Source organism: Gigantopelta aegis, chromosome 14 (assembly GCF_016097555.1).
Source record: "Gigantopelta aegis isolate Gae_Host chromosome 14, Gae_host_genome, whole genome shotgun sequence".
Classification (NCBI taxonomy): Eukaryota; Metazoa; Mollusca; class Gastropoda; order Neomphalida; family Peltospiridae; genus Gigantopelta; species Gigantopelta aegis.
Window position 1 is genome coordinate 38652753 of NC_054712.1, and position 144179 is coordinate 38796931.

Here is a 144179-nt window from a genome sequence, read left to right on the forward strand (position 1 = left end):
GTTAATCCTTGGTAGAAGTAGAGAGTAGTTGGAATATAGTATAATTAGAAATTGCTTAAAATTCAATTATTGACTCCATCTATTCATCCTATTGTTTCATTCATTCATTTTCATTTTACAATAGAATATGGTACATGTATAATTAAAAATTGCTTAAAATTCAATTATTGACTCCATCTATTCATCCTGTTGTTTCATTCATTCATTTTTCTTTTACAATAGAATATGTACATATATAATTAAAAATTGCTTCATTCATTGAATCATCTATTTATCCTATTGTTTCATTCATTCATTTTTATTTTACCATGGAATATGGTACATGTATAATTAAAAATTGCTCCATTCATTGAATAATCTATTTATCCTATTGTTTCATTCATTCATTTTCATTTTACCATGGAATATGGTACAGTATAGTAAAAAAAATTCATTGAATCATCTATTCATCCTATTGTTTCATTCATTAATTTGTATTTTACCATTCCTTTACCATTCTTTATTTTCTTCCTTCTTTAATCAATCTATTCATCTTGTATTAATTCCAATTCATACTTTTATTTCAAATCCTTTCTTTTCCATTTTCTCTCCAAAAATCTAAATTTGTTGTTTTTATGCATTGTACTGATTTCTCGGGAGATGGTAAAAAAAAGTATATGGAAGAATATTGGATACTGATAGATTTGGTAGAATTATGTTTGTTTTTTCCCCTTCTTTTTCTCAGTAAAAATATACAAATTTCTCGGGGGGGGGGGGGGCAAAAATGTCAATCAAGTTTAATTATTTTTCTTCAAATGACTTTTTTTGATATAGATATACCGTATGCTTTTTAATTTTGCTATTTTGATCCAGTAACATTCATTTAATAAGATTATTCAAAGAGTTTTACCCACATAAAGATTTCAATTTGGTCAGATTGGTTGGCAAAAGAATATGTAACAATTGCTTTCTGCTAAATCATTTAATCCTCCACGGTAATTGACAGGTAAAACTGTGATCAGCAAAAATATGTTAAAAAGACTAAATCATGATGGGATTTCGTTGGACACTGGTTTAATATCTATTCATATCTGCTGTATTAAACTATTATCTACTGTAACGTTTGACACCAGTCTATTAAAGCCAGGGTTGTGTTGCATTTGACCTACTAAGCCAGAGTTGCATGGATACATACATTACTTGGAATATAACTAGTTTTAGCTGAAAATTATCAGTAAGTATTTCTCATTTATGGCTGTGAAGGCCGCATTTTGTTACAGGCTGGAAGCATAAAATTATGGGTTGGAATCTCAAAATATCTGTTTTACATCCTTTTTATGATTCCTGCCAGATCCTAAAAAATATTTTTAAAAATAAAAAATTCAATGCCTGTATTTTATATATATACACCAAAATTTATTACCCATATTGGCAAAGAGATGTGAGGAAAGAAAAATGGTCTTTTCTTAGGAAAAGATATTTTTTTCTTCCAACTGTAACTATTTTTATCTATGTCAGCAACTAACTTACATATGTCACAGCTATGATGCAATGCTGTCTCTTGTTCTCAACTTGCAAAGTTGTTTTCAATAACAATATTGTTTGAAAATCTTCCATAAAAATAATAAAGATTAATAATGGGTAATAAATGGAATACCCAACTTGCTACTCAGCAATACTGATTATCTTGCACTCGTGAATTGATTTTGTCCTTCATTCACCAAATGCTCGAAAAGGACAACATCAGTTGCCGAGTAGCGAGATGGGTATTCTGTAAATCTGTAATAAGTGAGGTAAGACAACTTACTTAGGCCTAAAAAAAAAAGTGCTTCAGGGAACATGCTGGGAAAGAAATTAAGTCTGTAGAATAGGTAGGTTTTTTCTTTTTCTTTTTTGTACATTGTTGTGTGTGTACCATTTTCACCTACATTTAATTACTAATTTAAAAAAAACAAAAACAATAGGGTTAGTTAGCCATTTATTCTGTAGATAAGTCAAATTCCTGGAAACATATTTTTTTTAGGCTTTAATTGGTTGGATGAAATACTTTCGGGGACAAATCTAAATGCATATCAGGCTGTAAATTTAGCATGATTTCGTGCTTCCACAAATTCCTAATTTTGGGTCAGAAGTGTAAGGTTATGAGAAAAAATCCAATAATATCGCGATCGTTTAATTTTTATGTTCCAAAAAAAATTAAAATCCCATTAAAAAAAAAAATTTCAGTCAGTATTTTGTTTGGCTATTTAGTAGGTCAACTGCCATGTAACCTGGCATGTACCTTTAAATCTGTATATTATGTCAGTAAAGAACTAAACATTGTCCAGACTAGAGCACACAAACAGTTAAAGCTGCATTATCTATATCTTTCACAGTTGAAAGGCTTGCTAAGCTTTCTGTACTATAATCCATACCCACTGCATGCTTCCACATCTTTGTGACAATCCCTTGGACTTTGTCTTGTAAAGAGATATGGTTTCAGACAACAGATTTATTATTTAATAGGGGTGTCACGATATACCTACCTCACAATACGATACATAGCCCACAGCCCACATTCTGTTGCAGGTTGGAAGCATATAATACGATAGCCCACGATACGACACGTATCGCGATACCTGATTCACAGTGTTTTCCCCATAAAGAAGATGAAGCTTAAGTGAAGTGTATTAAAAAAGAAGTAAAAACCCTGATTAAACACAGTTTTAATGTAGAAATACCACAGCATAGTCATATTGACATAAGCATGAACATATTCTCTGTCCACTATGTTTTTTGTTACGGAAATAACTTGTCAATACATGTAGGTACATATAGGGTTTCTGCCAGAGGGTAAAATACGTATGGCACCATAGCCAAGTTGACCTTTCGACAAAATTAATGACTCTTATCATGCTCCGGAGCAGACTTCTGGCTATCCAGAGCTCGGCCCCGGGACAGACATGCTTGAAGCTCTAGTGGCACATAGAACACAAACACGACTCTTATCATTATTGTATGATTTTCTTAACTCTAACCATAAGCTTAACCCATTTTCTTTCTGGGGGAGATCCCTGTCGAATGCAGTTGCATTTAACACATTGTAAATATTCAATTTCATAACACCATACCCAAAATTTTTGTTCTGGCAGAAACACTGCATACCAATACAAACTGGTGTTGGTAAATGAATACATAATTAATATAGGAATTGATACATGGTCAAAATATGAATCGATACAAAAATAAGGGTATCGTGTATCGTATCGTCAGCAGCAGTGCATGATACATCGATGCATCAATGTATCCTGACACCCCTATTATTTAAATGGTAAAACCTAACTACTGGTATTTATTGTTTTTACTGACACTGCTAATAGCATGTACATGTATAATGGTGGTTGCTGTGGTAATAAAAATTATTGACTTAAAATAATATTTTTATCTCTAATTAAAGATCAATCGTAATTTAATTGGTTATGCAAAACCTCCAAGACATTATGCATAGTTTTAAGGAGTTTACTTTGATTATGGTTTGCATTGTATATGCTTCTTATCCAATCAGTGTTTGATGCCTTGTTTTAAAGCTTTACTTTGATTGGTTGTTTAGTATATTTACTTTTCAACCAATCAAGGCTTTTGGTTTCCAAGTGTATATTTGTAACTAGTAATATGGTTAGTTAATATGCAATAAGTTGACACATTCATATTTCATAATGAATCTATTGAAAATCACATCTGATTACTAATGTAATCAAACCTGTGTTAAGTGGCCACCTAATGTAATGGTAGAATCAAGCAAGTAGTCTGATGTAACAATTGACAGTTTAATAGTGGGGAATGTACAAGGAAGTGTGGGTTTGTGAAAAAATTATTTATGACCTTTTTTCATTTTCATTTTTATTTGATCTTACATTTACATAGTTATTAAATACATATACTACACTCATAAAATCTGGTTGTAATTACAACATATATGTGTGACAACAAATTTATATATATACACAAATATCATAGGATACAGTGTTCGAGATTAACGGTATCCCGATATCCAAGGGATACCAGAATTTAATTTTGGATACCAGACTTCAAGAACCCAGTATCCCACCGGGATACCATATAATACTAAATTCTCAGGTGGGATACCAGATTTTGAAATGTTAGTATCCAACTGGGATACTGGCCAAAAAATTTAATCTCGAACACTGGGATACACTCATGACTTAGCAACTAGTAAGGGGCGGGACATAGCTCAGTGGTAAAGCGCTTGCCTGATGCGCAGTCAATTTGGGATCAATCCCCATTGGTGAGCCGATTGGGTTATTTCTTGTTCCAGCCAATGCACCACCAATGGTATATCAAAGGTCGTGGTATGTCCTATCCAGTCTGTGGGATGGTGCATATAAAAGATCCCTTGCTACTAATGGAAAAATATGACATCCAATAGCCAATGATTAATAATAAATCAGTGCGCTCTAGTGGTGTCGTTAAAGAAAACAATCTTTAGTAACTATTAAGCTAAAAAAAATTCTTGAATCCACACATTCAAGTGCATTCTCCAACTTACTTTATTCTGTAAAATCTGTTTATTCTTTAAAATTGTATAATGATGGGATTCATCCTTGCTGCACTGATTCTCATGTGATTTGACAGACAGTGACGTTGATCACACAGCCAAACACAACAGCCTATCCTGACAACCTTCCTAATCGTAGTTTAATTAGTAGTTCACTGGACAATAAACAAAGACTATATAGTATTACATGTTGTTGTTTTATAAATTAGTATTTAACTCTACTTCCAGGTGACAGAAACCATTACAGATGGCGACATTAAGATGTATTGTAAGTATTGTTCATGTACTATACCTACCTAATTAAATTTGTCAGTGTCAATACTAGTACATTGACCATCTAAACTATGATAGTATATGTAAATGTTAATAGAGATTTAAGTAATTTGATTGGTGGTTTAGTATGACTACCATTCAAAAAAAAAATACAAAAGGTTTTTTTTTAAAGGTTGATCACAAAAAATTGGAGTTATCTACCCTTAACCAGAGCATGGCTTCATTTTGTTATGTAAATGGCAGCTTGCCACATGCACAGTTTTAGTAATAAAAATAAAAAATAACTTCAAACCAATGTGCCATTTATATACTACATGTACATAGGTCAGCCTACTATACTGGTAATCATAAAAGAAAGATATTAAAAGGCTTATTTTATATATATTTTAATAAAGATCTATTTTCTGAACTGGACTATTAAGCTGCTATACTAAGTAATGACATAGGGACTGGTGGCTTTATGCTTGAAAGTTCAGGACACCAACAGGCATTTATCCAGACATTCTGTGTGTCCAAACATAAGCCCCTTCCCAAAAGACACCACAACTGGTATATCAAAAGCCGTGGTATGTGCTATTCACTCTGTAGAATGGTGCATATAAAAGATCTCTTGCTACTAATGGAAATATATAGCGGGTTTCCTCTCTAAGACTATGTAAAAATTACCAGATGTTTGACATCTAATAGCCGTTGATTAATAAATTAATGTGCTCTAGTGGTGTTGTTAAATAAAACAAACTTCTTCCTAAAAGAAAGTGGCACTGAAAAATCCCAATTTCTGTACTAAACATTCCCAATATGTACATTTAATTATGTCTGTTCTAATAAATTAAACCGGCCTTGGTGGCGTCATGGTTAGGCCATCGGTCTACAGGCTGGTAGGTACTGGGTTCGGATCCCAGTCGAGGCATGGGATTTTTAATCCAGATACCGACTCCAAACCCTGAGTGAATGCTCTGCAAGGCTCAGTGGGTAGGTGTAAACCACTTGCACCAACCAGTGATCCATAACTGGTTCAACAAAGGCCATGGTTTGTGCTATCCTGCCTGTGGGAAGCGCAAATAAAAGATCCCTTGCTGCCTGTAAAAGAGTGGCCTATGTGGCGACAGCGGGTTTTCTCTAAAAACAGTGTCAGAATGACCATATGCTTGACGTCCAATAGCCGATAAGATAAAAAATCAATGTGCTCTAGTGGCGTCGTTAAATAAAACAAACTTTACTCATTTTTTAATAAATTAATTTAACAGTGGTGAACTACATCATTCAGTGGCCTGAAAACATATCCCAAGTATGATTAAATCGTGCACATTTTTGTAATCCCATCTGACAATGGGACCTTAGAGAAAAATCCTTGATAAATCCCTGCATTATTAAGTGCAGTTGATTTGTGGTCTTATAGTCACATCAGTGTTTTGGTCCGATGTTGTGTGTCTTTTAGGTCGTAATGCTGCATTTTTGCGGGTGGTTCGATGTAGAAGTTTACAGGAAGAGTACAACAATGAAACGGCCAATGTACAGGAAATTGGTGAGTGTTTATCATGAAGATATTGTTAACAATCTGTAAAATCTGGTTAGGACATCTGTAAACAAGTTAATGGCCTGAAGCTATATTAGCGCTATGAAACGTAAATCCATCGTAGGCTATGACATCAGTACAGCACATGCCATAGTGACGTCATAGCTTACAGTGGTTTTACGTTTCGACCCAGATTTCTAGTAATTATTTACAGCCATTATTCCCAAGCACTGTGGTTTGCTAACCATAATTTTTGTTTCAACAAACCATGATTCGTACTTCAATATTTTATTATTTTCGTTGCTAGTTACATGGTCAGATTTATTATCAAATTAGCTGTCACCACTGTTTACACCTCAAAATTCCCAGGTATTTAAAAAAATTAAAAATTAAATCACCATAGTCCTCTACCAAAGCTATTTGTGGCTGGGTTTTTTTTAAATTATTTTCATTCAGTGCTATGTGCAAAATGGCAGAATTGGTGACACTGCATACGACATACTCATTTTTCACAGAGTTATGGCCGTTGAACTTAGGAGATATAAAAATTGATTGTGCCCAATACTAATAGGGGACATGTATTGCTTTTGCAGTACTCTGAGAATGCTTGTTGCACATTTGTTATTTCTTGTGTTTATGTACATGCAATTGTAATATGGCTTACCTCCAGGGTTAGAATCAATCAAGGTTAGATACAGAGTTAGAGTTATGGTTTCTGAGTAGCAGGCTTTTTAAGAATAGTCATGCCACCAGAAAGACAAAGTTCAGTTTTAAACGTTCTGTGGGGGTTTTGTTGGGCGCATTCAGTTCTGTGAATTACTTAAAGCTTCAGTCAAACTACATTATTTTTAAGAATCAATGGTAGATTTGTTCAATAACATCTGGATTTTGTGAACCTAATTTTCTATTTTGGATTTAGGAATGCATCTTGAAGATGAGGAGGGTGATGACGTGGTGTTCTATGTGATGCTGCGAGCGGTGGACAAGTTCTACGAGGAGTTCAACCGTTACCCAGGCTGGTACAATGACCAGGTGGAAGCCGATGTGGCTCGCTTAAAGGTATGATGAACTGGCACTGGCATCTGTGTTCACTGATTGGTAGGTACTGGGTTCGTATCCCCATACTGGCTTCAAAGAAAAATTATCAAATTGTGGCTAGGATGTTAACCGTTCGTTGGTTTTGTTTGGGTTTTTTTCTTCCTACCTCCTCCCCCCTCCCCTTACTAGCTATCAGACATTGTGAGAGTAACTATTTACTAGCCCAACAGTGAAAACCCTAGCCATGGACATCAGGTTATTGTATTCTAGAAGTCCCGACCTTTAGTGGGGCACTGGTTAAAAAACTGGTTTCACTAAGGGAAGGAAGGAAATGTTTTTGTTTAACGACACGCTCAACACATTTTATTTACGGTTATATGACGTCAGACATATGGTTAAGGACCACACAGATATTGAGAGAGGAATCCCGCTGCCGCCACTTCATGGGCTACTCTTTTCGATTAGCAGCAAGGGATCTTTTATATGCACCATCCCACAGACAGGATAACACATGGCTGGATGCACTGGCTGGAACGAGAAATAGCCCAATGGGCCCACCAACGGGGATCGATCCTAGATCGATTGCACCTCGAGTGAGCGCTATACCACTGAGCTACGTCCCGCCCCGCCCCTTCCACTAAGGGAGATTGAACCTTTGACCCATTGCACCTTGGATGAGTGCTGTACTATCTATCTGCATCTTGGCCTGCCAATCGATAGTTTGTGCGTATTACAAAGTAAGCTCACTAACTTCTCTCTCACTAACAGGATGTAGCTCAGTGTTAGAGCACTTGTTTGAGGTGTAATGGATTGCAGGATCAATCATCTTCAATGGGTTCGAGGGTTTTTCCCCTTCTCAGCCAGTGTCCACGACTAATATATCAAAGGCTTCAGTCGTATGTGTATGGAAGTGCATATAAATTTCAAAAGATCCCTTACTATTTTCTTAGGAGTAGCCTATGTATACTACTCAAAAGAATTTAAGGGTCAAAAATTTATAACCAAATAAGTTTCAGAGTGTATTAGATTGATGATGTAAACTACACCAAAAATTTAATTTATTGTTCTATATTTACAAAAACCCACAAATAAACGTCACTGTATACAAAAAAGTCACATGACATGCTGTCAAAGTTGAAGGTTGTCAAACATGGATTTTACACATTAAAACATTCGTTTAATAGTGTGTGAATCCACCCCTGGCGCGAATACACTCGACACATCGTTGCCTCATGCTGTTGATCAGACATCTGAAGAACTCTTGGGGAATGGCCTGCCACTCTGCCATAAGAAGTTGACCCAGATCATGAAGGTTGGCCGGAGGGGCATGGTTATCCCGAACTCTCCTGCCTAATTCGTCCCAGGCGTTCTCTATTGGGGCCAAGTCAGGCGAATATGCTGGCCAATCCATCCTGGCGATACCTTGTTGTCTGAGAAAGTCCGTTACCACCCTGGCGCGGTGGGGTCTGGCATTGTCATCCTGCAGAACTGCCCCGCCGCCAATCTGCTGAAGGCCTGGGAGAACCAACGGCCGGATAATCTCATTCAGATAGCAGATTCCATTCAGATTGCCATCCACCACATAGAGGGGGGTCCTGTGGTGGATAGAGATGCCGCCCCACACCATGACGCTACCACCACCGAACCGGTGACGTTGTCTAACGTTAACGTCAGCGAAGCGCTCCCCAGGACGTCTGTAAACACGAACCCGACCGTCGTTGAACTGGAGACTAAACCTGGACTCATCAGTGAACATCACTCGACCCCACTGAACATGTTGCCACCGCAGATGAAGCGTGCACCAGTGACGTCTGGCCATTCTGTGACGTGGTAGGAGTGGTGGTCGAACAGCCTGGCGACGGCAGCATAGATTATTGGCTCTCAGACGATTGCTCAGACACTCGAGTTCCAGTCGCAGTCCGCAGATTGTCACGTAATTGGCGTGCAGTGGTTGTGCGTTGACGTAGAGCCATATTGGTGATGTAGCAGTCCTCTCTATTTGTAGTGCTTCGGGGTCTTCCCGAACGTGGACGATTTCGAACAGAATTCGTTGCTTGGTACCGTTGCCACAGTCGGCCAACGACACTCTGACTAACACCAAGTCTCAGAGCAACATTTCTTTGCGTATTGCCATCCTGAAGCCAAGCAATAGCCCTTTCTCGATCTTCGATAGTCAGTTGAAGTCGTACCATTGTCGAATTTGGAGTGTGCACCGTACACGAACGCAAGCTCCAATTATACGGAAATTCAGCATTGGGAACATGGAATACACGTGCAAAGCGTACAAATGAAGCGCTTTGTGAAAAAGCAAGTTATGGGCACTTAGCAGACCTTTCGCTTTCGCCCTGATTTATGTGCAAATGTAAGCATGTTTTCGCCATTAGAACTAGTCGACAGTGTCAATGACAGTGGATTTTAATTCATTTATGGGTTGCTTAGACCCACTTTCGTCAAAATGGAACAATACCATGCGTGACATTATGGTGTAGCTAATATAATTGACATTCAGAAAATAATGTCGAAAATATCGTCTGACCCTTAAATTCTTTTGAGTAGTATAATAATAATAGATTTTCTCTCTTTCTTGACCAGGTGTCAAAGTACCACATGTTAGACACCAAATAACTATTAATTCAAAATGTACTGAGGTGTCGTTAAACCAATATTCCTTCCATTTGTCTTTTTTTTCTTTCTTTTTCTTCTTTATTATTTCCTTCTTTCTTTCTTTCTTTCTTTTTTTTTCTTTCTTTTTTACCTCTAACCCAAATCCATGTTTCAAAATTCTTCTTTTATTAAAATTTAAAAAGAAAATTGCCTACTTCAAAAATTCCACATTGGATAGACCAAGCCAACTTTATTCTACGAATGTCTGTATAATGTTTATTATTTTTTATTTTCTTTCATCTTATTGACCGGCCTTGGTGGCATCGTGGTTAGGCCATCGGTCAACAGGCTGGTAGGTACTGGGTTCGGATCCCAGTCGAGGCATGGGATTTTTAATCCAGATACTGACTCCAAACTCTGAGTCTGAGTCTGCAAGGCTCAATGGGTAGGTGTAAACCACTTGCACTGACCAGTGATCCATAATTGGTTCAACAAAGGCCATGGTTTGTGCTATCCTGCCTGTGGGAAGTGCAGATAAAAGATCCCTTGCTGCTAATCGGAAAGAGTAGCCCATGAAGTGGCGACAGCGGGTTTCCTCTCAAACTCTGTGTGGTCCTTAACCATATGTCTGATGCCATATAACCGTAAATAAAATGTGTTGAGTGCGTCATTAAATAAAACATTTCTTTCTTTTCTTTCATCTTATTGTGTTTTGTGTTTTTGTTTTCAGACATGCGTAGGACGAGTACTACATGACTGGGGCTTAACACCAACCGTTAAGGATGACTATATACACGAAATGTAAGTTCAGATATATTTCTAAAACACGATACAGGCGGTGCTAGAACCTATGAATTTGTTGCCTACTCAATTTTGGAAAGTTTTTGCCACAAACAAAATGCTCACCTATGGTAATCAGTGATAGAAATAAGCAGAATATTTTTTTACTAATCCACCGGACATGTACACCTAAAAATTTACTTCTCCAACCATATTTTTATTTGTTTAAATAAATGGTTTGTTTTATTCAAGTATAAGGACAATGTTTTTCCTTGCTGAAAATAAAACTTCATTGAACATTTCAGGGCTAGCTCTGGCATTCGAGATTTGAAAGCAGTTGGCGAATTTTATTTCAATTTGCCGAAATAATTTTATGTAATAATTGACATTTAAAAAAAAAATAAACTGTTGATTTCTGCAATTTTTGAAATTTAATAAACAATTTGTTAAAATATTTTGCTCACCCAGAACTAGCCCTGCATTTGTACATGTCCACTGGGTAACCACCAAGCTATATTTTGTTTGTCCGAGCAGATTTTCTCTTGTCAGGACAAATGGACAAGTGCTTATTTCGAACAATGGTAATTGTGAGCCTGGTTACATCAATTTTTAAAGTAGTAAGTTTTGCAACATTTTTAAATATAACTTAGAAAGCAAAAATTATTCCCTCAACTGAGAACAATCATTTTTATCAAGTGGCAAAAAAACAAAATGCTATTGGTAATGCTGACCTATGGCAATTCATATATACTGAACCAAAAAAGAAACTTCCAATTTGTACATATAGTATATGTTGTGTTAAAGAATTCATTGTGTAATGAAATTAAATAGGTAGTATTAGCCTTGAGCTGTATTATCAGGATTCATGAATTTTATCGATTATTTTTGCACTGTTAATCGTCGACAACGTGAAATTCAATTTGCACGTGCATGCATGGTTCGACATGTGTCGTGTAGTATTCGGTCAATTTGTTTTACTTGTCTTACTGACAGTGTTGTCATGTGAACGAAAACGCTTCAAAATTTGTAACAAAATTAAAGTTTTTTACATTGTAGCATTTTTAGTATGCCAAGAATACCCTATAATTTACGCGAACGGGCGATTGGCATGCTTGATGCTGGCATGTCGACAGAAGACGTTGCAAGGCAACGACAGGAAGCACCAACGACTTGCCACGTCGTGGACGTCCGCGTGTTACAACGCGTGGTCAAGACCGCTATATCATGAACACGCATTTGCGCAATCGATTCCAAACTGCCACTGCTACTGCTGCTAACACACCTGGGCTTCATAATAACCGAATCAGTGGGCAAACTGTTCGTAATCGTCTGCGGGAGAACGGTTTACATGCACGACGTCCTTACGTCGGATGCGTTTTTTAACGCAACGTCATCGTCTAAATTGTCTTAATTGGGCACGCGTACACACTTGTTGGATACGGCGACGCTGGAATACCGTTCTTTTTTCGGATGAATCCAGATTTTCTTTACAACGTGGTGATGGCAGGGTACGCATCTACCGTAGGAGAAATGAATGCTATGCTGACTGTTGTTTCGGGGTGGGGGTTCTGTCATGGTCTGGGCAGCCATTGCCCATGGTTATCGTTCACCACTAGACATCATTGATGGCAATTTAAATGCTCAACGTTACCGCGATGACATTCTCGCTCATCATGTCATTCCTCTGTTCTATAACAACGCCAACATCTCGATTTTTCAGCATGATAATGCCACCTCTCATACAGCTAGAGACACTACATTTTCTTAGGACAAATAACATTGATTTCATTGATGACTGGCACGCTAAAAGTCCTGATCTCAACCCCATCGAGCATGTCTGGGATAGTCTGGACAGACGATTGAGGCGTCATCCCAACCCACCCACTAACGTCAACGAACTTCATCAAGTGCTCATTCAGGAATGGAACAATATTCCACAGGCAGAAATCAACACTTTAGTCAATTCTATGCGCCTGCGATGCACTGCAGTGGTCAATTCAAGAGGTGGTCATACCCGTTATTAAGTGGGTGGGGTTTTTTTTTAACCACTACCATACTTGGTCAGAATTTCTCCCAGTTTCTGTTAACCTATGGCCATGATTTTTGCACCAAACGGTGCATCATGGAACACTCTTTAAACGCATATATAACAATTATTCCCCCAGTTTGTTTTCATCAAGTTATGTTCAAGCAAAGTTAGCGGAAGTTTCTTATTTTGTTCAGTATATGTTAGCCAAATATCTCGGCTATGGCAATTACCATTGGTGCTGCAGGGGTGGGAATTATCTCCGGATCAGCTGTTTTCCTCTCATGGAACATTGCGTTTCCTAGCATTTTAATCATCCTTTCCTCCAAAATGTGTCAGATGGCATAGATAACCTAGGATTTCAAGAATTTCCGGGACCCCTCTAGATTTCCTCTTTTTTACAGTTCACCAATTCCCACCCCTGTGCTGTCATGACGTCCTGTATAGACCTTCATAAATTGGACAAATGAGCATCCTTACAGTGCGAGTGCGAATAATTTTAACATGCTCATATACCACTAGAGTTTCGAGCATGTCTGTCCCAGGGCCTGTCTCCGGGACAACAAAATTAAGGGGATAATTTAGAAATTTACATCCAAAAATTAAATAGTGGGTCTTTAAAATTTTGATGTGCATCTCTAATTAATAAAACATTCCTTTCTTTCTTTCTATTAGTCTTGAGTCTAGACTCTATTAGTCTCAGACTCTATTAGTCTTGAGTCTAGACTCTATTAGTCTTGGACTCTGTTAGTCTTGGACTCTATTAGTCTTGGACTCCATTAGTCTCAGACACTATTAGTCTTGGACTCTATTAGTCTTGAGTCTAGACTCTATTAGTCTCGGACTCTATTAGTCTTGGACTCTATTAGTCTCGGACTCTATTAGTCTTGAGTCTAGACTCTATTAGTCTATGACTCTATTAGTCTTGGACTCTATTAGTCTCGGACTCTATTAGTCTTGAGTCTAGACTCTATTAGTCTATGACTCTATTAGTCTTGGACTCTATTAGTCTCAGACTCTATTAATCTTGTATCTAGACTCTATTAGTCTTGGACTCCATTAGTCTCGGACTCTATTAGTCTCAGACTCTATTAGTCTTGAGTCTAGACTATTAGTCTTGGACTCTATTAGTCTCGGACTCTATTAGACTCAGACTCTATTAGTCTTTAGTCTTGGACTCTTATTAATCTTGAACTCTATTAGTCTTGGACTGTATTAGTCTTGGACTCTATTAGTCTTTGACTCTATTAGTCTCGGACTCTATTAGTCTTGGACTCTATTAGTCTCAGACTCTGTTAGTCTTTGACTCTATTAGTCTCGGACTCTATTAGTCTTGGACTGTATTAGTCTCAGACTCTATTAGTCTTGGACTATTATTTTCAGACTCTATTAGTCTTGAGTCTAGACTCTATTAGTGTCGGACTCTATTAGTCTCGGACTCTATTAGTCTTGAGTCTAGACTATTAGTCTTGGACTCTATTAGTCTCGGACTCTATTAGACTCAGACTCTATTAGTCTTTAGTCTTTGACTCTTATTAATCTTTGACTCTATTAGTCTTGGACTCTATAAGTCTCAGACTCTATTAGTATTTGACTCTATTAGTCTCGGACTCTATTAGTCTTGGACTCTATTAGTCTTGGACTCTATTATTCTCAGACTCTATTAGTCTTGAGCTAGACTCTATTAGTCTTGGACTCTATTAGTCTCAGACTCTATTAGTCTTGAGTCTAGACTTTATTAGTTTCAGACTCTATTAGTCTTGGACTCTATTAGTCTTGTGTCTAGACTCTATTAGTCTTGGACTCTGTTAGTCTTGGACTATTAGTCTTGGACTCCATTAGTCTCAGACTCTATTAGTCTTGGAGTCTATTAGTCTCAGACTCTATTAGTCTTGGACTCTATTAGTCTCGGACTCTATTAGTCTTGAGTCTAGACTCTATTAGTCTCAGACTCTATTAGTCTTGGACTCTATTAGTCTCAGACTCTATTAGTCTTGAATCTAGACTCTATTAGTCTTGGACTCTATTAGTCTCGGACTCTATTAGTCTCAGACTCTATTAGTCTTGAGTTTAGACTATTAGTCTTGGACTCTATTAGTCTCGGACTCTATTAGACTCAAACTCTATTAGTCTTTAGTCTTGGACTCTTATTAATCTTGGACTCTATTAGTCTCAGACTCTATTATTCTTGGACTCTATTAGTCTTGAGTCTAGACTCTATTAGTCTTGGACACTATTAGTCTTGGACTCTATTAGTCTTAGACTCTATTAGTCTTGGACTCTATTAGTCTCAGACTCTAATCTATTAGTCTTGAGTCTAGACTTTATTAGTCTCAGACTCTATTAGTCTTGGACTCTGTTATTGTCGGACTCTATTAGTCTTGGACTCAGACTCTATTCGTCTCGGACTCTATTACTCTCGGACTCTATTACTCTCGGACTCTATTAGTCTCGGACTCTATTACTCTCGGACTCTATTAGTCTTGAGTCTAGACTATTAGTCTCGGAATCTATTACTCTCGGACTCTATTACTCTCGTACTCTATTAGACTCGTACTCTATTACTCTGTTAGTCTCGGACTCTATTAGTCTCGGACTCTATTACTCTCAGACTCTGTTACTCTCAGACTCTGTTACTCTCGGACTCTATTAGTCTCGGACCCTATTACTCTCGGACTCTATTAGTCTCAGACTCTATTACTCTCAGACTCTATTACTCTCGGACTCTATTACTCTCGGACTCTATTACTCTCGGACTCTATTACTCTCAGACTCTATTAGTCTCAGATTCTATTACTCTCAGACTCTATTAGTCTCAGACTCTATTACTCTCGGACTCTATTAGTGTCGGACTCTATTAGTGTCGGACTCTATTACTCTCAGACTCTATTAGTCTCAGACTCTATTACTCTCAGACTCTATTAGTCTCGGACTCGGACTCTATTAGTCTTGGACTCTATTAGTCTCAGACTCTATAATAGTCTTTTAGTCTTGGCATTTACTGTGAATTGCAAGGTGCGGTTTATAAAACGGTGCACTTTATTTATGAATTTTACGGTAACCGCTGTGCATATAAACCAGAACTTTTTTTTTCATTCTCATAATAATAATAATAATATAGCATACCAAATGACTAGGACTGAAGTATTACAATGGAATGGCTCTTTATTAATAGTCTAGTCAGGCTAGAAACAATACATCACTTGTGTATTGTTATACTTACAGTTTCAAAAATGGACTCGTCCGTGAATTTCTTAGTTTGATTTCTGTAACATTTATTGTTAGTAGTGCATCAGATGTGTTTGTCAGATGTTCTAAAATGAAGTAACTTTCCTCATATTATACAAAGTAGTGTTGTTTTACTTTGTAGTAAACACACCCAACTTGCATGTTCGATATTGCAGATAAAAAGCCAGTGGCAGCCTGAACAATGTCACATGATACAATTACAATGTCATGGCCATTTATGGCCAATTGCAAAAGCCGGACTTTAACAAGGACATCAAAACAGTTTCTTAATATCTTTAACGCCACTGTTTCTAACCTGTTTGTAATGTTTTTAATTAATATACTACTCAAAAGAATTTAAGGGTCAGACAATATTTTCGACATTATTTTCTGAATGTCAATTATATTAGCTAGACCATAATGTCATGCATGGTATTGTTCCATTTTGACAAAAGTGGGTCTAAGCAACCCATAAATGAATTAAAATCCACTGTCATTGACACTGTCGACTAGTTCTAATGGCGAAAAGATGCTTACATTTGCACGTAAATTAGGGCGAAAGCGAAAGGTCTGCTAAGTGCCCATAACTCGCTTTTTCACAAAGCGCTTCATTTGCACGCTTTGCACGTGTATTCCATGTTCCCAATGCTGAATTTCCGTATAATTGGAGCTTGCGTTCGTGTACGGTGCACCCTCCAAATTCGACAATGGTACGACTTCAACTGACTATCGAAGATCGAGGAAAGGCTATTGCTTGGCTTCAGGATGGCAATACGCAAAGAAATGTTGCTCTGAGACTTGGTGTCAGTCAGAGTGTCATTGGCCGACTGTGGCAACGGTACCAAGCAACGAATTCTGTTCGAAATCGTTCACGTTAGGGAAGACCCCGAAGCACTTCAAATAGAGAGGACCGCTACATCACCAATATGGCTCTACGTCAACGCACAACCACTGCATGCCAATTACGTGACAATCTGCGGACTGCGACTGGAACTCGAGTGTCTGATCAAACCATATGCAATCGTCTGAGAGCCAATAATCTACGTTGCCGTCACCAGGCTGTTCGACCACCACTCCTACCACGTCACAGAACGGCCAGACGTCACTGGTGCATGCTTCATCTGCGGTGGCAACGTGTTCAGTGGGGTCGAGTGATGTTCACTGATGAGTCCAGGTTTAGTCTCCAGTTCAACGACGGTCGGGTTCGTGTCTACAGACGTCCTGGGGAGCGCTTCGCTGACGTTAACGTTAGACAACGTCACCGGTTCGGTGGTGACAGCATCATGGTGTGGGGCAGCATCTCTATCCACCACAGGACCTCCCTCTATGTGGTGGATGGCAATCTGAATGGAATCCGCTATCTGAATGAGATTATCCGGCCGTTGGTTCTCCCAGGCCTTCAGCAGATTGGCGGCGGGGCAGTTCTGCAGGATGACAATGCCAGACCCCACCGCGCCAGGGTGGTAACGGACTTTCTCAGACAACAAGGTATCGCCAGGATGGATTGGCCAGCATATTCGCCTGACTTGGCCCCAATAGAGGAGGCCTGGGACGAATTAGGCAGGAGAGTTCGGGATAACCATGCCCCTCCGGCCAACCTTCATGATCTGGGTCAACTTCTTATGGCAGAGTGGCAGGCCATTCCCCAAGAGTTCTTCAGACGTCTGATCAACAGCATGAGGCAACGATGTGTCGAGTGTATTCGCGCCAGGGGTGGATTCATACACTATTAAACGAATGTTCTAATGTATAAAATCCATGTTTGACAACCTTCAACTTTGACAGCATGTCATGTGACTTTCTTGTATACAGTGACGTTTATTTGTGTTTTTTTGTAAATATGGAGCAATAAATAAAAAAAATTGTGTAGTTTACATCATCAATCTAATACACTCTGAAACTTATTTGGTTATAAATTTTTGACCCTTAAATTCTTTTGAGTAGTATATATCAAAATTTAAGTTTAGTACGAAGCTTGCCAATTAAAATCACATAATCGGAGTACCTGTAATGTTTGTATTAAATGTCAACATTTCCAATCTAATTAGCCCGCTAATTTATACAGAGCATAACGTTATTGTAATTTATTTCGTTATATTACATGTAATTATACATATATTATTCTCGTCAAATATATATATATATATATATATATATATATATTAAAGGCCGTCGTTTAAAAGTTATAAAATAATGTCGAAACTGTAAACGATCGATAGGACTGTGCTTTGTTTCGGTTCACTGCCACTCCAGCTTGACCCGACCTCGTTTGAATATGTAATTTTTGCACACGGCACGCTCGTTAGATTACAGAGAAACACGTGTTTTGCAATCGAGTAAGTAGATCTACTAGTAATTTTCACTTGTGCCTCTTTTTGGGGGGTTCACACTTTGTAATCATACTGGGACAAATAAAATATTATCATGTTGTTGTTTTTTTCTTTGCAACTAATGCAAGATTATGAAATTAGCATTATCAAGTTCTTGTTCATATTTTCATAAAAATTGCGGGGTTTGTCAACGGTGTTTTGTTTACAAAACTTTCCCATTAGGTGAAATGAAACTGAAAGCAACATAATCAATAATTATTTATTGTTTGAATTTAAGGAAGAATGGATCTCTTTATTATTATTAAATAGAAACAATAAATAACTGTAATTAAGATTGTGGCTTTATTTTAACTGCGGCTTATTTAAAGATGTGTTTTATGTACGAACAAAGGTCAGAACTTGGTCTTAAAACAAGGGGTGCGGTTTATACACCAGTGCGTGTAATAAGCCGGAAAATATGGTAGTCTCAGACTCTATTAGTCTTGGACTCTATTAGTCTCAGACTCTATTAGTCTTTGACTCTATTAGTCTCAGACTCTATTAGTCTTTGACTCTATTAGTCTCAGACTCTATTAGTCTCAGACTCTATTAGTCTTTGACTCTATTAGTCTCGTACTCTATTAGTCTTTGACTCTATTAGTCTCGTACTCTATTAGTCTTGGACTCTATTAGTCTCAGACTCTATTAGTCTCGAACTCGGACTCTATTAGTCTCGGACTCTATTAGTCTCGGACTCTATTAGTCTCAGACTCTATTAGTCTCAGACTCTATTAGTCTCGTACTCTATTAGTCTTTGACTCTATTAGTCTCGTACTCTATTAGTCTCGGACTCTATTAGTCTCAGACTCTATTAGTCTCGAACTCGGACTCTATTAGTCTCAGACTCTATTAGTCTCGGACTCGGACTCTGTTAGTATCGGACTCTATTAGTCTCTGACTCTTATTAGTCTTGGACTCTATTAGTCTCAGACTCTATTAGTCTCAGACTCGGACTCTATTAGTCTTGGACTCTATTAGTCTCAGACTCTATTAGTCTCAGACTCTATTAGTCTCGAACTCGGACTCTATTAGTCTCGGACTCTATTAGTCTCAGACTATTAGTCTCGGACTCGGACTCTGTTAGTATTGGACTCTATTAGTCTCGGACTCTATTAGTCTTGGACTATTAGTCTCAGACTCTATTAGTCTTAGTCTCAGACTCTATTAGTCTTGGACTCTATTAGTCTCGGACTCTTATTAGTCTTGGACTCTATTAGTCTCAGGCTCTATTAGTCTTAGTCTCAGACTCTATTAGTCTCAGACTCTATTTGTCTTGGACTCTTATTAGTCTCGGACTCTATTAGTCTCGGACTCTATTAGTCTCGGACTTTATTAGTCTTGGACTCTATTAGTCTCAGACTCGGACTCTATTAGTCTTGGACTCTATTAGTCTCGGACTCTATTAGTCTCGGACTCTATTAGTCTCAGACTCGGACTTTATTAGTCTTGGACTCTATTAGTCTCGGACTCTATTAGTCTCGGACTCTATTAGTCTTGAGTCTAGACTCTAAAAGGTTTATAAGCACAGGGCCTGATGATGTCATTTCTTCATTGATAAGTGTTTTCATACACTTACTTATTTTGTCACCCAATAACTTATTTCTCATTCATGCTTTAAACAGTCACTTATTTTATGTTTTAAAGTATATTTATTTATCATTTTGTTTGTCCTTGTAGGTGTCGATACGGCGCGTCGGAACTGCACACAGTGTCGGCCTTCATGGGTGGAGTGGTAGCACAAGAAGTAATCAAAATTATAACCGGACAGTTTCTTCCTTTCAACAACACGTTTATTTACAATGCCATGAAACAGACTTCTTCAACAGTTTGTTTATGATGATTTTAAAAAGATTTATGCTATTGTTATTTATTTTTGTATCCGGTGTGCTGATGGAGTGTAAATCGATCCTTTGTGAGGAGATGCTGCTATACAGGTCACGAAAGAAAGAAGGTCATACATATATGTCATGCAGAGGTCGAAATTGCTGAAATTCCTGCTACAAATTCTGCTGGAACGAGAGAAAAGCTGTGGGACCAGACATGATAAAAGTATTAACACAAAATAATTGCTGGTCTGACGGGTTGGTAAATAAAACGATCTTCTGGCCCATGGCGATGTTAACTGGTAAAAACCAGTTGGAACGGCAGTGTTTCAACCACTCATGGATCATACAAGATTAAAAGTGTCAGTTTGTCAACATGAACTACAAGCCCTGTGCATTTTTCTGGTTTATTTTATTCTTCACTAAATATAAAATGTGTTGAATAATGAATTGATTTTATGAATTTAGAATTTAGCTAAAATATTCAGAAAACTAATAATCAGATATGTAACAGGATGTGGATAACCAGCTGATTTCACTAACTATTGTAACGCTTGCATAGCTACATTTTAATTACACTGTTTAGGATGGTGTTTAAACATAACCACCTAATTTGAGTAAGCATTTTATTTCAACCTATTTCTGTGTTAAGGTTCAAGCATGCTGTCCTGGGCACACACCTCAGCTATCTGGGCTGTCTGTCCAGGACAGTGGGTTAGTTGTTAGTTGATTAGTAGTTAGTTAGAAGAGGGTGTAGTGACCTTACACCTACCCATTAAGCTCTTAAGAACTCACACTGAGTTGGAGTCGGTACCGGGCTGTGAACCCTGTACCTACCGGCCTGTAGTCCGATGGCTTAACCACTGTGCCATTGAGGCTGGTGTCGAGTAAGCAGCCTTTGCTTTGAAACGTAATAAAACCACTGCACAACCTCCTAGATTAAACACCTTTCTTACACACCCATTGTTGAGAACACCATGTGAAATTTTTGGCATCACATAGCGATCTCCCACTAATACGGTAAAGTGGTTGCCTGAAGTGCTTTTGTCGCAAAATTTATTGCTTTCAATGACTTTGGGGTTTTTTTCTGTCCAAATCATTGAAGCATGACTGATACATCATAGAACATGGTATGTGCTTTTCTATATGTGGGAAAGTGCATGTAAAAGATCTCTTGCTGTGGTTTTGGTAGGAGTAGCCTGTGTGGCATCATCGGGTTTCCCATCTCTTTGTCCTTCTCAACGAAGTGTTGAAATAACCAAACGTTAGACACCAAATAGCCACAGTTTAAAATGTGCTGAAGTGTTGTTAAACAAAATATTCCTTTCTTTCAAATATATGTTCAAATGATATGTAAAACTTCAAATACACATTATGACAATATGTAGGAATGGATTACAGTGACTGGTAGATAGTTTGTCAGTATGGAGACCGTAATCTGTATTTTGGTACGCTTTGTACTGATTACATATCAGGAGTTATTTCCGTTTGTTCTAGTTTTATTTTTTAAATGCCTAGAAAGATGAATCATATTATTATATTCTCAACAACTTTTTATTTTATTATTATTATTCATAGAATCTCCATTACAGAAAGACCTGTCCCCAACCAGGGTGAAATTAAAGGACAGGCAGTCAACATGACCGTGACTGATTACAAATTTGTGTTCAATAAATAAAATAACCTGAGGGATAGCTCTAGACTTCAAATTGTTTTTTTTTAAATATTAATAATAATAATAAATTAATAAATCAATTAATTAATTAATTAATTAATTAATTAATTAATTAATTAATTAATTAATTACATAAATTCTATATTATACAATGTTTGAAAGCAACTTTTACTGTCATTATAAGATAATTTTGTTTGGATGTTGTTTTGTTTGGAAAATCAGAAAATATAACTGACATGTAGCCTACTAAACTTTGATGAAAGAAAAAAAAAAAGTAGATTAACTTGCAGAACATGCCACATCATTGACACCTCACAACAAAAGAATATGTCTCTTATCGTTTCTTTTTTATCACATTTAAAGACAAAATTCCTAAAATATCCACTGGCCCATAATTACTTTTGTTGAGTATAGAATTTGAATTCATGTGTAACATTCTTGAATATTGTACACAAACAGAACATTATTTACATTGGTTAACTCTCCTGTGACTAATTTTCATAATTACTAAAGACAGAACCAGTTTGCTTTTTAATAATTTTATGTAAAATGATGACAAAATTTATTAATTGTATCATCATAAACCACAGTAATTATTTTTGTAATATTTCACTGAGAAAGGAAGGAAGGAAATGTTTTATTTAACAATGTACTCAACACATTTTGAGTGCATCGTTAAATGAAACATTTTCCTGAGAAAGATAGCAAAATATTGGTTGTACCATGACAAAGTAATTGTGTTGTTAATATTTTATCCAGAAGGATGATAAAAATCTACTGGTTGTACCATGATCAAAGTAAATATGTTGTTAACATTTTATCCAGAAGGATGATAAAAATCTACTGGTTGTACCATGATCAAAGTAAATATGTGTTGTATACAGTGTTTAGTAGGATGCAGTAACACAATGTAGTTAATACATTAGAGCTATTATGAACTTATTGCAATGCTGTGCAACCATGAATCTAACCAACTGCACCATTATGGCTATCGTTATTACCTTTGAACAACAATAAAGTTTTATTTTTATTAAATAATATTTTAGGTTTCTTGGGTTTTTTCTTTTTTTTGCATTGACTTAAATTTTGTATTGAATGTGAAATCATGCAGTATTAAATGTTGTTTGGTGATGCATATTACTCCATAGCACTTCGTAAAAGCATATTAATTTATTACACGGGTCTTTACAAATATGTTACATATTAAAAATTTAATTAATAATCAGTGGCATATCTAGAGTATGGCAGGTATGGCACGTGCCCTGGACACCACTTGAAGTGGGGTGCTACTGAGCAGTTTCTATTAAAGTCATACGTTATCTAAAAGATGTGTGTCAGATGTTTGGATAGGGGCATAATTTCAGTGCTTGCCACAGGCAATATTTTCCATAGATACGCCATTGTTAATATTTTATCATATGAACGGACTAAAATACATCCATTGTAACAATCTTCATCGCTGGGCCAGTGCACCACAACTGGTATATCTAAGTATGTGCTATCCTTTCTGTGGGAGCATGCATATAAAAGATCTTTGCTACTTATGGAAAAATGTAGCAAGTGTCCTCTCTAAGACTTAATGTCGAAATTACTAAATGTTTGACATCCAATAGCCTATGATTAATAAATCAATGTACTCTAGTGGTGTCGTTAAACAAAAACAAACTTGTTACATGATGTACACACAATTTGTTTTTTGTAGGAATGGCCTTTAAAATATGCTTGGTTTTGGACATAGCCTTGTCAGTACAGCTCTTGCATGAGGTGCTTACGGTCATAGGATCAAAACTCCTCAGTGGAAGCATTGGGACAAATTTATGAAACCTGTTTTTCTTAAATGCAGGTGTTTAAGCATTGTAAGTGTACGTAATTACACGCATAAGACATAAACAGGCTTTGTAAATTGAGCCCATTATGTTTTTTCCCATCTCAACCAACACTTCATGACTGGTATATCAAAGGCTGTTGTATCTGTTGTCCTCGGGGGGGGGGGGGGGGGGGGGGGGGAATGCATATTAAAGTATTCCTAGCTACTAATGGAAAAGTGTAACCGATTTCTCCTGAGGAATACCTATGCATTACAATTACTAAATATTTGACATCCAATAGCAGGTGATTAAATTTATTGTGCTATGGTGGTGGTGTTGGAACAAAAAACAATTTAAAACTTTAAAAATATTCTGAGGCCTTGTTAACAAAAACATTCCTTTCCTTTCCATTGCTGAAGTGGCAGCTTGTTTAATAGGTACACAATCGTGTTTGAAGGATCTTGCATCTCGGCAAATTGGGCCAAATTTACGAAGCCCGTTTTTCTTAGACATAGGTATTTAAGCATTGTAAAATTATGTAGTTACATGCGTGTGAGACATAAACTGGCTTTGTAAATTTTGCCCATAATCTTTTCTTCTATCCTTGTGTTTCTTTTATTCTGGAAGTGTATCTTATGCTAGGGTCAGACTACCAACTGCCAGCAAAACGTTGGCCAATTTGACGGGTTGCGTTGTAATTTCCGAAACTTCCGACTTATAATGCATGCACTCAGATTAACAACTAACTGGTTGTAGATTTCGTATATGACGAAATCTTGTAAGGACACTCAGACTAGAAATTGACAGTCGTAGAAGTCGTGAGAGCAGAAAGTTGGCCAACTTTGTGCTGGTAGTTGGTAATATCAGCCTAGCATTACCTTTTATAGGTTCAGTAGTTTGTGTATATTTTTGCTTTGTGTTTGTCATTGCAGAATACTTGTTGGTTACAAACTTCCAGAACCATAAATACAATTAAAGATTGTCATCACTCAAAATCATAAATGGTTGTCAGATAATGAAATACATTATTGATGTAGTTTTTATTTGCATTCTTATGCCATATAAAAGATTGCCACAAATGATGAAATAGTTTATGTAGTTTTTATTTACATTCTAATGCCATCATGTGCTACAAATCATCCATCATCGATATTAATGTTAATAATTTTCAAATACCTACATATGTTTGCAATCCAGTAGCCAAAATTTCTTTTTGTGTTAGGGTGTTGTAAAACATTGATTCGTTTCTTTCCATATTAGCATTGGTATTAAAACATCTGAGGTAATGGGGGAGGTGGGGTTATTTGTGGGGTACACATTGTGTAAATGATTGCTGAAAACATATACTTTGAGTTGATCTCACCAAAAACACTAGGGACTAAACAGATTAATTGATGTGTACATATATGCAATGTAGGTTAGTGAGTTGATCTCATTGAAGAGACCTTTAACTCTGATTTAACCGAAAAGTACACAGATGTGTTGTTACAAAAGTAATCATTCAAAGGGAAGCCACTTGCATTAATTTCATGTCACATTTTAGTCTGCCCACCATCACTCGCATTAAGTTAGGGATGTGTTAATTTCAGGATCTACAGTATTACCAACGACGTAATACTCCCCATATTGGCATATGAAAGATAGAAATATCTTTCATGGCTATTTTTTTCATGCGATAGCTTTATCCTATATACCTGAGGATGAATTCTTGGGTTCTCATGTTCCGAGATATTAATAGCAAGTATTGAAAGTGGCTCTGTCAAGTACTTCCTTATTAAAACTGAATTACTGCAGCTTTCCTATTCATCTCATCATGGGCGTACGACCCGGGGGGGGGGGGGGGGGGGGGGGGGCAATTGCCCCCCCAAATTCGGGCAAAACAGTGGGAAAACAGTGGGAAAAATTCGGGCAGTTTTTATCTGGGTAAAATTTCGGGCAAATCAACCCCTCCAGCCCCTCTAAATCAAAGAGTCCCCATACGCCCATGCATCTCATACTGCATGTACAGGTCTCACGCGACCAGGCGAAGTGAGCCCAAACTTTACCTTGATCTCGCCGACTTCGCCCTGACTGTGTGTCTGGAGCGATATCAAAGTCGCCTTGTCAAAACAGAGGCTACATGCTTGGCAACATGCGTTCACTGGTGACTGACCAGGAATTTGGAGATGGCGACATGCATAAACATCTATATACATGTATATATATTTTTTTTTTTTTTTTTTTTGTGTGTGCATTATTTAATGTATTAAGACAGCGTTTAGAAATGTGGTACTATTGCACTGTACTTTAAAATATAAGTTGTTTTCATAATACTAAATGCATATGATATTAATGTCGATTTTAAACATAAATGTTTAACGTGGTACATTGCTTTTTTGTTGTTTATTACTGTAAAAAATAGAAATAAATTCAAGTTTCCCTCTGGTTAAAAACTTCTCCCTCTCAAGGTCTGGAGGGAGAAGTCACTTCTCCCTAAAATTTAGACCTAGCTTGAGCCCTGCATGTAATACTTGTCCTGAGGCATGTTCAGGAGGGTGAATGATCGCGGTTGTTCACTACACTGGTTTTTGCACCTAACATTAAATGAATGTGATATGATAGAAGATGATGGTACCAGTCAAATTGTCAGTGATCGTTAGCCTTCCTGGACATGCCACTGATTGGATTTGCTGCCTTCCGAAATGTGATGTACAAAGTAACATTAGACTGGGTTAAAATTTAAGGTTAATAGGGTAGTTAATACTGCCAATCTTATATATATTACTGTTGTGAGGTGCAGATAAGGCAATTCCTACCAAAGGGACAAAAATTTGGTCCCGAGGGTTGGAATTTCCTTATCTACACTTCACAACGGTGATCGATTCTTTTTCTTGCCCATTTAATTACAGTAACAAAACATTAATTTTGTAAGTTAAGGTTTCTTTATTGTAGAACGATTCATAAACATTTCACATACAACTCATTTAATCATACGACATACAAATATGTAACAACTTAACTATAAATATAAAATTAAAAATATTAATTTGTTTAAATATTTTTAAAACAATGATTCAATGTGAAATGGCAACTTGGGGAATACCTAATTCAACAGAATTCTGAAAAACTTGAATTATGATGTCAATCGTCATAAACATGAGTTATGACATCAAGCGTACATACCGTACATGTATACAAATGTACATGTGTATGTAGAAATCGGGGTGCTAGACTAAAAGAATCCTTCATATGTATCCATGTGGGACAGGGCTGAGTCCCTGACATCATATTATGTAACCGAGGGTGGAATAGCCCTGTCCCACATGGATACATAATGGAGGATTAATTTTCTCCCATCCAGTAGATGAAAAACAAGCATTTTGGAAAAACGTGAAAAACCTACTTTTTTTTATCTTACAATAAAAAATGATAGTATAATTTCATTATGTCAGCAGGTTTCCTTGTTTTTATGAAATATAAAAAACATTTCTTGCATTATTTTGCCGTTTACATGATGTCACCCAATGTTAATATCAGCTCAAACAACAGAAGTCACATGGCCATGCAAAACCGATTTATTCAGCATGGGCTGACGTCATGGAATACGTCTGCCTTGCATGGCTAGGGATGGGAGAAAGATTTATTCCGCATGGGCTGACGTCATGGAATATGCCTGTCTTGCATGGCTAGGGATGGAAGAATAATAGACGCCATCATATGCGGTCATGTGGGATAAAAAAAAAAGTACACCTTCGGTAGTGGAAATTTCGACTCGGGATGAGGCTTGCCAAGGCTTGCTTCTCCCATCCATTCGATAAATAAACCATTATTTTACATGAACAAACAAAGATGGCTGAAAAAGTAACTTCTGTATTTCACTGTTTTATCTTAAATAAACTAAACTATATTATACTAAAACGCAAAAGAAAGGCAGGTTCTCATTAAATTGGATATAAATATAAAAAATACAACACTAAATGCGGATTTCAACAGTTATTTTGGAGCCACTCCAATTCTGCACACATTGGTGTTGGAAATTTTGGATTGAATTAATTTTTGGATATTGTTTCATTTCATAAAGCAGGGTGGGTGTCCATGTTAAAAAATGTGAAAAAGACGACCTGTAGCATTGTCAATGTCAGTATCGTGTGTGACCACCCAGGGCATTCAAATAGGCAGTACAGCATCTCATTGAGTTCACAAGCCGTTTGAAGAATGCCTGAGGGAGTGTGTTCCATTCGTGCACCAATGCTGCCTCCAACGCCTGGAGATTCTGAGGATGTCCGCGAGCCTGCAGGCGACGTCCAATTTCATCCCAGACATGTTCGATAGGTGCCATGTCTGGTGATAAGGCCGGACACGGCAACGTTGGGATGTTGTGCTGAGCCAGCAATGCCTGTGTTGCCCTGGCCATGTGAGGCCTGGCATTGTCTTGCTGCAGAAAGCGCACATGTGGGTGGGCAGCAAAGAAGGGAACGATGTGGTTGTTGATGACGTCATTTTGGTACATGGAGGCATTAACTCGTCTGAAGACATGAAGTTGTGTTCTGTGGTTGAATGTAAACCCACCCCACACCGTCAGACTACCCCCGCCCCATCGTCGGCCTGCAGAACACAGCAGTCGGAGTAAAGTTCATGTCGACGTCGCCATACTCGGCCATCAGCGCTGGAAAGGTTGTAACGGCTCTCCAATGTAAACAAATTGGGATATGGAATTTGTTTTCGCCTTGAGCGGGGGGGGGGTTCAACGCCCAACACACACACACACACACACACCCCACCACCACCACCACCCCCCCCACCACCACCACCCCCCCCCCCCCCCCCCCCCCCCCCCCCCCCCCCCCCCCCCCCCCCCCCCCCGCACACGCGCCTGACCTGGTGAACAGTGTGAGTTGCTGGCATCATCCGATTCCTACGGTGGGTAACCCGGATATACTTTGCTGAATAAACACTTAAAATGGGGTAATGTGATACTAAGGAAATATTTCTTTTCATTTCTATCTGCATGGGTATAAAACTGGGTGTGCTGGTGTAAAACTTCACAGCCAGGATGTGAAACTCGATCCTTTGGTGACGTTGCAGTCTGATTTGAAAATAAAGCATCTAAATCATGTCTTTGTAAAAGTCTCACAAAAATAGGGTGAGGTGACCATTGATGTTTGACGATTATGTGATATTAGGATCAGTAAATCAAAACACTGGCTTATAACTGAATAAATAACATTTAAGGACTCTGTGACATTATACAGTCCGGTTAAAGTGTCTGAATTATGTCTTTTAAAAGTTTCAAAAGAATAAGATGAAGTGGCCATAGATGTTTGAAGATCATGGGACATTAATTAGGTTCAGTAAATTAAAACACTGGCTTATAACTGAATAATAATGTTTAACAAAAACAAAAACTGGGTGTACTCGTCTCTGCCCCGGGTTGGGCCCCTGGCCTTTCAGAGGTCGAACCTCGGGGCAGACATGCTCAAAACCTCTGTGGTATATGAGCATGTTAAAATATTACAGAACAGAACGGTGTGCTCATTTAAAACTTCACAACCCGGATTTGAGACTCAAACATTCGGTGTCTTTACCTTTTGATTTGAGTAAAGCATCTGAATTGTGCCTTTTGAAAGTTTCACAAGAATGAGGCGAGGTGACAGATGTTTGAAGATCATGGGTCATTGGGATCGGTTTATCAAAACACTACCGGCCTCAGTGGCACAGTGGTTAAGCCATCAGACTACAGGCTGGTAGGTACAGGGTTCGCAACCCGGTACCGACTCCAACCCAGAGTGAGTTCTTAAGGGCTCAATGGGTAGGTGTAAGGCCACTACACCCTCTTCTCTCTCACTAACCAACTAACCCACTGACAACTAACCCACTGTCCTGGTCAGACAGCCCAGATAGCTGAGGTGTGTGCCCAGGACAGCATACTTGAACCTTAATTAGATACAAGCACGAAAAATAAGTTGAAATAAAAAAAATAAAATCAATAATAAATCGGGGCCCTTGTTTTTAAACTTTTATAGAGTCCTGACTCAATCTCTAAGGACGTCACACGCATACAATTTGTATGGCATTGTCATGATGATCACGTCTCAGACTCTATTAAGAGTCTCAAGTCTAGACTCTATAAAAGTTTTATAAGCACCAGGCTTGGTACTTGGGATATAAAATTATTGTAATGCATAGGCTCGGGGGATTGGGGGTCAGACAGACACCCATCTGAAGCTAAAACATTTTTTTACAGTGGTCCGACGCCATATACATTTGTAACCGTAAATACAATGTGTTGAGTGCGTCATTAAATAAAACATTTCCTTCCATCCTTTTTTACAGTGGAATATTAGGCTATTGTTATATGTGTCCAGAGAAATTGTAGACAAAAGAGTCTGCTATAGTCCTCCCCAGCCTCCATGAACATTGTTGTTTTTTTGTGGGAATAATTTCACTTCTATTTAACAGAACACAAAAAGTAGAAGTATTTTGGCAATAACAAAAAACCTACTATTTTTGTGAGCAATTTAAAGAAACTAATTAGTTCAGAAATAGATAGATTGTAATACATACCATAGTAAGAAAATGGTGTAAAACACCTGTCCTAAGAGCATATAAAAGAAAAGAAAGAAAGAAATGTTTTATTTAACGACGCACTCAACACATTTTATTTACAGTTATATGGCATCAGACATATGGTTAAGGACCACACAGATTGTCGCCACTACATGGGCTACTCTTTCCGATTAGCAGCAAGGGATCTTTTATTTGCGCTTTCCACAGGCAGGATAGCACAAATCATGGCCTTTGTTGAACCAGTTATGGATCACTGGTCGGTGCAACTGGTTAACACCTACCCATTGAGCCTTGCAGAGAAGAGCATATAAAATATTCTTGCGATTTTCCTCTGAAGTGTGTCGCAGGTAACAAATGTTTGACATCCAATAGCCAATGATTAAGTAATCAGTGTGCTCAGGTTGTGTCATTAAACAAAGCAAACTTTTAAGTTTCTTTATACTAGTATATGGTACACAATACAAAATATCAACTGCATCAGTGGCGGATCCAGAAAATCCATTTAGAGGAGGGGGGCCCCAGTGACAGGTGGAATGCCCAGGGAACTTTGGGGGAGGTTTAGAGGAGGATCATAAAAAAAGAAAAGAAAATTAATATATAATAAAATTATAACTATCGCAAAATTTAAGGGGGGCGCCAGGCATAACATAATATAACACCAGCGAAAACCGATCAAGCATTTATTGGCCCTTAATTAATTTTACTGAGAACAAGTCAATAAATAAACCAAACAAAAAACTTCTCTGTTTTTTCTGTGCTGTATTTAATGCTGTTTGTGGGGCGGGACTTAGCCCATTGGTAAAGCACTCGCTTGATGCACGGTCAGTGGATCCATTGTCTTGTCTGGGTGTCTGTGCTCAAAGATCAGACGCGGATCCAGTGGGGGGGTCAAGGGGGTCTGGACCCTCCCCCTGCTCGTGACCAACAATTTTTCGATTATGAGGTTTTGATGCGTGACTGGTGTGGCGATGTACTAGCAGGGTAAGACTCAAGACTGGACCCCCCCCCCCCCCCCCCATGCTAAAATTCCTGGATCCGCCACTGAAGATAGTGTACTTGAATCTTAATGAGCTATACATTTTTAAAAATAATAATAGTAATCTGAAATCAGGTCATCCTGTACATGGTCTTTGATTTAGGGGGGCTGGAGGGGTTGATTTGCCCAAAATTTTACCCAGATAAAAACTGCCCGAATTTTCCCCACTGTTTTGCCCGAATTTGGGGGGGCAATTGCCCCCCCCCTGCCCCCCCGGGTCGTACGCCCATGATCCTGTATACCATACCTACATGTATTTTATCATCATGACAGTCTTTGAGTTTTGTATTTAACTTATGACCTTTTATTGCTGTTTATGGCATTCATTTAAAACCGGTTCGACTGCTAAACCAGAAAAAAATGTTTATTCACAGTTGACAATACAGGCTTGCTATTGAACTCAACAGGTATGAGCAGGCCATGTGCAATGTGGGTAAACAAGGAGAGGTCAGTGGTGGGTTGGCCTACCCTGTCTTTAAAAGACTCAAGACTCCACTGTGATACACTGTGTTACGCTGTGTTACACTGTACTGGTTTGTGTTTGTGCCTAGAAGAAGAAGTGGTTGGAGAGGAACACTAGCAGAGTGCTTACTGCAAGTGATCAAACAGGTATGTAGATTTTGATTGCTGGGATTTATAAGGATCAGTTAACAATTATGTAATGCTTTTTTTTTAATGGGAAGTTTGTGGAGGCAGGGATCATAATTTGTCTTACAAAAAGTTATAGGAGTTGACTGATTTACGGATCAGTCAACAATTGTGTAATGTTTTTTTAATGGAAAATGTATGGGGGCAGGGATCATAATTTGTATTACAAATGGTTATATGGGATGACTGATTTAGGGATCAGTCAACAATTGTGTAATTCTTTTTAATTAATGGGAAGTTTATGGGGAAAAGGATCATTTGCAGGACTCACACTGGAACAAATTTTGATTTAGCCAGTTTTCAGACATTCAGAGTATTTCTTTAAAAATTATTAAAAATTGTTAATTTATGGACTTTTATTAGAGTTATATCTACTTGGTATAAAAATGAGCAATTGGCTAATTTTGGCAATGGGCAAGGTAAGTCATGTGATAATGGGATGACTGCTTTAGGAATCGGTCAACAATTGTGTAATGTTTTTTTATTTGGAAATTCATGGGAACAATGATCATAAATTGTATTAAAACAGGTTTGTGGGATGGAAGGTTATTATAAAACAAATCCAAATTCTTTATTAAAGATATAAATGATTTAATTTTTGTAAATCCTCTCAACATGGTTTTTGTCGCCAATGAATTCAGTAGTCAGAAGGTTAAATAATGCTTAAATTATGTGCATAACTTTATAAAAAACAAACAAACAAAAAACAACAATTTTTTTTTTTTTTTCTTTTTTAAAACTAAACATTTTGTAATGTTGAAAGTTGTCCACACAGTACATTGATGGGTTAATCAATGCCCAGTCGGTGGGCCCATTGGGCTATTTGTCGTTCCAGCCAGTACACCACAACTGGTATATCAAAGGCTGTGGGATCGTGCATATAAAAGATCCCTTGCTACTAATGGAACAATTTAGAGGGTTTCCTCTGTAAGACTATATGTAAAAATTTCCAAATATTTGACATCCAGTTACCGATGATTAACAAATCAATGTGCTCTAGTAGTGTCATTAAACAAAAGAAACAAACAAACAAACACAATCAATGCCATGGAACAATGTTAGTTTATAAATATAAATTGAAGCCAATAATAAGGGAAGGGTATGATGATTTTTTAGCTAAAAAATTTAAATAAAAATCACGAAAAGGAAACGGGAACAGACCTCAGAGTTACTTTAACATTTCTGTATTTAAAAAAACACCAAAAAAAACAATGCAGTGTACTTTCACACATGCATTCATAGTCATACCCAGTCACACTCCATCCAAGGCTATAGAGCTAATGCACATTATTGTGTGCAATTTAAAATGTATATATACATGTACATGTATTTAAAGGGACAGACCCTAGTTTCAACACGTGAAAATTAACAATAAGTTTATTTAATCTACAAACCTGTAATACATTTGGATAAATTTACAATTGAGTGAAAGATTAGTCTATGACTTTAAAATGGTGAAATACCCTCTAAAAATAGACTAAAACTCGACTCCATAACTGTTACTTCTCAGACGCATGTGCATTTTTAAAAATATGAGAAATGCATTTTGTGATATTTAAAACACCAGGATGACCCAAAACACTTCAAATGTACGGAAATGGATAATCAAAACAATAAAATCTAAGTAAACTATGATTTGAGTTATCACAACTGGCTCTAATAGTAAAACATTTGCCTTAGTGTTTGAAAACTAGGGTATGTCCCTTTAAAGATTTTCTCTCTTTTTTTTTTGAACTGTTGAAATCTGCTTCAGATTTCCTGTTCTAAGAATTATATGCGCTCGACCAATATTATATAACAGAAGCTATGTGGGAAAGTGCATATACACAGCCATTGCTGCTAACAAAGTTTGTTTTGTTTAACCACACTACTAGAGCACATTGATTTATTAATCATCAGCTACTGGATAAAATAAACATCTGTTAATATTTGACTTGTAGTCTTAGAGGAAGCCTGCTACATTTTCCATTAACAATGAGGGCTAGCTCTGCCACTCTCCAAATTCGCCAATTGTGAATTTTAGGAACAACTGGCAAATTTTATTTTAATTTGACGAAAGAAAATTGTGTAATAATTGATATTTTATTGGAAAATAGCTAAAGGTTTTGAATTTGTTTAGATAATTTAGCGAAATTTTCTGATCACCCATAGCTAGCCCTAAGGGCGACAGCAAAGGATCTTTACCACAGAAATAACAGCACATACATTGGCCTTTTGAATTACCAATCCTGGGGCACTGGTTGGAATGGGAAAATGCATTAAAAAAATGGCTCTACTGAGGTGGTTCGATCCTAATAATCAACCACCTTAGACGAGTGATCTACCAACTGAGCTGAATCCTTCCCCTAGCAAGAAGGAAGTAAGGAAATGTTTTAGTTAAGGACGCACTCAACACATTTTATTTACGGTTATATGGCATCAGACATGGTTAAGGACCACACAGATATTGAGAGAGAAAACCCACTGTCACCACTTCATGGGCTACTCTTTTCGATTAGCAGCAAGGGATCTTTTATATGCACCATACCACAGCCTTTGATATACCAGTCGTGGTGCATTGGCTGGAACGAGAAATAGCCTAATGGGCCCACTAACGGGGATTGATCATAGACCGACCGTGCATCGAGCGAGCACTTTATCACTGGGCTATGTCCCGACCCTGTATATGTCAATGAAACCAATGAAACTTGGAAAAATTAAAAGTCAAGATAAACAAGCCTCTTATTACCGGTAGTCTCTTTCCAGTCCTACCAGAAGGTTTCATCTTTATCTAACCATCCATCCATCCATCCATCCGTTCGTCTGTCTGTCTGTCCATCTTTTCCTCATATAGTTTTCTGGAAATGTTTTTATTTAGTGCCTCAAGATAGGCTGACGTTTTTATCATATAGAGATACAGATCAAGTTTGACACTGATTAGGATTGGCCCATTTTTGACAAGAGTTATGGCCCTTGAACTTAGGAGATACAAACATGTCAGGGCTAGCTCTGGGTGAGCAAAACATTTCACCAAATTGTTTTATTAAACTTCAAAAATTGCAGAAATTGTCAGTTATATTCTAAAAAATGTCAATTATTACATGAAATTATTTCGGCAAATTAAACTAAAATTCGCCAACTGCTTTCAAAATTCACAATTAGTGAATTTAGCGAGTGCCAGAGCTGGCTCTGCATGTGTTGGTCTCGGTAGGGGACATGTTTTGCTTTAGCTGTACTCTCAGAATACTTGTTTATGAGAAAGTTGGTATTATTTGTGTGTTTATCTAACACTGTGTTTTTCAAATTCTCATCTGCATTATATTCTCATATCTCGATACACATAGGCAAAGACATACGTATTATACTTCAAACCATTTAATTATTTCATATTTCATTGACCCCTGCCACACCCAGACTTTAAACCATTTGTATTTAACATAACATTTATAGTCTTTTAAAGTGGGGGGGGGGGGGGATCAGTGAGATACGAAATAATTAAATGTTTATCTCTTTTCTTTCTTTTCTTTTTTGCATAATTTAATTTGGAGATTATCCCATAAAAAAAAATTGTGGAGCACTATAGTATTTGATTCACTGTCAGGTTTTGAGAGCGCAGGGAGTCCAGACTACAATACCTCCATTTAGAATGTCCATGACCCCATGTCAGTAGAAGGATCATATACCTCCTATAGTTACCTGTCTGCCAAAATAAGCGTATGATTACCTGTCAGGGCAGAATCTAGCTAAGATGATAAAAAATGATTCGCCTGAGGTGCTTGGGTCAAAGAATCGAGCTTCTTTATTATATGGACCCACTTTCTGATTCTTTTTTTAATTCATGTCCCAAGCAGTTCCCCATGACTGGTAATTTAAAGGATATGGTATGTGCTGTCCTGCTTATGGAAAAGTATGTAAAAGGCAGGGCTTCTAGATTATGGTAGCGCCACTCCCATGGCTAATGATATTCAGTGTTTGGCTAGTAAATAACTACTATTGCCATGCCCGACGGCTAGTGAATTAGTTTTTTGGTCAAATGTTGCAGTTAAGTCTATTTTGTAAATAAGAATATCCTGCCAACACCCCAACCCCCCAATGTTAGTGTTTTTAAGGTCTATCTCCCTCTTTAGGTAACATATTTGATTATTACTAGTATTTAGTAAAATTGTATTAACTTTAAGTAAAGTAGGGTTAGTGAATTTTTAATCGTGGCTAGTAAATTTCTAAAATCAATGATTCCATGGCTAGTGGATTTTATAAAAATTCTAGAAGCCCTGTAAAAGATCCTTTGTATAGTAAAAAAGAAAGGAATGTTTTATTTAACGATGCACTCAACACATTTTGTTTACGGTTATATGGCGTCAGACATATGGTTAAGGACCACACAAATTTTGAGAGGAAACCCGCTGTCGCCACTATATGAGCTACTTTTCCGATTAGCAGCAAGGGATCTTTTATTTGCGCTTCCCACAGGCAGGATAGCACAAACCATGGCCTTTGTTGAACCAGTTATGGATCACTGGTTGGTGCAAGTGGTTTACACCTACCCATTGAGCCTTGCGGAGCACTCACTCAGGGTTTGGAGTCAGTATCTGGATTAAAAATCCCATGTCTCCACTGGGATCCGAACCCAGTACCAACCAGCCTGTAGACCGATGACCTAACCACGACGCCACCGAGGCCGGTGTCCTTGTATAGTAGGTTTTCTCTAAGACTGTCAGAATGGTCAACTATTTGATGATTAATTGCACCACCCAACCTTAAAACACAGCGGCTTATACTGTAACCACATTCATTTGAAAATGCATTTTTGTGCTTATATCCAATTAAGGTTTAAGCACGCTGTCCTGGGATCACACCTCAGCTATCTGGCCTGTCTGTCCATGACAGTGGGTTAGTCGTTAGTTGGTTAGTGGTTAGTGAGAGAGAAGAGGGTGTAGTGGTATTACACCTATCCACTGAGTCATTAAAACTCACTCTGGGTTGGTACCGGGCTGTGAACCCTGTACATACCCATATTACCCATATGGTTAAAAATATCTTGGTACACTAGAATGCCAAGTGGGACGTAACACTTTTGACGTCACATGATGACGTCATCAAGTGGCGCACAACCTTATAGAGACGTCAACGAAACGAGATGAGTGATATAAATTAATATCGATTTTGGGTAATAAATAGGATATTAAACTCGCTACCATTTCGTATCATGTTTATGTCCCTACTGAAATAATTTTCATTGTCACTTGCTAAAGCTCGTGACAATTGAAAATTATTTCACTTGGGACTCGTTTAATATCCTATAAATGTCTGATGGCTTAACCATGTCACCACCGAGGCAGGTATGTAACCACAATAATACCTCCAAGGCCATTCACAGTCCATGGATCTGCATCAGTGATTTACGAGAACTGAACTCTGTGTACTTGTAATTGAGATCAGGGGTGGGATGTAGCCCAGTGGTAAAGCGTCTGCCTGATGCACGGTCGGTCAGAGATTAATCTCAGTCAGTGGGCCCTTTGGGCTATTTCTCGTTCCAACCAGTGCATCACGACTGGTGTATCAAAGGCTGTGGTATGTGCTAGCCTATCTGTGGGGGTGGTGTATATAAAAGATCCCTTGCTACTAATGGAAAAATGTAGCAGGTTTCTTTTCTAAGACCAGTGTTCGAGATTAAAATTTTTGGCCAGTATCCCAGTTGGATACTAACATTTCAAAATCTGGTATCCCACCTGAGAATTTAGTATTATATGGTATCCCGGTGGGATACTGGGTTCTTGAAGTCTGGTATCCAAAATTAAATTCTGGTATCCTCAGGATATCGGGATACCGTTAATCTCAAACACTGAAGACTATATGTCAAAATTACCAAATCTTTGACATCCAATAGCCGATAATAAATAAATCAATGTGCTCTAGTGGTGTCGTTAAACAAATCAAACAGACAGTGAAATACAAGAACTAAGTTTGTGTAATAAATATATTACTGTGGGTTCATAAGTGAAATACAAGAACTAAGTTTGTGTAATAAATATATTACTGTGGGTGCATCAGTGAAATACAAAAACTAAGTTTGTGTAATAAATATCTTACTGTGGGTGCATCAGTGAAATACAAGAACTACATTTGTGTAATAAATATCTTACTGTGAGTTCATCACTGAAATACAAGAACTAAGTTTGTGTAATAAATATCTTTCTGTGGGTGCATCAGTGAATTACAAGAAAAAAGAAGAAAAAAGTTTGTTTTGTTTAACGACACCACTAGAGCACATTGATTCATTAATCATTGGCTATTGGATGTCAATCGTAATTTTTATATATAGTCTTAAAGAGGAAACCTGCTACATTTTTCCATTAGTAGCAAGGGATCTTTTATATGCACCAACCCATAGAAAGGATAGCATATACCATGGCCTTTGATGTACCAGTCAAAGTGCACTGGCTGGAATGAAAAATAGCCCAATGGGCCCACCGACAGGGATCGATCCTAGACCGACCGCACATCAATAGAGTGCTATACCACTGGGCTACATCCCGTCCCTTCAAGAACTAAGTTTGTATAATAAATATCTTACTGTGGGTGATTACATTCCCCCTGGTACTGTATGCAGGGGCGTCGGCAGCGGTACAGCCAGTACGGCTTCCCCCTGGTACTGTATGCAGGGGCGTCGGCAGCGGTACAGCCAGTACGGCTTCCCCCCGGTACTGTATGCAGGGGCGTCGGAAGCGGTACAGCCAGTACGGCTTCCCCCCGGTACTGTATGCAGGGGCGTCGGCAGCGGTACAGCCAGTACGGCTTCCCCCCGGTACTGTATGCAGGGGCGTCGGCAGCGGTACAGCCAGTACGGCTTCCCCCCGGTACTGTATGCAGGGGCGTCGGAAGCGGTACAGCCAGTACGGCTTCCCCCCGGTACTGTATGCAGGGGCGTCGGCAGCGGTACAGCCAGTACGGCTTCCCCCCGGTACTGTATGCAGGGGCGTCGGCAGCGGTACAGCCAGTACGGCTTCCCCCCGGTACTGTATGCAGGGGCGTCGGAAGCGGTACAGCCAGTACGGCTTCCCCCCGGTACTGTATGCAGGGGCGTCGGCAGCGGTACAGCCAGTACGGCTTCCCCCCGGTACTGTATGCAGGGGCGTCGGAAGCGGTACAGCCAGTACGGCTTCCCCCCGGTACTGTATGCAGGGGCGTCGGCAGCGGTACAGCCAGTACGGCTTCCCCCCGGTACTGTATGCAGGGGCGTCGGAAGCGGTACAGCCAGTACGGCTTCCCCCCGGTACTGTATGCAGGGGCGTCGGCAGCGGTACAGCCAGTACGGCTTCCCCCCGGTACTGTATGCAGGGGCGTCGGAAGCGGTACAGCCAGTACGGCTTCCCCCCGGTACTGTATGCAGGGGCGTCGGCAGCGGTACAGCCAGTACGGCTTCCCCCCGGTACTGTATGCAGGGGCGTCGGAAGCGGTACAGCCAGTACGGCTTCCCCCCGGTACTGTATGCAGGGGCGTCGGAAGCGGTACAGCCAGTACGGCTTCCCCCCGGTACTGTATGCAGGGGCGTCGGAAGCGGTACAGCCAGTACGGCTTCCCCCCGGTACTGTATGCAGGGGCGTCGGAAGCGGTACAGCCAGTACGGCTTCCCCCCGGTACTGTATGCAGGGGCGTCGGCAGCGGTACAGCCAGTACGGCTTCCCCCCGGTACTGTATGCAGGGGCGTCGGAAGCGGTACAGCCAGTACGGCTTCCCCCCGGTACTGTATGCAGGGGCGTCGGAAGCGGTACAGCCAGTACGGCTTCCCCCCGGTACTGTATGCAGGGGCGTCGGAAGCGGTACAGCCAGTACGGCTTCCCCCCGGTACTGTATGCAGGGGCGTCGGCAGCGGTACAGCCAGTACGGCTTCCCCCCGGTACTGTATGCAGGGGCGTCGGAAGCGGTACAGCCAGTATGGCCATGCACCACTTTTTGGACCAGGAATTTTGTTTTTACAAATTTTCCCTAAGGCACTCTCGCATGGTATAGATCTCATCATATACATTGCTTTCATGGCTGTACCAACTTGTAATTGCTTCCAAGGCTCCTGGTATGCATGATCAGGCAACAGGATTTACAGTGTCAGGCAGGTTAATCTTGTTTGGAGAAACATGGCAAAAGCTGCAGTGTCAGCAACATGACCAGGTGTTGTCTGTTATTTTAAGACGATCTTCAGTAGTGCAGTGGTTAAGCCACCGGATTTAACTTTAAAGATGGTCATTACTAGGACGTGCCCAGCAGCCCAATGGTAAAGCACTTGCCTGGTCCATGGTCGTTTAGAATTAGTGGGCACAGTGAGATATTTTTTTCGTTGCAGCCAGTACTCCACACCTGGCGTAACAAAAGCCATGGTATGCATTATCCTGTTTGTTGGGTTCAACATATAGAAGATCCCATTCTACTAATTAATCAAGAAGAGTAGCCCATGGAGTGGCAGCAGTGGGTTTCCTCTCTTTGTAGTCTTTATTTATATGTTCAAGGAGAGCGAGATTTAACTCAGTCATTTGAGTGCTTGGCTGAGGTGCTTACATTGAACCACCTCAGTGGATCCATTCAACTGATTGGGTTTTTTCTCGTTCCAACCAGAGTACCACAACTGGTCCAAAGCTGTGGTATGTGCTCTCCTGTCTGTGGGAAAAGTGCATATATGCACTTTTCCACAAGATCCTTTGCCGCCTTGGGACAAAATGTTTTTGTAAGGGCCTTGGTAAATGTTGTCCCTCGGGTTGGAATTGCCGTATCTATACCTCACAACGGTGATAGATTCTATTATTCTTACCGAATAGTAAGGTCAAAATCATGGTCAATTAAGGACCCAGTGGTAAAGCGCTTGCTTGATGCATGGTCTGTCTAGAATCGATCCCCATTAGTGGGCCCATTGGGCTTTCTTTTATCGTTCCAGCCAGTGCACAATGACTGGTATATCAAAGGCTGTGGTATGTGTTATCCCATCTGTGGGGATGGGGAATATAAAAGATTCTTTGCTACTAATGAAAACAAAATGTAGCAGGTTTCCTGTCTAGGACTATACATAAAAATGACCAAATGTTTGACATCCAATAGCCAGTGATTAATAAATCAGTGTGCTCTAGTGGTGTCGTTAAACAGAACAAACAAACTTTGGTCAATTAATTTAACATGCATGTTCAGAGCCAGCTGTTTTGGCACCCGCCTGTCTTGGGCACAGCTTCTGAAGGCTGACAGCCCTTCCAGCATATTTTGTGTGCCGGGCTGTCGTTGAACATTCATCCATCCATTCATCCATCCATCCATCCATCCATCCATCCATCCATCCATCCATTCATCCATCCATCCTTCCATCCATCCTTCCATCCTTCCTTCCTTCCATCCATCCATCCACCCAAAACCACCTATCCACCCAAAGCCCACACATTCGCTTGCTCACTCACTCACTCACTCACTCACTCACTCACTCACTCACTCACTCACTCACTCACTCACTCATCTATTCATTCCATCCAAGCAGTGGCGTAGCGTAGGTGGGGCCACCGGGGCGGTTGCCCTGGGCGCAAAATTCTGGACTGGTGGAAGGGACTCGGGGAGTGCTAACTGTCCACTGGTTAGGGGGCGCAATACTTGCCTTGCCCTGGGCACTGGCAACCCATGCTATGCCACTGCATCCAAGACAGTAAAATACCAAACAGCAGGAAGAGATCTTTTATATGCACTTTCCTATCTTTATAGACAGGAATATGCATACCACAGCACTAAAGTTGATGACAGTCACTTTTCGCACCCTTGTTTTGGCCTCGTACACAATAAATATAACATATCTTACCATAATTTCACTTGAAATCCATATTTTGAAGAAGGTACAATTTTTAATCACAAGATTTTTTTCAAACACATTCAGGTGCATTAGTAATGTTCAAAAAACTAAATTTCAATAGCAATTTTGCATTGGAATATTTCCAGTATTCTTAAAACGGAAACGTCATGTACCCAGTTTGTTATTGTAAGGAGATGCAAAGTGACGTCATTGGAATACTGACATCATTCAAATTAAAAAATAGCTGTATTATTACAATGCTTCGCCACAATAAAATAAAAACTAGTCTACTAACCTTGACCCTGTCAAATTTCTATAACATGCAGACAACGCTCTTTACAGGTCGATATTTTTATATTTTTCATAATTCTGGACAAAATATTAATTTTAAGTTTTAAAAGATGAAAGAAATAAAAAGTACCTTTTGTCAAATATATCATATCCAAAAATTACTGTTGAATATGTTTCATTTATTGTGTACAAAGCCAAAACAAGTCTGTATTAGTAATGTATGTTAGCACGTGATACAGAATCGTGGGAACAGTCTGCAGTTACAGACACGGTGTAAACACCTGAGACTTGTTTTGTTTTTTATCTTCTGTTATTAGAAGACTTAGCACTTGGTTCACATGTCTGTGACCTTCACGTTTCAAGCTGGAGCAGTAATGAGGTGCTCAGGATTAAAGAGAGGACTTTAAAGCAGCAGTGGTTTTTGTTAATACCAAAAGGAATTTTTGTTTGAAATTGCATGTTCCTTTATTCCCATTAACACACGCACGCATGTACAAATACGCATGCAATGCATGCATGCTCACAATCTTGTCCACACACAAAACAGGGCCCTTGTTAACTTTTGTTAAGGAGTTTGGTTTGTATAACGATACCACTAGAGCACTTGATTTATTAATCATAGGCTACTGGATGTCAAACATTTAGTAATTTGCACATATAGTCTTAAAGATGAAACCAGCTATATTTTCCATTAGTAGTAAGGGATATTTTATATGCACTATCCCACAGGCAGCCTTTAATATGCCAGTCGTGCTGCACTGGCTGGAACAAGTAATAGTCTAATGAGTCCACCGACAGGGATTGATCCTAAACCGACTACACATCAGGCGAGCGCTTGACTACTGGACTACGTTCCGCACCTCTACTGGCAGACAAGCACACAGTAATAACATTCAATCTCCATTTATATTTTTCAGCAGTGAATTGAATTTAGTCTCAAATATCATGTGTTCCTTTATTTTTTTCCATCAGTATATTATACTAAATACTAGAACCATACAACATACAAAGTCTTAACCAGTTTAAGGGCAGGATGTAGCCCAGTGGTATAGTGCTTGCTTAAATGTGCAGTCGGTTAAGGATCGATCCCTGTCGTTGGGCCCATTGGGCTATTTCTCGTTCCAGCCAGTGCACCACGACTGGTACATCAAAGGCCGTGGTATGTGTTATTCTGTCTGTGGGATGGTGTATATAAAAGATCCCTTGCTGCTAACTGAAAAGAATAGCCCATGAAGTGGGTTTCCTATGTAAATCTCTGTGTGGTCCTTAACCATATGTCTGACGCCATATATAACGTAAAATAAAATGTGTTGAGTGCGTTGTTAAATAAAACATTTCCTTCTAACCAGTCTAGATAATAACAGTCTATTGTGTTACATCTTGTTACCTGGGTATGACACCAGCTCATGATGTATATGTTTGACCTCCACAACGCTGAAAGGTGAGATAGAGGTGTGATATGTTTGTGCATTGTCTTTTGTGATTTAATACTCAACATTAAGTAAGGTTCTTGAGTTAAGCTCCATTTTCCACAAGCTATACATTAGTATATAGTTGCAGCTGTGGGTGTTTATTTTAATGACACTTATCTTCTCTCAGTGTTAACTCAGCTGTATACATGTAGATAGTGGGATATAGCATGGTGGGTAGAGCACTCACCTGAGATGCTTTATTTTAATGACACTTATCTTCTCTCAGTGTTAACTCAGCTGTATACATGTAGATAGTGGGATATAGCATGGTGGGTAGAGCACTCACCTGAGATGCTTTATTTTAATGACACTTATCTTCTATCAATGTTAACTCAGCTGTATACATGTAGATAGTGGGATATAGCATGGTGGGTAGAGCACTCACCTGAGATGCTTTATTTCGATGACACTTATTTTCTCTCAGTGTTAACTCAGCTGTATACATGTAGATAGTGGGATATAGCATGGTGGGTAGAGCACTCACCTGAGATGCTTTATTTTAATGACACTTATCTTCTATCAATGTTAACTCAGCTGTATACATGTAGATAGTGGGATATAGCATGGTGGGTAGAGCACTCACCTGAGATGCTTTATTTCGATGACACTTATTTTCTCTCAGTGTTAACTCAGCTGTATACATGTAGATAGTGGGATATAGCATGGTGGGTAGAGCACTCACCTGAGATGCTTTATTTTAATGACACTTATCTTCTCTCAGTGTTAACTCAGCTGTATACATGTAGATAGTGAGATATAGCATGGTGGGTAGAGCACTCACCTGAGATGCTTTATTTTAATGACACTTATCTTCTCTCAGTGTTAACCCAGCTGTATACATGTAGATAGTGGGATATAGCATGGTGGGTAGAGCACTCACCTGAGATGCTTTATTTTAATGACACTCATCTTCTATCAATGTTAACTCAGCTGTATACATGTAGATAGTGGGATATAGCATGGTGGGTAGAGCACTCACCTGAGATGCTTTATTTTAATGACACTCATCTTCTATCAATGTTAACTCAGCTGTATACATGTAGATAGTGGGATATAGCATGGTGGGTAGAGCACTCACCTGAGATGCTTTATTTCGATGACACTTATCTTCTCTCAGTGTTAACTCAACTGTATACATGTAGATAGTGGGATATAGCATGGTGGGTAGAGCACTCACCTGAGATGCTTTATTTCGATGACACTTATCTTCTCTCAGTGTTAACTCAGCTGTATACATGTAGATAGTGGGATATAGCATGGTGGGTAGAGCACTCACCTGAGATGCTTTATTTTAATGACACTTATCTTCTCTCAGTGTTAACTCAGCTGTATACATGTAGATAGTGGGATATAGCATGGTGGGTAGAGCACTCACCTGAGATGCTTTATTTCGATGACACTTATCTTCTCTCAGTGTTAACTCAGCTGTATACATGTAGATAGTGGGATATAGCATGGTGGGTAGAGCACTCACCTGAGATGCTTTATTTTAATGACACTCATCTTCTATCAATGTTAACTCAGCTGTATACATGTAGATAGTGGGATATAGCATGGTGGGTAGAGCACTCACCTGAGATGCTTTATTTCGATGACACTTATCTTCTCTCAGTGTTAACTCAGCTGTATACATGTAGATAGTGGGATATAGCATGGTGGGTAGAGCACTCACCTGAGATGCTTTATTTTAATGACACTCATCTTCTATCAATGTTAACTCAGCTGTATACATGTAGATAGTGGGATATAGCATGGTGGGTAGAGCACTCACCTGAGATGCTTTATTTTAATGACACTCATCTTCTATCAATGTTAACTCAGCTGTATACATGTAGATAGTGAGATATAGCATGGTGGGTAGAGCACTCACCTGAGATGCTTTATTTTAATGACACTTATCTTCTATCAATGTTAACTCAGCTGTATACATGTAGATAGTGAGATATAGCATGGTGGGTAGAGCACTCACCTGAGATGCTTTATTTTAATGACACTCATCTTCTATCAATGTTAACTCAGCTGTATACATGTAGATAGTGAGATATAGCATGGTGGGTAGAGCACTCACCTGAGATGCTTTATTTTAATGACACTTATCTTCTATCAATGTTAACTCAGCTGTATACATGTAGATAGTGAGATATAGCATGGTGGGTAGAGCACTCACCTGAGATGCTTTATTTTAATGACACTCATCTTCTATCAATGTTAACTCAGCTGTATACATGTAGATAGTGAGATATAGCATGGTGGCACGATCCCAGACTGACCACGCATCAGGCGAGCATTTTACCACTGGGCTACGTCTCACCCCCCGAACATTTATAGGTGCAGCTATTGACACTAAATCACTTTATAGTAGACAAGACATTTTATTATACATATTTTATGTTTTTCTACACCTGAAAATAATGACTAAATTTTCCCCACATTAAATTCACACCGTCTTGTATTGCCTTCATTAATGATAAAAAAAATATATATATACTGTGTCGATGAAATAAGAGGTCTGTCTTGTAGAAAGAGTTAATGTGTGGAAGCCGAACTTTGTGGAACGTGTTATGATCAAAAGATGATCACCACAGACAAACAGTGGTGTGTTCAGGTGAACAGCGAGGTCAAATCTCCATGGAGAGCATGATGCCCTGCCATGCTCACATCTTAATGTTACAGCAACACCTACTGAAATCAGAGTGTCACTTTACACGTAGAACGACTTGTATTCCCTGTTATGTGAGAAGTTTTATGTGACTACATTACCACAAGTGTCAACTCGGTTAACTTTATTGTGCATAACATTTATTGTCTTGTTCATTCATCTGTCCATGTAGCATCTGTCATTCATCCATTAGTCTATGTATGCTTAGTCTTTCTATCTCAGTCGGTCAACAGTTTGCTTGAGGTGCTTGCATCGCAGGATCGAACCACCTTGGTGGATCCATTCAACTCATATTTTTTTTCTTTCTCATTTCAACCAGTGCACCATGACTGGTATATCAAAGACCATGGTATGTGTTATCCTGTCTGTGGGATGGTGAATATAAAAGATCCCTTGCTGGGTTGGAATGTTTTTTAACGGGTTTCCTCTGATGACTACGAATCAGAAGAACCATATGTTTGACATCCAATAGCTGGTGATTAATTAATCAATGTGCTCTAGTGGTGTCGTTAAACAAACAAAAAAATCCCCTGTTAACTTTATTGTGCATAACATTTATTGTTTTGTTTATTTATTCATTCATCTAGATCCATGTAACCATCTGTCATTAGTCCATGCATACATCATCTGGCACATGATAAGTACATCCATCCATCCATCCATCCATCCATTAATCCATAAATCAAGATCTATATCATCCACCCAATGAATATGTCCATCCATCTGTCCATTCATCCATCAGACTATATATACATCATATGTCCATCCATCTGTCCATCCATTCATCCATCTGTCGATCCATCCATCCATCCACTCATCATTTAACTCATCTATACATTCATCACTCCATCCATCATACCATATTTACATATTATCATTGAATTTTATTTATCCATCAGTTCACCCACTCACCAATCCATCCATCAATTCATCCACCCTGCTATCCATCCTTCCATTCATCCATCCACACACTCATCCATCCTTCCATCCATCCATCCATCAGTCCATCCATATCTCACCCATCCATCAATCCATCCATCCACCCAGCAATCCATTCACCCACCTACCCATCCATTTATCCATCCACCCAAACCCATCTATCCATCCATCCACCCATCCACCTATCCATTCATCCATCCACCCATCCACCTATCCATTCTTCCATCCATCCACTCACCCACCCATCCCATCCATCCATCCACCCATCCACCCATCCACCCATCCATCCATCCATCCATCCATCCACTCACCTACCTACCCATCCATCCATCCATCCATCCATCCATCCATTCCATCCATCCATCCATCCATCCATCCATCCATCCATCCATCCATCCATCCATCCATCCACTCACCTACCCATCCATCCATCCATCCATCAATCCATCCATCCATCCGTCCATCCGTCCATCCATCCATCCACACCTCCATTCACCCATTTATTTTTTGTAAACCTACTCCAGATAAATCAGTTACATAACAACGTGTTGCATACAATGGTGTGTGGCTGCATGTGTGTGGTCGTGTGCGTCTACAGTTCAGTACATCACTGTCTGTATGTTGTCTGCATGATGGCATATTGTGTACACAGTCTTAAGTTTACTTATTTATCGAAAAAAACTGCCATTCATTGTCTTCTTTTGTTACGTCTCTTTAGGGTGTCTACTGGTGTATACTGTGACTGATAATACCAGTGTCTGCTTTTGTTTCTTATCCAAATATCATGCATACTGCATATGCAAAAAAACATTGCTTTTAGAATGGAGGAAAATGGGTTTAATGTTTACTTGGAGCATCGCAAGCATTTAACAGCTGGTCAAATTGAGGCTATAATTTCAAGAAGTTATCAGGGGTGCAATGTAGGTCAATGGTAGAGTGTTCCTCTAGGTGCGATGGGCTGCAGGGTTGATCACTATCAATAGATTCAGGCTTTTTTCCCCAGTCAGGTCCATATGAACTGGAAATGGGGTGACAGGTTGTCTTTGAGGCCAAAAACCTTTACTTTCATCTTCTTCCGAATGTCCCTGTGCCCCCCCCCCCCACCCCCACTTCACATATTGTTACAACGGGTCTCTCTCTCTCTCTCTCTCTCTCTCTCTCTCTCTCTCTCTCTCTCTCTCTCTCTCTCTCTCTCTCTCTCTCTCTCTCTCTCTCTCTCTCTCTCTCCCTCTCCCTCTCCTCTCTGTTTCTCTCTGTCTATCTTTCTCTCTCTGTCTCTCCCTCCCTCCCTCCCTCCTCTCTGTCTGTCTGTCTGTCTGTCTCTCTCTGTCTCTCTCTGTCTCTCTCTCTCTCTTTTTTTTCTCTCTGTTTTTCTCTCTGTCTGTTTTTCTCTCTCTGTCTGTTCAAACAAATTTAGTCACAAATATTCTATGTGATCAGTTCTGAAACGGCCATACATTAACAGACCTCTCAAAATTGAAAATGGGCGAGACGTAGCCCAGTGGTATGCCTGATATACAGTCGGTCTAGGATCGATCCCAGTTGATGTACCCATTGGCTTTTTCTTATTCCAACCAGTACACCATGACTGGTATATCAAAGGCTGTGGTATGTACTGTCCTGTCTGTGGGATGGTACATATAAAAGATCCCTTGCCCTAGTAATGGAAAAATGTAGCAGGTTTCCTCTCTAAGACATGAGAAGAGGGGTGGTCAACAAAACATGTCAGAATCATTAATAAGTAAATGTGCTGTAATCGTATCGTTATAGAAAACATACATGTACATACAAACTCAGAATTGAAATTTATGGGTTACGCAAAAATCAATTCACGTAACTTTTGTTGTTGTTGATAAATAACCCTTTATACGAAGGTAAATGGTGCCCTTAATTTACACAATAAATATCTTACATAAAATTAGATTTGTGCAAGAAATTTGTGAATGAAATTATATTATTGTTGTTGCAATTTTCTGAAGCTTTTATTAGAATACCCACTCACATCCTCCAATTTATGTATTTAGAACTGTACTACTTGTTTTATTCTGTTCATGTTTTTCCATTTTTACCAGTGGGTAGATCAGTAGCATAAGTATATATTATGATGGTGAGTCAACTACCCCCACCCCCACCCACCATTTGTTCTAACAAATCTTTGTATTCAGGCAAAATCTATGGAAATGTTTGGGCAAAATAAGCTAATCTGAAATCTTTTCTCCACCATTGGGCTATTTCTTATTCCAGCCAGTGCAACACGACTGGTATATCAAAGGCCGTGGTATGTGCTATCCTGTCTGTGGGATGGTGCATATAAAAGATCCCTTGCTGCTAATCAAAAAGAGTAGCCCATGAAGTGGTGACAGCGGGTTTCCTCTTTCAATATCTGTGTGGTCCTTAACCATATGTCCAAAGCCATATAACCGTAAATAAAATGTGTAGAGTGTGTGTGTAAACAAAACATTTCCTTTCCTTTGCTCCATATATTTCTATCATTCTACTCACAATGTTAGTTGTAATCCACGTAAAATGTGTAGCGATTCATTTGTAACCATGTATAGCTATTTGGTAATAATGCAAATATGAATAAACCTTGGCATCCAGATTTGGGCAGTTTCGTTTAATTTAAGCAAAAATCAGGCTCCACCCAACCTACCCCCCAACACACACACACTAAATTGGACAACCAGGGGACCAAATAAAAAGGTCCAGTTTTTTAAGGTATCCAGTTTACAGACGTTCTGTTCATTTTTGATATTTTAAAAAAGGATTTTCAGAAACATCCAGTTTTGAGGGAATTCCAGTTTACAGAGGGTCCACATTAGGCTCCACTGTACATATCTTTTCTGTTCACATAAAAGTTTTTTTCTCGTTCCAACCAGTGCACCATAACTGGTCAGAGGCTATGGTATGTGCTTTCATGTCTGTGGGAAAGTTCATAAAAAGGATTCCTTGCTGCATTAGGAAAATGTAGCGAGTTTCCTCTGATGGCTGATGAATATGAACCAATCGGTCCCGTCGGTGGGACTATTGGGCTATTTCTTGTTCCAGCCAGTGCACCATGACTGGCATATCAAAGGTGGTGGTATGTACTATCCTGTCTGTTGGAAGGTGCATATAAAAGATCCTTTGCTACTAATTGATACATACAGCGGGTTTCCTCTCTAAGACTGTGTCAGAATTACCAAATGTTTGACATCCAATAGCCGATGATTAATTAATCAATGTGCTCCAGTGGTGTTGTTAAACAAAACGAACTTCTTCTAATCACATAATGTGTATTTGGAGCTGCTGTATTTGGAGTTGCTACAAGTAATGGGAAAACCAGAAACACGCTACATTTGCTCAAGTTTGTACATGTAATTCAAGTAAGACTTACGAATGTGTAAAAAGTTAAAGTTTGCTTTAACAACACCACTAGAGCACATTGATAACTGTTTGGCAGTAATTTATAAATATGAATAAATGTTGCTATCCAGATTTAAGTATTTCCATTTAATTCTGGCAAAAATCTGTTTGCTCCATGCCCAAAAGGGAGCCTGTTTACCTATGGTCAGTAGGCAGTTTATTTTTGTAATATACTCTTCAAAAAAGGTAGGGGAACTCTAATAAGAATTTACAGTTGCCAAAATTGTAAGGTATATTAGCTGTGGGGAATGGTTATATGATAATAGTGAATTAATTGGGCAAACATTACAACCAGTAGTTCAGTATTACAGTAGGTTTTATGACCACCAAAGATCTTGAAGGACTTGGGGTCAGAATTGAAATTTTAAAGTTGACGTTTTTTTATCAGTAAATCGCAAATTCAAACAATAAAAATGACTAAAAACAAAACAATAGCAACTGTATTATCAACAGAATGAAAAGGATTGACAGAAATAATGTACCACAGAGATTAATCGATCTTCCTCGAAATTGTCAAAATCGAGAATGACTCCCCACGTACGTGTATGGGGCAACTGCGTGATGCACATGCAAACTATGGAATATGTTTTGGTGTGTTGATAAACAGACCTGAACGTTCTTTACTAGGATGTCTGTGGTCAAAACGTATGTTTGGTCTAATAGCTAATATTAACATTAATATTTCAAGTTCCCCTATTTTTTTTTAAGAGTATATTTTAAAAAGAAAAAATAGCTGAAATTGCATAAAAATAGTGTCTTGGAGATTTATTTTCATAGAGTTAGTTAATCCATGTATCTTTTAAAGTTGGAATATATTTGGTTAAATTATTGTTTGAACCAAACAAAATTGAGCTGATAAAAAACAAAAGAAAAAACATATCTTTTTAAACAGTCATTAACCATAGTTTCACAAAGTGTATTTGGAGTACTGAGTGGGAGGGCAACCAGAAACATACACTGCATTTAAGTAAGACATACAATGTAAGTGCTGTGTAATTTAATGGTTAAAATGCTATAATAGCCAAAAATATTTCACATTTCTTAATAACTCGAGGGTTGGCCCTTTTAAGAGTGCGAGTGCGAATAATTTTAACATGCTCATATACCACTAGAGTTTCCAGCATGTCCGTCCCGGGGCCCGTCTCTGGATAGCAAGTGACTTGCTCAGGGACAGAACAAAATTAAGGGGACAATTTTGAAATTTATATCCAAAAATTAAATAGTGGGCCTTTAAAATTTTGATGCGCATCTCTAATTAATATAATTAATAAAGAAAATTCTACTCATTAAATTTGGTCGCTAGATTAGATTAGGCGGTCAAAAAGAAATTAGATAGATAACACGCCTGATTTGGGAGGGGGGGGGGGGGGAAATGGACAGAATTTTGAAAATTGCAATTAGTGAAAGAAATTAGTACCGTCCAAAAATAAAGAAGAGAGGATCGGACTATTTAATAATATTTTTTAAAAAAGAAGTTATTTCGACATAAAATTTTGAACGAAGGTCTAAAAGTTTAAAGTCCGATCTATATGGTCCGGGCCAAGGTTGGGAGGAGGGTAAGTTTGAGATGGGCGGAATTTGGAATATGAATTTAATAGTTCGGTCAAAGACCGAAGACCTAAATGTGCTACAAAAATTTAAGTCCAAACAATAAAATTAGAGTGCTCGACCGAAAAGGTTTTAAGGTGATTTGAGCAATTTAGACGGGCTGCCAAAATAAACTGTGTCGGACTGTTTACAAAAAAAAACAAAAAAACAAAAACAAAAAAACCATAAAATTTTGAACTGCGGCCAAAAATGTTTAAGTCCAACTAAGCCCTAAAAGAGAAAGTACATGTCCTAGGAGAGGGTGCACAGCAGAACTCATGGCGAGTTGATGGGATGATCGGCTCGGAACTTCGGGAAGAAGTGAGGCAGGTCGATGTAGCACTCTCCCCAAAGTATTGCTGAGTAGTCTTCCATAAGTATCAGCTTGATAATCCGATGGACAATTGGATTATCCATGTCTGATTTCAGCAAGCCTTGCCGGTACATCTCGTTCCGCTCCGATGTCAGGTAGTAGGTGCGACTTCCCTCGACGTACTGGAACTCACTCTTGACCAGTTGGTGTTGGTCTCTAGCTCTTGGTGACGAAGGTGCCTGGCAGCTGAGAGCTCACAGTGAACACCCCCTTCACACAGTCGCGGTACCATCCAGGAAGCTTGTTGCATGTGATCTCCCAAGTCGTGGGCTGTGTGTCGGACATGTTCTGGACCGACACCTTCCTCTTCTTGGCTTCACGCTTTGCAAACGCTGTCGCAACAACCCGTGGAGATGCTGGTGTATTGGTTAGTGTGGATGACACTTTTCCTGTTTGCATCGGCGTTGGTGCTGCAGGGGGAGGGACCGCCACTGCCGGTTTAGCCAACAGCTTTGGCTCCCTGTTTGCCGCTCCTGGCGTCTGCTGCTTCCGAGTAGTGGGGGGCGGCGACGCAGAAGGGGCCGCCGCCGGCAGCTGAGCTGTCAGTTTTGGCCCCCCTGAACTGCCCCTGCCGGTCTCGTCTTCTGTGAAGCAGGAGGGACCGCCCCTGGCGATTGAGCCACCCGGTTTGGTCCCCCCTGAGCTGCCGTGGGACGACGTCGTCTCCTACTTCCCGATCTCTTCTGTTTATTGTCACCATAATACAAGGTGACAATAGCCGTGCTCCCATTGTGTTCAACACGATACGCAGCCAAGCAGCCAAGCTCGTGCAGCACAGCCCTAAGGGTGGGGTGGGGGGTGGGGGGAGAGAAACCTTGATGTTTGATAAACACAACCGCATTCTGCGCTGTCTCGAGTAGGAATGTCGCCCCTTTTAAGAGTCATCCAAGTTGTGACAAATAATAAATAGTCTTTTTAAAATGTTGGCCCGTATTTCACTCTGGTTGGTATGCATATAGTCTTGTTCTTACGGTCCAGTACTTCTTTATTGTTGTGAAGTTTTCTATATATCTTTATTTCAGTCGTATAAAGTATCTCAATCTCAGCAGGTATTATAGTAAGCCTTTTTTTGTGCATTCTTTAAGAGCAAATAAAAACAGGTTTTGTCAGAAGTGTAAACAGCAACAACAAAGTTGTATGGTAGAAGTCGGTGGTCTGACAAGTTATGTAAGTAGTTTTTAATGATTGTGAGGACACTGTTCTTTATACTGGCCTTGATAAGTGCACAAATTAATCAACTGAGTACATGTGAATGATCTTCAATGGCCTTTGTGTTTTAAAAAACTTATTTCATTATCCATATAAGAATTGTTGGCAATTTGTTTGTGAATTTATCTATGTATTAACTCGCCAATTGTATATAAAATCATGTAGCTTAGTGAAGCAATGACAGTAAATTCAGGGCTTCTAGATTATGGTAGCCCCACTCCCATGGCTAGTGATATTCAATGTTGGGCTATTAAATAACTACAATTGCTATGCCCGACGGCTAGTGATTTTTTGTTTGTGTCAAATGTTGCAGTTAAGTGTATTTTGTATATATAAATATCCTGACCCCACCCCAACCCCCAATGTCAGTGTTTATAAGCTCTATCTCCCTCTTTAGGTGACATATCTGATTATTACTATTATTTAGTAAAATTGTTTTAACTTTAAAATAAAGTAGGGCTAGTGAATTTTCAATGGTGGCTAGTAAAGTTTTAAAATCACTGATCCCATGGCTAGTGGCTTTTATAAACATTCAAGAAGCCCTGTGGTAAAGTACACTTATAACGAACATGCTTAGGGACTGTAGCAAAAGTAATTTGAAGCCAAAAGAGACAAAAAATTTCATCTAGGGGGGAGGGGGTCAAAGAATCCACTAGGGTCATTTCGTCTTTTTTTTTTTAAAAAGGCTTCACCCTCTAAAAATTAAAAAAGGAGATGAAAAACGATCTGTGTTTATTTCCTGTATTTACTTCGGTAAACTCCGGCTTAGATTGTATGAAATTGTTATTTAAACCATTTATTTTTAGACTTCTCTGGTTATTATATAGACTGAGCAAGGGCAAAGTACCATAACAACCAGTCATGAAACATGGTCACGTTTTTTCCTTTCCTTCCTGGGTCCTTTGAATGAAGGGCACTGGCCGTGAGTAACCCCCCCCCCCCCCCACACACACACACACTTGGCTATTAATGAACTGCCCTCTCCCCTCCGGCCTTATTCCGGTTAAATACCATATCTGTGGCAAGTGGGTGAAGAAATTTGGCTAAGGAATATATTTAATTTACTAGCCAGCAGCAAGTGAAAAAAATCTTCTGCATTGAGCCCTGTTAATATCAAAAGTTTAATTTTAAGATCCTGATTAGTTGGTTTTATCAAAACTTTCATTTTATTAAAGAGAATTAAAAAACAGAACATTATTTATATTTATATCTAGATATTCTTTATTTTGTTTTTGTTGAATGTAAACAGGGAGCAAAGCTCTCCCTGTCTCTTTCAACAAAAACAAACTGGTTCACATAGCACCTTTCGCACGTCCACCAATGTGAAGCCAAAGTTGCTCTTATTTTAGTCTCTTGGGGGGTGGGGTGGGGGGAGGGGTCTGCAGAGAGACTAAATGATTTAGTCTCTTTTGGCTTCATATACGTTTGCTACGGTCCCTTAGAACAAACTACTGCATAGAATGAACTGATAGTAAAGTCCCATTTTATCTCCCTGTACATTAAACCGGCCTCGGTGGCGTCGTGGTTAGCCATCGGTCTACAGGCTGGTAGGTACTGGGTTCGGATCCCAGTCGAGGCATGGGGTTTTTAATCCAGATACCGACTCCAAACCCTGAGTGAGTGCTCCGCAAGGCTCAATGGGTAGGTGTATATATAGTGTTAAACATACATAAATTTTTTTAAAAGGTAAACAATTCTATGATTACAAACAATTTGCATCAATAGAACGAAATGGAGTTATACAGTGAAACCCCTCAATACCGGACCCCCTCTAAACCGGAAACCCCTCTAAACTGAACACCGGACAAACAATTCGGTCCCAATGTGTCAATTTAGTGTAAAATGGTCCCCATGAAAACCGAATGACCAAACTGCTACCAGTCAATGTGGCGCCACTAATTGCTCCCAATGTCAATCCAGCCGGATTACCTGTCTGCGAACACATAATGTGCAAGATTTCAAGATTTCAAGATTTATTAAACAACACTCAGACACATTACAATGTGTAACAAGAGGACATTTTCAAATACATAATTAACATACATGACAAGAACAGGCGTCAACATAGAAGTATCTATAATTAACAGAACACAAGATATGCAAACAAAATAGCTAAAATATGCGGAGAAACGTCAGTTCACAAGACAAGATAATCTTTTAATAAATATAGCTAGGTTTTTTAATAATGGTGCATTACATAATGACAGCATACCTTTCATTTTAAAAACACTAGGATTAATTCTTTAGTATTGTTTTATATATTTTCTTCTAATATTTTCAATATTATCATTTTTACAATTAAATAAATAATGGTATTCATCTCCAATATCGGTATTACAAAGTTTGCATATTCTATTTTCTCTAGGAACGTTAAACCATCTGCCAGTTTTGATTGGTAATCTTAAATTTGACGTACGCAATTTAGTTATCCAGCATCTATTTTGGTACGATAATCTGGACGAATAGGTTTCGAAATAAAATTCTGTTTTAAATAATGTATAAAATTGAGCCCTAGAAGAGTTTGTAATTTCCAAGAACCACTGTTCTATAAATTGATCACAGAGGTTTTGTTTTAATTCTTGTTTATACAATTTTGAAATCATTATTTTGATTGGTATAGATGTACCCCATTCCCGAGTTATCGAAAATACTTTTTATGAATTTCAACCATTTAAATTGATTTCCTTCACCACTGTTTAAAGAGAACATTAATTTATATAAAATACTACTAAGTTTATTTTCGTCTTTAACCAGTTTACTCCAAAATGACACCATTCGTAACTTTACTTGTATTTCTAAAGGGAACCTTCCTAATTCTCCATATACCATAAAATTTGGGGTACTTTTTTTTTACCTTCAAAATCCGTTTGCAAAACTGGAGATGAATTTTTTCTATTATTTGTAAATTTTCATAACCCCAAATTTCTGATCCATATAATAAAATCGGTTCAACCATTGAATCAAAAAGTTTTAATTGTATATGAACTGGTATGCTATTGTTCCGTATTTTTTTGTATATGGCAAAAAGTGCTTTTTGAGCTTGGTCTACAAGATGTTGCTATTGTTGCACATGCTCAGGTTCGCTGTTATCAATGTAATCACTGTTACACGCCGCAAGGTTGGCAATTAACAAAAGACCCATCGCCAGTGTAGATATTTAATTTACACAAATATTGTGTTGGTTACGATAAGCCGAGTTCGGGTTTGGGTTAGATGTTTTAAGTCACGAAGGTGATTTACGGTCTATATATTCCTTCACAAATGTGTAATATGATTTGCTTCAAAGATCGACAAAAATAACAATGAATTTAATTCACTGTCTTCCTGTCGTGTGAATTTGTTCCTCTTTTAAAAACATTTATTTAGCAAAATAAAGAGTAAAAAAAAAGTAACGTTGGCTTTTAATGGTCAAACAGATGTTAGTAACATTTATTTTCATATCGAGTTTCAACATGACAAAACGACCAGCTAAACGTCGCCGTGTTGAAGTGTCACACAATTATAAACTTTAAATAATTAAAAGTTTCGAAAGTAAACCTAAACCAACATTAAGATTTTTGGGTGAAAAGTTTAGTATCAGAAATTCAGCAGTTGGAGACATTATCAAGAAGCGAGAGGTTTATAAAGCAGAGTTTGCAAAGATCATTAGCTGAAATAAACGATAAGCTGAACTATTTAATGGGGAAGGGAAGGCAGTTATGTAAATGCAGACCCCTGAAAACCGGACAACTCTGAAAACCGGACATTTTACTTGGTCCTATGGATGTCCGGTTTAGAGGGGTTTCACTGTAGTATTTTTTTTTTTTTTTAAATCCCCAGAAAAAAATGCATATTATTAGGCCTATTGGTAACGTTCAAGCAAAAACGACCACTCACGATACCCAAGTGATACTTTTCTTTTCTTTGGGACGACATAATTGGTCAGTTTTGTGAGTTTAAATGGGAAAGTCTACTTAATCAAGGGTTTTACAGAATTACTTACAGTAATAAAGCAGGGCGGCTGATAATGCCCATTACGATTGAAGGGGTATCCGTACGGTTAACACACAATACCCTGTGATCTTAATAAAAGAGGCACGTCTTTTTAGTGTGTCTAGACACAGTGTCTAAGGGGACCGTCTAAATATACACCTGCCAACCAGGAACCACAGGTACAGGCCACGGAAAGAAAAGACCAATTAACCAAGAAAACACTCCGATTATTATGTCAGTACATGGATTAATTTATGTACCAAACATAATACAGTTATTTCAACACTTTGACAATGGTGGTTTATTTTGTATTGAAAAATAATATATAATTAAATTGTTGCTGGCTTATTGGGATGGCTATTATTACAGAACATTGCGATGCATTCGCAAAAATCAGGTATGTTTTGTTTCTTCAGTTCGAAGATTAATTCCTGACCTGACACGTTAGGTATTACGTAGCCACCAGCTCACCAGAGGGCGTATTGACTGGAATGGTACAAAATGGCTGCGCCTGTTATATATAATAGCCGTCACATTTAACCGTTTTATTAATTAACTATACGATTATACTTGATATTAAGCAATAATGTGCATTATATATCGTTGAATATGCATACCAGGCCAAATGACTTAATTGTCCCCTTCTTTAATGGCCATGACATTGTAATTGTGTCATGTGACAGTCACATTGTTTAGGCTGTCACTGACTTTTTATCGGTAATATCAAACATGCAAGTTGGGTATGTTTACTACAAAGTATAACAACAGACAGTTATTGTAATATACATTTATTACTAGTGATAACACAGATGTATATTAATAGACAGTTATTGTAATAGGCATTTATTACTAGTGAGGACACAAATGTATATTAATTAATAGACAGTTATTGTAATAGGCATTTATTACCAGTGAGGACACAAATGTATATTAATTAATAGACAGTTATTGTAATAGGCATTTATTACTAGTGAGGACACAAATGTATATTAATAGACAGTTATTGTAATAGACATTTATTACTAGTGAGGACACAAATGTATATTAATAGACAGTTATTGTAATAGGCATTTATTACCAGTGAGAACACAAATGTATATTAATAGACAGTTATTGTTATAGACATTTATTACCAGTGAGAACACAAATGTATATTAATAGACAGTTATTGTAATAGGCATTTATTACCAGTGAGGACACAAATGTATATTAATTAATAGACAGTTATTGTAATAGCCATTTATTACCATTGAGGACACAAATGTATATTAATAGACAGTTATTGTTATAGACATGTATTACTAGTGAGAACACAAATGTATATTAATAGACAGTTATTGTTATAGACATTTATTACCAGTGAGAACACAAATGTATATTAATAGACAGTTATTGTTATAGACATTTATTACCAGTGAGAACACAAATGTATATTAATAGACAGTTATTGTAATAGGCAGTTATTACTAGTGAGGACACAAATGTATATTAATTAATAGACAGTTATTGTAATAGGCATTTATTACCAGTGAGGACACAAATGTATAAAAATTAATAGACAGTTATTGTAATAGGCATTTATTACCAGTGAGGACACAAATGTATATTAATAGACAGTTATTGTAATAGACATTTATTACTAGTGATAACACAAATGTATATTAATAGACAGTTATTGTAATAGACTTTTATTACTAGTGATAACACAAATTCATATTAACAGCCAGTTATTGTAATAGACATTTATTACTAGTGTACCGGCCTCGGTGGCGTCGTGGTAGGCCATCGGTCTACAGGCTGGTAGGTACTGGGTTCGGATCCCAGTCAAGGCATGGGATTTTTAATCCAGATACTGACTCCAAACCCTGAGCAAGTGCTCCGCAAGGCTCAATGGGTAGATGTAAACCACTTGCACCGACCAGTGATCCATAACTGGGTCAACAAAGGCCATGGTTTGTGCTATCCTGCCTGTGGGAAGCGCAAATAAAAGATCCCTTGCTGCTAATCGGAAGAGTAGCCCATATAGTGGCGACAGCGGATTTCCTCTCAAAATCTGTGTGGTCCTTAACCATATGTCTGACGCCATATAACTGTAAATAAAATGTGTTGAGTGCATCGTTAAATAAAACATTTTTTTATTATTTTTTTTATTACTAGTGATAACACAAATTCATATTAACAGCCAGTTATTGTAATAGACATTTAATGCTAGAGAGGACACAGCTGTATATTAATAGACATTTAATACTGGAGAGGACACAGCTGTATATTAATAGACAGATGGACAAAAGTGATCAGTACAGCGTGCAGAAGGAGCAGACAGGTTGTTCTGTGAGGTTCTTTCTCCACACTAGGTGTTCCCCCTTACCAGGCACACAGTGAAAACCAGTGTGCATTCAAGGCATGAATTTACAGGATTGTCACATGATTCATGTGTGAAATATATACTTAAACATATTGACAAGTGTTGTGGGTATATAAGCTAGGCGATTTAGTAATAAGTAGCGGACAAGTGGTTTCAGAATTTTAAGCTGTGCAGGTGAGTTTTTCTATTGATAGTTAAAATATTTAATGATTGTTATTGCTTTTAGATTTTGAATGCTAGAAAAATGGTTGCACATGATTTGTTTCTCCCTCATTAATATCATGCATCTAATCATAAGAAGTGACTTTTATAATTAATTTATGAATTTTTATAAAAATAAAACAATTAATGTTCCTAAAGTTAGAAGTTTTATCTATTCTATTGGGGTTCTTGGGGCAGGAGGGATGTTTTTCTTTCATTGTTTTTTTTGTTTTGGTGGTGTTGGGAGCATGTATAAACAGTGTAGATGAAATTACAATTCATGATATCAGTAAAGCGAGAATTCTAGTAGTCAAGCCTTTGATTGATCGAATGAATAAATGAATGTTTAATGACACCCCAGCACAAAAATACACATTGGCTATTGGGTGTCACAAAAGGTAAGTCTATGAAAATATGATTTGATCGATGCAGCATAGAGTAAGATTCTAAATTGTGTTATTTTGGTTTGAAACTGTTAATTATAAAGATGCATGTATGTGTTTTTGAGATAGCATGAATGATCTCCATGAATATACATGAAAAAATACATGAAAATGTTAACATAGTAAATAGAAATTTGACATGTTTACTTAGTGAAATTTTTGTTTTCTCCTTGGTGTAAAGTGACTGTTAACCATCCCCCCCCCCCCCCCCCTCTCTCTCTCTCTCTCTCTCTCCCCCTCTCTCTCTCTCTCCTTGTCCCTCTCACTCACTCACTCACTCACTCACTCACTCACTCACTCACTCACTCACTCACTCACTCACTCACTCACTCACTCACTCACTCACTCACTCACTCACTCTCTCTCTCTCTGTCTGTCTGTCTCTCTCTCTCTCTCTCTCTCTCTCTCTCTCACTCTCTCTCACACACACACGCATCCCACCCTTCTGTTTGTCTCTCTGTTCATTCCTTTCTGTTTGTCTGTCTCTTTGTCTCTCCTTTGTCTCTCCTTCTATCTCCCTCCACCTCCCTGCTCTTCTCTCTCCATCCACTTCCCTGCTCCTCCCATTGTCACTCCATCCACCTCCCTCACCCTTCTCTTCTTTCTCCCTCTCCCATCTTTCTGTGCCCATCTCTCTGTCTGTCTATCTCACTGTCTGTCTGTCTATCTATCTATCTCACTGTCTGTCTGTCTGTCTGTCTGTCTGTCTGTCTGTCTGTCTGTCTGTCTGTCTGTCTGTCTGTCTGTCTGTCTGTCTGTCTGTCTGTCTGTCTGTCTCTCTCTCTCTCTCTCTCTCTCTCTCTCTCTCTCTCTCTCTCTCTCTCTCACAAACACACACACACACACACACACACACACTCACACACACATGTACACAGCTCTAACCCCTCTCCTGGACAAACAGCACAACTGACTGAGATGTTTGTGTGTCCACAAAGCATGACAGTACGTGGATATAAGCCGGAAACTGCATACGAACACCATGACACATTGTATTACACTACTGTAACAGTTACACCACTGTCATAACTGTAGAGTGACAAGCTATTTACCCAGACAGAAGTAAAGATGCTGAACCCTGAACCCAGCATGACCTGACAGCCAGGAATGTTTTATTTTTTGCTGAATTAGAGAAGAAAAAAGAGAACATGGTGTAGAATTTCAATTGTTGTTAGTGAAAATCTTTGTTGCCAGTGATTTATGGTAATTGAATAGTTTTGTATTTAAAGAAAGATTGTAAACTATTTTATTTTGGTGTTTGGTGACACATAATGTCTTTACTGCTGATGCTATCGACACTGCTTTTTGTTTGGTTTTATTTTTGTGGGGTTTTTTTTTTAGCAAGATCAACTTTCAAAGTACATGTAAGTGGATATCTAGATGACCAGTCCAGGGTTTAGTTTTCTTTAGGAATTTGGAAATTGGATCCCCTTGAATGAAAATAACACAAATTCAATAAATTTGTCAGAGAATAATTTTAAAAACCCCAAAAAACACAAAGCAAAACATCTCACCAGTCCCAAAAAACAAGAACCAAACGAGCATATGGTCCAATGATTAGGCAACACTGGTTAAAAAATCACAACTGGTATATCAAAGGCCTTGGTATGTGCTATCCTGTTTGTGGGATGATGCATATAAAAGATTCCTTGCTATACTAATGGAAAAACATATCAGGTTTTGTCTCTAACACTGTGTCAGAATTACCAAATCATTGACATCCAATAGCCAATGATTAATAAATTAATGTGCTCTAGTGGTGTCGTTAAACAAAACAGACTTTGCCTTTAACTCTCTCTGCCTCTATCAGTGTTGGATAGAACATCAGCACCAAGGCTGCCGGTGTTTCTGACCGATTTTAACTGATAGAAAATATAACTTCTGTATCCAATTAATTAGTATTTTGTTTATTAGTATCAAATTATTAAATATTTACCCACTTAGCATATTTTAACAAAAACACATAGAAAAAAGTAGATTCTGTTGAATTCCTCGGGTATAAAATCGACAAACCATGCCTGAAACCTGCCAGTCTTTTTAGTTTATTTTTGAGAACCAGCTTGTATATTTCATTTGCTCTGCCATAATATTGTAAACTGTTATACATGAAAACAGCTGATTTTAATGATTTCCTGTCCTGGATGGAGGAGCCGGTATGGGCCGACACCTGCACCCATGACAGGCATGCGCTACAACAGCTTGTTCTGAATGTGCACATTAAGCCCTATATGACCTGACCTGACCTTTAATGATAATATGAACAGTTATGAACAATTATGATGGGGGGGGGGCAATTTACAACCAAAAGCGATAGACTGATGATGTATCATCTTCTGCCACCCCACCCCACCCCTCCCTCTCCAAAATTAATCTTTTAGTGTTTAAAATATTAAGGAAAGATGGCTAGAAATGTACATGTATATCAAAATCTTATTCAGCCCCCTGCCAGGATTGTATTGTAAAACAGTGTGATACATCTTTTCAAAGGCAAATTGTTGTTTACTTCTTCCATGTGTTGTAGGAAGGTTAACGTACTTTGTAAAATTGCTGTCCACTAAGCATGAAATAACATAAGTGTCGGCTTAGTGATGTGTTAGCAATAAGGTAGCTTGACAGACCTCCACAGATCTGTACAGTCAAACCAGTTTAATTGAACACCATTTATAAAGGGACTGGACGTAGCCCAGTGGTAAAACGTTCGCTTGATGCGTGGTCGGTCTATGATCGATCCCCGTCAGTGGACCCATTGGGCTATTTCTCGTTCCAGGTAGTGCTTAACAACTGGTGTAACAAAGGCCGTGGTATGTACTATCCTGTCTGTGGGATGGTGCATATAAAAGATCCCTTGCTGCTAATCAGAAAGAGTAGCCCATGAAGTGGCAACAGCAGGTTTCCTCTCAATATCTGTGTGACGCCATATAACCATAAATAAAATGTGTTGAGTGCATCGTTAAATAATAAATGTCCTTCCTTCCATTTATAAAGTTAAAGCATAGTGCTTAATGACACAACTAGAGCACATGGATTTATAAATTAGTAGCACTAGATTTAATTGTTTAAAAAAAGTATTATACTGGTATATATATGAATCTGGCTATCTTTCAAATTTGGACTACCATAACATGTTGCTGGGCTACCACATTTTAAATATCTGGTAGTCCATGGCCAACCATTAAAATGACAAAACAGTACATACGACAGCCTTTCTTATACCAATCCTGAGATATCCTGCCTGGGAGTCCACCAAGGAGTTTTGATCCTATGATCCAAGCATCTCTACAGACCGAGCTAAATCCTGCCCCCACCCCCCCCCCCCACCCCCACCCTCCATTAATGTGATGTGAACCCAGAACCTGGCAGGCCCAAGACTGACAGACTGATGGCTTAATAACTATGATCGGCTAGTGCCATCAAAGGCTGTCAGACAAGTTAATTTACCTGGTGCCACCTGCAGTTTCAGTGTCCAAGCATCAGTGAATCCCCATTACATTAATAAAACAAGCAGTGCCTCATTCCAGCTGAATCTGATGTTTTATCAATACACACACTTACAGCTGTTGATTTTTTGACCTGAGAACAGGGCAAACATTCCACTGGAGTAGTAAAACAAGTGTATGAGCGATAACCCTTTCTGGTTTGTTATTGACAGAGGACAAATATTTTTGACTTCGTGTGGTAATAAAGATAAATCTAGACACGTGGACTGATAAGCAGAAAATGTCTGTTGCATGGACCATCGGTTTTATTGGGGTTGTATTTTAATAAGTATTTAAAATCAATTTTGTGGTACAGGCTAGTAGATCTTTTTCTCTAATAGAAGTTGCAGTGAATTGTTTTGCAATAGAAGTTGCAGTAGGTGAGTTTTTGCAATAGAAGTCGCAGTAGGTGAGGTTTTTGCAACAAGTTGAAGCAGATGAGGGTTTTTTGTATTAGAAGTTGCAGAAGGCAAGTTTTTTTGCAATAGAAATTGCAGCAGTTGAGAGGGATTTTACAATAGAATTTACAGTAGGTGAGTTTTTTTGCAATATAATTTGAAGTAGGTGAGTTTTTTGTTACAGTAGAAGTTGCAGCAAGTGAGGTTTTTTTTGCAATAGAAGTTGCAGCAGATGAGGGTTTTTTTTTACAATAGAAGTTGCAGCAGGTGAGTTTTTTTTACAATAGAAGTTGCAGCAGGTGAGTTTTTTGCAGTAGAAGTTGCAGCAAATGAGGGTTTTTTTGCAATAGAAGTTGCAGCAGATGAGGGTTTTTTTTTACAATAGAAGTTGCAGCAGGTGAGTTTTTTTTACAATAGAAGTTGCAGCAGGTGAGTTTTTTTTGCAGTAGAAGTTGCAGCAGGTGAGTTTTTTTGCAGTAGAAGTTGCAGCAGGTGAGTTTTTTGCAGTAGAAGTTGCAGCAGATGAGGGGTTTTTTACAATAGAAGTTGCAGCAGGTGAGTTTTTTTTACAATAGAAGTTGCAGCAGGTGAGTTTTTTTGCAGTAGAAGTTGCAGCAGGTGAGTTTTTTGCAATAGAAGTTGCAGCAGATGAGGGGTTTTTTTACAATAGAAGTTGCAGCAGGTGAGATTTTTTGCAATAGAAGTTACAGTAGGTGAGTTGGGGATGGGGATATCTCTGATTAATACATAAAGCAAATATTTTTCAAATGAGATATACATATTTTATCTAGATTATAATATACAGTAGCATTTATGATGTATAATATTTAACAAATGCAATTGTACTTAATGTGTTGAAATCCTTGAACATAGCTGTACGTGATATCCTCTGTTTTGTGTATGTAGCTTCTGGATACAGCTACAGGGACCTAGCTTAGGATTGTCAGATGGTACGCAGACTTTTCCTTCTTCCATGTCTGATATGCTTGAATCATAAGATCAAATCCCTTTATTACACCCATTCTCTAATTTATATATTAACAGCTGTGGTTTATGCTGTCCTGTCTGTGTGCTAAAGGACATATAAAAGATCCCATGCTGCTTATGGAAAAATGTTGCAGGTTTCCTCTATAAGACTCTGCTTCAGACTTATCACATGTTTGACATTCAATAGCCAATGATTAATAAATCACTGTGTTCCAGTGGTGTCGTTAAACAAAACAACTTTAAATCTGAGAGATATTTTCTATAAAGACTGCAAATCCTCGAAGAACAAGTTAAGAGACAGGTGTCAAGTGGTCTGTACACAGTTTACAATCATGTTACCTGTTCTGGTTGGCTGTAAGAGAAACTTCATATACATGTATGTAAACACAAGACTCTTCATTCTGTAGATAACAGGACAGAAAGAAATATACTGACATTAAAGGGACATACCCTAGTTTCTAAACACTAAGGCATATTTTTTTTACTATTATAGCTGTTTTTTGTAACTGAAATCATACTTTACTTAGATTTTGTGGTTTAGTGGATCAGTGTCTGTACATTTGAAGTGTTTTTGGTCATCCTGATGTTTCTAATATCGCAAAATACATTTCTCTTCTCTTTTTTTTTTAAACACACGTGCGTCTGAAAAGTAACAGTTATGGAGTCAACTTATTTTTAGAGGGTATTTCACCATTTTAAAGTCACAGACTCATGTTTCACTCAAGTGTAACTTCATCCAAATGTGATACAGGTTGGTAGATTAACTAAACTTAGTGTTAATTTTCACAGGTTGAAACCAGGGTGTGTCCCTTTAACAAAACCACAGACAAACAAGATGTATGCATACATGCAGTATAGTAAATAAAGGATCGTCGCAAGTGTTTGTTAATATGAAAAATATCAGCCAAGTCTATGTTAATCAGTATTTGTCGAGGCTATGCCAAGACAAATACCAATTAACTAGATGAGGTTGATATTTTACATATTAAAAAAACATGAGCAGTGAATTCAACTTATCCTTATAACACTTATAAAATAAAATTTTAATTTAATATTTAGTAAATCAGTTCTAAAGTCGCCTTCATTGGTAATATGATTTCATTTAGCACAAATATAGTTTGACATCACACACCAGTGGCAGATCCAGAAAATCCATTTTGGGGCGGCCCCAATGACATGAGGCAGAATGCCAAGGGAACTTTGGGGGAAGTTTGGAGGGGGATCATAATTTTTTTTTTTTTAATATGTAATAAAATTATAACTGTCGCAAAATTTAGAGTGGGCCTGGGCCCCTGGCCCCCCCCCCCCCCCCCCCGATCCGCCTCTGTACACTTTTACTAAATCTTATCAAAATGTTAATGCTCAGTTGTATACCTAGGTCTCGTAAACAAATGATCCAATAACAGCAATAAATATATTAACCAGGTTAATAATTAAAATATCCAATGGGTTTATGACATGGAAATATGACTTATAACTGTACCCCTCCCCTATTGAATAATTCTTACATTTGCTATGATTTAATAATCATCGGCTGTTGGAAGTCATATATGTATACATTTGGTAATTTTGACATATAATCTTATAGAGGAAATCTGTTACATTTTTCATCAGTAGCAAGGGATTGTTTATATGCACTATCCCATAGACAGGATAGCACATACCATGGCCTTTGATATACCAGTCGTAGAGCACTGGCTGGAACGAGAAATAGCCAATGGATCCACCAATGAAGATCAATCCTAGGCCCAACCACACATCAAGTGAGCACTTGACCACTTCACTATGTCCTACCGGCCTCGGTGGCGTCGTGGTTAGGCCATCGGTCTACAGGCTGGTAGGTACTGGGTTCGGATCCCAGTCGAGGCATGGGATTTTTAATCCAGATACTGAGTGAGTGCTCCGCAAGGCTCAATGGGTAGGTGTAAACCACTTGCACCGACCAGTGATCCATAACTGGTTCAACAAAGGCCATGGTTTGTGCTATCCTGCCTGTGGGAAGCGCAAATAAAAGATCCCCTGCTGCTAATCGGAAAAGTAGCCCATGTAGTGGCGACAGCGGGTTTCCTCAAAATCTGTGTGGTCCTTAACCATATGTCTGACTCCATATAACCGTAAATAAAATGTGTTGAGTGCGTCGTTAAATAAAACATTTCTTTCTTTCACTATGTCCTACCCCTTCACTGGCATTAAAAACACTAGCATAAAAGCATGAATACAGAGCATAAATACACATGTAAATGTAATTACCATATTATTCAAGCTATGCTAGGGATGGGCCGTAGCCCAGTCGTAAAGCACACACATGATATGCTTAGTCGCTCTAGGATCGATCCCATTCGGCAGGCCCGTTGAGCTAGTTCTCGTTCCAGCCAGTGCACCATGACTGCTATATCAAAGGCCGTGGTATGTGATATCCTGTCTGTTGGATGGTGCATATAAAAGATCCCTTGCTACTAATGGAAAACATGTAGTGGTTTTCCTCTCTATGACTGTGTCAAAATGACCAAATGTTTGACATCCAATAGCTGATGATTATAAAATCAATGTGCTCTAGTGGTGTTGTTAAACAAAAACAAACTTTATCCAAGCTATGCTGCTGCAATTCTTTAATCTAATGGTCTATGAATATTTCATAATCGGCCTACCACAGTGTAACAGGAAAAAACTTATAAACTTAAAAGAGAACATTACTATATAATATCAACAACACATGACTACCAGAACAGGGGTTAGCATTAGAGGTTAGAAAACGGATATGAGATCGTAAATCATAGAACAGCACATCACGGGAAGAAGTTTAAACTCAGTCTATTCTATACATAGGTATCAGATGGGGAGGGGGGAAAAAGATTATATATTATACATCACCCTGCCTCCATTCCCTCCACAGTTGAAAGGTGAATTAATATACCTGGCGCCATCGTCAGTTTCTGGAATCGTCAGATGCCTGTGCAAGATTCTAAATGTTTCAATATGATTAATACTTTCTTGACAGCAGCTTTATAAGCAGAATTTGGCAAGAGATACATTAAAAAAAAATGCACATACAAAAAACTGATAACCAGACTCATTAACATTAAACATGTTGCAGGATGTTGCCATGGAGATAAGATTCTGCCTGCTAGCATGTTGTAGAAGTGGGCAAGATCATTATATTTCAAGATAAAAAAGAAAGCCAGAGTTGCATTAATTACTGTATGACTTTCTGACCTGTAGAGTGCTTGTGTGTTTTATATAAAGTTCACAACATGTGTACACATTCATATCGATAGCATTCCTTGTGGCGGTAACAGGACAAACAAGCAACACCTTTATCCATACCAGTATATGCAGGAGACATTTCTCACTTACAAAACCAGGTGTGTGTGTGTGTATGAGAGAGAGAGAGAGAGAGAGAGAGAGAGAGAGAGAGAGAGAGAGAGAGAGAGAGAGAGAGAGAGAGAGAGAGAGAGAGAGAGAGAGAGAGAGAGAGAGAGAGAGAGAGAGAGAGAGAGAGAGAGAGAGAGAGAGAAGAGAGACACAGACAGATACAGATAGAAAGGAGGAGAAGAGAGGATGAGAGATGGAGAGACAGAAAGAAAAAACAAGAGGAGATACAGAAGAGAGAGAAGAAGGGAAAAGAAGGAAAGAAAAAAGGGGGAGAAAAACATGTAGTGAGGTAGACAGAAAGGGGGTGGGAGGGGAGAGAGAGAGAGAGTGAGGGGAGGGAAAGAAAGCAAATGAGACAGGAGAAGAGAGGGAAAATGAAATGACAGAGAGAGAGGGGGGGGGGGGTAGAGAGAGAAAGACTGCGATTATGACATTTGTTTCACTCCTTATGTATATTTGTTGACATTTATTGTAGCATGTATATATTACATTTATTAGTTTTCATTTTCGTATCACATTATGTTTGTACTTTCAGTAGTCTGACCTTCTATCTGAGATGCACATTAATTGTGTTTTTCTTTTTTTCTTCAGAACTTGTGAAGTTTGAATATAACATTGCAGACATAACAACAGGTAAAAGACATGTATGTTAAATCATATTTAACAATTATTTCACATTCCAACCAGTGTAACAAAATTGGATATATTAAATGTTTCTGAAGGTATTCTTTTAAGAAAGTGCATACAAAATATAATTTCAAATTGTTTAAAAAAAATAGCAGTGGGTTTCAAAACTTTGATGTTACACCGATAGTTACAAAATATATTTCACTGACATTTACAACAAGTTACAAAAACAGTTTCATTGATAGATACAAGAAGTTACTCAAATTATTACACTGATATATTGTAATTACATAACTTACAAGAAGTTACAAAATGTTTAATAGAAATTTACAACCTAATAAAAACTAGTTTGTTTTCTTTTACAATATATTACAGAATCAGTTGAAAATAAATTACAAAAACTATTACCTTGACATTTACATTGATATTCACAAGTAATTACAAGAACTATTTTATTGTCATTACAAGAATTTACCAAAAATTATTACAATGACATTACAGAAATTACAAAAACTTTTACAATGACATTTACAAGAAGTTAACAAAATTATTGCAATGACATTTACTAAAATTTACAAAAATCATTACAATGACATTTACAATAAATTACAAAAACTATAACAAGAAATTACAAAACCTTTTACAATGACATTTTCAAGAAGTTATAAAAACTCTTACAATGACATTTAAAATAAATTACAAAAACTATAACAAGAAATTACAAAACCTTTTACAATGACATTTACAAGAAGTTATAAAAACTCTTACAATGACATTTAAAATAAATTACAAAAACTATAATAAGAAATTACAAAACATTTTACAATGACATTTACAAGAAGTCATAAAAACTATTACAATGACATTTACAAGAAATTACAAAAACTGTAATAAGAAATTACTAAAACTATTGCACTGACAATTAGTTAAAAGACATTACAACAATATAACACACTTACAAATATGAATTACAAGAAGTTGTAAAAAACTATAACACTTACAAATATGAGTTACAAGAAGTTATAAAAACTATAACACGCTTACAAATATGAGATATAAAAAACTGTTATTCTTTGAATGATTCAACTTCTCATTGCAGTATGCCCCGACATCATCTGTTCATCCCCTTCTCCACGGGAAGGAGTTACAACACGACTATTGGCTCCCGTTCCCGCCACCATGCTGATCCTTTCGCTCACTGCCGTCGACCACGGTACAGCTACAACGATCTGCTACGAAACTCTGTCTTGTGTATGAATATGGTGGTCGCGATGAGGATGACGGCTATGACAGAACGTATGCACGCGACAGAAACACTCGAGAAAGTAAGTTGCTAGTATAATTATGTGTTTAAAATTCTGTAGACCTGTATACCTTTCATTGTAATACAAGCGGTTATTTTACTGATCTTATTAGTGTCTTACCGGTCGATAAGTTTCGTCTCCATCTGTTCGTTCGTCCATCCATCCGTCCGTATGTCCATCACACATATAGTTTTCTAGACATTTTTGTCACAATTCCTCAAGATATTGTTCAAAAATTTTGTACATAGCTTTATCATTTACTCGTAGGTCTCACTACACAGTTCACTTCTGGGTGAGAGTCCATTCATCATGGTCCACTATAGTTCCTAATTGTAACATATATTGTTTTTACATATTCTCTTCTAGGAATTGGGGAAGAATTAAAACAATTTGTATGTTTAATGGTAAGCCTCTGGCTGTATTTTGCCCATGTTATTTTGTAATATTGTGCATTGATGTTTTGGGACATGGGTGTATATCGGAAGAGACAGCTGGAATGAATCGGTTTAATGAACCACCTGTTCAGACCAGTACTACAGCCAGATGTGGTAATATAGTAAAAAACTGAGACGAAAATGTTCTCAATTTTGGAGTGAAAATAAATGCTTATATAATGTTTGTTCCCAATGGTGTATGTTGTTACTAAGTGCCGAGAACCGGTTCTGTTGGCAATCTTCATTTGAAGTTGGGCAATTAATTTAACAATGGCAGATGACATCTGTGTAGTGAGACCTTACAGATTAAGTTTGACTTTCATGGCTCTTGAACTTAGGAAACATAAACATTTGTTTTCCTGGGGCCTAATTCACTAAACTCTGGCAATTTTGCAATCTCACAGTGCAATGCTGAAAGACTTACAGAGAGGATGCTTTGTTGTCTAGCAGACCTTTGTGTATTAGGTGCCAGATTGTTTTGATTTGTTTTTGACAATGCCTCAAAACATTGCTCTGAAATCTTGTGTGTAGCTTTATCATATACTTTTACAGATCAAGTTTGACTTTCTTGGTGATTTACTCATTTTTCACAGAGTAATGACCCTTGAACATAGGAGAAAAGGACATTTAATGGGCCTGCATGGTAGGGGATATGTATTAATTTAGCAGTACTCTCAGAATGCTTGTTCTATAGCAAAAAAAAGGAGTGGAATATAGCTCATTGGTAGAGAACTAGCCTGAGGGAGATGGGCTCAGAGAGGGATCTAGGTGGGAGAGGGGACCAGGGGACCCATCCCCCCCCCCCTAAATATATTCCAGTGCCTCTTCAAGTCATTTGGTTGCCCTTTTCACATGTTAGTCCATGTGCCTTTTTTCCCATAGCCCGCCCCCCCCCCCCCATATTTCCTAAATCCACCCTTAGGGTTGTAGGATCTATTGATTTAGATAATTTTTCTCCGTCATGCCAGTTAGTATTCCTTGATTAGTACCTCAAAAAAGAGTTTTGTTTAACAACACCACGAGAGCACATTAATCTATTTATCATTTGCTACTGGATGTAAAATATTTGATACTTATATATGACACATAGTAATAGTATTCTAAGGAAAGCCACTACAGTGTTCCATTAGCAGCAAGAGATCTTTTATAGTCACTTTTCCATTAACAGAACAGCACAAACCATGTACTATTATATACCAGTTATGCTGCATTAGAAAAAAAAAAAAAAAAAAAATTTGGTCCACCGATGTGATTTGATCCTGTGATCCTATGATCCAAGGACCTCAGGCAAGACTACCACTGACTGAGCTAGATTAAATACTATGGGGATAGACCGAAACAGGTTTCTTCTCTCTCACTCTCCATACCTAAGTGTGTAAATAACCCAATGTTAGACACCAAATAGCTGCACAGAAATGAAAAATTCCCCATTGCCTCAGATAAGACTCTTTCCAGTACCTTTCAGCTGATGGCTCTGAAGCACTTTCCTACTAAACTAAATGATAATTATGAGAAAACAAAATACTAACTATCTCTTTACTAAAACTGTGTAGTGAATTATAGCATTTAAAAAAAAAAATCATACTAATACAGTGGCGTAGGAAGGTGCCAAAAATACCACACTTTTATATTTACACACTTTTACACTATTATAAAGCAAATATAAAGCAAAATATCTGAAAAGTTGGGGGCACATGCCCCCTTGATCTCCCCCCCCCCCCCTTCCTACGACAGTGCTAAAAAATTGCCTTATTTAGTTATGAATGAATGAACAGACAAAGAAACAAATGAATGAATGATGAAATTAATGAATTCAGCAGCGGTGCGGACAGTACAGCCATGGCCAAAGAGGTGTATGGTATGATTGTACCACTTGTGTGTGTGTTTGTGTGTGTGTTATATTTGTTGTATCTGTGAAAATGTCCTTCACTGGTGAATTTGAAAGGAGAGTCTGGCAACCTCGAGCTGTATCACTATTTTTTACACTGTGCCGCCCCTGGAATTAAAGTGAATGAATGAATGAATGAATGAATGAATGAATGAATGAATGAATGAATGAATGAATGAATGAATGAATGAATGAATGAATGTTTAACAAATGAAAAAGAACATTGCCTGTTGGGTGTCAAACACACTGAGAGGTCCGCTATAAAAGTTTAATGCAAACATTGATGCTGTCACTGCACCTGCCACCATCGAAAAAATAATACCTATATCTCGGCTTTTTTTACTTTCTAAAGGTGAGACAGTTACACTTTTTCATACTAGGTGTGGCCCTATTTTTGTCAGTATAGGTTAACCTGTCATGAAGACGGAGTAATATTAACAAGCCATTAACATTTTTCTCTCTCGGAGAAACATGCATTTTGTAATACTGTAACGTAGATGTGCTTAATTGCCTCTCTCTATTAACCCGCCGGTGTGAATTTAATGTCCCATGCATGCACTCACAGGTACTCTTTGTTTATTAGCTGTCATATATTTTTTATTCTATTGTGAGGTTGTGGTGAGTGGAAAGCGACCATGAAAACAATTACTGCTGTGTATAATGTTTACGGAGATGTTGAGCCACTCCTAAGGAAGTTAACTGTTAAATATGCAACCCATCCTTACATACAGTGCACATTACCATAATAATTTACTCATTTTGAAATAAAAGTTTATAAAAATAGCACGTAATGCAGGTTTTATGAGTTAGATGTATATGGGTTTTTTATTAATTGTAATTGAGGCCCATATTCACAAAGACTTTCAACAAGAATGTAAGCTAAAACAAAAAGTTATGATAAAATTATTTATTCCATTTATTTCATTCATCTATATGTTTTCTCCAGCCAGTGCACTACAAATGATATATCAAAGGCTGTGGTATGTGCTATCCTGTCTATGGGATGATGCATATAAAAAATCCCTTGCTAGTAATGGAAAAATGTAGTGTTTTTTCTCTCTTAGACTATATGTCAGAATTACCAAATGTTTGACATCCAATAGCCGATGATGAACAAATCAATGTGTTCTACTGGTGTCGTTAAACAAAACAAACCTTAACTTTTGCATTTATCTAAGAATAAGCCTTGATTCTGTATAAAGAAAGGAATGTATGTTTATAATTACCAGTGGTGTAGTGTGGGTTGCCAGCACCCGGGGCAAGGCAAGTATTGCACCCCCTAACCAGTGGACCATTAGCACTCCCCTGAGTCCCTTCCACCGGTCCAGAATTTTGCACCCAGGGCGCCACTGATAATTACTCCTTGGAACATTTCAGTGTCTGACACATGATTATTTAATTTAGACACTTCGTCTAGAAGGCAATCCCTATCATTGCACCCATTAGGCTGCTTCTTGTTTCAACCAGTGCTCCACAGCTGATGTAACAAAAGCTATTTTTGTACTATCCTGTCTGTGGGATGGTGCATAAAACAGATTCCTTGATGTTAATTAAAAAGAGTAGCCCATGCTGTCACTCAGCATGTTCCCTCTTTCAATATCTGTATGATCCTTAACCGTATATCTGACACCATATATATATATAAGTGTGTCATTAAATAAAACATTTCCGTCCTTCCTTCCATATATGTAACCATAATTAAAATATATTGAGTATGACATTAAATACGAATTTTCCTCATTCCTTCATCTAGAAGCTCATTCCAGCCAGTACACCACAACTGGTATATCAAAGGCTGTGATATGTGCTATCCTGTCTACTTTCGTGATCTAGAAGGTGAATGAAAGGACTGATGATTTACATTCATTCACATCGGTGAACGGGCGCCCATTTATGTAGGGGTGTGGATAGGCTCGCTTTTGCCCAAATTAAACGAAAATGCCCGAATCTGGATAACAACAGTAATTCATATTAGCATTACAACCAAACTGCTATTTAAGGTTGCAAACAAATCACTACGCATTTTTAATGTGGATTACAACTAATTTTGAGGGTACAATGATGGAAATACATGGTAAAAGGCTCTGGTTATGTGCTACATTTTTCTCCCGGATATGCATATAAAAAATCCCCCTAGTAATGGAAAAATGTAGTGTTTTTTCTCTCTTAGACTATATGTCAGAATTACCACTCCCTGTCTGGTAAATGTATGATTCACAGATAATTGGCAAGAGATGTCTATATGTGAAAGAAGAAATTTATGTTTCTCAATCTCTAGACAGATCAAGTATCAGAATAAAAAAACCCCACATTTTAGACACCAAATAAGCCACTGCCACATCAAGCAAACATACCATTCCACTCCTTTCCTTTCCTTATCATCTTTTATTTCTCACACAAATAGAAACCATGACAATTTTCACTACCAACGCTGTGATCCTATTTCCTACACCACTGATTCTAACTTACAAAATGGTTAAATTCCACCATGTCAGGTTTTCAACTTTCAGTGATATATTTTCTCTCATCTCTGCAGGTAAACTAAAACAGCAGTTAACAAATAAAAAAAACCTAGCCGTTTTTGTACCAGGCTCTGCATGATATGTTATATGTGATTCTAAAATAATTACAGATACATAGACTAAAACTTTTCCCTGTCAGTATTTTTTTTATTTATTTTATTTTTATTATTATTTTTTTTTAATGGTTTTGTTTCTGGTGGTGCCTATCACTATCAGTTACTACGACACGCTTGTTACCTGCTGGTTTGTTATAATGCAGATGTTGTGGCTGCGGAGGGTTTTATATTAGGTAACGAGAGGGATTGCCAAACACTTGTTTATTGCTTGCCCAGATTTCACCCCATCATCATGTAGTGATGTGATCCAGTCTGTGTTGTGTTGTCTGCAGATTGCTCGGTGTTTCTAGGTGACTGGGAGTGTCACTGGATGGTTTTCGTCTTTTGTGGAAATTCTGCAGTGGTTTTTTGTTTGTTTTACAGTTCAAAACGGTACAGAGTCAGTATTTTGTGGATATTTTTGCTGTGTTTTTTTGGTTTACAGTTCAGAATGATACAGTGTTAGTCTTTTTTGGATATTTTGCAGTTTGTTTTATTTTACGGTTCAAATGGTACAGAGTCAAGTCTTTTGTGGATATTTTGCAAATTACAGTGTTTCTTTTTATTCTAAGTTACTTTTTGTAATTGTTTATATTTTGCAAATTAAAGTGTCCTCACTCAGTTTTAATTTTGTTTATGGACATTTTGCAGATTAGTGTTAAATTGTTATTTCATTGTTAAACTGTACTGTGTTGGTCTGTTGTGGAAATTCTGCAGTGTTTTCTAGGTTTTTGTTTTACAGTTCAAATGGTATAATTGTGGATATTTTGCAAATTACAGTGTCTGGATTTTTTATTCTAAATTTATTTTTGGTGGACTTGCATTGTAATTGTAGATATTTAGCAAATTATAGTGTCTTTAATTATAGTGTGTTTTAATTTTGTTTGTGAACATTTTGAAAATTATTGTGTTAAATTCTTACTTCATGGTAAAACGTTTTGTGGAAAGTTTACAAATTACGGTGTCTTTTTATCATAATTTAATTTTTGGTGGATCTGTCTTTAGACATTTTGCACATTAGTGTCTTTACTCAGTTTTAAATTTCTTTATAGATTTTTTTGCAAATAATATGTAGTGTGTTAAATTCTTATTTCACAGTTAAACTTTGCTGTGTTGGTCTTTTGAGGAAATTTTACAAATTAGTGTCTTTTTATTCTACCTAATTAAAAGTTTTCTTGACATTTTGCAAATGTGAGAGGTTTTCTGTCACAATCAAACTCTATGGTGTTACTGTTAGTATTCTATAGATATTTTTAAAATAAAAACTTTTTTCTTTTAATTTTGTTTGTGAGCATTGTGTAGATGGTATGTTTATTTTAAGGTTAAATTGTACGGAGTTGACCTTTTGAGGATATTAGCGTCTTTTATCTATTTCTTTTTGATGTTGACATTCTGCATTGTTTTATTCACAATTTTAATTCACCTTTTTTTTGGTGAACATTCTGCTTATTACCAGGGTATTACAATGTTTTTATTCAAAAGTTAAACTGCACTGTTTTCATCTTTTGTGGATATGTTGCAGCCATTGTTGCTATTCCTGAGTTACTAGTGATCTGTTCTGTTTTTTTATCTGTTGGATATTCTACAGAAAGTAATCACTCAGCACAGTCTTCACTTTTCAACAGACAGGATGGCAAATAGCAGTTTTCGATATGCCAGTTGTGGAGCACTGATTTGTTCATTATAAGAGTTTTTGTTCTTGTTTTTAAAATAAAAGTAAATCTTGCAATCGTTTCAAATATTTATAAATATAATTGTTTAAAAAGATGATGTTTTAATGGAATTGGGATGGAGTAATTTAAAAATAGTAATATTGTAATTTTACGATCTTATTTTTCAAAGAGTTATTTAAATATTTTTATATTAAAAATAAATGTTCTAATATAACTGTAACAGGATTGCTACTATTAATAATATGGTTAGCTACATGTAGATCAAAAGGATTAAAATAAAATATATTGCCTTGTTTAAAAAGAATATCATATTTTCTATAATTAGAAATAACTGTTCTGATGAAGTTGTGATGGACTTATAGTATAATGGGTTGTGTGAAAAGTAGTCTCAAGACATTTGAGCTAGCCCGAGGCAGCGCCGATAGCCCACCCCCGAGAAAGCCTGTCTCATTTCACATTACTCGAAACACATACGCACGAACCCACACAGGCGTCAGGAATAACAATGTCAGAGTGGCGGATGTCTCATTAGAGGGAACAAATATTTTAAGTTCAGGTAAGTATTTCAACTTCAGAAAAAAACCGACATGCTTTAGCAAAAATGTTTGTGTATCATGTGACATGGTCAGATATTTTAATCAATAGTTATTGTTTTATTTAGCAAAATATGCTTATGTATACTGATGTTTAGTACTTGCAACTTTATTTCAGTAAAAATGTATGTGAATGATCAGTGATTAATTTTTGATGTCATTTGGAATTCCTTGACCCATTTAACGGCACTGTCATTTCGGTCCAGACTGAAACCACATATCATCTATTTGAATAATCCATGTATTTGAATAATCCATGTATATGTATTTAAATAATCCATATACATATATTTGAATAATCCATGTATTTGAATAATCCATCTATTTGAATAATCCATGTTCATGTATTTGAATAATCCATGAATTTGATATACAGGGCTGATACTGGAACAAATTTTGTTTTAGCCAATTTTGAGACATGTAGAGTATATCCTTGAAAAATTATTAAAAAGATCGAAGTACAGCTAATTTTAAACAAGGCATTAAATAGGACCACACCTGCCATTTGTAATACATGTATATGTAAGAGGAGACATTGTCATAATAAAATGCTGTTTCATGTATTGTTATGACTTGAGATTGTGTATAGGTTGCCTCAAGCATGCAAAGTCTAAATTCTGTAAATATTCCGTATAATTCAATGATCAGGATAATAATTAAAAGTAGAACACATTCATTCATTCATTCATTCATTCATTCATTCATTCATTCATTCATTCATTCATTCATTCATTCTTTCATTCATTCATTCATTCATTCATTCATTCATTCATTCATTCATTCATTCATTCATTCATTCATTTATGGTTATATCTGATTAAGGTTCAAGGATGCTGTCCTGGGCACACATCTCAGCTGATAAGGGCTGTCTGTCCGGGACAGTGGGTTAGTTGTTAGTAATATCTGGAGATGGGGATACAATCTCGTGTGGAGGGGGGCACAGTTTGTAATGGGGATTTTTATTTTTATTTATAAAGAGTAAGACAAAACATTTGCAATTTTGTCCTTGAGAGGTGGTAAAGGCACTCACCCCAAAGCTCACTTAAACCTTGTGTGGCAGTAAGCAGAAAGAGAAACCCAGAATTGTATTGGTATTGGTAAGTGTGCCCTAGACAACATGCTTGGACCTTAAAGTGGCTATAATCATACACACACAAATTATTCCATTGTTAATTAGGTGTATTCTATATATTGTGCCCTGCACAGCAGTTTTGAACCCGAAGTAGCGAACAGTATGAAAAAAGAAGGGAGAATGACTGCGATTTGGTAATTAGGTGTACTATATTCTGCACAACTAGTTGCTGATAAGAATGGGGTTGTCTTGCCAATGTGCAGTGCCTCACAGTCAATATTTGACTATGTGCTCAGAATGAAACCTTAGCAAATACAATTATACACTGCATTAACACAGAAGTACACTGCTGTATGTTTAACATTCTCACCTGCCACCATACTGCATGGTAGGAAGTAAATTATTTTACCCTGCCCAGCCTTTTCTTCTCTCATCTGCCTGTTGGTCCATGTATCTGTCTGTCTGTCTGTCCATCTGTCCACCCATATGTCTGTCCATCTATCCATCTATTCATCTGTCCATCTGTCCATCTATCCATCTATTCATCTGTCCATCTGTCCATCCATCCATCCGTCTGTCCATCCATCCATCCATCTGTCCATCCATCAATCAATCCATCTATCCACCCATCCAAAACCTATCCATCCATCCATCCATCCATTCAGCAATCCAGCTATCCATCCAAAACCTATTTCCAACAACAACCTTTCCATCCATCCATCAGTCCACCCAAAACCCATTCATCCATCCAACCATCCATCCATCCACCATCCACCATCCGTCTGTCCATCCATCCGTCCATCCATCCATCCATCTGTTCATCCACCAAACTGTCTGACCACCCATCTGTCCTTCCATTCATTATCAATTTGTCCATTCATCTGTTCATCCATCCATCCTTCCATTCATCATCAATTTGTCCATTCATCTGTTCATCCATCCATCCATTCTTCCATCCATTAGGTAGTATCGTCTAGCACCCAAATAATTGTAGTTTCCAATTTTAATAATTTTCACTCATTTTAATGTATCTTATTACATTTCTGTAAGATTATCATTCTCAGAAGTTTGTTTTACAAAGAAAACATTTGCTCCATACATTTGATTATTTTTGTTTTTAAACTAAAGCAAACTTTTCTGGACTTCCTGCAATTATATTTATTATTCTGAAGTTCAAACAATGAAGAGAACATTTGTAGGTAGATGAAATTATACAAAATTGCTCTTATTTGTCAGTTGTAACACAGGAAGTTTATGTCTTACACACAGGAAATGTCAGTTATGTCCGAGTTGCAGTGGTAAAATATTTTTTTTAACTGATAGGAGTAGATTAAATAATGTTCCCATCCATGATTTAATGTACTAATGCAAAATATGTGCAGAAAAACTCCCATTTTTGTCTCTCTTTTTCCATCTCTCTCTCTCTCTCTCTCTCTCTCTCTTCTCTCTCTCTCTCTCTCTCTCTCCCTCCCTCTCTCTGTCTCTCCCTCCTCTCTCTCTCCTCTTTCTCTCTCTCTCTCTCTCTCTCTCTCTCTCTCTCTCTCTCTCTCTCTCTCTCTCTCTCTCTCTCTCTCTCTCTCTCTCTCTCTCTCTCTCTCTCTCTCTCTCTCTCACACACACTTAATTACTTAATTTCTTCCTGATATAACCTCAGTCCTGGGCAAACAACCCAGATAGCTGAGGTGTGTGCCCAGGATAGCATGCTTGAACATAAATTAGATATAAGTATGAACATTAGTTAAATAATAATCAGATTTGCTGTTCCTTGTAAGCAGGTCATATACATCAGAGAACTGCATTCTGTCTGATCATCTTGCTTGATCTATTTTGATGATCTAAGATTCCATGACCCCATGCAGACAAAACATCTACCGCTTTATCTTGCTAGGTTTACTTGAAATAGAGGAAGTAGGTGGGCGTTAAAAACACAGTTTGTTTTCAACATGTTCATTTCAAAGTTTACCTGTATAAGTTGACCATTGTATTTAAATAACCCAATGTTTGAAGTTCATTAATTACTAAACCAATCTACAATCAGAGCATTTTACAATTAATTGTCTTTCATTCAATTAAGAAAGAAAGAAAGAAATGTTTTATTTAACAATGCACTCAACACATTTTATTTACGGTTATATGGCGTCAGACATATGGTTAAGGACCACACAGATTTGGAGAGGAAACCCGCTGTCACCACTACATGGGCTACTCTTTCCGATTAGCAGCAAGGGATCTGTTATTTGCGCTTCCCACAGGCAGGATAACACAAACCATGGCCTTTGTTGAACCAGTTATGGATCACTGGTCGGTGCAAGTGGTTTACACCTACTCACTGAGCCTTGTGGAGCACTCACTCAGGGTTTGGAGTTGGCATCTGGATTAAAAATCCCATGCCTCAACTGGGACCCGAACCCAGTACCTACCAGCCTGTAGACTGATGGCCTAACCAGGACGCCACCGAGGTCAGTTCCATTCAATCAATTACATAAGCATATGAGACATAGTAGAAGGAAATGGTGAGTAGAAAAAAGTTTGTTTTGTTTAATGACACCACTAGATCACATTGATTTATTAATCATCGGCTATTGGATGTCAAACATATGGTCATTTTGACAATCATAGAGAGGAAACCTGCTACATTTTTGAGTGTAAATTCTAAAATTCAGGCAAAAATGATAAAGATATTAGCTGTAATCCATGTAAAATTTAGTAATTTCTTTGCCATCCTATAGAACAGTAATGCTGATATGAATAAATGTTTATTATCCTGATTCGAGTATTTTCATTTACTTTGGACAAAAATGAGCCTGTCCGTCCGTCCCCCTATAAAAATAGAAGCCCATACACCTACATGTATGACCAATTAAAACCATTATAAATCTGCTAATAGCTTTATGCATTTCAAGCAGCTGTTTGCAGTGAAGTTTCTTTTGTTTAGAACACATTAGTTACAGGGACATTCCTGAGTTTGCTGCATTGTAAGATGTTTCTGACTAATAAAATATTTATACGATTAAAGTTACATATTAAATATAATTTCTTGTTTAGAATATCAGTGTCTGTATATCCAATGTGTTTCTGGTTTGTCTTAATAGTTGTAAGAAGCACAAACTGGATTTTGTCTTCAAATAATTTCGTACATACGACAAAATAACATTTTAGGAAATAAAATGAAATTTAACCTAATACATATATAAGAATGATCAGAAATACGGTTAATATACAATAATATATAATATTTTATGTAGAAAAATATATTTGATATGTAATTACAATCGTTAAAAAGTCTCTGTTAGTCAATAACATCTTTAAAATTGCAGCAAACTCAGGCATGCCCCTTTAAGGCTCATTTAAACTGGATGCAGTCCGACTGTTGCCTCTGATGTGTCTGCAGCTTGCATTTTGGGCATATACACCATATACGATTATATCATTGCATCTGGACACATGCGTTTTGTATATGCACGCATCACATGCATCCAGTCTAGACACTCTCATTGAAACTAATGTATTTCAATTGTTTAAACCAGACTGCACGTGTTGCATCCAGTTTATAATAGCCTTTAGATAATCAATGAAGACAATTAACGCTGAATAAATCAGACACATGATCTAGACCATGCACCTGGTCACAGAGAACAATTGGATAGAAAATCATACAATGTATGCTGTGTAAAATTTGATTTGAACCAGAGCCCATATTTTCGAAGCTATATCTTAATGCTGTGATATTGTAAAACCACTGTAAGCATGTGTTGTAGTTTCGGCTTTTTAAAAAAAACGTTGTAGGTTTTTTAGGTGTTTTTTTAAAAAATACTTTCACAACTACAGGTCCAAATAAAATGATATGTATTTACTATTTTCATCAACGTGTTAATAATATATATATTTTTTTAATATTATAAATCGGAACAAAATAGCTTTGGTCCTTTTTTTTTTCTAGGTAATATCAGGTGCCCAGAAACACTTTTTTTTTTACGATGGTATCTTAGTGCTAAGATAGCTTTCAAGAAAATCTGTAACCAGATTAGTATTCTGTATTCTATGTGTTACATTGATCACAGGACAAATGGTGCGAGAGGGATGTCATGCCCACCCTACCCTCCTCCACCCTAGTTTTAAAAGGAAGGAGAATCTAATTGTGTTTAAATGTTCCAAAATTCATCTAAAACCATCTACAGTTTTAAAACATACATGTAGCTCACAGAGTAATTATACTGTATAAAAACGTAAATCACACACACAATCTTGTAAATATTTTCTGTAGCATTTATTGTGGCACATGTGAGGTATACATGTCGAAAGTGCACTAAAATACATGTAACAATATGCAGAACCTGCAGCCAGTCTGACAAGTCTTATTTATCACCTGCAACCAGTCTATTCAGTGATCTTGGTTTTTTTTACAGCTCTGTGCATAGTGCATACATGTAGCTCATAACATTCTTGTTATTGTGCTGAGTAAACATTTATTGCATTTCCTGCAATTTTCTTCTTCTTTTTTTTTTATTTTTTTATTCTTGTCATTTTGCTAGGTAAACATTTAATGCCTTTTCTGGAATTCTTATTTGTTTTGGTTGATCTTATTCCCATTATTTATTATGTCCCATTATAAATAATGTGTGTAAATGACCCCATTTCAGGCTTTCTGTCAGAATTTATTTTTAGGATATGTAATAAAAATAGAACAGATCATAAGTACCCTTCTTTGGTGGTTATGGGTTAGAAATCTTTTAAAACTGGACACTTAATTTTATTTACTTTCACAAATTTTAAACAGCAGTTTTCTAAAAATAGTTATAAAAAATGTATCCATTACTTTCCAAGATTTTAGGGTATGTAATTTTACCCTTCATACCCTCTGGCAGAAACACTGCATTTTGCTTTAGTTGTATAATTACAATACAATTCTCCTAGCTGTCATGTCACTGTTCACATCATTGCTACCATGTCTCTAATAGCAATTAAATGCTTCACAGAGTACTGGAGCAGAAAGAATGCTGCTTTGTTAGATTTTTTTTTTTTTTATTGATGACAGAAAATTGGTATGCATGCAGACAGCAAGAGTTGGGTGGGATTTTTTTTGTTTTTTTTTGTTTTACTACGTGTATAATGTTTAAAACATAAAAAAATGAACTACATTTACAGTGAAATGGGTACATAGACGGAGTTCCTTTCAGCTTGGTACCCAGGGAACTTAGCATTTTTCAGGGAATTGACTTAATATTTTAGGGTGGGTCTTCTGACAGGTTGTATTCTAATTTTTTTTACAAGGGAACATGTATTGCTTTACAACCTCTGCAATTAAGAGAGAAAAAAACCCCAGAATGTCCACAGCAAAAAAACAAAAACCCATGCTACCATGAATATACCAGGGAGCGGGACGTAGCCCAGTGATATAGTGTTCGCTTGATGCACCGTCAGTGTGGGATCGATCCCCGACGGTGAGCCCATTGGGCTATTTCTCATTCCAGCCAGTGCACCCTGACTGGTATATCAAAGGCCGTGGTATAAAAAAATCCCTTGCTGCTAATCGAAAAGAGTGGCCCATGAAGTGGCGACAGCGGGTTTCCTCTCTCTCAGTATCTGTGTGGTCCTTAACCATATGTCTGATGCCATATAACAAAATGTGTTGAATGTGCCGTTAAATAAAACATGTCTTTTTTTTTGCTTGTTAAATAAAACATTTCTTCTTTCTTCTTTCCTTTCAGTTCCAGCCGGGATCGTTGAAGAAGTGTTGACGGTGAAGGATGTGAACTTCAACGTGGTTGAGAATGCCACTAAGCACTACACGAGTGAGTACGACATTGCCGACCCAGAAGAAACCCGCAATCCCCAGCTGGTCGTACGGCGTGGACAGAAATTCGAGATAACCTTACAGTTCAACCGGGCTTACGATGTCAAGAAGGATGACCTACGGCTCATATTCCAGGCTGGTGAGTTCCTAAAGCATTAATAGCATTTACTTAGTTTCTGAGGTACTTACCTTAGTTTCTGTGGTACTTACCTTATTTTCTGTGGTACTTACTTTAGTTTCTGTGGTACTTACTTTAGTTTCTGTGGTACTTACCTTAGTTTCTGTGGTATTTACTTTAGTTTCTGTAGTACTTACCTTAGTTTCTGTGGTACTTACCTTATTTTCTGTGGTACTTACCTTATTTTCTGTGGTACTTACTTTAGTTTCTGTGGTACTTACCTTAGTTTCTGTGGTACTTACTTTAGTTTCTGTGGTACTTACTTTAGTTTCTGTGGTACTTACTTTAGTTTCTGTGGTACTTACTTTAGTTTCTGTGGTACTTACCTTAGTTTCTGTGGTACTTACCTTAGTTTCTGTGGTATTTACTTTAGTTTCTGAGGTACTTACCTTAGTTTCTGTGGTACTTACCTTAGTTTTTGTGGTACTTACTTTAGTTTCTGTGGTACTTACCTTAGTTTCTGTGGTATTTACTTTAGTTTCTGAGGTACTTACCTTAGTTTCTGTGGTACTTACCTTAGTTTTTGTGGTACTTACTTTAGTTTCTGTGGTATTTACCTTAGTTTCTGAGGTACTTACCTTAGTTTCTGTGGTACTTACTTTAGTTTCTGAGGTACTTACCTTAGTTTTTGTGGTACTTACTTTAGTTTCTGTGGTACTTACCTTATTTTCTGTGGTACTTACCTTATTTTCTGTGGTAGTTACCTTAGTTTCTGTGGTATTTACCTTAGTTTCTGTGGTACTTACCTTAGTTTCTGTGGTACTTACTTTAGTTTCTGAGGTACTTACCTTAGTTTTTGTGGTACTTACTTTAGTTTCTGTGGTACTTACCTTATTTTCTGTGGTACTTACCTTAGTTTCTGTGGTACTTACCTTAGTTTCTGAGGTACTTACCTTAGTTTCTGTGGTACTTACTTTAGTTTCTGTGGTACTTACCTTAGTTTCTGTGGTATTTACTTTAGTTTCTGAGGTACTTACCTTAGTTTCTGTGGTACTTACCTTAGTTTCTGTGGTACTTACTTTAGTTTCTGTGGTATTTACTTTAGTTTCTGTGGTACTTACTTTAGTTTCTGTAGTACTTACCTTAGTTTCTGTGGTACTTACTTTAGTTTCTGTGGTACTTACCTTATTTTCTGTGGTACTTACTTTAGTTTCTGTGGTACTTACCTTAGTTTCTGAGGTACTTACCTTAGTTTCTGTGGTACTTACCTTTTTGTTTTGCGTAAAATTTATTTTAATTTTAATTTTTAGTCTTGACATTTTAGGCAGTGTCAATGATAAGTATGCGCATATGTGTGTGTACCTGGCTAGGTACCTGACCTAGATGACCAAAAATATGGTGGATTTGTCAAAACTGATATCAAAATGTTTTCAGGGGTCAAAATTGGCTGTCAACCTAAATTGAAATCTGCCAAACTAATGTGTGAATATAAATGTAAAATAGTTGCTAGTCCGATTTGACGACAGGCAAAAAACCATCTCCCAGCCTGTAGTGATGTTGACCGGAAAAAAACTGTTTGGGATGGAAGTATTTTGACCCTTGTGTTTTATATACGGTGTACACAGATTAGACCACAATGAACAAAAGTGATTTCATAGTAGGCCTAAACAATATTATACTGGGAGTCAATTTAATCAAACATTACTTTCCTTTCTGGGGTTTTTTATATACAGTGTACACAAAAATTAAATCAACAATATTTTGGGAGTCAATTTAATCAAATATTCCTTTCCGTTCTGTTTTTCATGTATGGTGTACAAAAAAATTAGACTACAATGAATAAAAGTGATTTCATAGTAAACAATATTCTGGAGTCAATTTTATCAAACATTTCTTTCCTTTTTGTTTTTTTAATGTATGGTGTATACAAAAATTAGACTACCATAAACAAAAGTGATTTTTTAATAAACAATATTCTGGGAGTCAGTTTAATCAAACATTCCTTTCCTTTCTGGGGTTTTTTATATACAATGTACACAAAAATTAGACCACCATGAACAAACTTGATTTCATAGTAAACAATATTCTGGGAGTCATTTAATCAAACATTCCTTTCCTTTCTGTTTTTGTATATACAATGTACACAAAAATTAGATCAACATGAACAAAAATGATTTCATAGTAAACAATATTCTGGGAGTCAATTTAATCAAACATTCCTTTCCTTTCTGTTTTTGTATATACAATGTACACAAAAATTAGATCAACATGAACAAAAATGATTTCATAGTAAACAATATACTGGGAGTCAGTTTAATCAAACATTCCTTTCCTTTCTGTTTTTGTATATACAATGTACACAAAAATTAGATCAACATGAACAAAAATGATTTCATAGTAAACAATATTCTGGGAGTCAATTTAATCAAACATTCCTTTCCTTTCTTTTCTCAAATTTTTAAGGCGAGAATCCCATGCCGAGCAAAGGAACGCACGTGGAGTTTGTTTTGTCGGACAAAGACGAACCAAAAAAGTGGGGAGCCTGGATAACAAGACAGAACGGCGACTACTTGCAAGTGACCATCATGACTCCATCAAACTGCTACGTCGGCAAGTGGGAGCTGAAGGTAGATGTCGTTAAAAAGATCGACAACAAGCATTCGATCTTCAGATACAGCCACAGGGACCCAATTTATCTTCTCTTCAACCCCTGGTGTAAAGGTAAGATTTGTGGTGGAACCCAATTCGTCTTCTCTTTAACCCCTGGGGTAAAGGTAAGATTTGTGGTGGATCCAATTCATCTTCTCTTTAACCCCTGGGGTAAAGGTAAGATTTGTGGTGGAACCCAATTTGTCTTCTCTTTAACCGCTGGTGTAAAGGTAAGATTTGTGGTGGAACCCAATTCGTCTTCTCTTTAACCGCTGGTGTAAAGGTAAGATTTGTGGTGGATCCAATTCATCTTCTCTTTAACCCCTGGTGTAAAGGTAAGATTTGTGGTGGAACCCAATTCGTCTTCTCTTTAACCCCTGGTGTAAAGGTAAGATTTGTGGTGGATTAATACTTTTTCCAGTTAAACCTCTTGTAATTAAATATTGGTGTAATACCATTTATGGGTTACACAAAAAAACAAAGTCGGTAACATATATATCTCATTTTTGCATAACCTGTCTGGACCATGTCAATGATGTCCTACATTAAATGTGTGAATATAAACGTTTAAACTAAACTTGCATGAATGATACATGTAAATGAAACAATCTTTTGTACAGTTGTTAGAGGTCTGCTTTTAAATACAGTGATTAGAATTAGGATTAATGTTAAAGGGACATTCCTGAGTTTGCTGCATTGTAAGATGTTTCCAACTAATAAAATAGTTCTACGATTAAACTTACATATTAAATATATTTTCTTGTTCAGAATATCAGTGTCTGTATATTCAGTGTGTGTCTGGTCATCTTAACATTTGCAAGAAGCCCAAACTAGATTTTGTCTTCAAATAATTTCGTATGTACGAAATTTGTTTTTAGGAAATAAAATGAAATTTAACCTAGTACAAATAATAGAATGATCAGAAACACATTTACTATACAGTCACTAATATTTTATGCAGAAAAATATATTTGATATGTAATTACAATCGTTAAAAAGTCTCTGTTAGTTGATAACATCTTAAAAATTGCAGCAAACTCAGGAATGTCCCTTTAAGATGAGTCATTTTAATAATGTTGATTGTAACCTTGGTGTTAAGATCATATCTATCCAATTAATATGATCTAATCTTTAGTTTTATAAAAATATTTATTAGATGTGTAATAAACACATTTATTACATACCTATTCAATCTTATTATAGTGTTAAAGACATTTTAAAACTGCGTGATAAATTTATTTTGTATCGCACATACATGTATGTGCGATCTGGACCGGAACTTTTAAATGGGGAATTCCCTTTTCCTTTTTACTGCAGTTAGCTCCTTTTATTTACTGATGTCATATATGATTTACAAATGATGTCACATCGTATTTGAAACATTACACAAGGCTGCCACAAAATATGATTCTTAACGTTAAGGAAATCCATGAAAGGAGTTTTGATCGTAGATTTAACAAAGTGTTGTTATGATGTTACATAAAAAAAACATTTTTGAAAGCATACAAGAAGGTATGTAATAAATACAGAACTTCACATATATTGTTTTCGCTTGCTTGAACTCGTTTATTTTGCGAAAAGAACATACCACGTGGTCTCGTGGTATATATTCTTGCGCAAAATAAACTCGTGCAATACATAGGAAGTGAAAACAACGTATGTGAAGTTCTGTATATTGATGACCTACTCTTGCAGATGACATGGTTTACATGCCTAATGAGAGGGAACTGAAGGAGTATGTTCTTAATGAAAGTGGAAAGATATATTCAGGAACTGCAAGGAAGATAACTCCAAAACCATGGAACTTTGGCCAGGTGAGTTATCAACCTTTAAATGTTCATTAAAAGGTTTTCAGTTGTGGAAATGTAGTTGAACAGCCTCTAAATAATGAAATTTATATGGTAATCACAAAATTGTAAAACCTAGTTTTAGATGACATCCAAATTAGTCAGGTAACCTGTACATTGTGAAATTATAGTCATGAGCTGTGGAATGTTGACTGATTAATTAGTTCTAATATGTGAAATTATAGTCAAAAATTGTTGGATGTTGGCTAGTTAACCTTTGAAATGTGAAATTATAGTCAAGAACTGTGGAATGTTTATTAGTTAAATTGTAAAATGTGAAATTATAGTCAAGAATTGTGGAGTGTTTGCTGGCTAATCTCTAAATTATGAAACAGTAGATATTTAATATGCTGAATTTTAGTTATGCGACCTACATGTATAAACTATGGAAGTTTGGCTGGATACATTCTACGTTGCTCAGATGGTTTGTAGCTCAGTGGTAGAGTGCTTGCCAGAAGTCAAGGGTCAAAGGATAAGAATAAGCACATTGATTAATCAATCATCGGCTATTGGATGTCAAACATTTGGTAATTCTGACTTGTAGTCATCAGAGTTAACCCACTACATATTTTCTAATGCAGCAAGGCATCTTTTATATACACTTTCCCACAGACAGGAAAGCACATACCATGGCCTTTATCCAGTTGTGGTGCGCTGGTTGGAATGAGAAAAAACCCAATTAGCTGAATGGATCCACCAAGGTGGTTCGATCCTGTGATGCAAGCACCTCATGTGAGCACTCAATGGACTGAGCTAAATCCCACCTCCTCGTAGGATAAACTGCCTTCAGTGGACTTCAGGGCTTAAGTTATGACTATACACTGATGGAGAGTGCCAGTGGTCAAAGACTTTACTGATGGCAGTCCCTGGATAAAAAATTATATGGCAAGAGTACATGTATATAAATGTGAATGACAAAATCGTAATTATTATATGATCAGGGCCCCGTTCCACGAAGCGATCTTAGCCCTAAGATCAACTTAAGTCCATAGGGTAGCTATGCTCTATAGGTAATCTTAGGTCATTTCCTGGAACGGGGCCCAGTTTGGTATCTCTGACACAATGCAGTCGAATGAGCATTTGGCAAAATAGCGGTTGATTCTATGAATCTCTATCTAGTGCCTCGTCTATAGGAGGACAGCCACTTCCGAGGAGATCCTTTTCTGTAGATTCAATCCATCTTGCATTGCCACAAAGAAAAACTGCCACTCTCGATCCCAGACTAGCACCGGACAGAGCTGATTAGAATAAGTACATACATGTCCATGATGATATGCATTCATTTGCACTATCATGACAGTGATGATATCAGATGGTTTGCGGAAGGTGAGCATATCCTGTCCTTGCTGCTCCTTGGTAAACAATAGAATATGTGATGGCAGTATAGGTTTCTTCTCTCACACTTTTCAACAAAATGTCAAAATAGCCATATGCTAAACTTCAGAATAGCAGGGGCCTAGCTTTGGATTTTCAGGTGGTATGCAGACTTTTTGGCGATGGAATAAAATGCTATTGGCTGTGCCCCCCCCCCCCCCCCTCCCCCCCCATATATTTTAATTTAAAAAAATATTTGTAATCTCAGGTGGAATGCAGCTGTGTACCTGCGTATATGGAATTCAGGCTCCTGAATAGCCACACTTTAAAATGTGCTGACGTGTTATAAAGCAGAGTTTCTTATTCATTATACTACCTTTATTTGAAGTGGTGTTTATATTGGTTATTGTTCTATTTTAAATTTTCTTTATATTTTTCCTTTATGTAGTTTCAAGGAAATGTTCTAGACTGTGCAATGAAAATTCTGGATGAATCTGGCCTCAACTGGTCAGTCCGGGGTAATCCAATACCACTAGTCAGAAAAATATCAGCCTTGGTAAGTATTCGATTTTTTATTCACACACAGCAATTTTTTTTAATAAATAAAAGTGTGTTCCTCCAATATGTAATTGTGGGAAACGATGTTATAACATGACGTACGTTGTTTCTCCAGTCCTGGCTCAGACTATGCATTTGAAATATGACGTCATTTCGTCATCTCCTTCTAGTTGTGACCAAAAGATTTTGAGTTGGGTCTTGTTATTCATAAAGAAAACAACAATAATAATATGGATAATAAAGAAATTATTACACATCGCGTGTGAGTCGTACTGATTTTACGAAACTCATGTCAGGATTCATGTATTACTCTCGCTCTCACTCGGGCAATACAAAAATCCTGACACTTGTTTCGTAAAATCAGTACAACACACAAGCTCGTATAATTATCTCTATGTCTGCATGAATTTTTTAAACTCTACACTAATGAGATAATTTGTGGTTTAAATTTATTGATAAAGTTGAATCCTTGCAATTTTCTAATTAAAGATATCATCAAGTTCAGTTCTTTTTGTTACTAGTTATAAATTAAATAATTTTGTATTTCATTTAAAATATGCGAGTTATTAAAAATTTGGTTTGTATATATTAAATTTTCTAACACTTGTTATTCATTTTAAAACTAAGTCAACTTTTGCTACCTTTTATTTCTGTAATCACAAGAGCCCAGAATATCTTTACATTTAAAACATTTTCCATGACATGACAAGACTGGCAGGAAGGCATAATATAAAACTAGCGTAAACCAATGCATAGCATGGAAAAATTTGTATGGAATATGGTAGACTTACACTGGGCTTCCCTCCAACCACCCCCTCCAACAACAACTGCCATGTATATAGCCAGCCCACATTAGCCAAAGATATATACATGGCCACCATATATATACAGCCACTTCTTTGTTAACAAAGATGGCCACACCCAGTAAACATTACTTTATGGATTTCATCTTTGTATGCAATATTTAGCACACTGTGTGTATGGTAGTCGACTGGACATGAGTGAAAAAAAGACCCTTGTGAAGTGGAGCATTGGGTAATTTAACAAAGAAGGCAGTTAGCAGTGCAGAACAAAAGAGTGATAAGATTCATCGGAAACTGTTAAAAAGACCTGTTATATTGTATTATATTATACATTTGAACAGCCCCATACCTGTTTCGGTTATCAGCCCTCAGTGTCATTTTGTAGTGTTGGTATCAATGTTATTAACTTTTAGTTTTAAGGTGGTTTTAGTGGAAACAATTTTTAAAGTTTTATACAAATGTCATAAACAATAAAGTGTTTTTAAAAAAAAAAAAAATTGTTTTAGGTGAATGCGCCAGATGATGGGGGGATTCTAGTTGGTAATTGGTCAGGAGAGTATCCAGGTGGGAAATCCCCGCTGTCTTGGACAGGAAGTGTGGCCATCTTGGAGGAGTACTACAAGACCTCGATGCCAGTCAAGTACGGACAGTGCTGGGTCTTCTCCGGAGTGGTCACAACAAGTTGGTGTTCAGTCTAGTCTAGTAATAGTGATCAGCAACAACCACATCAGGCTACTGCAACCAATGGTTTACAGGCTCCCATTTTTGTAGGGTGTAGAAAGGGGAACGGCTGACTTTTGACCAAATTAAGCAAAAATGCCTGAATCTGAATAACAAAGTTTATTCATATTTGCATTATTACCAAACAGCTATTATATATAGTTTTCCAAATTAAGCATTGCACATTTCAAAATGGATTACAGCTAATATTGCCCCACTCCCATGGCTAGTGATATTCAATGTTGGGCTAGTAAATAACTACTATTGCCATGCCTGATGGCTAGTGAAAAAAACAAGAAGAGTCAAATGTTGCATTTAAGTCTATTTTGTAAATATGAATATTCTTCCCCCACCCAACCCCCAATGTTAGTGTTTTTAAGCTCTTTCTCCCTCTTTTTGTGACATCTGATTATTAAAATTATTTAGTAAAATTTTATTAACTTAAAGTAAAGTAGGGCCAATGCATTTTTAATTGTGGCTAGTAAAACTGTTTTAATTACTGATCCCATGGCTTGTGGATTTTATAACATGTTTACAAGTCCTACATTAAATGAGCATGCATTATCATAACCAATTCCCCTTCTATTGAAATAGTTTTCATTTCATCGACAGGGTTTCTGCCAGAGGTTAAAACGGGTATGGCGCCATACTCAAATTTGTTTGCAGATTTTTTTTTAAGTTAACCTTTTGACAAAATTACTCTTATCATTACTGTATGATTTTCTTAACCTTAACACTAAACTTAGCCCATTTTGTTTCTTGGGGAGGCCCCCCCATACCCCCTGTTGACTGTGGTTGCATTCAGTTCCATAGCACCATACCCAAATATTTCTGTCTGGCGGAAACACTGATGAAGGATTCATTCCCCTTGAAAATGATGGCTTCATTGGGTTTTAGTGAACAGCTTTCTCGTTATGTTGTAAAATCTGTTTCTTGGTAGTTGATATGTTATTTATTTGACACTGCAGTTTGTAGAGCTCTTGGAATTCCCACCAGAAGTGTGACCAACTTCGCGTCTGCTCACGACACAGATGGCACCATCACCATTGACATCCATTTTGATTCGGAAGGAGAGCTCGATGATAGCAGAAACTTTGATTCTGTTTGGTAAGAGATTTCTTTTTTCTTTGTACATTTTATGTGGAATGTAGTTCAATGGTAGATGGGGGCTAGATTTAGCTCAGTTAGTAAAGCACTAGTTTGAGGTGCTTGGGTCACCGGATCAAACCACCTTGGTGGACCCACTGGGATTTGTTTCTATCCCAACCAGTTTTACATGACTGGTATATCAAAGGCCATGCTATGTACTGTCCTATCTGTGAGAAAGTTCATATAAAGGATCCCTCACTGCTAACAGAAAAAATTTACTGAATTTCCTCTGAAAACTACCAATACATATAACTAAATGTTTGACGTAAAATAGCTAATGTTTTCCAATGGTGTTGTTTAACCAAACCAAACTTTAACTTTCAATGGTACAGAGCTCAGGTAAGGTGGACTACAAGTCCACTAAATATGTTAAAACAAAAGCATGAAGTAAATTAATATATAATGTTTTAAAGATGAACATTTCACATAGTTATACATCTCAATCATATTCTTTCATTGTATTCATCCTTTTCTTTAATCCCTATAACCATTTTCCACACTCACTACATCAAATCCTCCTTTCCTCCTTCCACCCACCCATCCATGAATCAAGCCACTTACCCAAATCCATGATACCACTCACCCATCCTCCCATCAATCCATCCATACGCCAATCTACCCCCCCCCCCCCACCCACCAATCCTCAATTCCACTTGCCAACAATATAGTCAGCTATCCATCCATACATCCATCTATTCATCCATCCATTCATCCAACCACCAACCACACACTCATTCATTTATCAATCCATCCAACCATACACCTTTCCAATCACACACCCAACCATCTATCGATCCATCCAATCCATCCATTCATCTATCCATCCATCCACCCATCCACCTTTCCAATCACATATCCATTCATCCATCCATCCACCCACCCATCCACCCAAAACACACCCACCCACCCATCTATCCACAAAGTTTATCCAATCATGCATCCAAACCCCACTCATCCATCCAATAATACATCCAATCATACATCCACCCACCCATCTGTTCCCCATCCACCCACAAACCCACCCATCCATTCATCCATACACCCACCCACCCATCCATGCATCCATTGCATCATCAATAAACACACACACACACACACACATACACAATGCCCATCCAACCATGCATCAATTAAAAGAAATGTCATAGTATTTGGTTTCTTCCTGCAGGAACTTCCATGTGTGGAATGAGGTGTTCATGGCACGACCTGACCTCCCAACTGGTTTCGGTGGTTGGCAGGCAATCGACGCAACACCACAGGAGACCAGTGACGGTGAGTTGGTCTATGAGCTTACTTTAAATACACTGGACAACAACACAACAACAGCAGCAAAAAAACAAGCTGAACAACAAAAAGAGGAATATTAATAATTTCTTTAATATATTGCTATGAAATTTCCCAAATTATAAAATGGTTAAGTATGTAGAGAATAACTTGATACTACTTTAAAATAATAAATGCATTTGCCATTTAACTAGAGTAGGATAAAATCAATATATTGAGGCTGTAACAGGATTAGTAGTCCACCACTATAGGTTTCATCTCCGTCCTTTGTCTGTCTGTCTCTTCTTCCGTCTGTTCCCAATAATGGAAGTAATAACAATTTTGTGGGGCCGGTAGGGGACATGTATTGCTTTAGCACTGGCCTCGGTGGTGCAGTGGTTAAACCATCGGACTACAGGATGGTAGGTACAGGGTTCGCAGCCCAGTACTGGCTCCAACCCAGAGTGAATTCTTAAGGGCTCAGTGAGTAGGTGTAAGGCAACTACACCCTCTTCTCTCTCACTAACCACTAACCAACTAACAACTAACCCACTATCCTGGACAGACAGCCCAGATAGCTGAGGTGTGTGCCCAGGACAGCGTGCTTGAAAAGTAATTGGATATAAACACGAAAATAAGTTGAAATGAAAAATGCTTTAGCAGTACTCTCAGAATGCTTGTTTTAGTTATCCTCCTAATGTAGTCAATGAATTTAAGAACACAATAAAAATATAACTTAAGTTTATGAAACTACTTTATCGATCCATAAATTTGAGTATGCAGCAAAATGTGTTTTTGACAAAATCATGAACATTTATTAAGCTCATGAAAATAAAGGGCTTCATAGTTTAGAAATGTATGTATATCATCATACATTGTAGTTTGTTAATGTGTATACATTTTATTCATTTACTAATAGAAAGAAATGTTTTATTTAACTATGCACTCAACACATTTTATTTACGGTTATATGGCATCAGACATATGGTTAAGGACCACACAGATTTTGAGAGGAAATCTGCTGTCGCCACTACATGGGCTACTCTTTCCGATTAGCAGCAAGGGATCTTTTATTTGCGCTTCCCACAGCCAGGATAGCACAAACCATGGCCTTTGTTGAACCAGTTATGGATCACTGGTCAGTGCAAGTGGTTTACACCTACCCATTGAGCCTTGCGGTGGACTCACTCAGGGTTTGGAGTCGGTATCTGGATTAAAAAATCCCATGCCTCGACTGGGATCCGAACCCAGTACCTACCAGCCTGTAGACCTCATTTACTAATAGATAAACTGATGTAAGTAAGAGTGGAATTTGTAAGTGCAACTCTTGTCACATTCACTTTTATTTCACATCATTTTACCAACTAGTCTTTGATTTTGAATTTGAACCATTATTCAAAATGCTATAAAATGTTCAAAATAGGAGATAATAACTCATGTAGAAATGTATACGGACTGCTAAAAATTGTTAATTGTCACAATTGTTTTTTTTTTAACTTCTGTTTTTTTTGCAGGTGTTTACTGCTGTGGACCTGTTTCTGTAGAAGCAATCAAACAAGGGGAGGTAAATATGCCGTTTGATGCTCCGTTTGTGTTTGCCGAAGTGAATGCTGACCGTGTCTACTGGTCAGTGATGCCGGACGGTGAACTGGTCAATGTGTACATCGACAAGGGAGCGTACGTATTAATGTACACCTTTAGTAATTAATTAGATAGAAGTTCTTGTCTGAGCGCAGGTTCTATACAAAGCGACTATTCTGAGTTTTTATCCCTAACACCGGCCTCGGTGGCATCGTGGTTAGGCCATCAGTCTACAAGCTGGTAGGTACTGGGTTTGGATCCCAGTCGAGGCATGAGATTTTTGATCCAGATACCGACTCCAAACCCTGAGTGAGTGCTCCGCAAAGCTCAATGGGTAGGTGTAAACCACTTGCACCGGCCAGTGATCCATAACTAGTGGGAAACGCAGATAAAAGATCCCTTGCTGCCTGTTGTAAAAGAGTAGGCTATGTGGCGACAGCGGGTTTCCTCTACAAAACAGTGTCAGAATGACCATATGTTTGACGTCCAATAGCCGATGATAAGATAAAAAATCAATGTGCTCTAGTGGCATCGTTAAATAAAACAAACTACTTTACTACTTTACTTTCATCCCTAACAAGTCTTCCATTTGTGTTCCCCTCCCAACAAAATAAGCACACATCCACCTTTATATGGATATTTACATTTGGAATGAACTTTGGCTGAATTATTTCAAATTTAGTTTAGCCATTGGAAGAAATAATAAATTTGGATGTACACATTTTTTTAATACCAAAATTGATATTGATATTAAAGTGTCCAGAATTCCATTTGTTATTGAGATATTCATATTCTTACCAAGACAAGGTAAGTAAATTGTAATTTTAATAATGTAAAAATATTTGCTGAAAACCTTTTAAAATGGTTAAAAGCTCAGAATTGTCTCTTTAGAACCGTACACTTTAAAAAACCCCAACATAATGTTAAGAGTTAAAAGATAAAGCTTGATATTTTATTTATATATTACACACTTCTGCATGAGTAAAGTAACAACATTTTACATGTAAACCTTTTGGAAAAAGTATTGTTTGTACACTTGTGAAAAAAATGTTGTCAGATAATCATGGGTGGATAAAAAGAGATGTGATTGGGGTGGGGGACATGGACGTTAGTGCCACCTGTGTAATATACAATATTATTGAATAATTTAGCACTTACAATGCAATGACTTTGTCGGTACTGTATATGAATCCAACATGATTTAACAACTTTACACAATGACATTTGCATTTATGCCTTTCAGATTTTATTGTTAAATGTGTAATAAAATGTTATTGGTTCCCTTACTGGTCCAACCGGAGGGGATTACAGGTTTCATCTCCATTCATCCATCTGTCCGTCCATCTGCTGTCCCACATATAGAGCCAAATTTACAAAGCATGTAACTACATGCCTAAACACCCGTGTTCAAGAAAAACCAGCTTCATAAATTCGGACCATACATGCAATTGCTTTTACAACACCCCTAGTTTTGCACAAAATATTTTTACAGGTTCCCCATACATGTTTTAAGCACAAGGCTACTTGACACAGCTAGTGGTACTAGATGAAGTAAAATTGCATACATTTTTGTGCCCAGATGAAACTAATTGTTTTTACAACCAACACACTCGCATTTATCACCAATCACAGAACATGTGGTGTTAACTTCTCTATCAAAAGTTCGGTGCATCTCGAACTTTGACCCAGCCAGAAGTTATTTGGTTTAGTACAACCTTCAGCAGTACTCTCAGAATGCTTGTTTTAATACAGTTCATCACAGATTTTAAAAACAGAATAAATAAAACTTCAGGGAGTGTTCAGTAGTTACTTCTGGCATTGTTAAGAGGCACTTGTAACCCTTTTACTATGCACCCATACTACTGACGGTCGTTAATTAATGCTGTGGGTCAGACCAGCTTTATTAGCTGCCAGGTGGATACAAGGAAATACACAGAGACTGCATCCATGGAGGAAGTTGAGACAGGTAGGCGATGGTGTGGACAGCTCAGAAGACAGAGTCGAAGGAAACTGACAGAAAGAGTTGAAACAGATTGAAATCATAAATAAAACTTTTTAACAATTGTCTAGGAATGTGAATAAAATACAAAGTTATAGCTAGACTCATGATAGTAGGTAAAGTAGTTTATAGGCCTAACGTCTATATACACATACATGTATAGGTATAAAAAATAAATCTTTTAGAGAGAGAACAAAAAAAAGCTGAGATAATAAAGAGAACAACAAAATCAGTACCAGTTATTATAAAATTTATGTCCCTCATGAAATAATTTAAGTTTTTCACTCGCTAAAGCTCTTAACAAGTGAAAATTATTTTACTTGGGATATGAATTTTATAATAACTGGTAATGTGTGTATTATCCTCTATTTCTCAGTGCCCAGTGGTAAACCGCTCGCATGATGCGTGGTCGGTTTAGGATCGATCCCCATCGGTGGCCTGATTGTTCTATTTCTCGTTCCAGCCAGTGCACCACGACTGGTATATCAAAGGCCGTGGTATGTGCTATCCTGTCTGTGGCATGGCACATATAAAAGATCCCTTGCTGCTAATCGAAAAGAGTAGCCCATGAAGTGGCGACAGCAGGTTTCCTCTCTATATCTGTGTGGTCCTTAACCATATGTCTGATGCCATATAACTGTAAATAAAATGTGTTGAGTGTGTCGTTAAATAAAACATTTTCTGTTTCTCTGCCTCTTGCAGTGTTGGAAAGAACATCAGCACCAAGGCTGCCGGAGTCTCTGACCGGGAGGATGTGACATCGAGATACAAATTTTCTGAAGGTAACGTACGCACTTCAACAAATAGAAGACATCATTCAGAACAGAAATATCAGATGAAAATTAAAGTATAGATGACTATTACTGCCTACTATGGATGTCAGGAAATACAATAAAATTGTTGCTGAAATCTAAGAAGGAAGGAAGGAAATGTTTTATTTAATGACGTACTCAACACATTTTATTTACAGTTATATGGCGTCGGACATATGGTTAAGGACCACACAGATATTGAGAGAGGAAACCCGCTGTTGCCACTTCATGGGCTACTCTTTTTGATTAGCAGCAAGGGATCTTTTATATGCACCATCACACAGACAGGATAGCACATACCACGGCCTTTGATATACCAGTTGTGGTGCACTGGCTGGAGCGAGAAATAGCCTAATGAGTCCACTGATGGGCTGAAATCTAAGAAAGGCATGATCTCATTGGTTTAACTGTTGTAAGTCATACAGGGCTCTTTACAGATTTGAATAGTGCTTGAATGTGTCAAAAACCCATGAAAAGTTACTGAGTCGTTAAACTCTCTCTGTGTGGGAGCCGGTACTATAGGATGGAACCCACTACCTACCAGCCTTATGTCCGACACCACTGAGGCTGGTGCATATCATTTGTATGCACAGGTAATTATAAGACAACATATTTTGATGCGAGATGGTGAGATATCATAATATATGTTAATTATCAATGGTAATATTTTATGTTAATAATGTGTGCTAACTTTTGATTGGTCAGGTTCTGATGGCGAGCGAGTGGCAGTTCTAAAAGCCAATCAGCTGGGCTCTACCATTCACAAGGATATCTACAAACGAGGCCAGAATGTGAGTACCATGTTCTAACTCAGTTACATGTATAAGGTTATTGGATATTTCGTACCCAATTTGTTTTGTCCCTGTATGTTTTGTACCTGATTTGTTTCATACCCAATTTGTTTCGTCCCAGGATGTTTTGTACCCAATTAGTTTTGTCCCTGGATGTTTTGTACCTGATTTGTTTCATCCCAGGATGTTTCGTACACACTACCATTTTATACCCTAGACATTTCATCCCCTGGTCATTTTGAACAGCATATTTTTGGTCTGTCTTAGTTAGTTATTTGCTTAGGGAATTTTAAATGTTTTGTTTTTTTCCAGGATTTAGATATGCTTACTATGGGCATGGAAAGACAGAGCTTCACATAATACAATTTTTATTCCTAATATATAATACTGACAATACTGAAACACTCTGGTAATAACTGAAACTGAGTTTGTTAATAAAATAGGAATTCTTGTCTAATAATACCTCACCCATGCAACTGCCCTTGGTGGATTAGTGATAGGCTAAAGGCCAGTAAGTACTGGGTTCATATCCTGGCACCACATCCCAGAGTATGTTTTATGGCCACTACACTGACTTGTCTCTCATTAAAGAGTAACCATTAACCCATGTCCAAGACGGACAACCATAAGCATATAGGCTCCCATTTTTCATGAACGGAAGGGTGGGCAGGCTGACTTTTGCCCGAATTAAACAAAAGTGCCTGAATCTGGATAACAACATTTATTCATATTAGCATTACTACCAAACAGCTATATAGGGTTGTAAATGAATCACTGCCCATTTTTACATGGTTTGTTTTGTTTAACAACACCACTAGAGATTTATTAATCATCAGCTATTGGATGTCAAACATATGATCATTTTGACACAGTCATAGAGATGAAACCCGCTACGTTTTTCCATTTGCAGCAAGGGATCTTTTATATGCACCATCCCACAGACAGGATAGCACATACCACGGCCTTTGATATACCACTCGTGGTGCACTGGCTAGAGCGAGAAATAGCCCAATAGGCCCACCAATGGGGATCGATCTTTTACATTGATGACAACTAATTTTGAGAGTAGAATGATGGAAACACATGGTAAAAAGGTCTCAGGTTAGCACATTTTGCCCGAATATCTGTATAAATTTTGCGTGAATTTGCTCTCCCCCCCCCCCCCCCCCACACCTCCCCGTCTCATACGCTTATGCAGACAGCCCAGATAACTTCGGATGGTGTATACCAGAATGTAGCTCAGTGGTAGAGCACTTGCCTGATATTTGATAGGTTGTGGGATTGATCCCCTTTGGTAACCTCTGTGTTTTTCTCCCCATCTATCTATTACGATATGTCTGTGCGAAAGTGCATATAAAAGAGCCCTTGCTGCTATGTGATAGGATTAATGTGTGTGGCAACAGTGAGATTCTTTTTCCATCACTTTAGACTAAGTTTCAAAACAGGGATAGCTCTGCATGAGCAAAACATTTCGCCAAATTATCTTTAAACATGTAAAACCACAGTTATTTTCCAACAAAATATCAATTATTACTTGAAATTTGTTTGCCAAATTAAAATAAAATTTGCCAGTTGTTCCTAAAATTCGCAATTGTCGAATTTGGCGAGTGGCAGAGCTAGCCCTGCAAAATAATCATAATTTTAAACACCAAATAACCATAGTTTAAAATGTCATTAAAATACTATTCCATTTCCTCACCTCCATGCATTGTTATTCATTATTAATTTCTTTCTACACTGATATGTACTATTTATATGCAGACATTTATCATTTTCATTGACAAAATTACATTTTAAAAAACATAATTGTTTTCCAGGATGTTAAGTTCAGTCTTCTGTTCAATGATGATGTGTTTGTTGGACAAGACTTTGAAATTCAGATGAAGATGGTCAACAACAGTAAAGACACCCGCACCATCAGCGGTCGTCTGGCTTGCAAAACCGTCTTCTATACCGGTGTTCCATTTGAGAAGTGCAAGTCCGAGCCATACAAGGTTGTGCTCAAGTCAGGAGAAGGTACGTCATCAGAATTTGTCACTATACATCTGTAAATACAAATGGGTACCATACTATAATGAGGAAAAATGGCAAAATATTTTTTGGCTTTTTTTTTTAATTTCAAGTTTTCAGAAATGTATGATATCCAAATATTTTGCATCAAAGATATATGTGTTGACTGGTATTTTGAACATGTGAGTTGTCTCTTATTTTTAAAACAGTGTGTTAAGAAGCTTATGGTAATATTTTGGGCAATTAAAATATAGTCAAACCACCATTTTATGACTAAAACAGGCGCGGATTCAGGTCATTTTCTATCAAACAATATACATGTATATTACAGAATACACAAAAATGCTAAATTATCCTGTCCACCTGTCAAGGACCTTTAAATTCTATGTTCAAAAAACAACAACGGGTCTATTAAAAAAAACATTGATCCGCACCTGATTAAAATATAATAAATAAATGACGACTAATATAATCATATCAAATATCAAGATTAAGGAAGACATTCACAGCATTAAAAGTTTGGTTTTTGTTACCATTGTCCATAAAGTAATAAAGTGGTATTTCTGGACCACTGTCTCCGTATTCATAAACGTACTTAAATCAAAGTATGATACTTACATACATACTTCAAGTATGTTGATAAATATCATACACTGACTTAAATACGTTTATGAATATGGAGCCTGGAGTCCAAGTTATCGAGGTCTCACGGTATATGATTGACTTTCAGTGAAGATCATCACAGTAAAGGTGGATGTGGATGATTACAATGACAAACTTCAGGACTGCTGTCTGATGGACATCACGGCATTCGGCCGAGTGGACGAGACCAAACAGATCTTTACGAAAACCGACGAACTCAGACTACGCAAGCCACATCTCACCATCAAGGTAAATAACTCTAAATAATATTACACTAGTTTTAGAATCTGAATACCGGCCTCGGTGGTGTCGTGGTTAAGCCATCGGACATAAGGCTTGGTAGGTACTGGGTTCACAACCCGGTACCGGCTTCCACCCAGAGAGAGTTTTAATGACTCAATAGGTAGGTGTAAGACCACTGCACCCTCTTCTCTCTCACTAACCACTAATAACTAATGCACTGTCCTGGACAGACAGCCCAGATAGCTGAGGTGTGTGCCCAGGACAGCGTGCTTGAACCTTAATTGGATATAAGCACGGAAATAAGTTAAAGGGACAGACCCTAGTTTTTAAATACTACAGCATATTTTTTACTATTAGAGCCATTTATGATCACTGAAATCAAACATTACTTATATTTTATTCTTTAGATTATCCATTTCTGGTCATCCTGGTGTTTCTAATACAAAAAATATTCTAGTCAATTTTTTAAAGTATATTTCCTGTTTTGATGTCACAGACTCTTCTTTCACGCTATTGTAACTTTATTCAAATGAGTTACAGGTTTGTAAATTAACTAAACTTAGTGTCCGTTTTTTTACGGGTTAAAACTATGGTCTGCACCTTTAAAGAAAGAAAGAATCTGAATGACCAAACCCATATTATCCGTGATCAAGACTGTATCTCTTCATAACACAGTCGATTGAGCATGTAGCAGAATAATGGTTGATATTCCATGAAATATATGAAATGTATCTATAGGAGGATAGCCACTCTTGACAAGATCCTTTACAAGAGAATACATCCTTGGGGCCATTCAAATATTACGTAACGTTCAAGGGTGTAAGTGGATGTAGGTCTAAAGTGTTACAAGTGCTGGGAGGGTATATTGAACAGCATTATGTAACACCTTTTTTAAAATTACTAAAATCTATTGTGTTTATTTTTATTTTTGTTTTCATAAATGCTCTGTCACAGCAAAAATGTTTAACGTAAGTAATTATAGCTAAATAATAACCAATGTAAATTCAGTTAAAATGCGTATCTGTACTTTTCCAAATCACAAGACAGTACATTAAAATCATATGAATGCGAGTAAGGGGGGGGGGGGGGGGGGGGGGGAGTATCCAAGCACTACATAATATTTTGGGTGTGTATGGTCTAGTATTAGGGATCATTACAATAGGGAGTCCAGGTTGTCTATAATCTTGACAAAAATAGCATTACGTAATATGTGAATAGCCCACCACCTTGCATTGCCACAAAGAGGACTGCCACTCCCAGACCAGGGTTAGGGTTGGTTAGAAGAAGACCTGTAAAGTGATCGCCTTGCAATCAAATTTTCAAATAAGTTTCATTTGAAAATTCATGTGATTGCTTGCTTAAAGAGAGAGTTATCTTTCAATTCGTCTTTTATTTTGCTCCTGGCAAAGACTGTCCATTGTTTTTAAAACTAATCTGTAACATGTGTCCATCTGTCTGTGGTGACATTATTGATATTTGTCTGCAGGTTTCAGAGCACGGTAAAGTTGGCCAGCGAATGAAAGTGGAGATTTCATTTGTGAATCCTCTCCCTGTGACTCTGACTCGATGTCGGCTGGAGGTGTCCGGAGCCGGTCTGCAGGAACCACTCATCATAAAACAGGGGTAAGTATAACTTAACACATGACAAAAAGCACATGCTATATATTAGGTACTTAGTGCATGGTGTGTGTGTAGTGTGGGTAAGTATAGTTTAGCACATGATAAATGGCACATGCTATACATTAGGTACTTGGTGCATGGTGTGTATGTAGTGTGGGTAAGTATAGTTTAGCACAGGACAAATGGCACACACTATACATTAGGTACCTGGTGCATGATGTATGTGTGTGTGGGAAAATGTAGTTTATATATGACAAAGGGTACACGCTAAACATTAGGTACTTGATGCATGGTGTGTGTGTGTGTAGCTTAGTGTAAGTATAGTCTAGCACATGGCAAATAACACATACTAAACATTAGGTAACTTTAGGAATGGTGTGTGTGGAGGGTAGTTATACTTTACCACATGACAGACAGCATGCATTAATAATTATTTATATATATATATACATATATATATATATACGAAGAGTTTAGGCGCAAAACGCGATATATCCATTTTTCATTTTCAGTAAAAGTGATTTTCTTTAATTGGCGTATATCGCGTTTTGATAAAAAAAACGGGATTTACCCAATACAATTTCATAAGGATCAATCATGTTTTGCAGCAAATCAGCGGGCCTACGATTAGCCCTTACTGACATACAATAATGGCTTTAACTAAAAACTAGAAAGAAAATGGTTGATATCGCATTTTGCGCCTGAACTCTATATACATGTATATAATACGATTTCAAATTAGGATGCAGTACAGTTGTTCTTTAGCACAAGACAAATGGTACATACCGGTCAAACACACTGTAACTTTGTGTTATTTTTCAGCTCTGTGGAAGCGAAAAAGACGTTTATGACGTCAGTGGACTTACTTCCGAGGAAGAAAGGCGACCGTGAACTCATTGCCTTGTTCAGCTCTGATCAGCTTGATGATATTAACGGATCTGTTACCATCCACGTCCAACCCAAATAAACAGCATGTCGTCTTGGATCCTGCCTTTTCAATGTCTTCTTGGATCCCTCCATTTCAATGTCTTCTTGGATCCCTCCATTTCAACGTCTTCTTAGATCCCTCCATTTCAGTGTCTTCTTAGATCCCTCCATTGCAAACTAAATGCTTCCTCTATAACAGATGTTTACATTACAGTGGCAGATTTAGGAATTATTTTAGTTGGAGATAATAATCCAAAAGGACCTCACAGCAGTTGGTATTTACAAAGGAACATTATTGCAGTCATACATGTAACATAATGACTGTACATTAATGATGTATAAGAGCATTTTCATCAATAAAAGTAGCAGTTTATCATTATTAATGGCAGAAAATGTTTTCTAAATATGAAATATGATTTTATTTGGCAAAAACCCAATGTTTTAGAATGTTTATGTGAATGGACCTGATCAAAAGGCACAAGTAACTACCAAATAATGAGCAAAATACATCTTTACAGGAACCACTTGCACACTGTGTCATTCTAAATAAATGTCTTTAAAAGACTCAGTTCCTGCTAAGTCTAAAAAAATATCCAAGACTTAATCCTATAACACTTTGGAGAAATATCTTTAGAATATTGAAATCTACAAGTAAATCTACATCATAAAATCATTCAAAATCCGAATAGAATGAACAAAAAAAAAAAAAAACTTTCTTTAAAAAAAAAACGTTTTTACATTATTGGAAGAGAAAAAATTACATAAATACAGGTACATGTGTTTTCAACAAGCTGAAAGTTTTAAATTTTAACTCTTTTGTTTTTTTCAGTGTTAGTTTAAATTTCAAATCTTTTGCTGGTGTTATATTATTTGGTGCTGATATCATTTTCAGTAGACATTATAGCAGGCTTTACTTAAAACTCGTCATCTTACTATTTGCAATTAATATTTTCTTTACAACTGATAGAGGAAAAATCTTTATGAATTGGAGCTATTAATATAAAGTATTGCCACAACTATAAACTTTTAAACCCAATGATATAGATAATATAGGTTTTATACAGCTTTAAACACTTGCATAAGTGCATTTGTTTTGTTATAAATATTAATATTGTTTAATAATAATTATGATGATGTTGATGCTGCTGCTGATGATGATGGTAGTGATGATGATAATGATGATTTTAATGATGATGATAATGATGCTAATGATATGTTGTGACATATTTAGCACATGTAATCATACACATGGTTAATGCTAATGAATTATGTTTTTATAGATGTGTGTTTGTATTGCTCAGCTGAAGTCTAAAGAACTTGGATACGCTAAATCATGTCTTAATACCAAAAAGTGTAACCAGCTATGAAATCCATTATATATTGACATACAAAAGAAATGTAACACTATTTTCAAGACAGCTGCTAGAATATTATATTTACTCGTTTGAAGCTACTTACAAACTTTAACCCAGTACTATTTTTATTTTACTATTTTGGCAGTTATCAATGGTACACCTCAGATTCAAACTTGCCATACTGTGAATACTACATTTCAAGGGAACTAGATTAAATATAATACGTACATAGAGTAGCACATTATGGAAAATAACTGAATTGTACTGTATGATCAATTCTAAATTCTAAATGAATAATGTATTAAATAGTAAAAATAAACTTGGGATTACAACTTTAACACGGCTCACACTGGAACTCGTTTGGGTTTAGCCAATTTTCAGAAATCTCGAGTATTTCCTTCAAAAACATTAAAATGTGGTTAATTCGAGGAATATTTTATTAGCCAAAGTCTAAATTGTGTAGCCATTTTGTATAAAAATTAGCAGTTGGTTCATTTGACAATGTACAGGGTGAGTCCTGTTTAAAATACGGAAGTCCTTTCTCTGAAGTTAACCATTAATACATGTACTATATGACTTGAAAATGGTGGGCTTTCTTTTGCATGTTAAAACATGTAGTACAGACTAGTACTATTGTATATAAATATACATGTATTTAAAGGGACAGATCCTAGTTTCAACCCATGAAAATGCATACTAAGTTTAGCTAATCTACAAATCTGTCACATATTGGGATAAAGTTACAACTGAGTAAAACATGAGTTTGTGACTTTGAAATGGTGAAATACCTTCTAATAATAGACTAAACTCGTCTCCATAACTGTTAGTTCTCAAATGCACGTGCATTTTAAAAAATATGAGAAATGCATTTTGTGATATTAAAAACACCAGGATGACCAAAAACACTTCGAATGTATGGAAATGGATAATCTAACCAATAAAATCTACCGGTAAGTAAGGTATGATTTCAGTTATCAAAAATGGCTCTAATAGTCCAGAATATTCCTTAGTGTTTAAGAACGAGGGTATGTCCCTTTAAGAATTATTTTTACCAATGTTTGATACGATCAAATAACAAGTGTTGTTTTATGTTATTTTATGTTATTTGCATACCTAAGTGCTATAATTTATGTTTATACACACAATATTTACATGTAATATATATGTGCTGTCCTGTCCATTTGTTATTAATATAGACTGTTAATTAATGTTGTGACTTTATGAAGTCAAGAAGTGAGGTCTGACTGTGATGGTAATAGCATCAACTATTGCATTTAGCAATATTTGTCTCCATTTTTCATGAAGTGTAATTGACCTAGACAATGAAACTTGGTTTATAGCTGAGTCTGTGAATGTTCATGTTAGGTATTGCATGCATTTTAAAAATTAAAACATTTATTTATAAAAATATATATATATATGTGTATATATATTATAAAATTAATTTAAAAAAAAAATTAATGTTATTAATTGATCTACAAAATGAAATTTGGTTTATAAATGAGTCTGTGAATGTTTATATTAATGCAGGTTTTTTTTAAATTAGTGAATTTTATTAATTGATCTAGACAATAAAACTTGGTTTATAACTGGGTCTGTAAATGTTCATCTTACTGCATGATAAACAGTAAAACATATATTAAAATAAATTTACAATTTTGTTGTTTTGTAAAATTAATTTTTAAAAAATCAACAATAAAACTTGGTTTGTAACTGAGTCTGTGAATGTTCATCTCACTACATGGGGGGTTGGGGGGGGGGGGTAAAATTAATTTTTAAAAATAAATAATTTTATTAATTGATCCAAACAATAAAACTTGGTTTGTAACTGGGTCTGTGAATATTCATCTTAATGCATGTTAAACCAATTTTTTTGGTTATGTGAATTACGTTTACAAGGAAGTTTACAATTGGACTTCTGATGTGAAGTATACATGTATTTTTGGAATACATTAATAAAGTTCTGGTGATTTTTTAAATTTTAGAACATAGTGATTTACTACAAAACCAATGTTTCAGTTCTCATGAATTTGAAGTTGCACAACCAGTATGTGAACGGTACAACAGTTTGTGTTAAATAACGTGTCCTGCTTTACTCGTTTATTAGCATATTGTTGATGATTATATTGTTAACAATCATTCAGTAAATGAATACACACACTTCTGAGCCAAAAATATACAACTGCCAGCTCTTGCAAATAATCGTTTTATTCTTGAACCTTATTGTATAATTGACCTTCCAAGAAGCTGTGATTGTTTGCACATATTAGACTCCCAGTTTACAATACCTAAACATGTTACTGACACCAATCTTTCTATGATTGTTTGCACATATTAGACTCCCAGTTTACAATACCTGAACATGTTGGTGACGCCAATCTTTCTATGATTGTTTGCACATATTAGATTCCCAGTTTACAATACCTGAACATGTTAGTGAAGCCAATCTTTCTGATTGTTTGCACATATTAGACTCCCAGTTTACAATACCTGAACATGTTACTGACACCAATCTTTCTATGATTGTTTGCACATATTAGACTCCCAGTTTACAATACCTGAACATGTTAGTGACACCAATCTTGATGTGATTGTTTGCACATATTAGACTCCCAGTTTACAATACCTGAACATGTTGGTGACACCAATCTTCCTATGGTTGTTTGCACATATTAGACTCCCAGTTTACAATACCTGAACATGTTAGTGACGCCAATCTTCCTCTGGTTGTTTGCACATATTAGACTCCCAGTTTACAATACCTGAACATGTTAGTGACACCAATCTTAATGTGATTGTTTGCACATATTAGACTCCCAGTTTACAATACCTGAACATGTTGGTGACACCAATCTTCCTATGGTTGTTTGCACATATTAGACTCCCAGTTTACAATACCTGAACATGTTGGTGACGCCAATCTTTCTATGATTGTTTGCACATATTAGACTCCCAGTTTACAATACCTGAACATGTTGGTGACGCCAATCTTTCTATGATTGTTTGCACGTATTAGACTCCCAGTTTACAATACCTGAACATGTTAGCGACGCCAATCTTCTTATGGTTGTTTGCACGTATTAGACTCCCAGTTTACAATACCTGAACATGTTAGCGACGCCAATCTTCTTATGGTTGTTTGCATGCATTAGACTCCCAGTTTACAATACCTGAACATGTTGGTGACACCAGTCTTCTATATTTGCCAACATTGTTTTCCTATTGTGAATGAGTTACTAAATTTAACATAAATAGTTTTTTCCTGTAAGAAAATTATTGTTTTGTTATTGTTATTGTTTTTCGTCATCTTCTTTTGGTAAGGAATATTGCTGTATGTACAACATACGTGATTGTTGGTTTTGTTTTTATTATTATTAAGTGAAATTTGTTTTTTTCAACATTAATAATAAACTGTCAGTAATATGTGCAAGGGAATAGCTGCTGGGTTTTTTATTGATGTGTATTTTAAAATGCCCGTGAAAGATACCACAAAAGAGGGGGCAGAGGAGGTTAAACATATATTCTGATCCCCACATTTGGATTTAAAATTTTTAAATTGGTTTATTAAAAAGATATTCTCTTTTTACATTTCTGAAGTAAAATAATTATGTTTTTGTCTTATTTCTCGTGGAAACGGAGTGTTAATATTATGTTATTCATAGCAATATGCCATTAGTAAATGTTTCAACATGTACACACAAAGTAGCCATAGGCCTATATATTGGTGCTTTTATACTGTTTGCTAATTAATATTATACACCGCCTATTAATTCTTTTTTATGAAATAAAAATATTTTATTCAAAATCTTTATTCTTCATTTCAATAATCTGTTGAAATATATGTGTGAATTTTATGGTATTATTTTAATAAACATGTATACTGTACAACAGGTGTTCTCAACTGAGATAAAAGAAAAAATACTGTACAGACAGATATCATTCTCAGTAAAGATAACATACTGTATATTTAGTGTCATTCGCAACATTAAATATACTGTACAGGGGCAGGACGTAACCCTGTGGTAAAGCACTTGCTTTATGTGCATTCGGTTTCGTATCAATCCCCGTCGGTGGTCCAATTCGGCTATTTCTCATTCCAACCAGTGCACCGTGACTGGTATATCAAAGGCTGTGGTATGTGCCATCCTGTCTGTGGGATGGTGCATATAAAAGATCCCTTGGTACTAATGGAAAAATGTAGCAGGCTTCCTCTCTAAGACTTTATGTAAAGATTACCAAATGTTTGACATCCCATAGCCGAGGATGAATAAATCAATGTGTTCTAGTGGTGTCGTCAAACAAAACAAACAAACGTTTTAACATACTGTACAGCACGTGTCATCCTCGACAATCTGATTAAAATTAGCTCTACTGGGTCTAGTGGAGCTAATTTTAATTATATTGCATTCTCGACATTAAATACACTGTACAGCAGGTGTCATTTTCTACATTAAACACACTGTACAGCAGGTGTCATACTCGACATTAAACATACTGTACAGCAGGTGTTATTCTCGACAATAAACATACGGTACAGCAGATGTCATTCTCGCCATTAAACATACTGTACAGTAGGTGTCATTCTTGACATTAAACATACTGTAAAGCAGGTGTCATTCTTGACATTAAACATACTGTACAGCAGGTGTCATTCTTGACATTAAACATACTGTAAAGTAGGTGTCATTCTTGACATTAAACATACTGTAAAGCAGGTGTCATTCTTGATATTAAACATGTTGTACAGGTTTCATTTTTGACATTGAACATACTGTACAGCAGGTGTCATTTATGACATTGAACATACTGTACAGCAGGTGTCATTTATGATATTAAACATACTATACAGCAAGTGTCATTCTCGACATTAAACATACTGTACAGCAAGTGTCATTCTCGACATTAAACAAACTGTACAGCAGGTGTCATTCTTGATATTAAACATGTTGTACAGCAGGTGTCATTCTTGACATTAAACATACTGTACAGCAGGTGTCATTCTTGACATTAAACATGTTGTACAGCAGGTGTCATTCTTGTCATTAAACATAATGTACAGCAGGTGTCATTCTTGACATTAAACATACTGTACAGCAGGTGCTCGACATTAAACAAACATGTTGTACAGCAGGTGTCATTCTCGATATTAAACATGTTGTACAGCAGGTGTCATTCTCGACATTAAACATACTGTACAGCAGGTGTCATTCTTGACATTAAACATACTGTACAGCAGGTGTCATTCTCGACATTAATCATACTGTACAACAGGTGTCATTCTTGACATTAAACATACTGTACAGCAGGTGTCATTCTTGACATTAATCATACTGTACAACAGGTGTCATTCTTGACATTAAACATACTGTACAACAGGTGTCATTCTTGACATTAAACATACTGTACAACAGGTGTCATTTTTTACATTAACACACTGTACAACAGGTAGACCAATGATAAGTGCTCACCTGATGCATGGTCGGTCTGGGATCAATCCTCCTTGATGGGCCAATTGGGCTATTTCTTGTTTCAAGTAGTGCACCACGACTGATATATGAAAAGCCATGGTATGTGCTATCCTGTCTGGGATATAAAAGATTCCTTGATACTAATGGGAAAATGTAACAGGTTTCCTCTCTTAGACTATAGTTTAAAAATGACTCATTAATAAATCATTGTGCACTAGTGGTGTTGTTAAAGGGACATTCCTGAGTTTGCTGCAATTTTAAAGATGTTATCGACCAACAGACTTTTTAATGATTGTACTTACATATCAAATATATATTTTTTGCATTAAATATTAGTCGCTGTATATTAAACGTGTTTCTGATCATTGTAATATTTGTACTAGGTTAAATTTTATTTTGTTTCCTGAATGTTTTTGTTTTTTTGTACATACGAAATTATTTGAAGACAAAATCCAGTTTGGGTTTCTTACAAATATTAAGACGACCAGAAACACACTAAATATACAGACACTGATATTCTAAATAAGAGAATATATTTAATATGTAAGTTTAAACTACAAAACCGTAATACATGGTCATAGCCTTATCTCTGCACAATGCAGAGTCGAATGGACATTTGGCAAAATAGTGGTTGTTACAATGAATCTCTATCTAGTGCCTCGTCTAGGAGAACAGCCACTTGCAAGAAGATCTTTTACTGGAGATTTCATACCTTTTACACTGCCAAAAAGAGGACTGCCACTTTCAGACTAGTTTATTAAATCACAAAACTAGCAATGGAATAAGTACAGCTGTGATGACATGCACTCATGAATCACTGTCATAACACATACCAGGTGTTCGTGCAAAGTGAGAGTAGGTGTTCGACGTCGTGTGCGGGGGGGTGTGTGTGTGTGTGTGTGTGTGTGTGTGTGTAAAGTGCTCGCCTGGTGCGCGTTTGGTTTAGGATCGATCCCCGTCGGTAGTCCGATTGGGCTATATCTCGTTCCAGCCAGTGCATCACCACTGGTATATCAAAGACCGTGGTATGTGCTATCCTGTATGTGGGATGGTGTATGATAAAATATCCCTTGCTACTAACGAAAAGTAGCAGGTTTCCTCTCTAAGAATATATGTCAAAATTACCAAATGTTTGACATACAATAGCCGCTATTTCTCGCTCCAACCAGTGCACCACGACTGGTATATCAAATGCCATGGTATGTGTTATCCTGTCTGTGGGATGGTGCATATAAAAGATCCTTTGCTACTAATCGAAAAGAGTAACCCATGAAATGGCAACAGCGGGTTTCCTCTCTACATATCTGTGTGATCTTAACCATATGTCTGATGCCATATAACCGTAATTAAAATGTGTTGAGTGCATCGTTAAATAAAACATTTCCTTCCAATAGCCGATGATTAATAAATCAATGTGTTCTAAACAAAACAAGCTTTAAACATTTCGACATTGTGTGCATGCTTGCATTTTTGCACATGGTGAACTAGCCCCAGTACTCTGACAGTAAGGGAGCTAGATGGATATTTGGACAGTTATCACACTCATTACTGTCAGAGAATCGTGTAGCCACAGTATTCTGACGGTAAGGGAGCTAGATGGACATTTGGACAATTATCACACTCATTACTGTCAGAGAATCATGTAACTTTAGTACTCTGACTGTAAGGGAGCTAGACGGACATTTGGACAGTTATCACACTCATTACCGTCAGAGAATCATGTAGCCCCAGTACTCTGATGGTAAGGGAGCTAGACGGACATTTGGACAGTTATCACACTCATTACCGTCAGAGAATCATGTAGCCCCAGTACTCTGACGGTAAGGGAGCTAGACGGACATTTGGACAGTTATCACACTCATTACCGTCAGAGAATCATGTAGCCCAGTACTCTGACGGTAAGGGAGCTAGACGGACATTTGGACAGTTATCACACTCATTACCGTCAGAGAATCATGTAGCCCCAGTACTCTGACGGTAAGGGAGCTAGACGGACATTTGGACAGTTATCACACTCATTACCGTCAGAGAATGTAGCCCCAGTACTCTGACGGTAAGGGAGCTAGACGGACATTTGGACAGTTATCACACTCATTACTGTCAGAGAATCGTGTAGCCCCAGTATTCTGACGGTAAGGGAGCTAGTACAGGGAGCTAGCCCCAGTACTCTGACGGTAAGGGAGCTAGACGGACATTTGGACAGTTATCACACTCATTACTGTCAGAGCCCCAATGACAGTAGCCGTCCAGTAGCCCCAGTACTCTGACGGTAAGGGAGCTAGACGGCATTTGGACAGTTATCACACTCATTACCGTCAGAGAATCATGTAGCCCTAGTACTCTGACGGTAAGGGAGCTAGACGGACATTTGGACAGTTATCACACTCATTACTGTCAGAGAATCATGTAGCCCCAGTACTCTGACGGTAAGGGAGCTAGACGGGCATTTGGACAGTTATCGCAAGATGTGACCTCTTCAAGTGACAATACACAGGTTTTTTTTTTAACAGTATTCATTAATTTAGTGGATATAGGAAGCGATGATCCAAAGTGGCACAGTTGAGCTCGACCTTCCATATATTCACACTGTATTTCTTAATGGTCTGACTGGCCTCGATGGCGTCGTGGTTAGGCCATCGGTCAACAGGCTGGTAGGTACTGATTTCAGATCCCAGTTGAGGCATGGGATTTTTAATCGAGATACCGACTCCAAACCCCGAGCGAGTGCTCCGCAAGGCTCAATGAGTAGGTGTAAACCACTTGCACAGACCAGTGATCCATAACTGGTTCAACAAAGGCCATGATTTGTGCTATCCTGCCTGTGGGAAGCACAAATAAAAGATCCCTTGCTGCTAATCGGAAAGAGTAGCCCATGAAGTGGCAACAGCGGGTTTCCTCTCAAAATCTGTGTGGTCCTTAACCATATGTCGGACGCCATATAACCATAAATAAAATGTGTTGAGTGCGTCGTTAAATAAAACAGTTCCTTTCCTCAATGGTAGACGTCTTACCATGACCTGATCTACCAGAATTACTATTATCATTCAGTCATGTTGTGTTTTAACTCTTGTATTCTTGTTTAATAACAAACTGAAAATTCAGCAGCAGTTGAAGGCATCACTTGTCAAACTTGCCCTGGACAATGGACTACTAATCTGATTCTCTGTCAATTCTTTTCCGACAGTCGAGGATGTCCCATCACTGCAACGTGTCATCACACTGAAGTATATACATCCTCATCACTGGGCGGGATGTAGCCCAGTGGTAAAGCGTTCGCTTGATGCGTGGTCGGTCTAGGATCGATCCCCGTCGGTGGACCTATTGGGCTATTTCTTGTTCCAGCCAGTGCTCCACAACTGATGTAACAAAGGCTGTGGTATGTACTATCCTGTCTGTGGGATGGTGCATATAAAAGATCCCTTGCTGCTAATTGAAAAGAGTAGCCCATGGAGTGGCGACAGCGGGTTTCCTCTCAATATCTGTGTGGTCCTTAACCATATGTCCGACATCATATAACTGTAAATAAAATGTGTTGAGTGCGTCGTTAAATAAAACATTTCCTTTCCTTTTCATCACTATATACTTACAAATCCGCACTGCTGATGTCAGTAGTCATCAACACTAAAGATACTCATATATAATTATGTTAAGTCATAAACAGACAACTCATGTCATTTCTGTATGTTCTGTATCAAGACGAAAGGTCCAAACATATGGAGGTCACTTTGTAACGAAACAATGACCCCAGTTATTATCATTGCATTATAGTACTGTTCATGACTGGATCTGATATTAACTGTTGTACATCTAATGAAACCATGAATGCCCTTAACACCTTTGACATGGACTAGCTCTGCCATTCCCTTCTTACATAACCTTCTCCAGAGGAAAGTCTTTAAATGCCACATCATTCGCGACACTTGCCTAACACTCCGATGAACACCCTGTACCCAGACAGTAGCAGATGTTGACAGTTTAGAATCAGTATTTGATATGTTCAGTTTTGCCAGATATTCTAGGTTTCAGTTATAACCTATCGTACATTATATTTGTTCATTGAATTTACATTTCCAGTGGACATAAAATTATTTCGAAATATATTACGTTTTCAATATAGCCGCAACGCCATCCATATAAAATTGTAAAGTTCAAAATGGCATCAAATTGTATAAAGACTCATAAAATGATTGTAAATGCCCTGTGTGACAAAAAGAGACCTCATTTATTATTATATCTCAATTAGGAAGGAAAGAAATGTTCTATTCAACAACCCACTCAACACATTTTATTTATGGTTATATGGCGTCGGACATATGGTTAAGGACCACACATATTGAGAGAGGAAACCCGCTGTCGCCACTTCATGGGCTACTCTTTTCGATTAGCAGCAAGAGATCTTTTATATGCACCATCCCACAGACAGGTTAGCACATACCACGGCATTTGATATACCAGTCGTGGTGCACTGGCTTTGTCAAATAAAAAGCGAAATAAATAATTTTTATTGTTTATTTCTTTTTAACATAAATGATATGTACTTCATTAATTTTTTTTTTATTTACTAGGTAGTTCGTCCATTCATAATTAAGAAAAAAGCCCACTGTTACCATGTATGTGAATCGGTCCGTAAAAGACAGCTAATAGCTACCGACTTATTATTAAATAATTGAAAATTGTTCAGATTAGATGTATTTTTCATTTCTATAGCATAGGCCTAGATCTGGAGCCTGTTTCACTAAACATCGTAAGTTATGTTTTGCACGTAAACGTAAATCTATGATTATTATTACTATTATAGTTCAACAAATATAGTTAGAAGAGCACATATTTCATTTTCTTTTGTCTTTAAAATACTCCAGCTTCCGTAATGATGTACTTTTCTACGTGAAATTGATGCCAAACACGTGTAAACGCACGGCCGGTATAACTGCTAGTAGCAGACGTAAACTTACGATGTTTTGTGAAATGGGGCCTTTAGTGCCCGAGTTTACGAATTTTTTTAATTAATATTAAATATATTTCAAAACCAACTGGGTTTTTTTTGTTGCTGTTGACTTCTATGCTGTTTTGTGCATACAAACAATGTTCATACGGGCGGCTCATCAAAATTCTAACGTCAGACATTTTCTTCTGATCTAGGAAAAATGTGTCTATGTTTGATCAAATGCACCGTATAACTGGTTCAGACACCAATACAAGGAACTCGATATAAATTGTGATTGTTTTCACCACCATATTTTACAACTTCAAGTTTTGTACTACTACTACGTTCAGTATCTTTTTTCTTTGTTGTTGTTTTGTTTTGTTTTGTTCTTTCGTGTTCGGACAGTTTTGGTTATTTTTTATTAATCTGCTGACTGTATTTGGACAGGCGTTCACCGTGCAAATTAAAAGAACAATGGAATTTATACACAATAGCCACAAAATTTAATTCTATAATTAATGTTCGACTCGTTCGACTTGTTTTGAACTACCTCCAACTAGATTTACCTTTACTTAGGCTAATTCAGAACAGAAGTTGAAGAAAGGGAAAATTACAACCTTGTCTGACATAATTGTGAAGTATAATAAAGATCATAAGAAATTTGTTTAAAGAAAAAATATTAGAAACTTAAAACACTTACTGCTATTTTGACTTTATGACTTATGAAAACAACAAACAAAAAAGAAGGAAAAAAAAAAAAAAAACCACCCAAAAAACAGAACACCCCAACCCCCCCAAAACCCCCCCACCAAAAACCCAAAGAAAACAAAAACAACAAAAAACATCACAAAATAAAAACAACACAAGCAAAGAAAAAAACAAACGAACAAACCAGAACAAAACGACAAAAACACACAAAAAACCCCACCCAAACAAACAAAAACAACAGGCATAGAACAACAACAACAATCCATGGGCGGATCCAGGAAATATTTTTAGGGGGGGACCAAAAAAGAAGGGCACATTGACTCGTCAAAAGGGCACCTTACTACAAATTTTGATATTTACAATTAATATGAATTCCTACAGTTCTACGTCATAATATACTAGCAATAATGAAGTAAATTGGCGTCACTCGCGTTAGAACCTCAATGGGGCCCCATTGAGACTCAATAACACAGACACATATCTGCAAGCTTGCGCATGTACACGAAAATCTTGATTTCATTTATCTACAATATAATTATTGTTTACTTAAAAAAAAAAAAATTCTACAAACAAAAAGGGCACTTGGACATTTTGAGGGCACTTGAACAATTTTTTGGGGGGGACGCGTCCCCCTGGTCCCCCCCCCCTTGGATCCGCCCATGCAATCTCCCCTCACCCCTACAACCGAACAATAAAATAAAAGGCACTCTTATGATATATGCAGATTTTGAATACGTCTTAGCCCCCATCCCCACCCCACCCCGCGTAGATCAACACGACACTGTTAACAGGTTAAATCGATAGGTATAAGCTTTGATTTAATAATGAGATTTGTTAGCAATGGAGAATATAAACAAAGAACAACCAAGGATGAACAAAGATTTGTTTTCTTAATGTACTAGTATACTGGAAATTGACACTGGGTAATTAATTGAAAAATAAAATTATAGGCAAGATGCACTGAGAAAACACAAGCATCACCAACAGTTGTTATTCTTAATGCACGCTTTGCATGCGTAGGCCTACTTCGACCCCCCCCCCCCCCCAAACCTCCACAACTCCCCCTCCCCCCAAAAAAAACAACAACAACAAACAACAACCCCAAAACAAACAAACCCCAACAACAACAAAAAAACCCCACCACCAAACCACAGACAAGATTGATGGACAGTAGAGGAGACTTGAAGACTGTTACAAATTAACTGTATTTGGTTTCAACGACTGACAAACCAATTCAAATCGGATATGGACTCGCTATCACCCTTAGCTTCGTGTCTCTTCACCCTCCATCGAGAGGCCCTGACGTAGCCCCGGGTGGTTAACATGCTGAAATAAAAGTAAGGATCATCCGTGATCTTGTACTCGCCTGGTCGGGTAGGTCTGGTGCTGACTATCTTAAGACTCTGAACCGAAAGCTCATCACTGTATCCAAACTCTATATTGTTGGCGTCGTTGAACACCGCTCCGTGCACCATCATCTGGCCAACACGGAGTGATGCCCCATTCATAATTGCCGTCTTCAAACTACGCTTGCTTCCAGCATGTATTATCTGTGATTTCCACATGGACAAGACCAGGTCCCACGCACGTGTGTCGACAAACCAGGTGATTTCTTTCTTTTCGCTCTTCACAGTCTCAGTCCCGTCAGCAATGTTGACCCACATGGTCGACACGGTTCCGGTTGAATGCACCATTTGCCAGACCCACTAAGGTTTGTCATCGAATCTCTGGGTACTGGATTTTGAAACCTGATTCAGAATTTGGATTGCGATTTCTTTACCCGATGTTCGCACCATGTCCGCTTCAAAGGAAACACCTTCTATAACAACCTTCACTCTGTGTCCAGCATGCACATAATCCCGCAAAGCGGAACGAGTCCCATATGTCCCAGTGTTGGTCTCGTCCACAGTGAATACCTTCTTCCATCAAGAATCCGAGTACCAGTCCAGGCCTCTGTCTTCAGGTTTACCCACAGTCCACCTGGACACGTCGTGGAAGCCATTGGTACTCAGTGTATTGAACGACCAGAAGCCACTGGGCTGGAACTCCATGTGGTCATCAACAGTCTGTTGACTGACATGCCAGGCTTTGTCCACTGACCAGCTGTCCACCACCAGAAACCTGGATGTTCTGGAAAGGAAAGACATAGCCCCTGATTCGCGAAACAGCTCTGATCTCATGCCCAGAAGTAACAGACGTCTTCATATCAGCTTTACTGCCACTTACTGTGGTGCCATCAGCTATGTGGAACAATACCGGCGTGGTAACGGGAAGGTCAAGAACAAACCATGTTATAGGATATCTACCTTTAGTGTCACCTCCATGCTCATTTGACCCCACACACCATCTTGAAAATCCAGTTGGCGTCTTCTGTAAACGTTTGCCAGTCAGCCCTGGCAAGGTGCATAAAGGACTGTCCACACAAGTCATTGCTCATAACTTTCATTTTGTCCAGTTCTCCGAAGTACGCGTTTCCTCTTGAAGAAATATAAGAAAATCTAACCCGTGCACCACTTAACACCGCTTTAATCAAATCGTCCTTGCTACCAGAGGTGGGAGTTCCTTCGACATTAGTCATTAGAACCTTACGCCATCGTTTTCTGCATATTCCTGAAAGATAGTTTGAAGTTACCAGACTTTCTGCCAGAAAATAATTTGAGCTTACGTAATGCACACAAAAAAGACCCATGATTGCCTTCACATTTCGCATGCGCTCTAACTATCATCTATCTAAAAATTATTTAAAATATATCCATTCATTTCCAAGATTTTAGGGTTCGTAATTTTACTCTCCGTTCCTTCTGGCAGACACTCTGGTGACGTCTAGACTAGATATTATTATTATTATTATTATTATTATTATTATTATTATTATTAAATGGCACACAAATCATACAGCAGCAGCAGAAAAACAACAACACTAATACAAACACTAAATTTGAAATCCAACACCCCTGTATTAAAGCAGAACTCGAGTCAAATATGAGCCTGATGTGTGGGAAAGATACATACCCGAAACACCAACACATATTGACACTTTAAGTAATGAAAAACGCGTAATTTTAGAATTAATAAAAAAACAAAAAAACCCCAAAAACGTGATTACTCCCGCTAAGGTCTCACTACACAGATGTCATCTGCCATTGAAACCCATGTTAAACTGCCCAACTTCAAGCGAAGATTGCCCATAGAACGGGTTCTCGTTGGCACCAACAACATACACCATTGCGAACATACCTAAGGTCACTCCAAAACTGAGAACATTTCCGTCTCCGTTTTTTGCTATATGACCGCATCTGGCTGTAGTACCGGTCCGAACAGGTGGTTCATTAACCGATTCACTCCGGCTGTCACTTGCGCTATATACCCATGTCCCAAACGGTCGATGCACAATACAAAATAACATGGGCAAAATATAGCTTACCATTAAACATACATATTGTTTTAATTCTTCACCATTTCCTAGAAGTGAATATGTTATGGTGTCACAATTAGGAACTATAGTGGACCGTCACAATTCTCACCCGGAAGTGAATGTAGTGAGACCTAAGGACCTAATCACTACACAGATCACTTCCGGGTGAGAGTTGATTGATGACGGTCCACTATAGTTCCTAATGGTTCACATATTCCTTCTAGGAAATGGTGAAGGCTGTATGTTTAATTAAGCCTGGCTGTATTTTGCCCATGTTATTTTGTAATATTGTGCATCGACCTTTTGGGACATGGGTATATAGCGCACGTGACAGCCGGAGTGAATCGATTAATGAACCACCTGTTCGGACCGGTACTACAGCCAGATGCGGTCATATAGCAAAAAACGGAGACGGAAATGTTCTCAATTTTGCAGTGAAAATAAATGCTTATATAATGTATGTTCGCAATGGTGTATGTTGTTGGTGCCAACGAGAACCCGTTCTATGGGCAATCTTCGCTTGAAGTTGGGCAGTTTAACATGGGTTTCAATGGCAGATGACATCTGTGTAGTGAGACCATAATGTAAAACATGAAATTACTGTTTATCCCAAAATATATAACTTTAGCAAGCCAAAATGAAAATGTACAAGTGTAGCATCCTTATAAAAGGTAATTACATCGATGTTGATTTCAGCCAAGTGTATGGGGGCCCTGTTTGGGTAAATATTGCAAACGTCCATTTTATTTATTTTTATTATTGTTATTTTTATTTTATTTTTATTTTTTAGGGGTGTGTTTGTCAAAATGTATATTCTAGTGTTCTTACATGTAATAAATAAATTAATCTGAGTGTCTAACACTGAGTTTCTCATTGTAAAAGGTCAAAATTCAAGGTCACAAGGTCAATATCCAAATTCCCCCTAATTTCTGTGATTTTGTGCATAATGATTTTTTTCAAATGTACAGTCATAATGACAAACAGTTTTGATGGTATTGTGAATATATAACATAGTTTTCTACTATGAAAGTAGAATTTGTGTCTGCCATTAACAATATGTGAATCTTCATGCTGAAATATACAGAAAAACCCAGGATTTCAACACTTCATTATGAAACAATTGTTGCCCATAGCAACAATTGATGGAAACTAATATTTTTAATGAACTAACTAGATAATTATCTTCTTTGTATGTTCCCCATATCAGAACTACCAACAAGGTCATACATTACCATATAGTGGCTGCTTGTTTGATGGCCATCTATTGTGTGGATGACCAAGGAGTAACAATGTGATATGAAGTTTTATTGGATGGTATGGTACATCTATCTTTTGGTGTATTGGTTAGAGTTCATAAGTTACACGGCTCTAGTATAGCTTTTCATGGTGTAAATGACCCAAATTATCAAACTGACTTCAAACCAAGTTTGACAAAATTGGTCACTAGACTTTAAGGTCTCACTACACAGATCACTTCCGGGTGAGAGTTCATTCATCACGGTCCACTATAGTTCCTAATTGTGACACATGTTATGGTTCACATATTCACTTCTAGGAAATGGTGAAGAATTAAAACAATATGTATGTTTAATGGTAAGCCTTCTGGCTGTATTTTGCCCATGTTATTTTGTAATATTGTGCATCGACCTTTTGGGACATGGGTATATAGCGCACGTGACAGCCGGAGTGAATCGATTAATGAACCACCTGTTCGGACCGGTACTACAGCCAGATGCGGTCATATAGCAAAAAACTGAGACGGAAATGTTCTCAATTTTGCAGTGAAAATAAATGCTTATATAATGTATGTTCGCAATGGTGTATGTTGTTGGTGCCAACGAGAACCCGTTCTATGGGCAATCTTCACTTGAAGTTGGGCAGTTTAACATGGGTTTCAATGGCAGATGACATCTGTGTAGTGAGACCTAACACGGAGCATCCATTTTGTTTCTTTTTCGTCACGTCCGGCACTCTAGGTTGGAAGGCAGTGACGTCAGCTCCTATCAACTCCGTATGACTTGTAAAATGTTGGAGCAAAAACGACCACCCACGATACCCAAGTGATCATTTTCTTTTCGTTGGGACTACGTAATTGGTCAGTTCGGTGATTTTAGATGGGAAAGTCTACTTAATCAAGAGTTTTACAGAATTATTTACAGTAATAAAGCATGACGGCTGATGATGTCCATTACCATTTTAGGGGTGGCAAGTTATTTCACAATGGAATGGAATGGAAAATTGTTTAACGTGCACATCCAAAGCAAACTGTTGTAGCGCACAGGTCAGGTCAGGTCATAGGGCTTTACGTGCACATTCAGAGCAAGCTATTGTAGCGCACAGGTCAGGTCAGATCATAGGGCTTTACGTGCACGTTCAGAGAAAGCTGTTGTAGCGCACGCCTGTCTTGGGCACAAGAGCCGGTCTCGGCCGGCTTCTCCATCCAGGACAGGAAAGGTGGTGGGGAAGGGGGGATTGGGGGTAATGGTGCTATGGAATTTTGAATGGAGCAAGAATTATGCCAAAAGAAAAAAGGTGCGCAAGTTTGATTGAGGAATTTGGGCGCAATTTTGAACGGTCGGTCGAAAAGAAAGTTCCGGAGCTAATATAGGTTTTGACATTAGTGAATCGAGAGTAGCTCGTTAATTCGACCTCTACGATGCTGTGGTGTCTCCCTAGGTTGCCCATAGGACCCTTAAAAGGGCCTGACTGCTTCTGGTCGTTGCATGACAACCCAGGGGAGACTCGTCCAATTGTGTAAACACCGGTAGGCAAGAAGAAGACAAGAAGAATTTATTTACACTCGGGCCGTTGCACAACGGCATAGGAGGAATATATACATATACAATTTGTAACATTCACGTGACAAGATGGTTGATAATGAACATATACAAAGACCAATAAACTCTAAATGCATTAGATACATGTACATATTTAAGAACATCGAACACAAACCACAAATTGGTGTTCATATAAATATAATCTGGATATACCTCATGTGTGACCAAGTACTTATAAGCAAACATGTCATCGTAATAATAGTTATATATTTTTGTTTTGTTTGGTTAGGGACGTTTAAAGTTACTAATAATTACTTTTATAAAATATGCCAATTTCTTTAATATTCCGATTCGCTTACTGTTCATTAATTCTTTAAATTTATAAGTACTTGGTCGTTTATAGTAATATGAATGTATATACTGGACCATTAAGTCATGAAAAAAATTACAAACAAAAAGATGAAAGTCATCGCCAATATCATTGATGTCGCATAGTGTACACAGTCTCTCATCTATAGGTGTGTTATTCCAACGACCAGTTTCAACGGGTAAATAATGGTTAGACGTTCTCATAGCTTTTCAGGAAGTATAGGCCTACTAAAATAATTTTCAAGAAATAAGTTTTCTTTATATAGCTCGTAACCTTTCCCTCTCGATGATTGTCATAAGTTATTTCTCCATATTTGTAAATATTGATCGTGTTGCCTTTGTTTGATTTGTTGCGAGAGACAGTTTACTGATATGAACGATTGAGATATCCATACATTGCTCATTCCTAAGTTATCCAAAATGTTTTTGATAGCGGTGATCCAATTATAATTGATTCCGTTATAAGATGATCATTTAACATAGCTTTGTATAATAACAAAGAGAGTTTTGATTCTTTTCCTGATAAAAGCCGTGCAAGGCGCTGTCGTTCCGGGTTTTTTTCCAAATCTTGTTGTTGTTGCGGTTAACGACGTCCTCCTCCTCAGTGTCACCAAGTACCAAGTAGACCACCAGCAGCAAGTATTTTGGGATGTGATAGGGTAGGCTGGTATTCTTTTGTCCAGCTTCCCCAGGGTGCAGTACAGTTGTGTACTCGGAGCCGGTATTCTTTTGTCCAGCTCCTTATAAAGCATGAAGGCTGATGATGTCCATTACCATTTTAGGGGTGGCAAGTTATTTCACAATGGAATGGAATGGAAAATTGTTTAACGTGCACATTCAAAGCAAGCTATTGTAGCGCACGCCTATCCTGGGCACAAGTACCGGCCTCAGCCGGTTCGTCCGTCCAGGACAGGAACGGTGTTAACAATACCATGTGATGTTAATTATACCGGTGCGTATTTTTGTGTCTAGATGGCGCTAATTATTTGCCTTGTTTGGTTACCTGCCAAATACACACCTGCCAATCAGGAAGCACAGGTGGAGGCAATTAAAAAGAATAGACCAATTAACAAAGAAACCACCCCGTTTGTCATTTCAGTACGTAGGTTATTGCATGGACAAAACATGATACAGTTTTGTTAAAAATATACCAATATTCTTGTTGATATTAAGCAATAAGGTGCATTATATATATATATATATATATATATATATATATATATATATATATATATATATATATATATATATATATATAACAAAATTACATTTAAAAAAAAAAAAAAAAAAAAACTACTACCAACAGTTCAGTTATTTAATAATGACATGTTTCGGCATATTGCCTTTTTCAAATTAACAATAAGATGACGTAACGTCATCCTGACGTCATTCTCACCATGACGTCATTGAGACAAAGCGATTTTTTTTTTTTTTTTTATACACTCTCATTTCCATTATTGTAATATTGTTTTATCAATTTGTACAGGATCTGCGTAGATACAACAGTAGTCTAAAAACAGCAGGTTAATGCATTGAAAAGTAGCCGTCAAAACAGACAGACCACTAACTGAACATATTGAAATTTTAAAGAACAATGTCACATTTTAAATAGAAAAAGGTAATAATAAGACTGTATAAATGCATTTTATAGCAATTTTGTTAAATTACTATAAAGACAAGATTATTTAATTAATTATGGAACATATATATATATATATATCGTTGAATATGCCTACCAGTCCAAAAATCTTGCTTTAAAAGCATCCCTTTAACTAAAAGTCAGCCAGTTATGGATAGTGGTAGCGGTTTTTTTTTCATGTAGCGTTTGTACTATAGTCCTGTTCAATTGTTTAGACCTTAAGTTTTTTGCAAATGTTACGTTTAATTCCTATTCAATCCTTGTTTTCTTTACATTTCCATGAAAACAAACCCAAAGCCCGACAGGTTTTATATACAAGTCAAGATCTAAAATGCACGAAGTTGACTTATTTCCATTTTTTTAAAAGTCTGTATGTTGTCAATACAGGTTCGTTCTCCTTCAGATGGAAATTGTAATTTCTTACACACCCGTTGGTGAGAACACCATGCGTTATTTTTGATAACACATAGTTGTTTACACACGTACATGTGTTAACAATTTCTAGACATACGACTGGCTGCTCCTAGGTGATGACCAGGTCACCAATGCCATACGTCCAATAAAACCCCCAGGAATGTCCCTTTAATCAATGGCTAATATTTAGATGGAAATTGTGAATTGGTCTAGCGTAGGCGAATGTGGACCTCACAACATATTGTTAAATAAATGGTTGATAGATTTAGATGGAAAATTGTAAGATTGGTCTAATGTGAGCCAGTATGGGTATCACAACACGCTTTTGAATCAGTGGCTAATATTTAAATGGAAATTGTAAGATTTGTCTAATGTTAGCGAATATGGGCATCAAACTCATTGTTGAATCAATTAATATATTTAGATGGCAATCGCTGAAATCGATTAAAAGTGGGCATCTTTGTTTTAACAAATATCGGGGTAGGACGTGGCAAGACTATACCCCAAAACCCTGTTAAAACTCGGGCGATTCGCGGACCCTAATTTAGCCCGCCACAGTCTAGACACCCACCCCTGCAAAATTCCCTTCACATGTGCCCGAGTACTTACCAGCTGCATTAGTATCAAACAACATCAGACTCAACAACAGCACATATGTCAACGTCGTGGGCGCCGTCATTACGTCGATGTTCACTGTCGTCGGTATGGATGAATGGTCAACTCGTAAGTGATTTCTGTCAGATCTAGTTAGGCGCGTGTATAGGAAATTATGCAAGGGGAGGGGCTTAAACTATGGGATCGAGGGCACGAAGCGCTCGAGGTTCATGAGGGAGGGGTTTCAAGGAAATGCTGTCCCGGAAAATTTTGGAAGCTTATGTCCTGAAATAGAATTTTCTGCATTCCACAAGTAAAATTCATCATGACCAGTGCAGGTATTTGTATATTTTAAAAATTGCTTTCAGGAGAGGGGTTCGACCCCATAATCCCTCCCCAATCAGACAGCAAACATTAAATTTTCACTAACGTTCGCGAACTATTTGACTGGTTCTCGACGTGACCATTTGGTTTACCGTGAAGCACATAAACCAGTCTAGCGGACGTTTTTTTTTCTGCTCGGTCTGGCTGAACGCAGCCCAGACATATTTTCATTAGCCACTCCCACAAACAGAGCGCTCTTGTTTTTACGTCACGTCGTGTCACATTGTGAAACATACAAGATGTGCTTTCCGTGTCATCAATAGGCCGCGCCTCAAATCGTTAGTCACGCCTACAAAGAGGGTTCACCTGCTCAAAGTTGAGTCAACTGACGTTTTGCTAATGTTCACGAACTATTTGATTGGTTCCCGACGTGGCCATTTAATTTACCGTGAAGATCGTAACGGTTACACACCACCATTAATTACCCCATGCAGTTCAAAACAATTTCTATGTCAGAATATATTCGGTGAAAAATACACCATCGAGAGGATCATGTCACTACCAGCTTTAGGGAGTGCTTTCCCGTAACAACCATAGACAGGGTGACTCCAGGGGCCCGCCCCCCCCCTCCCCTACATTTTGCGACAGTTATAATTTTATTATATATTAATTTTTTAAAACATTTTTACGATCCCCATCCAAACCTCCCCCAAAGTTCCCTTGACATTCCACCTCATGTCACTGGGGCTCCCCTTAAATGGATTTTCTGGCGCCGCCACTGACAATTACCGTGTAAAAAAAAAATCAACACGAATATTTTCAGTTAGCGACCCTCATGCCAGAGCACCGCATCATTTTGCTGTTGTGTATGTGGCACTATATCACCTTTACAGTTGTTATCAATTAGTAGTAAATATTAGAAGTAACTTCAAACCAATGGGTTATTTAAATACTACTGGATCAACTTACTTGTAATCAACAACACGAGCGTAGGAAGGTGCCAAAAAGTGTGGGGGTGGGGGCACACTTTTATATTTACACACTTTTACACTATTATAAAGCAAATATAAAGCAAAATATCTGAAAAGTGTGTGTGTGTGTGGGGGGGGGGGGGCACATGACCCCTTGCCCCCCTCCGCTTCCTACGCCAGTGATCAAACAAAGATTTCAAAAGGCATATCAAAAATCTTGTATTCTTCTTCTTCTTCTTCTTCTTCTTCTTCTTCTTCTTATTTATGAGGAACAATTTCCTAAATGGGACCATATTAAACCGCGTAGCTTGTAGACCCATACATATGGATGGGTTAACAAGCATTCTGTTTTTTTAAGAATGACTCGCTAGTCCAAAACGTATCATGTCAAGTCTGTAAGTTGGCGAACGATTCAGTGTCACAGATTCGAGTCCCAGCAACGGCATGAGAAAATTTGTGAGGCCAGAAATGATTTAATGCGCCATTGCGTTAATATCTATGTATTATATTATATAATAGTCCAACCCGACATACATGCAATATATAGATATTCATACATCAATACATCAATACATACATACATACATACATGCATACATACATACATGCATACATACATACATCAATACATACATCAATACATACATACATACATGTCTGGGTAGCTCAAAACGCTACGTGGTTAGTCAACAATTTGTGGGCGATTCGGTGCCATAGGTTCGAGTCCCAGCAACGACATGGGACAATTTGTGAGGCCAGAAAGGATTTAGTTATCCCCTGCGCCAGTGCGTTAATATATATGTATGTAACAGTCAACCTCAACACACATACAATATACAGATATTCATACATCAGTACATACATGCATACATACATACATACATACATACATTCATATACGTTAAGGGGAATCAGGCGCGGATCCAGCGGGGGGGGGGGAGGTCAATGGAGGTCCGGACCACCTCCCCTGCTGAGGACAACCATTTTTATTTCACTTATTTTAATGAACGAATAGGCACTCTTAAATATTTTTTAACCTCGACATACATACAATATATAGATATTCATACATCAATACATACTAGCCAGTGCCAGGTCTGCCCACTATTTCATGCACGTAAGCGGGATCAACCGCGTAGATTGTAGGCCCCATGCATATGGTTGAGTTAAAGAAACTTCCTTTTTATGGAAGCTTCGATAGCTCAGAGCGTATCGTGGTTAGTCTTGCAATTTGCGGGCGAATCGGTGCCACAGGTTCGAGTCCCAGCAACGGCATGGGACAATTTTTGAGGCCAGAAAGGATTTAATTATCCCCTGCGCCAGTGCGTTAATATCTATGTATGTAATAGTCAACCTCGACATACATACAATATATAGATATTCATACATCAATACATACTAGCCAGTGCCAGGTCTGCCCACTGTTTCATGCACGTAAGCGGAATCGACCGCGTAGATTGTAGGCCCCATGAGAAACTTCCTTTTTATGGAAGCTTCGATAGCTCAGAGCGTATCGTGGTGTAGTCTTGCAATTTGCGGGCGAATCGGTGCCACAGGTTCGAGTCCCAGCAACGGCATGGGACAATTTTTGAGGCCAGAAAGGATTTAATTATTCCCTGCGCCAGTGCGTTAATATCTATGTATGTAATAGTCAACCTCGACATACATACAATATATAGATATTCATACATCAATACATACTAGCCAGTGCCAGGTCTGCCCACTGTTTCATGCACGTAAGCGGGATCGACCGCGTAGATTGTAGGCCCCATGCATATGGTTGAGTTAAAAAAACTTCCTTTTTATGGAAGCTTCGATAGCTCAGAGCGTGGTGGGTGGGAGGTCAATGGAGGTCCGGACCACCTCCCCTGCTCAGGACAACCATTTTTATTTCACTTATTTTAATGAACGAATAGGCACTCTTAAATATTTTTCATTTAATTAATTGCATATGAACCCCCACCTGCAAAAAAATCTGGATCCGCGCTTGGGTGACCACGTCATTTGTAGGTGCTACGTATATCGTCAGTTAACTGAACATTCTTTTTGAAGAATGTCTCGATGGTCGAATGGTTATCGTGGTCGTCTTGGAACTGTGGAAGAATTGGCGCCATATATTCAAATGTCATCCAGTGACGGATTCAGAAAATCCATTGGGGGGGGGGGGGGGCAATGACATAAGGCGGAATGCTAAGGGAACTTTGGGGGAGGTTTGGAGGGGGTGAAAATTAATATATAATAAAATTATAACTGTCACAAAATGTAGGGGGCCCCTCCCCCTAGATCCGCCTATGTCATCGACGACATGAGAGAAAATTTGTGAGTGGAAAAACGATTTTATTGCATGTGCCATACAATATATGTATTATATATGCCGTAAATTCAATATGAAAAGAACAGCTGTGTTGAAACTAATAATTAAGCTTCATTTACCACAAAATGTACAGCCACTAATTACTAATCAATACTATAAATACTGTTTTCTGTGATGATACCACGGTCTTGGGCTGCGGAGGAGGAGGGGGGGGGGATTAATGGCGGGGGATGGTGGCGGTGTGATAGGTGTGGCTTCGCTCAGGCTGAAACATTAAAACATGTCTTTTTTGTTTTGTTTTTATTTTGTTTTGTTTTGTTTTGTTTTTTAACAGGCTATTAATTTAGTTGTCCAGTACAAATGTAGACAAAAGGATCCACTAGGTTTATATTCGACACCCCACCCCACCCCGCCCCACCCACCCTACCCCACTTAACCCAACCCCACCCAACCCCCACCGCAGGTCCAGACCACGTTACGCCCCTGTATACCGTGGTGTTACCAAAACGTTATTTTGTAATATAAAAATTATACTTTTATGATTTTTATTTATAATATATATATATATATATATATATATATATATATATATATATATATATATATATATATATATATATATATATATATATATATATCTGTCTATCTTTCTATCTATCTATCTATCTATCTATCTATCTATCTATCTAAAATTTATATATCTATCTATATATATATATATATAAAAACACTTTCGGTTTATATATTTATTAATCGGTACCATTCCTAAATGTCTATGAAGCACCGGTCAGCTTGACCAATGAAATTATTAGTTACATCTGTACGCAGTGTGTCATTATGGCAAACCCATAAGTCGCAAACGTTATTTTGTAATATAAAAATTATGCTTTTATGATTTATATATATATATATATATATATATATATATATATATATATATATATATATATATATATATATATATATATATATATATATACTTCGTTAGAAGATTGAAACGTTTTGATCCCAGGGTAGTCGATTGTGAGAACGGTTAATGAGATTTATCGCTGCACAATAGTAATGACGAATAATTAACATGTGTTAGCCAGCTGATATATGATCAAAGGAACTGGTTTTTAAACGAAATGCGGATGAATGGAAACAAATTTATTTTTACATACGTTGTCAGTTGGATGAATCATACTATTCATATGAATTTCTACATATTTCATTGTACAAAGAACAAAAGAATGGGATACAAGTTTGACAACTTACGAGGCCTTCAAGCAGGGTTGAAACTCAACATGAAAACCATGGTCGCCAGCAGGGCCAGTTTACGAACAATCTTACTGACCCTTCTCAAATTCAACTAACCCTCCAATTTAACTGCACAGCGGAAATCAAAAATATAATTTTCTTTGTTGAATAACAACTATGTTTAATAATAACCATATATATAGTCCGTTTGCGTCAAAAGGAAAACGATGAATTGGCATGGAACTTCATAATGAATAAAGTTAAAATTCATATTAAAAACATATTATTAAGTTTTAAACCCATACCAACCCAAATAATATTTTTGTAAAAAGAAATCAATTATAAATAAAAAAAAGTTTCTTTACAAATTACAATTAAATGATACAGATTAAATATATTTTTTAATACAGGTGTAAAGAAAAATGCTAGAACAGCCAATTTATGCAGCTTCACTTGCAATGTCTCTGAAGTAATCGATAATGCAGTACAAAGAGACTGAAGCCTTAAAAGATAGAACTGCGCGTTTTAGTAAATTACTCTATGAGTGGCAGTCCTCTTTATGGCAATGCAAGAGGGATGAACTCTTGAGTAAAGGATTTCTTCAGGAATGGTTGTCCTCCTATAGACAAGGCACTAGATAAAGATTGATGGAATGATCCACTATTTTGCCATTTGACTCTGCATTGTGCAGAGATACGGCCCTGATCTGGTATTATGGTTTTGTCGTTCAGATTACCTTGGATGTGCCATCAATTGCCTTAAAAACTGTATCAGAAATTTTTTAACCTATGCAGTTTTATAAATATTTTTTATTATTATTTACACTGAAAAAGGTTATTTCAGATGGTATGGGTTTACAATTTAATAGATTAATATGTTTTTATATGAATTTTATATTTACTGGAAAATTTCATTGTTAGTGTGAGCTAAAACTACAAAATAAATTTTGATTTTGTCACAGAATAAAATACTAGTGAGCTAATTAAATAGGATTAATTTGTACCATAACATTTAATAATGTCAAAAAGTATGTCTACTAGATACTTATGGCGAATCCAGTCCATTACAATAAGCCGACAAATTTAAAAAAACAAAATTCAACTGTCTGCAATACGTTTTGAGCTATATTTGTTTACAGCCCCAGACCAAAATCGTAGAAGCTGAGACTGAGTCTGGTCAGTCCAGCGCTGTCGAAATATAGAACATGTTCAATAATATCTCCTGCCAGATCTGTTGTTCGCGCGGGCAGAGACGCGGTGTGTTTTGTCACATTGGTCATTCGATTCAGTTTTAGTACGTTTCTGTTTTTAACTGGTAGTACCATACTCGCCAGACTCTAAAATTGATGGTCGCCCAAGGGACTATCTTTGTAAAATTCTTAGTCGCCCTTAGCCAATAAAGGTCGCCACGGGCTAATTTTTAACCCTGGCCTTCTTCCATGGAACATTTTTACTTAAAGGGACTATCCTGAGTTTGTAGCCATTGTACGATAACAGAGCCTTGTTGGTGACTACTATTTCATACCAGTGTCTGGATATCGAATGTGTTTGCGGTCGTATACTAATATTTGAAACACTGTTTTTACTTTAATTCGTGAGATATATCTTTTCGTACGTACGAATTTATGGGGAGGTAAAATCTGGTTTGGGATACTACAAGCATTAGGACAACAACAAACACCTTGTAAATACAGACACTGATATTCTAATTAAGAAAATGTATTTAATTTGTATGTTACGTCATCGAAAAAGGCTATATTGGTCGGAAACATTTTACAATGGTTGTAAACTCAGGACTGTCTCTCTTGAATAGCATATTTAAATTTCTACGGTTAAATCACGTCCAGTTAATCACTCAAAGTATAGCATATAACAGAAAACCGGAACCAATTATTTATGAATTTGATATTTTTCCTTGTGACACCTGATATTTATTTGTTAAAAACGTTAAGCAATTTATTGACATTGAAATATCGAATTAAAGTCACAGTTAATTAAACGACCACCAAAGTTTATTTAAGGTAGTCTGTGGATTTTGTTATATCAACATCAAGTAACATATGGTGGTCGTCATGGTAACTACTGAACCTAACATCAAGAAATGCTTGGAAGCCATTGTGATGAAAATACAGGTACAGTTGAATCTCGTTAGCTCGAACCATGTGGGTGCTCGAGAAAATGTTCGACCCATCTGGGTAGTTCAACCTTATGTGTTTGAAATTTCAAAATTAGCTTAAAAATATATATTACTTCATTAATCATGGAATTGTCCAAACAACAAATGTGAGACAGCATGCTGAACATACAAATGAGTAGTAAAACTTCTCCACAAGATGTTGTACATAGAGCATGCATCCTCCGGCTAATGATTTCAAGCATGCTAAACTTGTCGTCTTTCTTAACAACCTTTAGGGGCAGGACGTAGCCCAGTGGTAAAGCGCTCGCTTTATGCGCGGTCGGTTTGGGATCGATCCTCGTCGGTGGTCCCACTGGGCTATTTTTTTTTCCAGCCAGTGCACCACGACTGGTACCCCAATTATACGTGATATGTGCTGTCCTGTCTGTCGGATGTTGCATATAAAAGATCTCTTGCTACTAATGGAAAACAATTTAGCGGGTTTCCTCTCTAAGACTATATGTCAAATTACACCAAATGTTTGACATCCAATAGCCGATGATTAATAAATCAATGTACTCTAGTGGCGTCGTTAAACAAAACAACCCCTGCGCGTGCTGTAACCTCACCGTGGTGCAGGGGTGTAACATTCTATTTGAGAATGGCCAATACAGCACAAATCCCCTTGTTTTCTTCGGGATACAATTAAAATTTTGAATAAAAGTCAGTATCTATCTGTGATATTTGTGTTTTTGCACAGTTCTTTACGCTGTCTTTTTATTTGAATCTTGAATTTTTATATTGATGTTGATCGTCACTTTATTTGTTTGCATTACCATAGTTTGACACCCAATAGCCGATGTATTCTTCGTGCTGGGATGTCGTTAAAAATTCATTCATTCATTCATTCATTCATTCTTATTGTTACCTTTAAAATTGTAAGTCCTTTACCGCCAACACCTGTATTATCAGGAAAATCCTATGTCTGCCCCTGTACTTTCGCCTACATTATTACGCGCGAACTATTTTTAATATTATGGACAGGTTGAGGAAAAACGATAAATAGCCCAATCGGTCCACCGATGAGGATAGATCCTAGCCCGATCGCGCATCAGGCGAGCACTTTACCACCGGACTACGTCCCGCCGTGTTGGTTGAGGAATTCCAAGTTATTTGTATATTATACCTATATCCGAGGTGCAATTGGTCGTATGATCAAAATACCTTTTCCTCACCATTCCAGCCATTAACACACGACTGGCATATCAAAAGCTATAAAATATTTGAAGATGCTTCTTTTAGGTGAGAGTACCTTATGTGACGGCCCCCTGCTCGTGCTGTAACCTCACTGTGGTGCAGGGGTGTAACATTCTCTTTGAGAATGGCCAATACAGCACAAATCCCCTCGTTTTCTTCGAGATACAATTGAAATTTTGAGTAAAAGTCAGTATCTATCTGTGGTATTTGTATTTTTGCACAGTTCTTTATTTAAATCTTGACTTTTTATATCGATGTTGATCATCACCTTATTTGTTTGCATTACCATAGTTTGACACCCGGTGGCTCATGTATTTTTTCGTGCTGGGGTGTCGTTAAACATTCATTCATTCATTAGCTATAGCTAAGTGGTAAAGCGTTCGCTGAATGCGCGGTCGGTCTGGTATCGATCCCTGTCGATGGTCTCATTGGGCTATTTTTCGTTCCAGCCAGTGCATCACGACTGGTATATCACAGGCTGTGGTATGTGCTATGCTGTTTGTGGGATGGTGGATATAAACGATCCCTTGCAACTGATAAAAAAATGATGCAATTTTTCCTCTAAGACTATATCAGAATTACCTAATGTTTGACATCCAATAGTCGATGATTAATAAATGTGCTCTAGTGGTGTTGTTAAATAAACAAACTTTAACTTTTCCTCTCTCTCAAATTGTTTACAACAAATGGCCGTAGCTTACAATGTGAATATAGCATTTCTGTATTAAAGCAGTACGATATGTTTAACAGTTTTCTCTAATTTAAGCCCCAGTCTCACATACACGAATTATACCCCGAATGTCCAGGAATATCCACGATCCTTTGCAGCCCTGATTGCTCACGATATTTTTCGGCAAAATTAGCATGATTCGGCTTCTTTCCCGAACTGCGTACAAATGCTCACGGCTGCTGCAAGAACTAATACGATACCATTACGATCTTGAACCCAAGTCATTACGAATCGGGACGACCTACTACGTGTACCCTATGATGCCTTCCCGAATACGCTACGAATCATGACGATTCATGCGGAACCGTCAAGAATTACTATGACACGCCTACGAATCCGCATGACTGCTACACATCAGTACATCAGTACGACTGCCTCAAGAACCAGTGCGACTGCCGCAAGACGCCTGCCGAACAGGCCAAACAACAGCTTGTTCTGAATGTACACGTTAAAACCAGTCCAGGCCAAATTTCATTCGACGTTCTGCCTGCATGTAGGGGACATCACCATGCCGCTCTTCAAGAAGTCAGCAACAGGCCGCAAGGAACGAGGGAAGAGCCAGCGTACCCGTGGAGAACCAGAGGCAGAGGAAGAGCCAGAGTAGAGAAAGACCCTTCAATAGTCGTACGAATACTCCACGTTTAACCACGAATATCCCGAATGCGTCTACGTACATATTACTATTACTCACGATGTCCCCAAGAACTCGTAAGATTGAGTTACGATTTCAACTTTATTCACGATTACTCCCGACAGTTTTGATCATGTTCAAAACAGTCGGGAGTCGATCCAGAACATTCAAGAATACTGTCGAAAGGCCAAGAACACCCTACGGTCTCAGTACGTATATCCAAGAATCACCAAGAATTCTTAATTCGGGCCCATTCGGGATATAATTCGTGTATGTGAGACTGGGATTTAACATAATTAACATAATATATAACCACAAAGAAGGGACAATAACAACAACATTTCCAATATAAATTCCAATAACCAATCAGTGCACTGTAAATACATGATCACTGACCGGATCTCAACTGTTTATTAACATTGAACTACACAGCCCATCTGTATAAACATTACAAATACAACACATGTACAGAAGAAACAAACCCCAAGCAAACAATACATAAACATACATATAAGAGTCTTGAATAGCAGCCTATAGTCCTTCCCACAGGGAACGCCTTTTTTTTCATTCAAGACCTTACTAAAAATGTGACATCACAGGTTATTCCCGTGAACCCTATACATTTATAACATATTATATATAACCTTGATATTTCACACCCATTGCTATCTGGATATTTGCCACCCTCGCTGACAGGCCCAGAGGTCAAATATTGTTAAAACAGCAACAGATTCAAAAGTGTCAGTTAAAATAATGCGACACTCTTTGCACTTATTGCCCTCCTGTCTTATTTTAAAATACTTCCATATTCAGTTGGGTTATTGTGGGTTTTTGTTTTGTTCTTTCTTTGTTTGTGGGTGTTTGTTTGTTTGTGTGTTGTTGTTGTTGTTTGTTTGTTTGTTTTTTGGGGTTTTCTTTTGGGGGGGGGGGGGGGGGGGCACCCGATATATGCTTATAATTGCCAGTAACAGACCTGCTAAGACAACGTGCTTGAACCTTAATAGGATATAAGTACGAAAATGAACTGGAATGAGACGTGTTCATGAGATCGAGCGCTCGCAAACGCTTGCTAATCTGGTGTCAGCGCATATTGTTAAATGAATGTGATAGGACGGAATAGAATTGAAAACAGTCAAACTGGTGAGCGCTCGCTATTTGTGAACTCGATAATGGTCTCGATTATCACTGCACCCTGTTTAAGACTAACAGGTACTCGGTCCGTATCCGTGTATCAACTCTTGTCCAGACCGATTGCGCACACTGCTGAATACATGAGCAGATATTATTTAACCCAAATATATACCGATCAGTGCTCCACAACTGGCATATGTAGACAGTGTTGTGTTCAGATGAGTGCTGCCTTTTGGAAATTGTATAAAACAGATTCCTTGCTGTCCATGTCATTTGGCGGGTTTTCTCTTTAACAGCAGAACAATAATGTATTTAATCTGTGACAGGTCAAACAGCGGAGATGACTGAACCAGACAAGGTGCTGGAACATAATTAGATAAGGGCACGGAAATCATCATCATCATCATCATCATCAATATCATCTTCGTCATCACAACCACCATTATTATCACTATCATCGTTATCACCATCATCATTACCAACACCACCATCATACCATCACCATCATCACCATAACCAATTGGATAAAGATGCGTAATAGATTGGTTTTTGATTAGTATTCTAAAACATTATACTTTTCACAACTAAGCTCTAATTTCCACAATACAAAAACCAATTGTTCCACAAACACAGAAGACTATTTTCCCACAACAGAAGTCTAGGTGTTTGTTTTTGGGTTTTTTTTTTGTTCCTCTGAAACTAAAATTATAGACTAGACAAGTACCAGACTACGGATTCTATTTTTCCACAATAAATTAAAGCCAATAATATATTTCATAACTATCAAACATGTCTTTGAGGTAGACATGGTATAACCCACTCGAGTTGACCACAAAAAGGCATGGATGGTGCTCGATAATCGGATTCAGCAAACGTTTTCACAACCGTGTGATATCCTAGAGCAAACAAATCGCACATGCTTCTATGCAGACCACGTTTTTCAATATTATGGCCTCCCATATCATCTGTCGCTCGTCGTTTGCGTAGACTTCGGCAGGATTGTTTCATTGCATCCAAAAAGGCTGAGTCACAGTCATCTCTACTTATTCCAAAAACATGTCCCTGAAAAAACAACACAAAAAACAAATAAACAAACAAATCAGAAATTTACGAAAGAACAGAACGTAATAATGTGGATAATGTGGCAAACTTTCTTTCTTTGACTTATTTTCGTGCTTATTAAGGTTCAAGCACGCTGTCCTGGGCACACACCTCAGGTATCTGGGCTGTCTGTCCAGGACAGAGGGTTAGTGGTTAGTGGCTAGTGAGAGAGAAGAGGGTGTAGTGGTCTTACACATACCCACCGAGTCGTTAAAACTCGGTCTGGGTGGGAGCCGACACCGGGCTGCGAACCCTGTACCTACCAGCCTATGGTGAACTAGAGGAGGTAGCGGGCGTATTTTAAGGGGAGATAACCAACATCATAGATACATGACATAAATCTAAAACTGAACGATGTCTTAGTTTTGTGTATATGTTGTTGTTCTTTTCTTTAGAGGAGGGTGTATGTTTGGGGAGGGGGAGGTTTTAATTATTTCTTTTTTATAAGGCCTAATATCGAGTGAAGATTTGATACTTCTGTTACCTCCCCCCACACCCGGATTATGTCTACACTTCGTGTCATAACAAATAAAATAGTCCTGTATCTTACACATCTATAGCACACATCATGCCGATTACACGCATGCGTAAAACGCCTCTTGTAGAAGAAGGGCATGCTGAATGGAGTACTGCAGCCATTGACGCCGTGTCGTCTGCACGAGTCATGGCATGACGTCAAAGAGGTACAGGCCAGCATAATTCCAAGGACAAAAACAGCCTTCATTTTTCACTGAAAAGAAACAGTAAAATTATATTTCACAAAGAAAGTTAAAGTTTGTTTCGTTTAACGACACCGCCAGAGCCGTGATATATGCTATCATGTCTGTTGGATGGTGGAAATTAAAGATTCCTTGCTACTAATGGGAAAATGTATTTGGTTTTCTGTCTAAGACTAGCCGGCGTTTGTAATTAAACATTTTGAAACTAAAACCCAATTAGCTTCCTGCAAATAATGGTTACATTGGAACGGTGTCTGACATCACCATCACTAGCAGCCACTTGCATTGTAAATTGTAATGTGACACAACAGACTGAAATATAGTTAAAGTATTTATTTAAAATTTGGAAACACATAACTCTTTGGCTAGCTATGCCATTCCCAAGATGCTTTCGGGCACCTGCTATTATCAGACTTCCGGTAGTAGTTTCTACACGAGAATACTAACAGTTTCTATACCGCATTTGACTGAAATATATTACATAGACAATAATACATGAGTGGCCGTTAGACACCATTTATTTTACAACGAGTTGTTTTAAAATGTATCTAACGAGCGAAAGCGAGTTTGCTACATTTTTAAACAACGAGTTGTAAGATAAATGATATCTGAAGGACACGAATGCATTATTCTATTTCTTACACATCTTTTAACAGCTTATTTGACTAAACGTTATTTACAGCCTTTGCACTTGTAGCTAACATACGCGTCACGGACAAATGATTGTCAGGTTAACTACACGTCACAATGTAATCGATTTCGAACGTGCTGTTTTTTCATTGGTGACCTCGTCATTACCTAGGAGCAGCCAGTCGTATGTCTTGAACTTACTAACACACGTACATGTGTAAACAACTACGTGTTATCAAAAATAACGAATGGTGTTTTCACCAACGGGTGTGTAAGAAAAAACAACTTGAAAGGTTTTTTTCTTCTGGAGGCGACATGTCAACAAAAGTTGATTTACAGTCAATTGTGAAGCACACATCCGTTAATTAGCAGTACATACGGTAAAACAAGAAACAACGATTTGTTTAAAGACGCGATATGTGCTAACCTGTAATCAGCGGCCACCTGTCTTAAGTGGTCAATTTTATCTACTCCCTTGTGTGACCGCGTAAGACAGGTTTGACTATATATATATATATATATATATATATATAAGCACTTTTTATTAAAAGTGTATTTGTTGCAGGCAAATGGATTAAATTGATCACCATTCGGTTTATAATATCTATTAATTGGTACCATTCCTATGAAGCACCGGTCAGCTTGACCAATGGAATTATTAATTTGTTTCATTAGTAAAAATGTTAATGTTGTGTATCAATATAATGTTGTTTAAAAATAAATTGTCATTTTCTTATTGAGTGAAGAATTCCCACCGAAACGTGCTAGCTAGGTTGGTTAGAATGACAGCTGATTTGATATATATATATATATATATATATATATATATATATATATATATCTATCTCTATCTCTATCTCTATATCTATACGAGTATCAGGATTATTGTATTACCTGAGTGAGAGCGAGGGTAATACATGAATCCTGACACGAACCTGTTACAATTGACACACGAGTGTAATAATTTCTTTATTATCCACATTATCCAAAATATTATTTTCATGAATAAGAAGCTAGGACCATGTCAAAACGTTTCAAACGTAACTAAAAAGGAAATGTTTTATTTAATGACGCACTCAACACATTTTATTTACGGTTATATGGCTTCGGACATATGGTTAAGAACCACATATATTGAGGGAGGAAACCCGCTGTCGCCACTTCATGGGCTACTCTGTTCGATTAGCAGCAAGGGATCTTTTATATGCACCATCACATAGACAGGATAGCACATTCCACGGCCTTTGATGTACCAGTCGTGGTGCACTGGCTGGAGCGAGAAATTAACTAAAAAGAGACGACGAAATGACATCAATTTCCGTGTCACTCTTGAAAGGAATAGCCCGGTTTACGAGAGTATCTGAAGAATGTCAACATTGAGGCTACGACATGCATTTAATCTCTTCACAATAAAAAAATGGCATAGATATTAACATTTGTTGGTTGAGTTTGAGAATGATAAGAAAAAGGTAAAACATTATTTCATCAAATCAATCGCACATTACAATGTGCGTCCGCAAAAACCATTTACCATTAACAGGCCGATTCATTGTTACTCGAGGATATATATATGAGTGGCGAGTTATATGTAGATGTATATAACATAAAATATAACATATATATCAAAAATCAAATTATCAATATACACGCATGCACATGTGGTCATTATATACATAATAATATGTAGAATCTCGTTGGCTCGACCTCGGAAGGGTCGAAGACACCGCAACGCTCGAACCAAAAACGAAGTCCCGAGTTCTTTGTTCGGTAAACCCTTATATTAACTGCTGAAGGGTCGAACATGTCCAGGGCCGACTATAAGCCTTCGCTCGAACTAAATTGTCGGTCACATCTATGTTAATAGCTATATTTCCCTCGAACTGGTGATCCATCAAATAGCAATTAGGCCAAATAAAAAATAAAAAGTTGGTGATCGTCCTTTTGATCACACAAATCAGGGTTGGGGGGGGGGGGGGGGAGGTTGGGTTTTTTCTGTGAAAAACTTTATAAAACCCTGGAGACCAGGAGTAGCAGTCAACAGCGCATGCGCCTGGATGTTGTAGTTCCTTCACTGGCCGCCAGGTGGACCTGGTGATGGTTTAACCCGTTACGGTGCTTACGAAAGTGGAATTGTTGCTATCTCGACGCATTTTTAACAGTTTTTAACAAAATAAAAAATAAAATAATTTCAGGGGCGGGCGCATTTTTCAGGTACGGGCGGGGACGATCACCAACTCGTTTTTTTATTTGGCCTTATGGTAAACCACCAAACAGGACTAACAATTGCTGCGCTGGGGCAGTTGGTTATTATAACCTTCGGAATAATTATTTAGGCGGAACGAACTATAGAAAGAAAGAAAGAAATGTTTTATTTAACGACGCAGACATAGATGAATCGGGGAATCGCAACACTAGCCATGCAATCCTTTTGTCACCACACTTGTCATGTTGGTTGTGACTATCGGTAATGATCCTTCAAGGACAGCTAATGTTACTGCAACTGTTATATGAACCGTGATACCAATCAAACAATTGGTGCACAAACGGGCCTCAGCATAAAGCGTTACTTTGAAAACGACTACATTTCTGGAAAGTGGACAGTGCTGCGTTTTTTATTGTTGAAATATTCAAATTGTTTAGAAATAAATTCATGTAAATACAGATTAAGAATTTGCCACTTATTTATTTGATTTCAGTGTATTTACATGCATTACACAATTTGTATCCAATTCAACTTTCTAACTGATGTTACGGAAATGTCCGATGTTGACCGAATGGTTCGGTCGAACTACGCGATGGGTCGAACACCGACGGGGTTCGAGCCAACGGGATTCGAGCCAACGGGATTCAACTGTGTTTGTGTGTATATATATATATATATATATATATATATATATATATATAGAGAGAGAGAGAGAGAGAGAGAGAGAGAGAGAGAGAGAGAGAGAGAGTATCAAGTTTCCATGTTTTGATATCGTGGTTATTTGGCAAGCTTTAGATAACGGTGTAACAGGCAAGCTTCAGCAGCCAGTTAAAGCGTTATCGAACCGAGCCAAATAACCACGATATCAAAACGTAGTTATACTTTTGTAACATGTTTCAGTCAAAAGCGGTATAGAAACTATTAGTTTTATCCCGTAGAAACTACTACCGGGAGTCTGACAATAGCAGGTGCCCGAAAGCATCTTGGGAATGGCATAGCCAGCCTAAAAGTTATGTGTTTCCAAATTTTAAATAAAATACTTTGATTATATTTCAAAGTCGTTTGTGTCACAACATTATAATTTGTGTACCCTTTTCTGTGAAAATAAGCTCAAGTTTTTGTGTGACCTGAAGAAGATCTACGTCACTGGCTGCTACTGACTGACGTCAGTCGGTGTTCCAATGTATTATGTAAACATTTTTTGCAGGAAGCTTGCTTTTTTTTGTTCAAAATGTTTAATTAAAAACGCTGGCTAGTTCC

The 144179-nt window shown here is 37.5% G+C and overlaps 3 protein-coding genes and 1 long non-coding RNA gene across 4 annotated transcripts in view; 3 read left to right on the plus strand and 1 right to left on the minus strand.

Annotated features, from left to right (window-relative positions):
* Positions 1–24756, plus strand: part of LOC121389231 (NEDD8-activating enzyme E1 regulatory subunit-like) — a 53940-nt gene extending 29184 nt beyond the window's left edge. The window contains exons 15-19 of the mRNA XM_041520831.1: positions 4763–4802; positions 6246–6332; positions 7243–7382; positions 10696–10766; positions 20046–24756. Coding sequence (XP_041376765.1) covers positions 4763–4802; positions 6246–6332; positions 7243–7382; positions 10696–10766; positions 20046–20205 — 498 coding nt within the window. The 3' untranslated portion in view covers positions 20206–24756. The remainder of the gene's footprint in view (positions 1–4762; positions 4803–6245; positions 6333–7242; positions 7383–10695; positions 10767–20045) is intronic.
* A 6945-nt stretch (positions 24757–31701) lies between these two features.
* On the plus strand, positions 31702–70789 carry LOC121388212. The gene is made up of 3 exons (XR_005959949.1): positions 31702–31865; positions 69435–69476; positions 70570–70789. It is a non-coding gene; the product is annotated as an uncharacterized LOC121388212 (long non-coding RNA).
* A 5111-nt stretch (positions 70790–75900) lies between these two features.
* LOC121388210 (protein-glutamine gamma-glutamyltransferase K-like) lies at positions 75901–108001 on the plus strand. The gene is made up of 16 exons (XM_041519480.1): positions 75901–76113; positions 77712–77942; positions 84760–84984; positions 87427–87684; positions 89308–89426; positions 91222–91329; positions 92641–92815; positions 93823–93961; positions 95172–95275; positions 96781–96943; positions 99549–99628; positions 100364–100449; positions 102267–102465; positions 103190–103350; positions 104831–104967; positions 105787–108001. Exons 2-16 carry the CDS (start codon positions 77753–77755, stop codon positions 105929–105931), a joined length of 2289 nt encoding a protein of 762 aa, XP_041375414.1. The 5' UTR covers positions 75901–76113; positions 77712–77752; the 3' UTR covers positions 105932–108001.
* A 30076-nt stretch (positions 108002–138077) lies between these two features.
* On the minus strand, positions 138078–140093 carry LOC121387949. Its single transcript, XM_041519134.1, has 2 exons — positions 139918–140093; positions 138078–139328 (listed from the first exon to the last, which is right to left on the minus strand). The coding sequence occupies exons 1-2, from the start codon at positions 140089–140091 to the stop codon at positions 139050–139052; spliced, it is 453 nt and encodes a 150-aa protein (XP_041375068.1). The 5' UTR covers positions 140092–140093; the 3' UTR covers positions 138078–139049.
* Between the last annotated feature and the right edge of the window lie 4086 nt (positions 140094–144179).

Excerpts from the sequence above, each read along its gene's own strand:
- LOC121388210 (XM_041519480.1), top strand. The coding sequence starts at position 77,753 with ATGGGTTGTGTGAAAAGTAGTCTCAAGACATTTGAGCTAGCCCGAGGC. Across the intron at positions 77,943-84,759 it reads AACAAATATTTTAAGTTCAG|TTCCAGCCGGGATCGTTGAA; the intron begins GTAAGTATTTCA and ends CTTTCCTTTCAG. Across the intron at positions 89,427-91,221 it reads AACCATGGAACTTTGGCCAG|TTTCAAGGAAATGTTCTAGA; the intron begins GTGAGTTATCAA and ends TCCTTTATGTAG.
- LOC121387949 (XM_041519134.1), bottom strand. The coding sequence starts at position 140,091 with ATGAAGGCTGTTTTTGTCCTTGGAATTATGCTGGCCTGTACCTCTTTG. Across the intron at positions 139,329-139,917 it reads ATGATGTGTGCTATAGATGT|GGACATGTTTTTGGAATAAG; the intron begins GTAAGATACAGG and ends TTGTTTTTTCAG.